The following is a 141,289-nucleotide window of genomic DNA, read 5'->3' on the forward strand; positions in this document are numbered from 1 at the left end:
CTCCAGCAATGAAGAGCCTCATGGACAAAACATTCACGTCACACTGCAAAGGCTGCAGTTTCCAATCTGCAAGGCTGTTAGCTGTGTTACCGTGACACCCAGTCACCCCTGATGAAACCAGGGCCCTGATTGCTGGGCACTGGATGGACACTGTCATAAACAGATAGTTAAGGGTTAAAGTCTCTTTTACCTGTAAAGGGTTAACAAGCTCAGTAACCTGATGAACACCTGACCAGAGGACCAATCAAGGGACAGGATAATTTCAAATCTCTGTGGAGGGAAGGCTTTGTCTGTGTCCTTTGTTTGGATTGCCATGCTCTCTTTGGATCTAAGAGAGGCCAGACATGTCTCTAAGTTCTCCTGGAGTATTTCCTACTATCCAGTATAGTGAGTATTAGAAAGGCAAATTAATCTTCTAATTAATTTCTGCATTTGCAATTGTGTGGTTGCTGGAGAAATATCTTTATTTCTGTTTGCTGTTACTTTGATTCTTCTGAGGAAGGAGGGGGGGGGAAGCCTCTCCAGGCTTCTAAATTAGACCCTGTATTTTGGCATCCTGGTAATACAGAGATAGTGTACTTTTTTTTCTCTCTTTAATAAAATCTTTTCTTTTAGAACCTGAGTGATTTCTTCCCTTGTTTGGCTTTTCAGGGGAAGGGGAGGGGGAAAAGTGAATCCCTCTTTGTTTGATTCAAGAAGTTTGAATCAAGGTATCTCTCCCAAGGACAAGGGGAGGGGGAAGGAGGTGGGGGGGAATGAATTATTTCCCTTTGTGTTAAGATCCAAGGAAGTTGGGATCTGTGTTCCCCAGGAAAATTTTGGGGGAACAGGGAGTGTGTCAGACACTTAAAACTTGACTGGTGGCAGCAAGAACCAGATCTAAACTAGGATTTTAGTTTAGAGGAGTCCATGCAGGTCCCCATCTTGTGAACGCTAAAGTTCAAAGTGGGGAATAAACCTATGGCACTGGATGGACACATAGTGAGAGACACACCCTGTGCTCACGTGATCTAAGCAGGCCAGATGGTCAAAGGGGGACATTGCATGGGTGAAGAGCAGAAGCCCTGGGAGTCCCCTCTAGAGTCACTTTAAATTAGACAGGATTGTAAGTCGTAAGGAACTGACTAGTGGGGACCTGGGCGAGAGGTGTCTTTTAAAGCCATGGCAGCATCTCCTAGAGAAATGGCCTTAGTCTCAGAGTGTGATCAGTTACTCTGGTGCCCAGGACTGTCTTCGCTGACCACAAGGCAGTTCTTACACTGGGATGATGAACGTGCAGCACCCCTCTCTGTGGTAACCCCACAGTGCAGGCAAGGCTCTGTAGTTTTGCCATGAGGTCAGTCCCTGGCAAGAGTATAGCGCTGATCCTGCCCAGCTACTGTCAGGATCCACAGTGTGGGTGTTCCCATCTAGTGGTGAGAGCCATAGGCAGCCAGGCCTGAGGGGGTGAGCCAGAGTCAGTAGCTCGGAACCAGGCAGGGTCTGTCTCAGCAGTAGGGCAGGGATCAGCCTTGTTGCACAGAAAGTTTCCCAGTCCTTCCTCCAGGCTTAAATAGTAGGCATGAGCCAATCAGAGGGCACAGAAGGAGCTGCTGGTCAGCTCTACCATGGGCAGCACGGCCTGCAGTGATTGGCGTCCCAGGCTGTATAGTGCACTGCCCGCAGCTCAGCCAAGGCTGCCTGGGGCTGGGGTGCAAGTGCTGCCGCCCGCCCACAGAGCTGGGTTCAAATCATCCCAGCTACCTCCGGTAAATACTAGTGCCGTGTCTCCACTTCGGAGAATTCTCACCGTGAGCTACCTTGCTGTAACAACCACCTCTGGGCCAGTGGAAGCCAGGCCAGGCCAGGCTCGGCTCCCGCAGGCTCTGTAGTGGGGGGAGAGCTGCTTGTTCCAACACTCTGGGTCTGTGCTGAGCTCCTGTGTGCCCATGCTCCTTGCATCTACCACGTGCTCTTCTTCCCTCAGTGCTACAGGAGGTCAGACTGCGCCCACCAGCTGCAGGGAAACCTCAGCTGGAACAGAAACCCACTCAGAGCAACAATGAGCCCTGGGAGGGAGCCCCTAGCTCACATCCCTGGCAGGGCTCAGGCCTCTTGGAAGCCACGGTGGTGACAGGAGGACATTTCTCCCTTGGAGCCGGGCAGCAGAGAGAGGAGAGCTGGCTGAGGAAAGTTTTCTCACTGGGAAACGCAGCTGCATTGAAAGCAAAACTTTTTGGGGCAACATGTCAGTTTTGATGAACCTTTTGCCAAGACGGACCTTTGGGTCGGAATCAGGGAGAGGGGCCACAGAGTGCCTGGCTTCCAGATATTGTTCCAGGGCCTTGAACTGAGGTTTTCCAGCCCCCAGAGGCATGCCTGGAGCACAGGGTGATTAGCACCTGAATGGGGTGCTTGCAGTCTCTCTCCTCCCTTCAAACAGTTCTCTTAGCTCAGGGGAGACAAGGCAGCTGGTCTGGAGTGTTTCCTGGAAGTATCTAGCAGACAAGCTCAGCCCTACATCCCTGCCTGTGGCTGGAGATGTCTAGTTTATGTCGTGGTGCCAAATGCAGTTCAGTGAACTGAAAAGTGTCAAAAGGCCTTTAACCAGCTTAAAGCGACACTCATGTCTAACCCTGTACTAAGGGCCCCAGACTTTAACAAACCTTTCCGAGTAACCACAGATGCGTCCAAGCGTGGTGTGGGAGCAGATTTAATACAAAAAGGACCAGATCAAAAATTCCCTCCTGTCATGTTTCTCAGCAAAAAACTGTCTGAAAGGAAAAGCCACTGGTCAATCAGCAAAAAGAAATGTTACGCCATTGTGTACGCTTTGGAAAAGCTATGCACATACATTTGCAGACGGCGTTTCCACCTGCAAACTGACCATGCTGCACTGAAGTGGCTTCATACTGCCAAGGACAATAACAAAAAACTTCTTCAATGAAGTTTAGCTCTCCAAAATTTTAATTTTAAAATACAACACATTTCAGGAGCTTTTAACAAAGTAGCTAATGCACTCTCCCATAAAAGTTTCCCAAAATCAACTGGTTAAAATCATCCTTAAAATGTAAAAAATATTGTTAGGTTTTCTATAATCAGTAGTATATCTAAAGGTGTATGTGTCTCATTAATTCTGTTTTCTCCTACAGCTCCAGGAAGAGATCACAGCCAGTGTGGAGTGGGCTGTCCAGCACCGTCTGTGATTTGCGGGGGGGTGTCAAACATACAGCTAAGGGTAGCGTAAAATCCCTCCTTACCTGTACAGGGTTAAGAAGCTCAAATAACCTGGTTGGCACCTGACCAGAAGGACCAATGGGGAAAGAAAATACTTTCAAATCTGGGGGGGGGGGGGAGGCTTTGTTTTGTGCTGTGTGGGTGTTCTCGCCGGAGACAAAGGGAGAGACCAAGCAAGTAATCCAGCTCCCACTGAAATGATACATCTAATATTACAGAAATAGCAAGTAATAGCAAGGAAATGCGTTAGATGATCTTTTGTTTTAGCTTGTAATTTTACCCTGTGCTAAGAAGAAGGTTTATTCCTAGGTGGGTTTTTTTTTTGTTTTGGGTATCTTTAAAGTTTTGCCTAGAGGGGGCAAATCCTCTGTGTTGTAAATCTTTTGTTACCTTACAAGGTTATCTTCCATCCTAATTTTACAAAGGTAATTCTTTTATCTTTAAATAAATTCTTCTTTTAAGAACCTAATTAATTTTTCATTGTTCTTAAGATCCAAGGGTTTGGGTCTGTGTTCACCTGTACCAATTTGTGAGGATATTATTCTCAAGCCTCCCCAGGAAAGCGGGGGGGGGGGTGCAGGGCTTGGGGGAATATTTGGGGGGAATAGGACTCCAAGTGGTCCTTTCCCTAATTCTTTGTCTAAATCACTTGGTGATGGCAGCATACTGTTCAAGACAAGGTGAAACTTGTGCCTTGAAAAAGTTTTGAACCTAAGCTGATAAAAATAAGCGTAGGGGGTCTTTCATGCGGGTTCCCACATCTGTACCCCAGAGTTCAGAGTGGGGAAGGAACCCTGACAATTATGGTCACTGTTACCAAGCTGTCCAACTATATTCACCTCTTGGACCAGATCCTGTGTTCCACTTAGGATTAAATCAAGAATTGCCTCTCCTCTGGCGGGTTCCAGGACCAGCTGCTCCAAGAAGCAGCCATTTAAGGTGTCAAGAAACTTTATCTCAACATCCCATCCTGAGGTGACATGTAACCAATCAATATGGGGATAACTGTATTCCCCATTATGATTATTGATTTTTTTTATTTTAATAGCCTCTCTAATCTCCCTGAGCATTTCACAGTCACTATCACCATCCTGGTAAGCTGGTCAGTAATATATCCCTACCGCTATATTCTTATTATTAGAGCAAGGAATTACTATCTATAGAGATTCTATGGTACAGTTTGATTCATTTATGATTTTACTTCATTTGATTCTACGCTTTCTTTCACATAGTGCCACTCCCCCACCAGCACGACCTGTTCTGTCCTTCCGATATATTTTGTACCCTGCTATTACTGTGTCCCACTGAATATCCTCATTCCACCAAGTTTCTGCGATGCCTATTATATCAATATCCTCATTTAATATGAGGCACTCTAGTTCACCCATTTTATTACTTAGACTTCTAGCATCGGTATACAAGCATTTTAAAAACTTGGCTCCTTTTAGCTATTATACGATGTAATTGAACAGGACTCTTTTTTATTTGACTGTTTCTGATCAGACCCTGCCTGTATTTTATCATTTTCCATCCTCTTGTCCTCACTAGGACATAGAGATTCTCTATGGTCCTCCCCTAAGGGATGTCCGAATCACGTGCTCCTCCACACCTGTCAGCTTTCCCCCAGCCCTTAGTTTAAAAACTGCTCTATGACCTTTTAATGTTAAGTGCCAGCAATCTGGTTCCGTTTTGGTTTAGGTGGAGCCCATCTTTCCTGTACAGGTTCCCCCTTTCCCAAAAGTTTCCCCAGTTCCTAATAAATCTAAACCCCTCCTCCCTATAACATCATCTCATCCACGCATTGGGACCATGCAGTTCTGCCTAACTGGCCCTGTGTGTGAAACTAGGAGCATCTCAGAGAATGCTACCATGGAGGTCCTGGACTTCAATATGGAGCAGAAAGCAAAGGTAAGAGATTGTACGCCAGCTCCACTTCCTCATCCACCACTTCGTCACTGGCCACTGCCTCCAGTCCCCCTGAAGCAGGGGCGGCTCTAGGTATTTTGCCGCCCCAAGCACGGCAGGCAGGCTGCCTTTGGTGGCGCGCCTGCGGGAGGTCCCCGGTCCCGCGGATTCGGTGGCAGCCTGCGGGAGGTCTGCCAAAGCTGAGTGACCAGCGGACCCTCTGCAGGCATGCTGCCGAAGGCAACCTGCCTGCCGCCCTCGCGGCGACCGGCAAAGCGCCCCCCGCGGCTTACCGCCCCAGGCACGCGCTTGGTGTGCTGGGGCCTGGAGCCGCCCCTGCCCTGAAGTATCCCCGGGGCTCATGGTAGTGGAGGTGGGTTTGCTGCCGAGGACGGCATGAAGCTCCTTGTAGAAGAGGCACATCTTCAGCACCGCACCAGAGCGATGCTTGGCCTCACTTGCCTTCTGGTACGCCTGCCACAGCTCCTTTATATTAGACAAATCCTGCTGCGTGTCCCTCTCCTGCCCCTTCTCCTGCATGTCACTAGCAATCATCCTGTAGGTCTCAAAATGGTGCGAAGTTGTGACTGCACAGACTCCTCTCCCCACAGACTCAGCAGAGCCAACAGCTCTGGCACGCTCCACACGGAGCACGTCTGCTGCAGACAGCTGGCATGTTCAGTGGCGTGAACTGTGCAGGCCATTTCAAAACGTCGCAGGCCTTTCAATGGGGGAGGGGGGACATAGCTGTGTACCTTCAGGGAGGCAGAGTTCAAACCACGACCATAGCGTGGATAGGATAGGATTTTGGACACCTCCTGGAGGTCAGTTAGGGCAACATAACCAAGCAAGGTGTCTACCCGGATGCTGCATTGATCTAACTACATCACAAAAAGCTCTATGCTGCTCAGGGAGGTGGTTTTATTATGTCCTAGCAGGGGAGTTACATCACTGGGAAGAGCATGTCCGGGTGTACACCTCCACTGATAACTTTTGTCGACAAAACCTTGTTGTGTAGACAAGGCCTTAGATGCAACAAATCCTGCATCTTGGCAGGGGCTTAGGCTAGATGACACTTGTGGTCCCTGCTAACCCTCTGGTTCTATTTATATTGGCAGCCCCAAGACATCTGCTTTGCCTTGCAATGTGTGTGCCAGAATAGCGCACTCTCTTTGCCTTAAGGATCAGAGGGGGAGCCGTGTTAAGTCTGGATCTGTAAAAAGCAACAAAGAGTCCTGTGGCACCTTATAGACTAACAGAAGTATTGGAGCATGAGCTTTCATGGGTGAATACCCCCTTCGTCAGACGCATGTGGTGGAAATTTCCAGAGGCAGGTATAAATATGCAGGCAAGACTCAATCTAGAGATAACGAGGTTAGTTGAATCAGGGAGGACGAGGCCCTCTTCTAGCAGTTGAGGTGTGAAAACCAAGGGAGGAGAAACTGGTTCTGTAGCTGGCAAGCCATTCACAGTCTTTGTTTAATCCTGAGCTGATGGTGTCAAATTTGCAAATGAACTGGAGCTCAGCAGTTTCTCTTTGAAGTCTGGTCCTGAAGTTTTTTTGCTGCAGGATGGCTACCTTTAAATCTGCTATTGTGTGGCCAAGGAGGTTGAAGTGTTTTCCTATAGGTTTTTGCATATTGCCATTCCTAATGTCTGACTTGTGTCCATTTATCCTTTTGCATAGTGACACCATCACAGGCCCTAACCAGATCAGCCACAACATCACCGGTTCATTCACCTGCACATCCACCAATGTAATATACGCCATCATGTGCCAGCAATGCCCCTCTGCTATGTACATCAGCCAAACTGGACAATCCCTACGTAAAGAAAGCAAAGGAAGCTTTTCTATCTAAGCAGGAAGGAGCTCTCCTGAGATACATAAACGCAAATGTTCACGGTGAGCCTTCCGGCCCCAGTGAGGATATGAGTGGTGAGGAGATGTCTGATCTTCCAGTTAGTCAGAGTGCAGGTGACCTGGCAGCTACTGCAGCATCCGTATCTCCATGTCAAATGGATGTAACCATGCACATTCCTGGAGAAAAGTGTAGATCAGAGAAGAGTGTGGTGGAGGCGCAAGAAACAGCTGCTGCTGAGTTTAGTTCCTTAAGTCTAGATGATCCAGGACTGTGGACCCACTTGAGCAGTAGCCTGAGGGACTTCCTTGTACTGCATGGGCCACAGAAAGTGAAGAACTTCATGTTCTCTAAAGACAATGAAAATAGAAGTTTCCATCCAACACACTACTGGCGTGAAATCCCCAATGGTGACAAAGTGGAGAGGCCATGGCCTATGTACTGAAAAACCCAGAATGCTGCATACTGTCTTTGTTGCAAACTCTTCCAGCCTAATGTTCCAGCCACATTGGGTTCTACAGGAACAAAGGACTGGAAAAATCTGGCTAGAAATCTGGCATGCCATGAGCAGGGCTGGCTCCAGACCCCAGCGCGGCAAGCACGCGCGTGGGGCGGCCCTTTCCCGGGGGGGGCGGCAGGCTGGGCCGGCGGGAGGTCCACCGGAGCCCCGGGACGACCGGACCTGCCGCAGGCATGACTGCGGAGGGGGCGCTCGTCCCGCGGCTCGGCTGGATCTCCCGCAGGCATGACTGCGGCAGCTCAAGCGGAGCCGCCGGACCTGCGAACCGTCCGCAGCCGCGGGAGGTCCAGCCGAGCCGCGCGGGACCAGCGGTCCCTCTGCAGTCATGCCCGCGGGAGGTCCGCTGCTCCCGCGGCTCCGGGGCGCCTCCCGCGCATGACTGCTTGGGGCGGCCCAAAAGGTAGAGCCGCCCCTGGCCATGAGAAGGCAGCAAATCACCAGAGAGCTTTCCATAGGTGGAAAGAGCTTGAGATGAGACTAAGGTTAAAGGCCACCACAGATGATCAGCATCAAGAGAACAGTGCATCAGAGTCTCTTTACTGGTACAATAAGAACATAAGAACATAAGAATGGCCGTACCGGGTCAGACCAAAGGTCCATCTAGCCCAGTATCTGTCTACCGCCAGTGGCCAATGCTAGGTGCCCCAGAGGGAGTGAACCTAACAGGCAATGATCAAGTGATCTCTCTCCTGCCATCCATCTCCATCCTCTGACGAACAGAGGCTAGGGACACCATTCTTACCCATCCTGGCTAATAGCCATTTATGGACTTAGCCACCATGAATTTATCCAGTTCCCTTTTAAACATTGTTATAGTCCTAGCCTTCACAACCTCCTCAGGTAAGGAGTTCCACAAGTTGACTGTGCACTGCGTGAAGAAGAACTTCCTTTTATTTGTTTTAAATCTGCTGCCTATTAATTTCATTTGGTGACCCCTAGTTCTTGTATTATGGGAATAAGTAAATTTTCCTTATCCACTTTCTCCACATCACTCATGATTTTATATACCTCTATCATATCCCCCCTTAGTCTTCTCTTTTCCAAGCTGAAGAGTCCTAGGGCTTGGCTACACTTACAAGTTGCAGCGCTGGGAGTTACAGCGCTGGTCTTGCAGCTGTGTAGGGCCAGCGCTGGAGTGTGGCCACACTGACAGCTACCAGCGCTGCAGTGTGGCCACACTTGCAGCACTTTCCAGCGCTGTATTGAGAGGTGCATTGTGGGCAGCTATCCCACAGAGCATCTCGTCCCATTTTGGTGCTGAGTATTGTGGGAAGGGGAAGGAAGTGTGCGGGTCATTCCGCTTCCTGTGTGCCAACGCCCCGTGGTGCATCGCTTCACATCCCAGCATTCACTCTTTCCGGCAACGTTTGGCGCCATTGTGAGTGTCTTTCTGTTTTACTCTCTGTGTGAATCGCGATTTCTGTGGCAAATGGAGCCCGAGCTGCTGAGGACTGTGCTGATGAGTGTCGCCAGCACAACACGTTTGGCAGTCGCGCTATTCCTTCAGCTCCAAAGTGACAGTGAGGAGTCTGACAATGATATCGATATCGATTCTCCTGCCGCGTGTGACACTAAAGTGCTTGTGGCATTCACGGAAATGCTCAGCACCACTGAACGCCGCTTTTGGGCTCGGGAAACAAGCACTGACTGGTGGGATCACATCGTCATGGAAGACTGGGATGACGAGCAGTGGCTGCAGAACTTTCGTATGAGAAAAGCCACTTTCATGGGACTGTGTGCTGAGCTCGCCCCCACTCTGCGGCGCAAGGACACAAGATTGAGAGCTGCCCTGACGGTGGAAAAGCGGGTGGCTATTGCAATCTGGAAGCTGGCAAATCCAGACAGCTACCGGTCGGTCGGGAACCAGTTTGGAGTGGGAAAGTCGACCGTTGGAATCGTTTTGATGCAAGTTTGCAAGGCAATTAATCGCATCCTGCTAAGAAAGACCGTGACTCTGGGGAGCGTGCAGGACATGGTGGATGGCTTTGCACAAATGGGTTTCCCTAACTGTGGAGGGGCAATAGATGGGACGCATATTCCTATTCTGGCTCCCCCCCCACCTGGCATCAGAGTACGTTAATCGAAAGGGGTATTTCTCTATGGTTCTCCAGGCGCTTGTGGATCACCGCGGGCGTTTCATTGACATTTACACAGGCTGGCCTGGAAAGGTGCATGATGCACGCATCTTTCGGAACAGTGGCCTGTTCAGGAAGATGCAGGCAGGGACTTTGTTCCCAGACAGGAAGATCACAGTAGGGGCGTGAAATGCCCATTGTGATCCTTGGAGACCCGCTTACCCGTTACTGCCTTGGCTCATGAAACCCTATACAGGAAGCTTGACAGGAGCAAGGACCGGTTCAACTACAGGCTGAGCCGGTGCAGAATGACTGTGGAGTGTGCTTTTGGCCGTTTAAAAGCTCGCTGGAGATCTCTGTATGGGAAGCTAGACTTGGGGGAAAGCAGCATCCCCGCAGTTATATCCGCTTGCTGTACCCTCCATAATATTTGTGAAGGGAAGGGTGAAACATTCCGTCAGGCATGGACCACCGAGGTTCAAGTCCTGGAGGCTGAATATGCACAGCCAGAGAGCAGGGCTAATAGAGAGGCCCAGCACAGGGCTACAAGGATTAGGGATGCCTTGAGGGAAGAATTTGAGGCTGAAAGCCAACAGTAATGTTTGCTGCCTTGCATAGGAGTGAATTGCACTGTTTACACTGTTATTCTATTACCCCTAAAATGATTTGCAGTGCCTCTTTCTTTACTGGGCTAAGGTATCTTTCACTATCTGCTATAATAAAGACTGTTTTCAAAGCCAAGAATTGTTTTATTGAAAAGAAAAAAACTTCCTTGACAGACAGACACACAACATTTCATGAACACAAGAGGGCAGGGGTGTGGGTTGGTGAACTGTACAGTCACAAGTTTGCATATGTCCTGTCTGGAGTGCTGTTTAATGAATCCTGCACTTCAGGGTGCATATACTGCATGGTGATGGGGGTTGAGTGAAGAGGGTAAGGGTGGTGGTAGATATCAGGGCTGGTTGGGGAACGTACAGGTGTTGGAGGCAGCTGGTGGTGGTAAGAACCTGAATGCTGGGGAAAGGTGGTTTGAGCTGACATTGGGGCACAAGGCAAAAAGCTTTGGGACGGGGGGGGGGGGAGTAGCACGGTAGTGCTCTGCTTGCATGGCAACGAGTGACTCGATAGAGTCCGCTTGGCGCGACAGGATGCTTAGAAGCTGCTCTGTGCTTTTCCTTTTGGCCACTGCATTTCTCTGCCGGTTCCTGCTTTCCCTCTGGCGGATCTTGCTTTCCTTTTCTCTCCACTCCTTCAATTCTTTACTCTCTCTAGCAGAGTGCTGAAGAACAGTTTTCAGCATGTCCTCTTTGCTCTTTCGGGGATTTTTTCTCAAATTGTGCAGCCTCTGTGCTGTGGAACATCTGCTCAGTCCAGTAGTCAAGGTCACTGTAGAAACCCAGAAATGACAACATTTAACAGGGGCAGCATTGTATTCACTATCTCCAGACATTAATAGTTACACTGAGGGAGTTCTCACTTTAGCATTCTTTTACCACACACATAACACAACAGAAGCCACGAAATGGTGAGTGAGGGGTGCTTATAGAGGGAGAAGTGGGGCTTGATTGATAGAGGGGAGCTGGTTGCTTCGGGTAATCTGGAGTGATAGAGGGGTTGAGTGAAGATGCAGCTGCAGGGGTGATCTTCACTATCTCCCTATCTCTTCACTAAAGAGTCTCCCAACATTTTTCACAGGAGTTAATCCTGGAAGATGTCTCCCTGCTGCGAGTCACTAGGGAACAGCGGGAGGCTCTTTTACAGCAATGTGGATTCCGCCCTGGGCCCTATGCGGCTTGCCTGTGTTCAGAAATGGTCCCCCCACCCCTCGCGGCACAGTGGCGCGCACGCGTCAGCGTGACTGGGACAAGGAACACAGTGGCTCTCCCTATAAACCTGCGAAGGCACATTGCCCACGCTCTGGATGAAACTTTTGAGGAGATTACCGAGGCCGATTACCGCGACGTGATAGACCACATCAATGGGCTATTCCACATCTAGGCTGGCATGCATGCAGCCATAACCCCCCTTCCTCTCCAGAAACATTTCCACCCAGAAAATAAACGCCGCTTACCGGTAACCCGCTCCTCTGCTTGTCCTTCTGCAACTGCTGGCTGCTGCGATTGGGTACTTTCCTCCTGGCTTGAGAAGAGCTCCTGGCTGCATGCCTCCTGGAAATCTGGGGTGTCTTCCCCCATCCCAGTAGCTTCACTCGCGTTTTCCTCCCCCCCCGCCGCCTCTGCCTCCGCCTCCGCCTCCTCCTGTCCCCCAGCCTGCTCAGAAGTGTCCATCGTTGTCCTGGGATTGGCAGTGGGGTCACCCCCAAGTATCGCGTCCAACTCCCTGTAAAAATGGCAGGTCGTGGGGGCAGCTCCGGATCGGCGATTCCCCTCGCGGGCTTTGTAATAGGCACTCCGCAGCTCTTTAACTTTCACCCTGCATTGTAGTGCGTCCCGATCATGGCCCCTATCCAGCATGGACCTTGATACCTGCTCAAAGATATCGTAATTCCTACGGCTGGAGCGCAGCTGGGACTGCACACTTCCTCCCCCCAAACACTAATGAGATCCTGCAATTCGCCAGTGCTCCATGCTGGGGCTCGTTTGCCGCGTGGAGGCATGGTCACCTACAAAGATTAACTGATTGCACTCCACACACACCTGGCTGCAGCAAACAGGAAGGAGATTTTTAAAATTCCCTTGGCATTTAAAGGGCGGGTCACCTGAGGCAAGAGCAGTAGAGTGCAAACTGATGAGCAGAGTGGCTGAACAGGAATTCTGGGATAACTCCTTATTCCCTGGAGGACAATTAAAGCGCTGGTGAGTGTCCACACCTGCTGAGCAGCGCTGGATCACCAGTGCTGCACTCCTTATACCCCAACCGGGATGGGTTTTCAGCCAGCGCTGCAACCAGGGAGTTGCAGCGCTGGTTGTGCCCTGCAAGTGTGGACGGGGTGTAATTGCAGCGCTGGAAAGCCTCCACCAGCGCTGCAACTTGTAAGTGTAGCCAAGCCCCTAGCCTCTTTAATCTTTAATGTTCTGAAAAGGCTCATTGCCATTGTGAGAATGCTTGCTACCCAAAACCTAGCACTGCTGTATGTGCCAAACAATGGAAACGTCCTTAAAATTGTGGAGCTGATGGCTGAGTTGATGCTGTACTCCAGGAGCATCTAAGAAGAGTCACCACCCAAGAAATGTACACACACCACTACATTGGAAAAACAATTCAAAATGAGATCATACTGTTACTGGCAACAAAAGTCAAACAGAAGATTGTGGCAGATCTGAAGTCAGCAAGATATTACTCTGTTATTCTGGATTGCACACCTGACATCAGTCATACAGAACAAATGACTTTAATGGTGTGTTTTGTAACAACAACAGAACCTAGTGAAAATGTCCCTGCAATGGTGACTGTCCGAGAGCATTTTCTAGAATTTATTGACATTGATGATACTACAGGAGCTGGTAGACAAATGTGCTTCTTCAAAAGCTGGAAGATATGGGAATTGCAATAGCTGACATGAGAGGTCAGGGCTACGATAATGGTGCCAACATGAGAGGACAGAACAGAGGAGTGCAGACACAGATCCCAGAGTTGAACCCTCGAGCTTTTATGGTCCCATGCAGTTCTCATTCATTGAACTTGGTGGTCAGTGATGCAGCATCAGCTTCTAGTGAGGCTGCTGAATTTTTTAATGTAATTCAAAGCATCTATGTATTTTTCTCTGCATCAACTCATTGATGGCAAATTTTGAAGCAACATCTGGGAACATCCTCTCTGACCACACGAAGGGAAAGTCGAGTGGAGGTGATAAAGCCTATCAAACACCAAATTGGGAAGACAGATGATGCCATAGTTGCCATTATGGAGGATAATGCTATGACAGGAACGGTTCGTGGGAGAACAGTGGCAGAGGGAAATGGAATCACCAGAAACATACATAACTTCAAATTTCTGTGTGGCTTAGTGTTGTGGCATGACATCCTGTTTGAAATAAATGTTGTAAGCAAGAGACCCCAAGGCGTTGACCTTGATATATCTGGAGCAATGGAACAGTCATACCTACAGTTTTACAGTTCAGATGAGGGATTTCAAAATGTCCTGAAGAGTGCACAGAAGTTGGCAGAAGAACTTCACACTGAAGCTATTTTCCCACCCATTCAAGAATACAAGAGTCACCGAAGAAGTAGGCGTTTTGATTACGAGGCACGGGATAATCCCATAAGAGACCCCAAACAACAATTCAAAGTTGAATTCTTTAACCAGGTGCTAGATTGCAGGGCCGCCAGAGGATTCCGGGGGCCCAGGGTCTTCGGCGGCGGGGGGCCTTTCCGTTCCTGGACCCGCCACCGAAGTGCCCCAAAGACCTGCGGCGAGACCCCCCCCCACCGAATTACCGCCGAAGGGGGACCCGCCGCCGAAGCGCAGCCCAGTCTTCGGCGGTAATTCGGCGGAGGGGGGGCCCCCACCGCGGGTCTTCGGGGCACTTCGGCGGCGGGTCCCGGAATGGAAGGGCCCCCCGCCGCCGAATTACCGCCGAAGACTGGGCTGAACTTCGGCGGCGGGTCCCGCTCCGTCTTTGGCGGCAATTCGCCAGCGGGGGGTCCTTCCGACCCGGAGCAGAAGGACCCCCTGCCGGCGAAGACCAGGAGCGGCAGAAGCTCCTGCGCCCGGCTGCACAAGAGTTTGCCGGGCCCCCCGGAGGGAGTGAAGGACCCCGCTCCGGGGGCCCCGAAAAACTCTGGTGGGGGCCCCCGTGGGGCTCGGGGCCTGGGGCAAATTGCCCCTCTTGCCCCCCCCGTCTGGGCGGCCCTGCTAGATTGTGCAATAGTCCGTTGAAGAATGTTCATGCAGCTCAAGGAACACAGCAGTATATTTGGGATGTTGTAGGATATTCCAAAACTCCTCACTATACCTGAAGAAGACCTACCCCAGCAATGCAGGGCACTAGAGACAGTGTTGACAGGCGTGATATTGATGCGAGGGACCTAGGTGATGAACTGAAAGCCCTTTCAAGATACATTTCAGCAGAATCAACTCCAAAGGCTGTTCTGGAATATATGTGCACGAATAAGATGACCACCTCTTTCCAAATGCTTTTGTTGCTCTGCACATACTTCTAACACTTCCTGTCACAGTTGCCAGTGGAGAGCGCAGCTTCTCCAAGCTGAAGTTAATAAAAACACATCTACGCTCCACAGTGACACAGGAGAGGCTGTAAAACCAGCAGAGTCCTGTGGCACCTTATAGACTAACAGGAGAGGCTGATCAGCCTTGCAACCATCTCACTAGAGCAGAGGTGGGCAAACTATGGCCCACAGGCCACATCCGGCCCGCGGGACCATCCTGCCCAGCCCCCGAGCTCCTGGCCCGGGAGGCTCGCCCCCGGCCCCTCCCATGCTGTTCCCCCCTCCCCCACAGCCTCAGCTCGCCCCGGTGCAATGCTCTGGGCGGTGGGGCTGCGAGCTCCTCGGGCAGTGCAGCTGCAGGGCTGGCCTGACCCGGTCTCTGTGCTGCGTGGTGGCGGTGGCGGTGGCGTGGCCTGGCTCCAGCCGGGCAGTGTGACTGTAGCGCCGCCAGCCACCGGTGCTCCAGGCAGCGCTGGACCACGACCCCCTCCCCTAACCGGCCCGCCATACAATTTACGAAACCTGATGCGGCCCTCAGGCCAAAAAGTTTGCCCGCTCCTGCAGTAGAGCCTGAGCTGGCCCAGACTGTGGACCTTCAGGAAGCAGTTCAGATCTTTGCAACCAAGAAGGCAGGGAAAGCACCACTTTGATTATTCAAACAGATCAAAATGCCAGTGTTTACTATGCAGACAAGAAAAGTTACATTTGCTGTTCAGGCGTTTGAAAGTTACATGTTACTTAAAATTTTTGAACAAGGCATTTGAAGTTGTTAGTTCTCCTTTACTGGGGTAGGTAGCAGAGCAGTGCCACGAGAGGAGTAGAATTGCAGAATTGAGACCTTTCAAAGTTTTGGCCCAAGCGAGGGGGCATGGGGGCATCATTTGAGCTCCCCGCCTCAGGTGCCAAACTGTTGTGGGCCGGCCCTGGGTGAAGGGCAGCTCTCAGCTCACATCTGCCCCACATGGGGGTGCCCTGAGGATGGATTAAATCCCCTTATTTAGTGGTATTGTGATACAGCGCCTAATGCTGACTGGCAGGGGAGTGTGCTGTCAAACTGAAGAGCTCCTGGCAGTCCAGGGTGATCTCCTGCCCAAGGTCAGTGGTTGCTGGCTGCCGGAGGTGCTGCCCAGAACACACCGGGTTCAGTGGTGGCCTTGCAGCCCGGCTCTCCACAACAGGCGCAGGTACCAGGACCATTGCTGGAGGGCCTGGGGCTGTTACCCCTTTGCTTTGCTGCAGTACTGGACTGGGGCCCCCAAGGGCTCCCTCTCCTCCAGTAGGTCTGGGGGCCACTCAAAGATCGTGGCGCTCTGGGCTGCTGCATGGGATCGCACGGATGCAGGATGTGACTCCAGGTGTGTGAACTCACCAGGAGGTGGCATGGCAAAGGGGTGTAGCTGGCTCGTGCCAGCAGGGTCATAACTAGGGTGGGGTGAGTGTGGCAGCTGCCCAGGGTGCAGAGCCACCAGGGGTGAAAAAAATGGGGCAGCCTGCAGGATTGGGCCCAACAACATCAGCCCTCCCCCAGCAGGACCAGGCCGACATTGTAATTCAATAGCTGGATAATCCATGAATTGTAGGGTATAGCCCGAAGAAATTGTGTCGAGCACCCAACAGTCCAAGGTCAGCTGAGACCAGGCCGACTGGAAGGGGTGTCGACGGTCGAGGAAAAAGCAGGGGGGTGGATCCTGGGCAGTGGCTGAGGCGTCATCCTCAGCTGCATCCTCAAAATGCCCGTTTCTGGCTGCCCTGGTCTCTAGAGGGTCCAGGCTGGGCAGCAGAGCGGGATGACAATGGGTACCGTCACTTATCTTTCTCTTTCTTTCTGTAGGAGCTGGACTGGGGGGGACCCCACGACGCTGACGGAGGCGGAGAAGGCGGCAGCTGAATTTGTTTTTAGCCTGTTGAGGGGTGTGCAGGCCCAAGGACTGGAAGGTGACACGGGAGTCTTTAAGGCCATGGAGCTGTGCGGCGATTAGCTCTGAGAAGAGCCCTGCTCCCTCAAACGGGAGGTCCTGACGGGGAGTCTGTGGCTCCTGGGACAGCCTGGAGAACTGTAACCAGGAGCTGCGCCTCATAACCACCGTGGAGGCAACCACACTGACCACTGAGTCAGTAGCGTCCCAGGCCATCTGGAGGGCGCCTCTTGCCACCACTTTGCCCTCGTCTACCAAGGTGGGGAACTCCTGGGCTCAGTCCTGTGGAAGGCCCTCCTTGAACGTGCTGATGGAGTCCCACAGCTTGATGTTGTACCTGCCTAGCAGGGCCTGATGGTGAGATGCCGGAATTGCAGGCTGGCTGTTGAATAAATTTTCCAGCCAAACAAGTCCAAATAAAGTCTTGGTGTCTTTATTTTTGGGTGTGCCACTGGCGTGGCCCTGCCTGGCCCTTTCATTGATGGCAGACACTGCCAGGGACCCTGCAGGAGTGTGGATGTACAGCTATTCAAATCCCTTTCCTGGGTCATATTTCTTTTCTGCTTTCTTGGTAGGCAGAATGGAAGAGGGGGTCCTGCCACACAGACTTGGCAATTTTCAGGACCCAGGGTGAATGGGCAATGCAACCAGGGCCGGGATGGAGGAGGGGATGATGCTGAGGAGGTCGTTGGACTCCTCCACTAGCTCCTTGACCTCCAAGTTCAGGTTGGCAGCCACCCTTCTGAGCAGGGCCTGGTACTCCTTGAAATCACCAGGGGGCTGCTGGCTTGCGAAGGGCAGGGCCGTCCCTACCCATACACAAACTACGCAGCTGCATAGGGCACCAGGAAATTTGGGGCACCGGTGCCCTGTGCAGCTACATGCTGCTTCAGCCCCTGCCCCACCTCTTCCCCATGGCCCCTGCCCCTACTCCGCCCAAGCCCCACCTCTTCCTGCCCCCTGCTCCACCCCACCCCCGCCCCCACTCCCCTGAGCTCTGCAGCAGGGCCGGGTCTGCCCTCACCGACGGCGGGAAGTGCAGCAACCCAGCCCCAGCTGCGCCGCCGTGAGTGCTGGGGGGTGGTTCCCCCCTGCCCTCCAAGCCAGCCCCCCCGCTGCCCCGGCAGAGGCCTTCCAGGCTGCGGAGGGCTCCAAATAGCCAGGGTCGGCCCTGGCGAGGGGCCTGCCACCGCCGCGTCCAGAGATGACGAAGACGACTGCACCACAGGGCGAGGGGCGGCTTCCCCTTGCCTGTCTGGGCTGGAGGCAGTTTGTGCCATGTGGCCTGAGAAGAACGGTGGGAGTGTGGGACCTGCACCCCATGGCTCCCGTATTGATATTGGGTGGGCCACTGCCCCTGCTGCTGCGCCGCCGCCACCGGGGCCATTGGTGATTCACCTCTCCTAGGTGAGGGGCTGAATTCTCCCTCCGAGTCGGGCCACTGCCCTTCTGGCGACCAGGGTGGAGCCGTAGATGCCTGAGTCTGTCGGCTGCAGGGCCGCCCAGAGGATTCAGGGGGCCTGGGGCAAAGCGGGGGAGCGGACATAAAGAAAGGCACCACCCGCTGTGGTGCTTGTACTCACCGGGCGGCGCTCCGAGTCTACGGCGGATACTTCACTCGCTCCGCGTCTGCGGCGGGTCCCTCGCTCGCTCCGCGTCTGCGGTGGGCCCCTCGCTCGCTCCGCGTCTGCGGCGGATACTTCACTCGCTCCGCGTCTGCGGCGGGTCCCTCGCTCGCTCCGCGTCTGCGGCGGGTCCCTCGCTCGCTCCGCATCTGCGGCGGGTCCCTCGCTCGCTCCGCATCTGCGGCAGCACTGAAGGACCCGCCGCTGAAGTGCCGCTGAAGACCTGGAGCGAGTGAAAGACCCGCCGCCGAAGTGCTGCCGAAGACCCGGAGCGAGTGAAGGACCCGCCGCTGAAGTGCCACCAAAGACCCAGACTGCCACCGGGTGAGTAGCCAGGGAAGAGATTCAAAGGCCAGGGCTCGTGGGGCCCCTCTGGGGCCTGGGGCAAATTGCCCCACTTGCCCCCTCCCCGGCGGCCCTGGTTGGCTTACCCTTGTCGGCAACTGGTAAGGAAAGGGCGAGGAATGGTTGTTACAAGGAGGGAGAAAATTTGTTTTTCTTAACGGCTGAGGATTGGACAAGAAGCAATGGGCTTAAATTGCAGCAAGGGAGGTTTAGGTTGGACATTAGGAAAAACTTCCTACCTGTCAGGGTGGTTAAGCACTGGAATAAATTCCCTAGGGAGGTTGTGGAATCTCCGTCATTGGGGATTTTTAAGCGCAGGTTGGACAAACGCCTGTCAGGGATGGTTTAGATAATACTTAGTCCTGCCTGGAGTGCAGGGGACTGGACTAGAGACCTCTCAAGGTCCCTTCCAGTTCTGCCTCTATGACTCTATGAATGAGCTTGATAAGTTTGTGGCGTGTAGCCGATCTGTGACTGTTAGCAGCAAATATCCCCAATGGCCAGTGATGGGACACTAGGTGGGGAGGGCTCTGAGTTACTACAGAGAATTCTTTCCCAGGTGTCTGGCTGCTGGGTCTTGCCCACAAGCTCAGGGTCTAACTAATCACCATATTTGGGATTGGGAAGGAATTTCCCCTGGGTCAGATTGGCAGAGACCTTGGAGTTTTTTTCACCTTCTTCTGCAGCATGGGGCATAAGGTCACTTGAAAATTCAAACTAGTGTAAATGGTGAATTTTCTGTAACTTGAAGTCTTTAAACCACAATTTGAGGATGCCAGTAACTCAGCCAGAGCTTAGGGGTCTGTTACAGGAGTGGGTGGGTGGGGTTCTGTGGCCTGCAACATGCAGGGGCGCAGACTAGATGATTATGATGGTCCCTTCTGGCCTTACAGTCTATGAGTCTAGCCAACAAACTTGACTGTCCAGAGGACAAAGTCACCCTGTGGGATTGTGGGATCCTTTTCACACTCAGAGCGTGAATCCAGTGGGACTGCATCTACACTGCAAAACAACAAGGCTTGAACCCTGGGTCCCAGCTTGACTCAGGCTCAGCCCCTTCACCCCATTGGGTCCAATCCCTGGGTTAGTGCGATTTGTGTGTAGACAGAAGGGAGGGTTAGTCTGAGTTTGGACCCCAGGCTTCCACTGCAGTGTGGACAGACCTATAGCACCATTGCAGCACTGTTGTTTCCATGCACGGTCATTAGGTGTCAGCAGAGACTGGAAATGCCAGAGGCAGCCCCAGGCTAAACCGGTAGCAGGGTGGAGAGGGGAGTTTACTGGGCCAGTAGCCATGGGGATGAGCTCAGCTGCCCCTGCCAAGGATGTGCACCACCCCCATCCCACTGAAATCAAATGGGCTTTCCCAGGGGCAGCCCATTAACCCTTCATGTTCATAGATCCCCAGGCATCCCCTCAAAGGGCCCCTCCCGCTTGTGCCCCCACCCAGCAGATTTAACCCTTTCCCCATTGCTCAGCACCCTGGTTATTGACATGCTCTCCTCTAGGTTGTCAGACTGAGGCTCCCCCGAGCACCCCACTATTGCAGGCAGCAGGCCTGCCACCTCCCCACTCCAGATACGCTGCCCTAGCACTGCCAGCAGGTGAGAGCAGCACCTCATGGAGACACATGTTGACCACCTTCAGCCGGGGGCCCTGGGCCATGAAATCAGAGGAGGGGAGAGGTGCCTCATCCAGACTAGCCCCAGGCAGGGCAGGAGCGTTGCCCGCAGCCCAGGATCCGGTGCCTTGCCCCACTTGAGAGAGGGCCAGGCTACCTGGCTGGCTCCATGGTAGGGGGCTGCCTTTCCCCCTAGTTACTGGCAGTGCTACCACTATGACTAACCTCTCTCTGAGGTGTTCTCACATCCCCACCTCCAGCCTATGGCCTGGCTCCTCCGCTGCTCACCTGTGAGCCCCTTGGGTTGTCCCACACCCTCCAGCACCAGCCACAGCCACTCCCCGATGCCTACGTGCACCCCCTCTCTGTTGGGCAGCAGGCTGTAGGCCGACTCCATGAGCTGCATCAGACCCATTTCTAAAGCACCCACCATGAGTGGCCTGGCTCTCCCACGCCTGCTGTGTCCTTCCCTGGGCTGTTTGCAAAGCCTCCCAGCGTGTGATCAGCACACGGGGTTAACCTGCAACTTACCCCTGGGCATGGAAACCTTGAGCAGCAGCAGAGCCTGCGTGGAACCCTGCAGTGTTCATAGAATCTCAGGGTTGGAAGGGACCTCAGGAGGTATCTAGTCCAACCCCCTGCTCAAAGCAGGACCAAACCCAACTAAATCATCCCAGCCAGGGCTTTGTCAAGCCTGACCGTAAAAACCTCTAAGGAAGGGGATTCCACCACCTCCCTAGATAACCCATTCCAGTGCTTCACCACCCTCCTAGTGAAATAGTTTTTCCTAATATCCAATCTAAACCTCCCCCACCCCACACACCCCCAGCACCGTTCATAGCCAAGGAACTTCCAGAGGGAGATTTGACCTGCTCCTAAACACCAGCTGAGGGGTGGTTAAGCTGCCAGACTCTATATTCTAATGAGGTGCTAAGCCCTCCCCCAACCTCACTGCCCCACCAGCACTCCTGCTTTGATCCTTGCAAGCAAAGGGGGTGGGGGGAAGGATACTGAGCCAGGGTTGCAGGGGCGGTGGATGCATTGGCTAGCAGAGCAGGGCCTGAGCCACTGCACAAATGGTGCCACTGGCACCTTGCAAGACCAGATTCTACATCTGCTCCTACTGAAGCTAACAGGAGCATCCAGCATATGCAGCCTCAGCAGAGGGCTGCTGCCAGGAGACACTGGCCACCGCTGCCCCTGCATCTCCCCCTTAGCTTCCAGGTGGCAGGAGCATGCTCAGCTCCTTGGCACTGCAGCCTGGAGCATGGCTGGGGATAGAGCACACACTCCCTGCTGCCCCCCAGCAGCCAGAATCCAAAGTGCTGCCAACACCAAGAGCAAGTGAGTGAGAACCTAGGCTAGGGTGGGAGAGACCTGGGGTCAAGGCCCTGCCTGGGGAAGACACTCAGGCACAGATCTGCAGAAGACAGATCTTCCATAGAGCTCAGCAGGAGTTAGGTGACCACATACCTTTGGGGATCTGGGCCTTTTGTGCCTCAGTTTCCCCCACAGGGATAACAGCCCTGCCCTACATGAGGCTAAATCCATTGAAGACTGGAAGGGGCTCAGCTACCAGGTGACTAGGGATACAAACAGAGCTGGGGGCAGTTCAACGGTCTTGCCAAGAAACAGGCATTTTTCAGAAACCAGTTGGTTTCCCAAGTTTTCCAGGACTCTCAGGGGAGGCTGCTCCTGTTTGGGGCCTCTCCAAGGGGTTTGGCATTTTTTCATTTGTTGGTTTCCAAGTCTCTGCCCCCTTCCCTGGCCCAGCTGGTGAGGGCAGCCACGCTTCTGGCTTGGAAGTTTCAGTTTTGAAAAATATTTTGAAAAGTGAAAAGAAGAATTCTGGCCCCCAGGCCCTGCTCAGCATCAACCCGCCAGATCCACAGCTCTCACCCTGCCCCTTCCGCACGGATTTCACGAGCTCCAGTCAGCCCCAAGGGCTGACACTGCCTCCTCTCCCCCTTTTACTCCTTCCTTCAACCCCCTTCCCCACCCCATTTCCAGCTCTTGGCACTGGGGAGACTGGGTAAACCTGAGCGAACGCTGCGTTGCCAGCACCTGCAGTATCAAACCAGCACCCAGCTAGCGCGTCTCCCCCCAGGGCAGGGCAGGGCAGCGATGAAACATTCCCCCTAGCCGAGCCCCTGCTCGTGTTACTAACCAGCAGAAGGGTGGTTGGTGCCCAGCATGCTCCTAGGCCCAGAAAAGCCCCTGAGCGGAGGTTTGTGGAGTTTTTTGTAACGTTTATTAAAAACAACAGGGAAAAAAAGGGTTTTAAAAAGACCTTCCCAGCCCAGCCCCACACCAGCTTCCCTCAGTCTAGAGCCAGGAGCAGCTCCCTACCCGCTGGGGGACGCTTGCAGGCTGCAGCGCTGCAGCACAGAGGCGAGGATGGAGCTGCATCTCCCCGGCTCAAGAGAGGAATGATTCTCAGTGGGGCTTGGAGCCCCCACCCCGCTGCATACAGGCAGCTTCGGCCGTATTATGGCAGCCTGAGGACAGGCGCTAGGGGAAGCCCCAGGGAGGCCTGTGCAGATACCCCCCAAGCCAGTGTGGGGGACTGCTCTGCTGACATTAGCCGGCTACACAGGCCCTGGGGGCCTGGAGGGACAGCCCCCACCCCCTCCCCAGCACAGGGACGGATGCTCTTGGGCCACTGGGGCCAGCAGTGCCCGTGCCCAGGGAACACAGCAGGCCCTGCTGCAATGCAGCCCCCTGCCAAAGGGCACTGGGCACCTCCCCCTACAGCCAGCCAGGAGCCTGCTCCCCACTGTACTGTCCCAGGAGCAGGGCCCCCACTGCTCAGGAGCCAGCCCCAGTGGCACCCACTGGCTTCCACATTAACAGTCTGAGCCACATGACATGCTGGGGGCATACACGGGGGCCCAGGACCTGGTTGCCTACTGGGGGTGGGGGCAGTGCCTGGCACCACAACCACACACAACTTTAAGGCAACCATCCTGTTTGGCATTGAGAGTCGGGGGTTGGGTCCAGCACGTGGCAAGTCTGCAGTTCTTGGGGGGAGGGGGGCTCCTGTGGGTCTCAGTCAGGTGGGTAGCAGGGAATCAGACCAGCCCTGCCTACTGCCAGCCAGCAGCTGGCCATGGGGGCCACTGCCCCTGCCCAGCCCCAGCCTGCCCTGCAGCCGCAATCCCCTCCCCCTGTGCGCCGCACGGCAGGCTGGGACCGCAGGAGGGGAAGCTAATGCTACAGTATATGTACAGCCCCGCAAGCCCTAGCCTCCGCCCAGCCAGGAGGTGGGAAGACAGGTATCCAGACCCCAGCTGGGGGATTCAGGGGCCCTTTGTGCTCCAGGCCACAGGGAGCTCATGGGCCCAGCGTCATCCCCCCAGCTCCTAGCGACAGCTACAGCCTGTTGCCCAAGGGCTTGTGTAGGCAGGTGCCTCTGCCCTGCGTGGGAGTGTCCAGGTGGGCTGCCTGTGCCACGCATGCGGGCGCCTCTAGGAGTCCTTGAGCATGCTGATGCGGGCATAGATCTTCAGCGCTGGGCCCAGCTTGATGTTCATGGCACTCATGAGGTGATCCTCCTTCAGCAGCAGCAGGGCCTGCCCGTCGATCTCCTGGGCACGGAACTCCTCCGCGATCTCCTGGCACCCTGCAGGGAGCCAGTGAGGCCATCAGCATAGGCGCCAGCTCTGCCCTCTCCAGGGAGCTGTCACCAGCTCCCTACACCAAGCAGATCTGGGAGCCTGAGCCAGTGCGGGGGAACAGGACTGGCAGGGGTGCTGTCCCCTCGCAGGCAGCCCCAGTTGGCAGGAAAACAGAACAGTGCCTGACCACGTTACCCAGACACCACGGCCATACCTAGCTCAGGTCCCCTGGCAGCGATAACTGCAAACTGGACCAGGAACAAAACCACAATCTCTTGCTGTGAGCTGTTAAATAGCTCCTGTGTCCCACCCCACAGGTGGCTGCAGTGCTCCCGAGGCAGGAGCAGGGAGGGCGCTGCGACCCGATGACCCCACTGGAAGGGCAGTCAGCCCATGGCTCCGGGGCACCTTGTCTCTGGTGGAGGGAGGTTGGCAAGACTCCTCCCTCCCAGGGAGGCCCAGACAAACCCTCTGCCTGCATCACAAACCAGGGGCAGGTCGGGGCATCTCACAGCAATGTGACAGGTGGGGCCAAAGGAGCGGGATGCTGATGGCAGAGGCCAGGAGAAGTCAAGGGTACAGGAAAGCCCCTGGAGGAACCCCTGCAGGACAGACTGACAGCTCAGACAGTGGGGAGTGGCCTGTCCAAGGCCCCAGCGATGGAGGTAGGCGCTCAGGGTCAGCAGAGGTGAGAAGGAGGACAGGGTGGTTGCTGAGGGTCCTCCTAGCCTGACCACCAGCGCTCTGATTTGAGGGCAGAGTGGTTTGCTCTAGTTGAAACCTGCTACCTAGCTCACTAGCGTCTCCTTAGAAGTCAAAGCATGCTCTCTGCTCCTTGCCATGCTAACTCCAGCCCACCCTGCTGGATAGCACCGAACAGCTGCTGGGCTCCACCCCAGAGCTAGCTGCATGTCAGCAGTGGGCAAAGCAACCCCCCAGACATGCAGGCCTTAAAGATCCTGCAGGCCCTGGCTGGCCCAGGGCCCATGTGGCAGGGAGGGGAGCAAGCCCAGGAGGGTCCCTCACCTGGCAAGGAGCGGATGAATTCATAGACATCCTCCACATTCCACTTGGTGGGCTCGCTGGGCAGGAAGTGGTGCCCAATGCCCACCAGGTCCCGCATGTGCATGTCGGGCAGCTCCAGGTCGCGCTCGCCCTGCCGCCGGCGTGAGGTGGACGAGCTGGCCGAGAGGGGAGACAGCGGCTCCTCATAGCTCGAGTTATCGGAGCAGCGGCTGGAATCCTCCTGGCTGCGGTTGAGCTGGAGCGAGGCTGTGACGGAGAGTGGCACCGAGCCCGTGGAAAGGGACACCGGCGTCTGCAGGGGCAGTGGAGAGGTCAGCCTGTGGAGGAGCCAGACCCACCCTGTGCAACACACGCCTCCCCAGTCTCTTCTGCTCTGCAGGCAACAGCGATGCCAGGACGCTTAGGTCCTACTGCTCCCTCCGGGAGGGTTGCAGTGTAATGCTCAGAACCAGGGCAGGACTCCTGGGTTCTATTGCTAATGCTGAAGGGAGTGCAGTCTAGTGGTTAGAGGGCAGGGGACAGAGCCCAAAGTCCTGAGTTCTAGTCCCAGCTTTGACAGAATCAACTTTCTGCTAAGAGGTTCTTAGGTTCTGTCCCCCCCACACCCTGCCCCATGCCCTCTCAGCACATTACTGCCCCTCTCCCCCAGCTGGACAATGGGGCTAACTGACGGTTACCATTATTGTAGCCCCATCTGCCCGAGAACCTCCATGCACCTGCCCTGCAGCAGCAACTACCCCTTTCAGCCCTGAGGTGAGCAGGGGGTGCCCACAGAGGTGCAGCTATTTGCCAAGGGCCAATGGGCAGCCCAGGTCACTGACTTCCAGGCTCACACACTAGCTGCCTCCTGGGGGAGGGAAAGGGGGTCGGATCACCACCCCAGGGGTAGACTGCTGCTCACCTGTTTCTTGGTGTCCTTGCTGAGGACGGGTAAGGCTCCCTTGCAGGTGCGGCGGCGCCCGTGCGTGGCCGCCCCCGGTTTCTGGAGCTTGCTGCGGTCAGGGTGGAAGAGCCCCACCCGCTTCGTGCACCCCACATTGTACCTGCCAGGGGAGCCAGGAGTGGGTCAGTGATGGGGTCTCAGGTCAGCAGCCTCACAACCCTGCCTCGCTCCCCACAGTGGCAGGATGGGTGCAGATGGCACCTGGGGGAGCCCCGCACCAGGCAGGTGCACCAGCCACAGCACGGCCCTGCCAGTCCCCCGGCCCCTGGAGCCAGAGCTCCTAGCCCCCCCCATGGGACAGATGATGCTGAGAGGGATGGGGTGGGACTCAGGGGCTTTGCCCCATGGTAGGGGGCCTTGCCCAGCAGCAGAACCGTGAAAGCTGCTCGGTGGTGTCAGGTTCCCCTCGGTGGGGAAGGGGGCCGTGGGGTCAGGCGCTGCTCAGCAGTGGTCACCTCTTGGCACAGGCCATGGAACAGAAGCGTTTGGACCTCTTGAACTTGTAGGCGAAGTCAACGCGGCCACAGAGCTCACACTTCAGCTTCGGGGGGTTCCCCTCCTCTTTGGATTCTGGGGACACAGCGGGACACAGGGACCGACAGACACACCCAGCTCTTAGTGACGGCTCGCACAAGCCTGGCATGCAGCGGGGCCTCAGCCACTGCCTGAACAGAGCAACCCTGCCCCCCGGCATAGCCACCCCCCAGCACAGCCCCCTGGGCCACAGGCCAGCACTGGCCCCCAGCAGTGCCTCTCCCAGCACAGCCAATCCCCCTGCCACACACAGGTCACACTCCCCTGCTTCCCCTGGCCACCCCCCCCAGGCCACTCTCCGCAGGTGCCTGGGTTGCTCTAGGTAAGGGGGTGACTGTCCCGGAAGGTTCCCTCTCCCTCAAAGACCAGCCGAGGGCATAGAGCCGCCCGGCAGACACTCTGGCTCTCAGGTTGCTGTGCTCTCCCTTGTCAGACAGGCAGGCTGGCCTGCCTCTGGGTGCCATGGGATCCTGCTTTAGTGGGCAGGCAAACAAGTTATTCCTGGAGCCACGGGCATGAGGCAGCAGCACAGGGATCCCGAGATGTTCTTGCCTCTTAACCCAGCAGCCCTGAGGAGACTGAACAGCATCTGGGTGTTGGAGGCCTCTCAGCCTTTACATGTCTCCCCCCAGCACTTTACCCACATTGTGCAGCAACTGTTTGCTAATCAGCCTGAATGACTCAGCCCCCTTTGCGTTCTGGCCCCCCAGCCCCCTCCATGGGTCCTGCTGCCAGACACCAGGCTGTCCCTTGAACCTGGAAGACAGGCCAGGGTCCCTGAAAGGCCCCAGGGGGCAGCCCTGGCCCCAGCCCATAAGCCTACAAGCTGGAGGTCAGGAGGAGAAGCTCCCTGCTTATCTGCCCTCCCCCTTCTGCACGGTCCTTGTTCTCCACCCTCAGCGCCCTTTTCTCACCCCAAAGTGTTTTGCAGCCTTCAATGGGCCCTCACAGTCCCTGGGAAGGGAGTCAGGATCAATCACCCCCTCCCAATCGTATGGCTGGGGAAACTGAGGCACAAAAGGGGAAAGTGACTCACGGTCACCTAGGAGGGTAGTGGCAGAGGCAGAAATAGAACCCTGGTCTCCTGACTCCCAGCTCCAACCACTAGCCCGTGCTCCCACTGCCCTATTCCCTGCTGTCTCTTCCTCCCCCTCTTCCCAGTGGGAATAGTGCCGAGGGCTGCTCTGCCTGTGCTAGGGTGAAATGGTGATCTCATCGTGTCCCCTCTGGTGGGGACAGTGGGGAGGTCTGACCCTCAGCACCCACTGCGCTCCCAAGGGAGCAGGCAGCCCCCGACCTCAGTTCTTAACGAATGCGAGAGCTGCCCCCTCCCTTGACTAGAGGCATGGGAGGAGCAGCAGCAGGCGGCTCAGCTCTCTAGCGCCCCTGCTGGCCGGGGCCTACCTTGCAGATAGGGCTCCTCCATTTCAGAGTCAGTGGTGGTTGTATTGTCCTGCTGTGGGAGTTTCTCGGCCAAGAGGCCCTGGGCATACTTCTTCTTGAGATTCCCCACGAGCAGTGAAGAGCGCCCCACCTGGAGAGCCGGAGACACAAGGCGAGACAGGTTAGAGGGCTGCTCTGCCTGCAGCCACGGGCCAGCTCTCGGCAGGCCTCCAAAAACCCTGCAGTGGGCGGAAAGGAGGGGGCTTCTCCCTTGGGAGTCTGGCCCAGAACTCGGCTCCAGAACCACAGCCCTTTGTTGTGGGAGTTGGAGGAGAGCTCCCCCAGCTGGCAGCAGTGGTGGGTCTGTTAGCAGCTCTGTGACACAGCCACTGAAGGGCAACAGCAGTGACCCACCAAGCCAGGCCGCTCTGGTGGGCCAGCTAGGGGGCAGGGGGCTGCAGAGTGAAGCAAGACTCCTGCTTCACGCTGCTCTGCCATGCTCCCTGCTGCACCAGCGAAGCTCCTGGCCTGCACAGAGCTGAGTTATTCAGGGGCACGCCCTTGTTCATTCGGATGCAGCGCAAGCCCGCTCGGGTTTGGAGGTGGAGCTGGAAGTTCTCTGCTCCACTCCCTGTGCCCGGTCTGAATTCCCAGCTTACCACTTGCAAGCATGAGGCCAGCTAGCAACCCAGCTCTGCCAGCTTGCAGCAAACTGATATTAGAGGGTGCCCATGTCCAGAGGCTGAAATGATTTGCTCAGCCCCACGCGCTGGGGAAAGCCACCCCTCTCCTGTGCCTCTAAGGTGCATTTCTCCTCCACACAGAGTGCAGCCATCTTTGCCTCATCCTCATCTCCCCACTTCAGCACCCAGCTCGCATGCTCAGTGCAGCCTCCCTCAGTCATGCAGCGGACGCACGCAGGCCCCAATCCTGCATTACCCACCTGCTGCAAGCAGTCCCTTCGCGGTTATGCAGGATCGGAGCCTGAGTCCAAGGGCCATGTGAACCGCACAAGCAGTGGTGAAATCCACCCTGGGCAGCAGATATCCCGCAGGTTTAGGAAGGGCACTTATCTCATGCTGGGCCTCTGCATGGGGGTGAATTTCATCCACTGCAATTTGCAGAGTCTCACAGCTCAGTCACCTGTCTGCTTATTTTCCCCAGGGCGAGCTGTTTCCTGCCCTGCCAGGTCACCCGGGGAAGATGGTGTCGAGGGAGGTTTTGTTTTTGTTCTGAGGAAAGTTGATCTTTTTCTCTAGCTCTAAAGCAGCTTGACCATTTTTGTGCCAAGTGGAATATTCCCCTTTGGGCAGAGACTGGGCTGAGATGAGACTGCTGGAATGGACCCCTTTAAGCACAGCAGCTGCTGCTCCTTCCTCAGGAGCGCTTTATGCCATGCGCTGCTGGGCGTGTCACTGTCTGTACTGACCCAAATGCTTTGGCAAAGTGCGGAGTGGGGGCTCTAGCCTCAGGCTGAAGCTCTGACTGGGCTGCAGGCCCCCTGCCCCCAGTTCCTGAGCACTTAACCAGTCTGGCTGCCTAGCAGAGCTAACACCACAGTATTTATTTAAAGGTTCTTGTAAATAAAGTTAACAATAAAACTGAAACCCATGCCCAGAAGTGTCCCTGCCCCTTTCAAAGGCAGTAATTCCTTTCCCACTTTTACCTTCGCGCACGGTGAATCCCAGGGTTTCAAAGCACATTTGAAAACAGCAACAAGTTCGAATCATAACCCTTGAGTTAGTGCTTTTCACCCCTGCCTCCCACAGTGCTGCCCAAAGTCTCATGATCCGCATGGCTCGCATGGGGAAACTGAGGCCCCCATTTTCCAAAAGCGGCCTTGGATTTGGGGGGCCTCAGGTCCCAGGTGCTCCAGTGGACACACCGAGGGCCTGATTTCCTGAAGCACTGAGCACCCTCCGTGAGCGTGCACCATCCCAAACAAGGCACAAAGTGTCTAAAACTGGGCACACAAATTCAGAGGCCGCTTTCGAAAAGGAGCCTCACCCAGGATCACACCTGTCAGTGGCAGAGCTAGGAATGGAACTCATGAGTCCTGACTCCCAGTCCTGTGCTCTAACCATTAGACCACCTGGCCCAGAATAGCACCCCGCTGCAGAGGCAGGGTCTGCGTCTCTCACAGCAGAGGTGAACGCCCCCCTCAGGCTGAACCATGGCACAGCAGCGACTGGAGGCCTATGCTCAGCTGGCTCCTGCTATCGTCAGGGAAACAGCAGGAGCGAAACCTGCACATGCGCCAAAGCGAGAACACAAAAAGCGAACAGCGTAAAGAGGGGAAAAGAAGAAGGTCCGTACCGGGAACGGCTCTGCCCCCTCCTGGATCACAAACCCTTCGATAACATGCGTCAGGACTTGGGGTTTCACAATGGCCTGTGGTGGTTTATTCTCACCATTCTGGGGGGCAGCGCCAGCGACAGTAGAGGCAGAGTTTCCATTCCCTGATGTCATGCCGGGGCTGCTGGGGTCGTTCTGCACATGAACACGGTCCTGTCCCGGCTCTGCAGGGAGGAGATGAGATTGAGCTGCAGGGGTGGGGCTTGCACAGAGACACACAAATACACCCACAACTGGTGACACACAGAGCGATGTGCGCACACTGCCACAGAGCAGAACGCAGCCAGCTCGAGCAGTGACAGCACACAGAGTGCTACAAGCATGCGCACACACGGCTAGGAGAGGCAGGCCAGGCCAGGCCTCCCATCCCCTTGCTCCCCCCAGGTGGGGCAGGCATGTGGCAAGGCGGTTGATCTTAGCAGGATTAGCAGCCTGTGTGGGATCTGCCCCCGCACCGTTCAGTGGGGCAGCCATTACCATACAGCTGACTCCCCGGCTGTCCCCCCGGGAAGGATGAATGGCCCAGCGCAGCCAGTCAGATGGCACTCCCCCCACCACAGCCGGCACACACAGGCTGGATTGTGTGGAGCTGAATGCTCTCCAAGAACCCCCATGGGCAGAGTCAATGGACAGAGCACACTCCCCTCCAGCTGCGACTCTCCCAGGCACAATGAATAGAGGGGAGCACCAGGAGGTCTGTTGGCAGCTGACTCCACTGTGCCCGGAGGATCTGGAATTAGAGGGGCCCAATCTCTATAGGGGATACACTAAAATACACCAGATCCTGTGCACAGCACCCCCCCCCCCCACTTTGTCACTCCTGGCACTTAAGCCAAGGTAGTCAAGCAATGAAGCATGGGGACCACATCCTCCATGGGACCATACTAACTGTTCTCCTCTGAGCTTCTAGGGGCCTAGGACAGACACCAGAGCCGTACCCACAGAGCCAGGCAGCAGGCCTCTCCAGCCCCATCGACTTTGCCAGCTGGGATGGGGGGTGAGAGGCTCTGGGTGCTCCGAGAGGCTCCCGTGTACAATCTGGCGCCAAGGGGATCCCTGCCAAGTGGGGGGGGGGCACGATTCCCCCTCTGCTGCAGACCCTGGATGCTGTCCTAAGTGCCCCCTGCTCCCCTGGCACAGGAGGGGCTCTGAGGGCAGCGCTGGGCCAGCAGCGCAGAGAACACAGAGATCCTGGATTGATCCAGACTGCAAAGCTTTCCAGGGCTACTCTAGGTTACGCTGAGGCCAGCCCGGACACTAAGGTGCGGAGAGCGGTATAAGAATCTGTGCAGAACAGGAAGGGCTGCCTGGTCATCAGCAGAGCCTCCAGCCCTGGCTGCCCGACACAAGGAGGAGCAACTGGAGTGCAGGGCCCACAAACCGGCTACGGAGCCTTTGGCTGCTAGAGAACACATCTAAGTCGAGCCCCGGCTGGCAGTGGGGGAGTGCGCCAGTGCCCCCTGTTCACCGTGGCTGTTCTCTGGCCCCACGTAAACCAAGTTCGGCAGGTCTCAGCCTAGCCCCATGTGGGCAGGTGTCCAATAAACGCCATCGCAGGGACCACTAGCACTCCTGCTGCAGCCATCTCAGCCACAGCACGGGGGGCCATAAGGCCTGACTCTCAGAACAGGCACACTGGGCGCAGAGCCCTTATGGAACCAGGCCCATGACATCCAGGCCCCTCCCTCCCCACATGACAACATCGCCTCTGGCTCAGGGCTGAAACATAACCAGAAGAGGCCACATGCGTAGGATGCCTGTCCCACCACCAGAACCTTTAACAGAGGTCGCCATGCCCCTGAGGTGCTGCCCCAGCCACCTGGGTAGGGGCTAGGCAATGAGAACAGAGGTAACAGACACAGCCGGGGGATTTATGGCATTGGAGCACAGCAGAGACCGGGAGGCATGTGCCTCTGTCTTCGCAGCAAAGAGCCTCTCATGGCAAATCTGTGCCATCCCCCAGGTTACCGCAGCACCCTGCGCCTCTTCAGTATGACTGTGCAAAGTAAGACCTGGGGCAGAGCCAGGGCTGAGCGCACTGCACGGCAGCTCCGTGGGCAGGCGGTGCCAGCGCGTGTCCAAGTACGTCTCACTGCAGGAAATCTGCCTTGGACTACACTACCCAGAATCCCTCACAGGAAGCAGCGTGCAGACTCAGAGGCAGCCAATGCAGCAGCCCACTGATTTGCTGGCTGCAAACCTTGGGCTGTACAGACCCACTGTGACCACAACCCCCTACATGTCCGGAGAATGGCACAGGCCAGGGCAGGCCTGGTTCCCAGCAGAGCTGAGCCCCATGGGTGTGCCACCCCCAAGCCCCTGCAAAGGAGCCCAAATGGGCCTCTCTCACCCCCATCACTGTGACATCAGTGCACCTCACATCCATGGCAGGGGGAATTGCTGCCCCGTCCTGTCCTCCCAGCCACCGACCTTGAGGGCGGAGTTTTCTTCTCCCTCCTTTGTAGGGCAGAAAGGGATTCACTGACCTGAGCTGGAGAAACTCTTGCAGGGCTTGTGGTTTCACCCCCTGGACTCCCTTTGCCACACAGCGCTAGCACCTCCTCCCACCTCCGCCCCCGCCTTCCCAGCAGACATCAGTGCAGCAGTCATTAAACATTAAACGCATGCAGCGGGCAGGGGCCCAGTGTGGCTGGAAGCAGGATGTTCCCAGAACCGGCAGGCGCTGGCTGGGCCCAGCCCCTGCTGGAGTCTCATTGGCTCCTATTAGGAGAACAATATGGCTAGGCTAGGCTGGGGCAGGGCAAGCAGGTTGCGGTTTCACTTACTGCCCCTGGAGAGTTTAGACCGGGGAAGAGGTGGAAGCTGGCTGCCATGGCTGCTGGGCATGGACGTGGGCTGAGTAGTCTGCACACACAATACACTGACAGCGTGCGTGGAGGTGCAGACTGCGGGGGCGTGTGCAGGCAGTATAGTGCACAGACTGTGCCAATGAGGGGAGCAGATAGGAATGGGGTGGGCAGAAGAGATGGGGCAGCAGGAGGGGGCTGATAATCCTAGAAAAGCAGGGCTGGAAGGGGCCTCAAGAGATCATCTAGTGACACCCCCTCTCCTCCCCAGACAGGACCAAGAAACCACCACTTGTGCAGAGTCTGCAGTTAAGAGAACCCCCCCATCTTCGCCCAATGGTTGGAACTGAGCCTCCCCCCCACTCCCCTCTCAGGTGGGCCCCGCATCACCCACCACGTCACAGCGCAGTGGGCGGACGGGGTTCAGGGTGATGAGATGAGAGGACCCTGTGCTCCCTACAGCTCAGCCACAATTGGGGGGAGGGGGGGACACAAGGAGGCTCCTCTCAAGCAGGGAGATCCTGCCCTCTTCCCCCACGGGGGCAGACAGGAGAATGTGACTAACGATGCGAGGGTCAGGGTCTCTGCCCATTGCCAAGGAGGATGAATGACACTCAGCCCCAGAGTGAAAAGGAAGATTGAGAGGGAAGCCAGCTGAGGGTGGCTGGGAAGTGGCAGTAGAATGGGGACCCCAGAACCCTGTCTCGCCCCCAGAGAAGAGCCTGTGCGATCAGAGGTCACCAGGGGGGGTGACTGGAGATGCCAGAAGGGGGAAATGGACTGAGCTTGGAAGCAGCTGGAAAGCCTGTGAGGTTGGGTGCAGCACTCTGCATCACAAGGAGACCATGGAGTCCAGCCCCAGCAGGGCCCCCCAGACCACGGGTGGTGCCATTGATAGTGCCACAGACAGACAATAGAGAGAGAGGAAGGAACAAACATGTTCAGGGTCACTGATTGCCTTGAGGTTCCTGGGAGTGGGAGCAAAGCAGGAGCCTGAGTTAAGGAGAACAATGGCCCGGAGAAGCCAAGCCAAGGAGGAGGGAGTCCACACGCTTCAGGGGGTTTCCTGGAGCAAAGGCCAAAGGAGCTGGCAGATGGGGACGGAGAGATTCGGAAGCAAGTCCCAGGAGCTGCTGGACAAGGAGATGATCCAGGTCAAAGGAAGCAATAGGGCACCCCAGGGACAGGGAGCCCAGACCCTGGGGCAGGTGTCTCCAGGAACAAAGGATGAAGCATCAGCAAGTCCAGAAGCAGAGCAGACCAGACTTGAGACTCCAGCTGCTCCAGCCCAGGGAGATCAATTGCATCAAAAGCCCAGCTGGGAGTAATGCTGGTGTGATAAGATAACAGGCTCTGGCCACCCAGGAAGTGCAGTCCCAATGCTAGGGGAGCCATGCTCTGGGGGAGAGGGGAGACTCCTGCTGTGCAAAGGGCGCTCGTGGCTGTGGGTAACCCTCTGTGCGGAGATGGGGCATCTCTGCAACACGCCCCCAGGGGAAAGCAGCATTTGCAATCGGAGCCGATAGGCGATCCACATGCAGCTGCAGACAGCTCAAGCTGGTCAGTGCTGCAGCGGGCATGCCACATACCTTGGGACCCCTTTGGCACCTCCATGCACTGAAGGGGGAGCAGCATCATTCCTCCCGGAGCTAGCGCACCCCCTCCAGGAGCGAGGGGGGAGCTCAGTCTCCATGGCTCAATCATCCTTTTCTTTTCTGCAGAGGCTGCCAGACAAGCAGCCCCAAGACTGACAGCTGCGAGGGTGGATTTCTTGTCAAGTGGACACCTGTCAGCTGAGACCCCTCAACTAGTTGCACATAGCGACTCCTGAAGCTGTTTGAGAGCAGCACTCCCCTGTCACTACCAGCCCGAGCCAGAGTCAAGACTCTGACCCCCCGAAGCAGCCAGCCCCTCTTCCTGCCACGCAGGGAGTGTTCCAGGGAACCCCACCAGCCCCTCTGAGATCAGAAGCAGAAGAGACCAGAAAACCCCACGCTCACGGCTCACCATCACCATCCATGCAGCAGCACTGCAAAATGTACTCTGACCACACACCACCTGCCCATGCCAGGCTGAGAGCAGAAGGAAGAACAGGTCCTGGCACATCCGATGGACCAGGCCAGTCCTCCCCCACACCCTCCTTCCCCAACATGGGTTACAATGCAGCTCCAATCATACTTTGGCAGCCTCAGCCTAGTGGCTGATTCACACTCTACTTGGAGGATGGTGTGAGGAGCTGGCTCTTGAGTTTTCATCCACCGAATTATGTCCAGGCCTGTAGGGGTTGTGGCTCACTGAATACTTCTGGGGCCCAGTGCCTGATGGCGCTGGTGCCCACAGCGCCAGGTGCAGTCACTGGGCGCTATGGATGCTCAGCACCTTTGAAAGCCACGTCAGGAATGTGCATGCACACGGGTTCCAGCAGGATCTAGAGCTGGGCGTTGCCTCAGAACCTGCTCCATCAGGATCTGGATTTTTCCAGCCTGCCGGGGCCAGCTACAGCTTCCACCTAGCAAAGATGCAACACGCAATCTACCCACCAGCCTGGCCACACGACCCACGTGAGCCCCAGGGCACAACCACCCTCCCTCATTGTCCACACGCTGCACGGCAGCGGAGAGGCAACCGGTCCAGCCCCGGACTGGCAGCCTCCCCCGCCAAGCCGGCACCCCACCGGGCTGAAACTTCCCGGCTCCTGGGCTCTCTGCCTCCCCCGCCCCTCGTGTCCTCCGCTGAACCCGGGAGCGGAGCTGGGCTGAGCTCGCAGCGCGGCCCCGCTCGGTGTGTCCGGAGCACTAACCTGAGCGACTCAAAGGCGCAGCGGCCGGTCCCGCGATCCCGCCCGGGGGCGGCCCCCCCGGAGCCCCATCTCCGGGGCAAGCTCTCGGCACAAACAAAGGGCCAGGCCAGCTGCCGCTCCCTGCGCCCTGGCGCTACGGCTGGGAGGGGAGCCAGCGCCGGCCCGGAGCGCCCAGCGCAGCCGCCGGCCTCCCGCGCCGGGGCATCGGAGGAGGTCGAGACAAAGGAGCCGCCGGCCCCGGGGTCAGGCTGTGCCCGGCCTCGGGCAGGAGGGAGCAGGCCCGGCCCGCGAGCGTCTCGCTGCGCTGCGCTCTAGCTCCGCGATGGCGCTCACAGGGCGCACCGGCCCCTCGCCTCTCCGGCTCCCGGCCCGGGGGCGTCAGGCAGCGGGCGCAAACGGCCGCATTCCCCGGGCGGCCCAGCCGGGCTGGCCGCGCTTAGTCGCTCCGACGCTGGGCAAGGCGGTCGCGGGCGGCGCAGACAATGCGAGTGCGCGCAGCCTGCGCGGGGGGAGCGGGCAGGGCGCGTCGGCCTCTTTGTAAGGCAGCCGGAGCCACGCACGCGAGCGCTGCCATTGGCCGCCCGGGCCCGGGCCCGCCTCCAGTCCCTGCGCGGCGAGGGGGCGGGCGGCAGCTGCTGCTGCTGGGGAAAGGCCCAGCTGGCCCCCGCCGGGAGGGAAGCGGCTCCGCGCAGCAAGGCCCCGCCTAGGAGCAAAGCAGGGTCCCAGGGCGGGCGGGCAGCGAGTAAAGCAGCCCCCGCGCTGCACGGAGCGCGCCCCTTCCCCGGGCCCTGCGCGCGGAGAGCCCCGGACGGAGAAGGCAGGGACGGAGGGCGCACACAGACGGCAACCCGGGGCCCTGCCCTAGCTCTGTGGCCACGAAGGGCTCCCGTGCGTGTGCGAGGCCAGGCATGGGAGAAAGAGGCAGCGGCTGCGGAGGGGCTGGGGGTGCAAGGAAGTGGCTTGTGCCCAGGCAGCACCGTGCAGATGGGCTGCCATAGATTTGGGCGGGGGCCTGGTACGTCTCCCTGGCAGTTTAGCCAGGCTGGGGAGGAGATGCACAATTTGATGCTATTTGTGAAGTTGTGAGGACAATAATGCCTGCATCTGTAATTTTCACTCCATGCATCTGAAGAAGTGGGTTTTTTTACCCACGAAAGCTTATGGCCAAATAAATCTGTTAGTCGTTAAGGTGCCACCAGACTCCTCGTTGTTGTGAGGATGGGGCCTGTTAAAAGAATTGTCAACTATATTACTATTTATTTTGTTTAAAAATGTATTATAGCTTGTAAACGTTAATAAACTATCATAATACACACAATACCCAGACCCCGACATGTGCTCTCTTCACAAACTCGCACACCATAACACTCCCCACACATACTCCCATGCACCAGTCTCAAACATGTTGCACACACCCTAGCCGTCAAGTCAGGCACTTGCACTGACAGCAGGTACATACTTCACAATTCCATTTTATCCCATCCTGTGTGGGTGTCATGTTGTGAGGTACAAGTCTGATGGCCTGAGCACAAAGCTGGGAGCCCAGGGACCCTGATTTCTCAACCCGGCCCTAACACTGGCTCCTTGTAGAAGAGCAAAGCCCTCTGCTGCTCCATGCCTCAGTTTCCCCACCTGTAAAAGCAAATGTTTGCAGAGTGCTCTGGACATGTAAAACACTTTGTAAATATACTGAGTGAGGCTATTTGTGTATTATAAATGTAAAGGAGCCCTGTCCTTGGAATCCTGCCTTTCTATTGGTTCCTGCACCAACCTGACTGCTAGGAAACAACCCATTCTGGCAAGTGGACATTGTCTCTTTGACAACATGCAGTTAAACTGCAGTATCCTACATAAAGAGGTTGTTATTTTAGATGAACAATAATGACCTCTGGGTCAGGCATTACCTGGTTAAAAGGCCTCTGCTATTCCTATTCACTGCACTATTTGGATTGTATAAAGCAAACCATAACACAAACAGAAATAAGTTTCCATGGCTTAAAAACAATAAATATTAAGTCCAGTGGAAACACTGTTTTTTAAACTTCCCCTGCAGAGTTTTCAGCCCAAAGGCTGCAGAGCTGAGAACCTCAAAGTGAAACTGAGAAGAAACCAAAGGGCAACACCGGATGCTAATGTTTGTTATTGCCTACGCAGTGACACTGAAATAGGGTCAAATCAGAGATTTTACAAGCACTTTCCCTTTTAAAGACTTCATGTGGTTTTTAGCAACACACACAAAGAAACAGCTGTTTGCAGTATAGAATCATAGACTCATAGAATATCAGGGTTGGAAGGGACCTCAGGAGGTATCTAGTCCAACCCCCTGCTCAAAGCAGGACCAATCCCCAATTAAATCATCCCAGCCAGGGCTTTGTCAAGCTGGGCCTTAAAAACCTCTAAGGATGGAGATTCCACCACCTCCCTAGGTAACCCATTCCAGTGCTTCACCATCCTCCTAGTGAAATGGTGTGTCCTAATATCCAACCTAAAACTCCCCCACTGCAGCTTGAGACCACTGCTCCTTGTTCTGTCATCTGGTACCACTGAGAACAGTCTAGATCCATCCTCTTTGGAACCTCCTTTCAGGTAGTTGAAAGCAGCTATCAAATCCCTCTTCGTTCTTCTCTTCTGCAGACTAAATAATCCCAGTTCCCTCAGCCTCTCCTCATAAGTCATGTGCTCCAGCCCCCTAATCATTTTTGTTGCCCTCCGCTGGACTCTCTCCAATTTTTCCACATCCTTCTTGTAGTGTGGGGCCCAAAACTGGACACACTGCTCCAGATGAGGCCTCACTGATGTCAAATAGAGGAGAATGATCACGTCCCTCGATCTGCTGTCAATGCCCCTACTTATAGAGCCCAAAATGCCGTTAGCCTTCTTGGCAACAAGGGCACACTGTTGACTCATATCTAGCTTCTCGTCCACTGTAACCCCTAGGTCCTTTTCTGCAGAACTGCAGCCTAGCCATTCGGTCCCTAGTCTGTAACAGTGAATGGGAATCTTCCATCCTAAGTACAGGATTCTGCACTGTCCTTGTGGAACCTCATCAGGTTTCTTTTGGCCCAATCCTCTAATTTGTCTAGGTCCCTCTGTATCCTATCCCTACCCTCCAGCGTATCTACCACTCCTCCCAGTTTAGTGTCATCTGCAAACTTGCTGAGGGTGCAGTCCACGCCATCCTCCAGATCATTACTGAAGATATTGAACAAAAATGGCCCCAGGACCGACCCTTGGGGCACTCCGCTTGAAACCGGCTGCCAACTAGACATGGAGCCGTTGATCACTACCCGTTAACCAGACGATCTAGCCAGCTTTCTATCCACCTTATAGTCCATTCATCCAGCCCAGACTTCTTTAACTTGCCAGCAAGAATACTGTGGGAGACTGTATCAAAAGCTTTGCTAAAGTCAAGGAATAGCTTTGCTAAAGTCAAGGAACACAGGGTGCCAGCGATACCATGAAATCCACCAGGGATTTAGCTATTGATCTTGGTTTTATGTGGAGGGTGCCCAGAGACTATGGTGATGGGCAGCTGGAGAACATCTTAAGGGTTGGTCTACACTTAAAAGTTTTATCAGCATATTTATGCCATTAAAAGCCCTAGTGTAGACAGTTATATTGGTACAGAAGTGACTATACCAGTAGAGTTGATGGCAGGTCCCCGATATACTGGTGTAAGCACTTTTATACAGATAGAACACACCTACCCTAAGCACGTTTTGGTGGTTTAACTAAATACCCAGATACATTGGCAAAACTTTTCAGTAGTGTAGGCAAGGGGCTGGATTAAATTAGACAGATACGGTCTGTCTGAGCTGTACTTGGTGAAGGCCCTGAAGTGGTGGGCAAGTGAGCTTAGCTTGACCCAACCTTGGTGACTCCCCAGTCCTGCAGCCGGCCCCCTGGGTAAATCAGACCAGCTCACAGATGACTCTGATTGATGCCCAGCTGCCTCCTGGCCCCAAAGGGCCATTCCAGCAGTCAGGAGTAGCCGGAGTACACAGGCTGTTTGCCCACACCCCCTTGCCCACAGCTGGTCTCTCACTTATGCCAGGGGGGAAATGGGGGTGGCATAGTTCCATCAGAGAGGTGCGTGAATTTCAGTGAAGGGCCTGATTCTGAGTTCACATACACCGGTGTAAATCAGGACTAACGCCCATGAGGTCTATGGAGTTACACTGGCATAAGGGAACCGGATCAGGCTCTTGTGTGTCCTGTGCCTTTGGGTCCTTCAGGACAGGAAGCACTACAGCAGCGTGAGGAATTAATTCTTTATGGTGGGAAGACATGGAATACATGAGGCTGGTGTCTACCCAGGAACCATGGGCCACATTCTGTCCCACTCCAGCAATGCAGAACAGCCTGGAAGCTCAATTCCCAGCTGGTAACGGCCAATATCACTCCTCGCTTTTGGGTACCACATTTGCTTCTCTACCAGAATCTCTCCCATTCCCCATGACTTCTGTGAAAAACAGCTTCTTTAGCTGGTACCTCGAGGAGATCTAGACAGGCAGAATATAGCCACCCAGGCTGGAGTGGGGCCCAGACTCCCTCTGTTGCAAAGGGAGTCAGATGACCTTAAATGGCCATGACAGGTTATAATGGGCTAATGTATCACACTCTCCTGTCCTTTCTGCTCCCGCCCTGCAGAGGGACAATGTGGAGCTACAGGAGCTCTCTGTCTCTCTCACATCCATGCCAACCCATTTCCAAACCACGCTGGACTGCTGTGTCCATACCAGGCTCCTAAGAGAAGGGCACGTTCCAGCGTTTTAGGCTCCCACTTGTCCCTTAAGAGCATCAGTTTGTGACAGGAAAAATCCTCTGGATTCTCTGGGCTTGCATCTGTTGCTCCCAGCTCCTTTATACTGTTTTGGAGGCAAAAGAGGGCCTGAAGGTGCCCCAGGGAAACCCTCCTGCATAGCTCCCACCTCCCTCCAGCAGAATGGAATGTCCGTCAGGACTCTAGCCCAACTCCTTTCCCAGTCCGTGCTGTTAGGGAGCTGTGCAGGCATGGAGGGGTGCACCCGGAGCGCTCCAACCGTTCTCTGCTGCCTGTGGCCGACACTGGGCTCTGGGAAATGAGAATAAGTCAGAACAGCCCCAAGGCTGCTCTAAATTACACCAGGGGCCGGGCATGGCCAGGGGTTTGAGAAGCAGGAACATGGCTATGACCCGCCCCAACCTGTGCAGAGGAATGGGGTACCAGGACGTTCCCCCAAGCACTAGTGGTGGCCCCTCCTGGGCCAGGCTGGGGCACACTGGGAGGCTGAAGAGACAGCACTGCAAGCCCTGCTCTCCTCAGGTCCATCTGAGCCTGATCTGCCCCCACTGGCTTTAACTGCATGCTGCATCCCCCTCCAGGCCAGACAGACCCCCGAGCAAACTGAGTCAGGCAGAAGGGAGCTAGGGCTGGTGTGTGGGGGAGGGGGCCTGTAAGGGTACACAGCTGTGTGGACTAAGCCCCTACTGACAGGCCCCCCCAGCGGTGGTGCCAGGGAAGGAGCCGTCAGTGGGATCAGAAGGCAGATTTGCACAGTGCTGCAAGGGATCAGTCCCTACATAAGCTGCACCTGAATTCAGCTGTGAGCAGAGCCAGGTGGGTGGGGAAGGGGTTGCTCCATTTCATTTGTTTGAAGGCCCAGCGGCTGCACCATGAGCCTGTTGCCCTTCAACCCCAGTGCAGGCAACCTCCCCCCATGCATTGCCCCCACCAAGGTGGCTTGGCCCCAGAGGTGAAAAGTAAGCCAGCAAGAGCCAGTACGCAATGCCGGACTGCACCGGCTTTCGCTGCGGGGATTTAAAGGGCTCTGGGCTGCCGTGGCTGCAGTCAGCCCAGAGCCCTTTAGACCCCCCGCCGCAGCTGAGATTTAAAGGGCTCAGAGCTCCCCGCCACTGCGGGCAGCCCAGAGCCCTTTGAATCCCGGCCGCGGCTCCAGTGGCCGGGCTTGGGCCAGGATTTAAAGGGCTTGGAGCTCCCCTCAGCGGCAGGAGCTCTTGGCCCTTTAAATACCTGCCCCAGCCCCGCAAAGCTCAGGGTTCCCGGCGGCAGCCAGAGCCCCGGGCCCTTTAATTTGCCCCTGAGCTCTGGGGGCCTCCCAGCTACCTCTGCAGCTGGGAGGCCCTGGTTGATTTAAAGGCCCTGGGTCTCCCAGCCACAGCTGGTGCCCCAGGGCCTATAAATCTTGAGGCCATGCCCCCCTCAGGACTCCGGCAGTACCGGTAAGTCCTTTCACCCCTCTTTGGCCCTGCCTGGCTGGGCTCCAGGGGCCAGAGGGGAGCTCAGTCCTCAGCCTTCTACTGAGGCTGCCAGCGAGGGTAGACCCACCAAACGCATTTCCCAGAGGCCCCAGGTGTGGTCCGATGAGAATTCCCTGCAGCCACTACACACTGGGCAGGGTGCGGGAGGGCTGTCCTTTGTAACCCAAGTGGATTTGTGAGCACAGCTGCCCCGTCCATGGGCCTCCTAGGCCCTGGGCTCTCCCAGCTGGGCTATGCAGCACATGGCTGCAGGCTGGGCAGCTCCCCGGGGTAGCTACTCCGAACGTGCTCGCTGGTTGCTGGAGTCACACAATATTCAGCCCCAGTCTGCTCTTTTGGGGCTGCAGTTTGGACTTCGTTTGGGTGGATTCGCATCAGGATGTGGGAGCCCTTCAAAGAATGGCCCGAGGCGGTGGGAAGTGGTAGTGCTGACTGAGCCACTGCCCCAGCAGGCCCTTGCAGGGGCTGGGCTCTTTCAAACAAGAGACTCAGCTATGTGACTAGCTAGAGCTGCCTCCTACATCTCCATCCACTGCTCTCTTCTACTCTGCTTCCTGTTCTAAACTATTGTGGAAGGACTCCTGTGAGCTGACATGTCCCACCCCAGACGTGGCTGCATTTCAGTGCTCACTGGAAGGGTTCCTGTACAGATGTAAAGGAGTGATTGGAGTTAGGGACTGAAGTCATGAGTCTTGGGTTCTCTTCCCTAGCCTTCCACGGATTCACTATCTGGTCTCACGCAAGTCATGTCCCTGCTCCATGCCTCAGTTTCCCCATCTAGAGAATGTGGATAAGGCCTACCCTTGCCTACCTTGCAGTGCTTTGGGATCCTGCAGGGTGCTGTAGAAAAGCAAGGTGAATGGGTGCCCAGGGCCCTGCCTGAGGATGGGAAGCCTGCAGCCTTTGAAGTAGCTGCCAACAAAGAGTGCGGACTTTCCACACTCCAGGGCTCCTACATTCTTTCCAATGGGGACAGGCGTCGCAGGCAGGAGCCTGTGCTGGGGAATACCAGGCTAGCTGGGGATGAATGTGGAGCACACAATCGTCCCATCCCTGCGCTCCAACCTGAGCAGCACTAACCCCCGGCTTCACTGATGTGCCGGCTGCACTAAGACGGGGGAGGAACCGTAGGGAGACAAGGGCTTCCTGCTTTCCTGGAATGGTGCATCCAGTGCTGATTCCAGCCAGCGCAGCTCTCTGGCCTCTGCTGGGCAGGGACGGGAAAAAAGCTGTTGCCAAGAATAAAGGGAGTGGTTGCTCCATGGTGGTTCATGCCTCTGGACAAGGCACAGGCCTAGACCAAGCTACTAGAGTGTGGAGGGGGGATGAGGGAGACTGGGTGTGCGTCTTTCACAGAGGTGGTGACTGCAACCTGACCTCACCCCAGCTCGCTCTCACCTGCTCTTCGCTACCCAGGCCCGGCTGAAGCAGGCTCTCCTGCCTGCCCAGATGCCATGGCCTGAGCCTCGTGCCACCATTTACACCAGTGCACAATGGGGGTGGAAGGTCACCAACCTAACTGGGCAATGTCTCCCCCGCACTTTGCATCGGTGTAAGGGACAGGCCACACTGCAGGGCCGCAGGGAAACACTGGAATTCTCCTCCATCGCAGATCCCCTCCCAGGGGGCACTCTGCCCCAGGCTGTGCCAGGTTTGCCCGGTATGATTCCTGCTGTGATCATGCCTGCACACTGCCCCCAACACACTTGCACCCCACATGCACAACCCCCCATGCCCACTACAGCAGGCAAAGAATGGGAGATGGAGTCACTGGGGCGGTTATGTTCCAACATGGGAAAATGATGCGGAAAACATTAGTTTGTGGAATAAATGATCAAACCACCTCCGCACACAAGAGCTCTGCACACTCCAACACACAGTGCACAGCCCCACAACACCCCCCACCCCTCCAAGACATACCCCTGCACAACCCAACACACTCCCAGCACACAACACTACAACCCAATACATGCCCTCCCCCCTCCCCGACACACACACTCAGGGTACATTCCACACAGGCCCCTCCCCAGGAGCATTTGCAGCTTCGAAGCCCCCTCCCTTTTCCCCATGCCTCCGCCTCCGGAGGGGAGCAGGAAGACAGCTGTGCCAGAGGAGGCTATGGGGATGGATTCAGCCCAGTGACCCTGACAGACGGGTCCATGCCGTGCTGTGGCTTTTCCAGTCCAGAATATCCCAGGGGCTTGGCGTCTCAGGGGAGCCTGGCTCCACTTAGCGGGCAGATGGCATTAATGAGGCTGGCCCCATGCTGACTATGCCCCCGGCACTTGGCATTCAGGGGCTGACTGTCCGGGGGAACATGACGTTTCCACCCCCAGCTCGGCTGCTGACTGGCTGCAAGTCAGATTGTTCGAGACAAGCCAAGGCTGGGGACGATCAGACACTGGAATAACAAGAATGTCTGGGTGTGAGGAGAGGAGCCCTCCTGCCCCCAGCATGTGGCAGCCCCCCACTGACGGGGGTGGTCAGGCAGCTGTGGTTCTGGCTAGTGATACTAGACTGGACGGCTCCTCTGGCCATTTCCTGCCCTGTGTTGTTCACATCCCCTGACCTCACTGCAGCACAGATGGTGGCTGAAGTCTCCTGCCACATACCTGCCATTTGTGCTGTCACTGCCCATGGGCCACCCGCTCAGTTCCCCCTGGCTCCCGTGCCCTGGCACAGTGCTGCAAGGGCTGGGCTGGGAATGCGGAATCTGACCCCCAACCTGTTTGCACTGGAATTCAAACAAAATAACATCCTGGAAAGACTCTGGCTTTATAAAACCAGCCAGATCGAACGTGGGGCCCAACGAGCACTGCAGCACCCTGCAGTGACGTGCCCTGGCCATGTCTCTGCCCGGGCTTCCTGCCCTACGGAGAGATGCTCCATGCCAAGCCGTGCCCAGCTCAGGGTTGGGAGCAAGGGATTCATCACAGCTCCCAGACACCAGCTCACAGCCAGGATGCAGGAGGCCTGGGGTTGAGCTGGGCCTAGGACAGGTTCCCCAGGTTCCCCATCCAGTCCTGAAACAGCCCAAGGCTGGAAACCAGGGGAACTTTCTCAGCTGCCGACTGGGGGCTCAGAGCAGCAGTGCTCAGTGCGGTGGAGAAGGCGATAGCTTGACGAGATGTGGCAATAGCACCTCGCTCCCATCTCTTGTGTTGGGAAACATGCTGCTGGAATCCATCCTCCGAGGCACTTCCACAGCACCCATCAGCACGGGACCTGTGCTGCAGGGTGAACAGAGCCATTGCTCCCCAGAGATGGGAGCAGCCAGCTCTCAGGTGCACTTGCACCAGTGCAGCTCCCCTGTAAAGGCATCACCAGCCAGGGAACCTGCTGCACCCTTGGCATTGCCTGGGGATGGGGCTGATGCCACCACCCATGCTGGCCTGCTACATTGCCCACATTACTGACCAGGCAGGCCAGCCACAGCATTGGGATTCCCATGTGAGTGCCCCCCACACCGCTGGTGTCACTGCCCAGGGCACACGCCATGCTGCTGGCATCACCACACAGGCAAGTCCCTGCATGACTGAGTCCCTGACTGGGGAACCGGCCGCACCACCACCCAGTAGTGCTAGTCACCCCAGGACGCCCAGAGCCATGGTGCTGTCTCCTAGGTAGGCAGGCACTGACTGCAGATGGCGTTTGGGGCGCGGCAGGAGGAGTAACCCTCATCTAAGAACCTGCTTTACACCAAAGCACCACTGCTCGGGAGCCAGCCCGAAGGACCCACCCATTGCCAGGTCTGATGCCCCTGAGTCTGAGAACTGTGTTGACACCTGCCCCATCTGCCCACACACACCATGAGAGCCTTCTCCTCTGCAGCTCCTGCCAATGGCAGCAGCCTCCAGTAGCTCTTCACCTCGTCCTCCTTGCACCTCTTACCCCCTGTGCTGGCACTGCTCTCTCCACCTGGAGCTCGGCCGGGGAGCTGCTCCCCAGGCTGGGCGGCCTATGGACGCGGTGCAGTGCAGATCCCGGTGGTGGCATGCTCTGGAGCCTCGTCTGTTGGGCTGGGCACGGGGGGCCCACTTGCAGGATCTTTGCAACCAGGCATTCTCCCCTGTTCTACCTCTCTGATGGGCCCTGTGCGCTGCTGGTGTGCAGGTGGGGATCCAATGGGGGAGTGAGGCTGCAAAGCCCCTTGGGGTGTGGGTTATTTCCAAGGTGCTGCCCAGAATACACTCAGGAACTTCCCCCTACGCCCCAGCTTCACCCTGAACGCTCCCCAGCAATCCAGCTCTGCCCCATTCCCTAAGCAGGGCCCTGCCCGTTCCCTTTGTCTGAGCCAGGACACAAGACGTCTCAGAGCAGGGGGTGGGCAAGGCAGCCGCTCCTTACCATGAGTAGGGGGCCTGTTGCCCTCAGAGACCTCTAGGTCCGGGGGCGCAGCTGGGGGCATCAGGGCAGCCTGTGGCGGCTGCGGCTGCTGAGCTGGCAGGCTTTCCGGGTTCTTATCAGCAGGAAGGACGTCTTTCCTGGCATTCTCCTGGATGCTGAGCTGAGGCTGTCAGGGAGGCAGGCAAGAAGGAGAGTGTAACAGCAGCCAGCGCCTGGAGAGATCCCAGGGCTCCCCCCCACCCCAGGCAACATGTTGCCCAGCATGAAACATGAGCGCCTCTGGGGTAGAACATGGTGGCTGTTTAACAGCGCACAGAAACGTCCCACAAGAGTTGAGTCCAGGAAGTGAAGAAGAATCCTGTATCCAGCTGAGGGGGCCACTGTTAACAATCAAACATTTACAGTGAGATCTCTACATTTCCTTCTCCAAGTCACAACCAAACCCAAACCCAGGACCAAATCTCCCAACGTCCCCCAGTGGCTGGCACCGCATTCCCCAGCCATGCCACACTCACCGTCCCTATGGCTGGCTGGAGCTGCAGGATCACGGCTGAGGCATGCTGGAACTTGCGCTGCGTGGCATGGTTCAGGCCCCCGGGGTGTCCGTTCTGAGGCCCGCCCTCAGGTGCTGGTGGGGCCGGGCCCACGGCTTGGAGCCCAGGGGCACGTAGAGTGGGCTGGTATGGCTGGTTAGCACTAGGTTTGTGTTGACTGGAAGCTTGGCACTGCGGTGGGTGGGACAGGAGGGCTGGGCCTTGTGGGGTGCTGTGGCTCTGGCCCTGCACCTGCGGGCTGGGCTGCACTGCCAGGCTGGGCGTGGGCGTGGGCAGTGGCTGCAGCTGGGGTGAGGTGTTGGCACCGCCCTGGATGAGCTGAGGTTGAGGCCTGGGCTGGAGCTGCTGCTGCTGCTGGATCACAAACTGGTGCTGGATCTGCTTCTGCTGCTGAATGAGCTGGTGGGGCTGCAGCTGGGCGTACGCTGGAGGGGGAAGCACAGCACAGAGCCGTTCGTCACGAGGCCGTCGCCCTCCCAGCTGCGCAGCCCCTGCTCACCCACGCGGAACATTCGCCTCTTTGTTCCAGAGACACCTGGGCTGGCCACGCCCACCAGCCCCCTCCCGCTGCGCCGGGGGCACAGCCACCCCCGTCCTCTGAGGTGCCCAGGCACGAGCCGCCTCGCCCCTTCTATTCCCCTCCCCCATGCACAGCCGGGGCCAGACTCCCCTTGGGGAGAGGCATGAGGCGCTGGACCATGACTCTGGCGGCTTTATTGTGTCTGCCTAAGTGGTGCGCCCCTCCCTTGCTCCCCCAGGCACATTAGCAAGGGACAGGAGGGCAGGGAACGGGCATGAGGGGGAGAGCACAGGGACCCTGAGCCCCCTCTGACTCCATGTCACCCATGGGGACAGAGGCCGTTCACTTGAATTCTCGCTGCTGCCACCAGGGCCATTCCCTCCGGCCCCCTGGCCCCTCGGGCTGGTTGTTTCTCGCCCAGCTGGTCAGGAAGGAAAGCTTTGGGATGTGACCCGCTGCATGATGTGTGCCTGAGCCTGCAGGCTGGAACACAAGGAATAGGAACTGGTCCACTCAGTGGATGTTCACTCTAGTGCTTAATGTTATCACTGTCAACCACAAAACATTTTGAAATATGTGGGCATCCTGGGATTGTGGGCGGAGCTTGGGTTTTGGGGTGGAGTTTCAGTAGAGCACAATTCCCCATCCTGCCTAAAATCTCTCTGCATGTCATAAGCACAGGTCTCTGTGGGGTAGGGATAAGTGCTGTGTGTTGGTGAGGCCTTGCCCCATTCCTGGCAGGGAGGAAGCACTCAGAAAGCAACAAGGTAAAACGGTGCCTTTTCGCTCCTGTCTCAGCTCCCCGATGGGCTGGCTTCCCCAGCACAGAGACACAGGGATTCCTACCAGCCCTGCAGGGGATGGTGCAGCCAGCTGGAGCCATTCTGCCTTTCTGCACCATCACCTGGGCTGCTGTGTCAGGTACCGACCCCCGAGTCCATCCCCAGTGAGGTACAGATGCAGGATAGACTGAGATGGAATTGCAGACCCCAGGCAGAGCCAGCCATGCTGGGCAGCTAGAAACATTCCCCAGGGACTTGGGAATGGAGCCCACGGGAACTGGAGCCATGCGGGGGGAAAACAGCGGATTGCACTGGGTATTTGCATGGCTACTTGGCCAAACGTAACAGCTGTCAGGAGAACAGGGCATTTAGCACAGGCCTGTGAATGGGGTGCTAACCTCAGCTCTATCCTTGAATGGGTCAATGTTGTGATCTGTGCCTCAGTTTCCCTAACTGCAATGTGGAATGCTGTCCCTACCCACCGGGGCTAGGGGATCTCAGGGTTCTTAGAACAGGGCTGAGGGATTGTCTATGTGCCAGGAACCCACTGTCCAGCCTTCCTCTCTCAAGGGCATTCCCCAGGCACCTGGGCATCTAAGCGGAGGACCTAGAGCTGAAGTGAAGGAAGAATCTCATGCACTACTACAGACTAGAGACCGAATGGCAAGGCAGCAGTTCTGCAGAAAAGGACCTAGGGGTTACAGTGGATGAGAAGCTGGATATGAGTCAACAGTTGTTACAGAGTGTGGGGGAGTCTCGGCCCTGCAACCCCCATTTTCTGCGATTTACTGTGACTTTTAGCCAGCCAGTAAAATAGGTTTATTAGACAACAGGAACACAGTCCCAAGCAGGGCTTGTACGTACAACCAGGCCCCTTAGCCAGGTCCCTCTGGGGGGCAAGGATCTTAGACCCCAGACTTGGGGTTCCTGCCTCTTCCCAGCCAGCCCAAACCTGAAACTAAAAACCTCTCCAGCAGGCTCTCTTCCTTTGTCCAGCTTCCCGGGCAAAGGTGTTGACTCCCCCGACCCCCCTTCCTGGCTCAGGTTACAGGCTCAGGTCCTGTCCCTCACCTAAAGTCACCCCCTGCTCTCCCATCCCCCATGCAAACAGTCCCTACAGCGTCACAACAGTGTGCCCTTGTTGCCAAGAAGGCTAATGGCATTTTGGGCTCTATAAGTAGGGGCATTGCCAGCAGATCGAGGGACATGATCATTCCCCTCTATTTAACATTGGTGAGGCCATATCTGGAGAATTGTGTCCAGTTTTGGGCCCCACACTACAAGGAAGATGTGGAAAAATTGGAAAGAGTCCAGCGGAGGGCAACAAAAATGATTAGGGGGCTGGAGCACATGACTTATGAGGAGAGGCTGAGGGAACTGGGATTGTTTAGCCTGCAGAAGAGAAGAATGAGGGGGGATTTGATAGCTGCTTTCAGCTACCTGAAAGGGGGTTCCAAAGAGGATGGATCTAGACTGTTCTCAGTGGTGGCAGATGACAGAACAAGGAGTAATGGTCTCAAGTTGCAGTGGGGGGGGGGTCTAGGTTGGATATTAGGAAAAACTTTTTCACTAGGAGGGTGGTGAAGCATTGGAATGGGTTCCCTAGGGAGGTGGTGGAATCTCCTTCCTTAGAGGTTTTTAAGGTCAGGCTTGACAAAGCCCTGGCTGGGATGATTTAGTTGGGTTTGGTCCTGCTTTGAGCAGGGGGTGGGACTAGATACCTCCTGAGGTCCCTTCCAACCCTGAGATTCTATGATTCTCTGGTTTTACGCACAGGAAGGGAGAGCTTGCCAGGTGGGTGATTCCTGGAGACTGGTTGTTTACAGGGGGCTGAGGGGCCACTAGGGGCCTGGTGCTGGGAAAGCTTTGGCATGGGGTTATTCTCAGCCAGCCCAGCCTCCCTGGCAGTGAGACCCACTCCCAAACTGACCTCTCGGAATGAGCCTGTGGGCTTGGGGGGGGGGGGGCTGGAGTGGGTTGGGGGAGCTGGGCAGGAGGGCCCAGGGGCTGGAGCTAGAGATGTGGCCAGAACTGGAACCGGAGACCCAAACGCCCCGGACGTTGTGCGTTTGGAAACCCACGTCTGAGCATGGGATGGAGCTTTGCAAACCCCAGTTCAGCCCATCCCCACGGCTGGAGGGCCCAGAGAAGGAGCCGAGGCTGAGCTTACACATCCTCAGCAGCGTAGCAGTTAAAGCAGCTGCCTCTGGCCAGGCTGGGGCTTGCCCTCGTTTCAGGGTAGACCCTGCTGCTCTGGCCTTTCCCCTTCAGCTGCAAGCTGCCCGCCTGCCCACTGCACAATTATCCAGCAGCCAGGAACTAAGTCTGCGCCGCTGCAGCAGATGGTTCCCTCAGAGCTGGAGCTCCAGGCACCAACACTTAGCGGGGGCCATTCCATGCCTCGGCCTGGCAGGGGGATGCAAGGGGCTACGCTGCAGCCACGGCAGCCCTTCAGGCCTGAGCTGGGGGACGGGGTTGGGGGAAGAAGGGGCAGGAGATTTTGGATTTGGTGTAGCAGCGGGGCAGGGCAGGGCAGAGGCCTACATCCAGCCCTCACACAACAGCCTGGGAGTTGAACCAGGGGCCACGTTGAACCTGCAGACAAGTCCCTCAGCCCTCCCCAGCGCGCTCAACTGCTCCCCCTCCCCCCCCCCCCAGCTGGGGAAGCCCCAGAGCACTGAGATTGGCTTAGAGCCTGGCAGAGAACCCAGACCCACTCCCCTGCCACATGCTCTGACCCGAGCAGCTAAGGGAGAGGGATGCCCCCACACTATTGTAGGGCAGTCACCCCTCCCAGCCGTCAGGCAGGCCCCAGAGGACCCCGGGGTTTGGCTGCATTTTGTGCCATCACTGACAGATCACGAGCTTGCACTAGCCAAGTTGGTTTTAAAGGTGTCTCTCCACTTTGTGAATTAGATAAACCAGTCCAGCAACCTACAACAGCTGGAGGTATGGGCCCAGGGAGGGGTTCCCGTCTGGGCACCACGTGGGGTGCAGGGATCGGGGGAAAGGGTCCCTGCCTGGAGGGTTATTTCATTGGCTGAACTGGTCTAAGCTGGACCAGCCAAAGCACTCCCTGGCTCAGTGAGGAGGGTTTGCCGGCAGAGCTAACCAGCACATCATCGCTGGTGTGGACCTGGCCAAAGTCCTTCCTGGGCCTGGATCAGGGGGAGCTGCAATGCCAGGGACTCAAACTCAACCCCTTCTTCCTTCACCAGGCTAGACACCCAGGAAGGCCTCAGCACCTCCTGCTGCTCCCAGTGCCCCAGGGCCCAGCCCCAGGGCAGGCAGGGGTTAGGACTGGGCTGGCTTAGGCCCTTTAGCTCTGCTCCCCTCACACCCACTCAGCTTTTTAAATGCAGATTTGGCCTTTCTGCTTGAAATGCCTACAAAACAGAGGAGTTGCCATGGCAACCCCAGCGCAGGAGGGGGAATGGTGGCATTTCCAAAGCTGCCAGGTCAGTGATCAGGGCAGGTGGGGCCAGGTCTTGTCGGCCAAGCACAGATGGGGACAAAGTGGGGCCAGTGCCAGGGAGCTAAACCAGCTACTATTTACTAGTGCGAGCGAGAGAGCTGGGGAGACCCTGGGTAGCTCCAGAACTCAGCACCCCACCCCAGCCACAGCTCAAGGGCTCTAGGGCTTGAGCTTCAGAACGCCATGGACCAGGGCACGGGGCTCACTGCACACAGCCCCCCACCCCCAGGCCGGACCAGGCCCCCATCCAGAGATCAGCACCCCCAGCCCGCTGGGCCCTGATACTTTGTTAAAGACACTTTCACCCACCACTGTGGGTGGGGCCACACTGCACCAAAACTCTCCGCTGCTGGGCAGCGCCCAGGGCTCTCACACGCTGTTTAGAGTGGGTCCCACCTGGCTGGGCCTCAGCCCCACAGGCTAGGTAATAACAGCGATGTAGCCAATGCACAAGCTCCTCCGACTTTCCCTGTGCTACACACAGCCAGTACACATAACTTCCTGGCTACAGCTGGGGTGGAGCTCACAACCTCCAGCCCTAAAAAATCCTCTCTGTTAGCCTTACAGGGTGTATGACACACAAGCAATGCTGATCTGTTCCAATAGAGGGCAGTGACACACACACACTTCATTAGAATATAATTAGCAGTTCCACAGCACTTCGCCCGTTTAGATCAAATATACGCCAAACCCATTTTAGCCTGCAGCACTGTCTCACCATGTTTACAGCTGCCCCATAATATCATGGGGTTAACGTAAGCGTAGTAGAGGTGCACCAGCCCAGAACCCAGACAGGTTTGAGCCATTTATTTTGCAAGATTCAGGCTCAGAGTGTTATTAGCCACAGCTCTTGCTCCTAACCAAAGGTACAGAAAGATGCCGTGCGGCCCAGGCAGCAGCCAGGTAATCAAGGGTCCTGGATTCTATGCCCCTCTTAGCTATGGATGAGGCCATTCATAAGACTGGATGGGACCACTGCAATCATCAGTCTGCCTGCCTGTATACTACAGGCCATAGGACTGCTCTGACTTCATGTCCATTTGAACTAGGGTGTAGCTTTTCGAAAAACATACAATCTCAATTTCCAGTGATGGAGAGTCCACCACAACCCTTGGTAAGTTGTTCCACTGGTTAATTACCCTCCCTGTTAAAATCTGGCCTTATTTTCAATCTGAATTTGTCAGGCTTCAACTTCTAGCCACTGGATTGTGTTAGACCGTTGTCTGCTGGATGGAAGAGACCCCTATTTTCAAACTTCGGTTCCCCAGGTAGGCACTATGGATTGTGATCTAGTCACCCGTTAGCCTTCTCCTGAACCAGCGAAATAGACTGCACTTCTTGAGTCTGTAACTACACGGCATATTTTCCAATCCTTTCGTCATTCTAGTGGCTCTTCTATGAACCTGCCCCAATTTTTCAGTTTCCCCATCTTTGTAACATGATTCAAGGTTGTTAGTGCAAAGAATTAATGAGTGCAATAACAGTATCCTCTAACAATCACCCCAGCCAGGCCTCTCTGGCTGCAAGCAGCAAGGCCCATGGGTCTGGGAGACAGCATGCCACTCGCAAGCCAGCCAGATCCTCGCAGGCAGCTCCAAGCAATGAGGGATTCCTACAGGCAGCCAAGTGCCATCTGTTGCCCAGGGAGCCCCTCTGCCCACTCTAGCTCAGCCCACCTGAGCACATCTGCTGCTTTTGGCACTCTCAGCCCCAAATTGTGTTGCCCCCTTTAACAGGTCTGCTTTGAGTCGGACCCCCAAATGCAAGGCCCCTGCAGGGGTATCTGCTGGGACCGCTCACTCAGGTTTGCAGTCATTGTCTGGAGGAGTTGCAGCCCAGCTGCCGCCGCAGCAGGAGGCATCTTATCTCCGGCGCGGCAGATGCTGAGGCCAAATCCCACTCGTCACCAGGGCCTGGATCCCATTGTCTCTGCTCTGGCTACTAGCCAAGGCCTGTGAAAGCCCCATCCGGGCTGGGGCCAGAGAGAGAGACAACTCCCTGGGCTCTGGAGAGGGGATGCCCCCCAGGGGGAAGAGCCGGAGGGGCCTCAGCTCCCCTAGGCCTATAAGAGCACAATGGGAGGGGGGGTCAGAGGGGCTCACACAGGGCTGGTTGCTCCCCCCCGCACTTTTCCAGCTCTCTTCCTGCTGAGGCTGTTATTTATTTATACCCCACAGCAACGCTGCTGTTTCCACAGCAACCAACCACCACGTGGGAAGAATAGCAGCCAGAAGCCAATAATGGCAGGTGTGGGGGGAGGCAGGAGGAGGAGGGGGAGGGAGCCCTAGGGTGAGCACAGGGGCTAGCATGGGCAGAGAGTACGGGGTGAACGGGGTTGAGCGCCAGCGTAAGGCAAATGCCGGGCACCAGCCCACTTCAAGCAGTAGCATGTGTGCCCTCATCTCCCCCTGCTGCCCCCTTAGGACAACTGGGCCCCTCCCCACCCTCCAATTGCTCTGGGAGGGGGGGTAATGAGGGAGCCCCAAACAGAGCAGGAACTGGCACGAGGCAGAGCTGGCACCAGGCTGGCACTGGGCAAGGTGGGGCTGGGGATCCAGCCCACAGTGGGCCACGAGGAGTTGTTCGCATTGGGGAGGCCCCAGAAAAAGGTGTCTCCAATGATGCAGCTGCTGGAGTCCCTGGGGAGTCTAGTTAAGGGCCCAATAGACCCAGGGAGCTGGGCAGAGCTCAGACAGGCCATGTGGGCCCAAAGAGGGGAGCCTCGACCCAGGGACTGACAGGGGGGCCTGCCTGGAGGCTGAACCACTGAAAGGCCCAGCCCAGAATGCCCCACCGAGAGCACTTGAAGGACGAGAGGCCAGTGGGTAATGGCTTCTGGCCCACAGCTGGCAGGGGAGAGGTCAGTGGGCACTGGGCAGCAAGGGAAGAGAAGCCATGGCAGCTGGAGACATGGGTCAGTGCCACTGAAAAGATGCAGCCCCAGCCTGAAATGCAAAGGGAAGGTTCATCTGCTGCCATGCACAGGAGGTGCTCGCCGGGTCCCTCCAGCTCCAGCAACCCCAGCAGCAGTAGGCTGGAGCTGGCGGAACAGGCAGCCTGGGCAATAGGTTTTGAGTAGCCTAGAAAATTCAGGCCTAACATCTTAATTCCCCAGAAAATTCCCCCGTCACACCATCCCCTCCCCAGGCACCCACCAGGGGCACACGCAGACACCAGCCTGGCTAGAAACAGTGACTGCAGATTTGGGGGTGAGTGGGTCAGCTCCCAGGCTGCTCCTCATCTTCGTGTTGCGGAAGAGCTGGAGGAAGCACTGACTGCGAAGGCCCCTGCCCTCCTTCCCCTGTGCCTGACATGCTAGCCGACCCCTCTGCGGAGGCAACTCAGGCCGAGCTCTTTGGGATGCTTTGGCTCTGTCTGTGCGCCCACTGCGGAAGCCACAGAATTGCCTCTTAGCTCCTCCAAGGGGTCCTGGTTCAGCAGCCGTTCTCCTTCCTTCTCATCCTCCCCTTTGCATCCAGGGCACTCACATCCCAGCGCCGAGGCTGCTCAGGAGCTCTTCAGGCAGGGCACCGCGGCGGTGCTGTTCCACGTGCCCAGGCAATGCTCAGTCTGGAGCCGTGTCACAGGGTTTGCTCCACTCGCTGGGCTGGCACCTCCTTGGGGCTCACTCACCACTTCTGGGGGTTTCTCAGCCCCCTTTTCCCAATCTCGCACAGCACTTCCTCTTTGTGCCTTGGCTCTGGGTCAGGTCACTAGAGTTCCTCCCCTGGCAGGGTGTTAGAGTCTCTCTAACCAAGAGTGCCTCAGGCACTCTTCAAAGTCCACCGCCCGGCTGTGCCACCCCCCCATGGCTGGTAGGGGAAGCCAGAACTGCCCTCTACACTGGGTTCTAGCCCAGGGACCCTACAATCAACAGTTAAGGCACCTGCGGCCTCACTCCTTGCTACTATTTTCCCTAGGTTCCTTCCTACTCCTTTCTCTCAACCCTGAGAGCGAGGGCCAACTCTCTCCCCCTGCAGCCCCCTTCTGCTCTCCACTCCCTGGCTTTATACAAGGCCAGCCTGTTCCTGCCCAGCTGGGCTTCAAGTTCAATCAGGGCTGCATGTCCAGCCTACAGCACACCCAGGTGCCACCCATCCTGCCAAGTAGCCCTTCTGAGCCTTTTTAACCCCTTCAGGGTGGGGTGGGGTGAACACCCCATCACAGACTGGAAAGGAACTAGCAGCCTACCTGTCCTGGCTGGTGGAAGTTCACAGCCACGGAGTGCTCTATGGCCCGTGCTCAACAGCACCTGCTTTCCCAGTAAAGGGATTCTGAAACGCCTGGTAAATGTCCCAACAGACAGCAACCCTTAGGAGTCAAGTCCTCGTGCTCTGCCCTGGACAGCGCCTTCCTGGCATACGTGACTTCTCCTTGACTGCAGAAGGCTGCAAATTAAGAACAGTGCACACAGCATCCTCGCTTGCATCTGCCTGCAATATGACTGATGGCTGTGGATCATAGGAAACCAAAACTGGTGCCGACATCAGTCTGCTCTTTAATCCCCAAAAAGCTTCCTGCCATGCACCAAGTTCGCTCCTCCGCAAGTCCATGGAGATGCTTCACTGTCATTGCAAATCCAGCAGCTCATCTGGGAGATGAAGTTAAACCGACGAAGTGTTGCACCTCTGCTACTGAAAGTGGTTTCCGCTCCGTCCAGATCAGAGCCGCCCTCTGCAGAAACCAGGTGTCCCAAACAATGTTCCCTCTAATTTTTCCCATCCATGTGTGGAATGAATTTTGCTATGTGCACCAATATGGAGGTGATGTGTGGTGGCGGTGGGGTCAAGGGGTTCGGAGTGCAGGAGGGGGCTCAGGGCTGGGGCAGAGGGTTGGGGGGCAGAGGGGTGAGAGCTCCGGGTGGAGGTGCGGGCTCTGGGGTGGGGCCAGGGATGAGGAGTTTGGGGTGAAGGCTTCCCCGGGGCTGCAGCGGGGAGAGAGGACTCCCCCCAGCAGCACCTGGGCTTGGGTAGAGCATCTCTCCCCACCACAGCAGCTCTGGGGCTGGGGCTGAGGTGCCAGAGCTGGGAGAGGGAGGCATGTCTCCTCGCTGCACTGCAACCCCAGGGCTGGGGGACTTACGTGCACAGCCACACATGCACGTATCTTAAGAGGGAACTTAGGTCCCAAACACCTCCCCTGTGATGCAGAACAAAGGACACTGGGAGGGTTTTGCTTTCAGGCTGACAATCTGCAGCTTCCAGCTTCCTCAGATGTTCATCCAGTGACCTACCACCGACTCATGTGTCCTGCAGACACACCAGGCAGCAAGCTCCTTGTAGAGTCAGCCAGAAGGACGTGTGCCAGCCTCTGAAATGTTCTGGGGTGTAGCTGAGCCCCAATGGCATGCCTCCAAATTCAGAGGCCAGGTTTGGCAGTGAATGTCATTTCGGCCCCACTGGCAGGAGGAAGCAGTGCCCGGTGGGTAAGTACAAAGTGGAGAACCGGCCAGGCTGCGACACCACATCAAGCATGTTCTCAATCCCTGGGAGCAGCTCTGCACCCCTCCAGCTACCCCACTCAGCTCCCCTTCACTGGGCTCATAGGAGCAGCTCATGCGTGGGGGGAGCCTTGAAGGCCTCACACTTCTCCTGGCCAAGCTGCCTCTCTAACTCCGCTTGAGGCTGGCCTGGGTCCCCAGGGCCGCAGTTTGACTGGCCTGGCTCCACCCAAGTGTCTCTGTGTGAGGTTCCTCCTGCACCTTGTTCTCTGCTTTCCTCCAGGCAGCTGCTGGCCCAGATCCCGGCTCAGGCTGCTCTTCCTTCAGCTTGGCACTCACTGCCTGGACCTGTCCCAGCCCCACCAACTGCCTCCCCTCCCTGTTCAGCTGCTCTCCCTCTCCCAGCCCAGCCCCCGCTCCATCTGGGGCTTCCCCCTGCAGCCAGCTCCTGTCTGCAGCCTGCTCCTGGCACACATTGGCCCACTCCCTGTCTCCTGCCCCCAGGTGCCACTCTCCGGTCACTCTGGCTCACTCAGTGTCTTCGACTGGCTAGATGTTGCTCTAGGCCCCATTCCTCCCAGAATGACCCGTGGCCAACCCTTGTCCTCCTCTGGAGGGCTCTCTGGGGTGGGGGTTACCCAGAAAGTCCCCCCAGTACCCTTGCCCCTCTCCCTTCATACGTCACTACCACACACTCCCCTGCCCAACCCCCCGAACATGTGGCCTGCATGCCAGGCGGTGCTAAACGGCTTCTAGTTCCACATGGCGCTGGCCCTATGTGTGGATGCAGGGTTTGTCTGGGAAACGGTCAGTATGGCTCTCCCAGGGTAGGAGGGGGGCGGGGGGTATGCTGGGACAGGGTCACAGAGTGCAGGGTACCAACCACATAGCATGCTCTCAAGTGCCAAGGGAGCATGTTCTCCACAGTGAGCTCAGCCAAGATTTGGCAGCTCTCTGGTTGGCAATGGTGCAGTCGCATCTCTGACATTAATGGTGGGAGGACAGTAATCAACGTGACAGGGATATGGGACGGTCAGTGCAGAAGCCCTGGGCAGTTTATTTTGGTATTAAATGTAATTCATTCTTGGCTGTCCCACAGCATCCATTTTCCATCTGCCTCAGATGTTTGCATTGACCAGGCATTACTGTACCCTAGGGGCCAGAGGGGAAGTGGAAGGTTTTGGCACCTGGGAGGTGGCATGGGACTGTGGGATAAATACATCTGCTGGAGGTTTCAGCAGTGAAAGAGTTAAGTTGCCATCATTAGGTTTCAGAGTCAACATACCTTTTAGATGAACAGCTCCGAATTATTAAGCCTCATCCCATATTGTGGCCTGGCACCTTTTGTGCTTGGAAAGTGGCACAATCTCCCCTGCTGGGGACTGCCCCTGCCCTGCAATCCCCGGCACAGGAGCTGTGTCAGCACTACTGCGCTCCAGCAATCCCTAGCTGGCAGACACACTCAGGAGGCTGTTGGTGTAGGTTAGTGCAGCCCCCTGGCTCCTGTAACGTGTACTGGGGTCAGGGCAGGTGTAGAACCAGCCCTGGAATCAGGGAGCTGCAGTGTCCTTTGCAGCTGTCGCCTCCTGTTGGCTGAGTTTAGAGAATCCTGGGCTGAGCAGCTGGCCCACTGTTTCAGGCTTTCTGCAGACTCAGGCAGACGTTCCTGTGCCACTTACTGCTCCTATTTCCCAAGTTCAACCATCTATCTGGAGGGAAAGCTGAGATTCCAGGGCCTGATTCTCCAGCAAGGGGCAGATCCTGACAGACTGCACCGGGCCCTGCCATTGGCCAGTGGCCTGGCACGCAGCAGGGAGGGACGACCAAGCAACCCCCAGTGGGCAGCAACAGGTCCACGTGCTTGAGCTGTGGGACAAAGAGCAGGCAGCCGGCACTGCTGAGGGCTGCCCACCCAGCGCAGCTGGAGAGTCTGAGCAGTCATCATATGCAACACATGTACATGTGAACACACGCGGCTACAGATCAGCTTCATGCTCTGGCCTGCATCTTCTGATTGACTGGCAACTGGGCTGAGCCAAGGGACCCAGCGTCTCACCCGCACCCAATTCATCCCTTCTGCCTCAGTCTCAAGGATGCACTCACGTTCCCAGCCCTTGGAGCCTTCTACTCCGTCCCGCAGCATGCCCCACCGGCCAGAGTGTGGCACGTGCAGCAAAAAACAACCAAGGGACTTTGGCACAACCCTGAGCCACATCACGGTGTGGCATCATGATGTGTCTGACCCCAGAGGACCAGCACCCACCACCGCAGCCCTGGCATGCGGCACTGCGCTGGGCCACAGAGCACCAGCATGCAGGACCACCACAGAGCGTGGGCCCATAACACTGTGGCTTCATCACCAAGTACTTGCATGTGGCACTGCAGCCTCTCTATAGAGCACCGGCACCGCCGTGGGGCAGCGACACATCACCACCACCCAGCACAGCCACATTGGTCAGAGGTTCTGCCACTCTGCACCCTGTGCACAGCATGGCTCCCGCCCTCCAACCCCGCTCACCCAGGACGCCTGGGGCCTTACCTGGGGCGATGAGTGGGTGGGTAGTCACCGGTGTCACCGTCCGGCTCATGGGGTGCCCTCTGCTGTCCATGCTGGTGGGCACGCCGCCATCTCCCTTTTTAAGGTGCTCTGCTGCCTGCTCAGCCTGGCTGCCCTTGATGCCCACAGAGGGAGCTGGCCCCACGGCCTTGCCCTGAGAAGTGTTGGAGGCTGGCTGGCTGCTGCTTGGAGCTGGCTTCATGGCCAGGGTGGGGAGCTGCTGGGCTTGGGAGGAAGCCACTCCTTGTGCTACTGTCTGCTGGGCTCTTATGGCCAAATTCTGGACCTGGAGCAGAGGGGCAGGAGGGTCCAAGGCCTCAGCATGGGGCCCAGACACAGCCCCCAAGACGCGCATCCCAGGGACGGGGCTGGGCTGGCAGGATCGGCCCCTTTGCACAGCCCTTGGGGGGCCAGAGAGCGACTGACAGGGTGGACACCTAGCCACCGGGAAATGGCCCCACAAGTCTCTGGCAGCACCAGCTCAGACAACCCTGGGCACAGCTGGATTGGAGCGGGCTAGAATGGAAAAGCCCCTCTGAGCTACCCAGTCGCTAAGGCCTTCCCTGTGGCACCCTCCCCCTCCCAGTGGCACCCGCCCCCTCCCAGCCATGGCCCCTCCCCATGACACCCGCCTCTCCTGCCCATGCCCCATGTCTCTGGCCAGCGCCTTGCATCGCAGCACTGACATCCCCACCACCAGCTCAGTCACGGGGAAGGTGCCTCGGCACCCCGTGGTGGGCCAGCTCTGGGCACTCCAAGGGCTAGGCTCTCCCCTCCCCTGGCAGGGGCGGCAGGCGAGGGGGCTGTCTCTCACCTGAGCAGTGGTGGTGGATGGCTGGGAGGTGGGGGCTGCGCTGCCCTCGGGCTGCACCGCGGTGACTGTGGCCGTAGGAGTGAAGATGAGCTGGGGGGATAAAGGAACAGCACGGCCTAGGCTCCTAGCTACTTGCACAAGGTTACTTTGCTGGGCCTGGAAATTACATGAAATGTGTTGCCTTTTACGTCACCCGCTGCTGGCTCAGGCCGAGAAAGCAAAACCAGCAGCCCCGAGTCCCCCAGGGCTGGGGACGGCCCCGGGACAGGCCTTGGGGGCACAGAGGCAGCTCGGGCAAAGGCGAGGCCAGGGGAGGTGGGGCACTGCAGAGATGGAAGTGCGGGGGGGTAAGAGAGAGAGATTGGGTGTGAGGATGTGGAATGGGGGAAGTGGATCCCTATGACAAAGAACAGTTCTGTCACCGATTCTGTGACGTTTTTTGGGGTAGGGCTGGAGCTGCAGTGGGACTGCAGCAGCAGCTGGGGTTGGGTCAGCACCCATGGGGCTGGAGCAGCGGCTGGTGGTCAGTCCCAGTGCCGCCAGAGCAGGAGCAGCGGCCGGCCGGCCGGCAGCCCAGGAGTTGCCGGAGCAGCAGCCAGGGTGGGTCAGCCCCTGCGCAGGAGCAGTGACGGGGCTGGAGCAGCTGCAAATCCACAGCAGCAATCGGACTGTTTCCCCCCACCCGGGTATTTTTAGTAAAAGTCAGGGACAGGTCACAGGCGTCAGTGAATTTTTATGGCCTGCGCCCTGTCCCTGACTGTTACTAACAACACCCATGACAGAATCGTGTGTGTGTGTAGTGGGGTGGGGTGTGAGCGCCTGACTGAGGCAGTGACTGGATGATGATTGTGTGTGTGGGAACCGGCGTGGAAGATGGAATTTCTGTGATTGGATCGAATGGTGGTGGTGACGGATGAAGCTGTCAAACTCCACGGAGCTGTTGCAATGTCTCTGTCCGAGCACTAATATCCTGGCCCCACGCGGCTGCAGCCCCACGCTCAGGTCAGGTCATTGGGATCTTATGGCAGGACGAGCTGGAGAAATGAACGGGTCTGACTCCCCAGGTGGGATTCCCTCCCCGGGTCCGATTCCCTCCCCGGGTCCATCTGTCACACTTGCTCTAGGCCAGTGGTTTTCAAACTGTGGGTTGTGACCAGTACCGAGTGGCGGACTGTCAGGCGCTGGGCTTCGGCGGCTCTGGTCAGCACCACTGAGCGGGTGTTAAAAGTCCCGTTGGCAGTGCAGCCCGGGGAAGGCAGGCTAGTCCCTACCTGTGCTGACACCACGCTGTGCCCAGGAAGTGGCCAGCAGCAGGTCTGGCTGCTAGGTGGGGAATCATGGGGCTCTGCACTCTGGCCCCGCCCCGAGCACCGGCTCCGCACTCCTATTGGCTGGAAACCAGCCAATGGGAGCTGGTGGGGGTGGTGCCTGCGGGCGAGAGCCACACAGAGCTGCTTGCACACCTCATCCTAGGAGCGGGACCTGCTGCTGGCCGCATCTGGGGCGCAGCGCGGTCCGGTGCCAGGACAGGCAGGAAGCCTGCCATAGCCCCCGTGCTGTGCCGCTGACCAGGAGCCGCTCGAGGTAAGGCCACGCCCCAATCCTCTGCCCCAGCCCTGAGCTCCCCTCAAACCCAGATCCCCTTCCTGCACCCCAAACCCCTCATCCCCAGCCCCACCCCAGAGCCTGCACCCCCAGCCCAGAGACCTGATCCCCTCCTGCACCCCAACCCCCTGCCCCAGCCCAGAGCCCCCTCCCACACCCTGAACCTCTCATTCCCTGCCCCAACCCACAGCCCACACCCCTGCACTCCAAGCCTCTGCCCCAGCCCTGAGCCCCTCCCACAGCCCAAACCCCTCCTCCCCAGCTCCGTTGGGTCACGGGCATCAACAATTTTCTTCAACTTGGTCACCAGAAAAAAAAGCTGGGGGAGGTGACCCTGACTGTGAATGTGCGACATCAGCTGTGTGCATGCACGTCCCTGACTCTGGGGTGTGTGACCAGCTCTGTGTGTGGGTGCACAGGGGATATTGGTATTGGGTGCGGGGCGAGAGATGCACAGGGGACATTGGTGGCGGGGGGAGGAGAGGGGCAATCTGGCCCCAGGAAATATTTTTTCTTCACGGCCGGCTGACTCTGGGAGGAGGCACCAAGCCACATCCTCAGCCAATCACAACAGCGGTGGCCATCAATAACCAATCAGAAGTGCCCCGACAGACGCACTGTGAGCCGGGGAGCCAGCAGGCAGCCTGATCCACCCCTTACTGCAGCCTGGATGGTGCTACTTGGCCTGGGGCTTTGACAGGCAGCATCCCCCAGACTGCATCCTCGCCCACCTTGGAATCAGCACTCGCTCATGCCCCCTCCCGGCCCCTCCCCTGTGTGTGGGCAGCAGGGCAGCTGTGAGCGCCGCATGGCTGCGGGGCCCCCCTTGCCACATGACTGATTTCTGCCAATCATACACCCCTGGGGGCGCAGCCCTGACACAAAGGGGTCTTGCATCCAGGCTGAACAGGTGGAGCTGAGAGCCCTGCTTCCCCCCCCCCCCCCCCAAGTGTGAAATGCATGGAGCTCCCTGGGACACTGCTGCTGGGATTTGAACCAAGCTTCCCAAGAGACTAGAGATAAAACTTGTCACCTCCTCCCTGTGGGCTGTCTGGGGGGATGGACCCAGAGCACTCAGTGCCATGACCCTCTAGCATGGAAGATACAGGAGCAGCTCCAGTACTTAGCAACAGCAATAGGCTGTTATCCTCTTGTGTGGCCCAGCCATTGAGGGGAAACATTCTAGTAAGGGATGACTGGGGTCCCTGAAAACCCCTGCCCCCCTGAGCCCAGCAGGCCCGGAGGAATGGCCTGGTGCCCTCCCAGCTCCAGCCTGGGGACTGTGGCACAATCCAGGCCTGGCCCCAGGCTCCCCACAGACCCCAGCAGAAAGCGCAGAGGCCAGAAAGCAGAGCTCCCCTCCCAGGTGTCTGTGCAAAGCGCCCAGCCCCGGGTGCCACCCCCACCCCGCTAGACCGGCAGGCACCCAGTTCCCCTGTGCCTACCCGAGCGGGGGTGCCCCGGGGCAACAGCAGCTCCTGCTGGGGTATCGGGGAGGCCCGGGAGGGGCTCTGGAGCCAACGCTGGGGGCCCCTCCCCCTCTGCATTCGGCCCCCGCTCACTTCCAGCTGGAGCCCAAAAGGGAGGAAACACAGAGAGTCTCAGGTACAAACACTGCGCAGGGGAGCAGGGAGGGCACAAGCAAGGCCAGGCCACCCAGGGCCTGGGACGGGGCCACGTACCCAACCTACAGCACAAACACAGGGGGGACCAGGGCTCCCCATGCACTGCTGCTAAAGAGACACCTAGGCCCAGGGCAGGTGGCTCTTCCAAGGGTCACTGCTGCCCTCTGGTGGAGAAAATCGGAACTGATCACAGCTGTGAATGTGCCTGTGCCTCACCACTGCCCTCTGCTGGTAGGAGTCCCAGCTGCACAGAGGTATGGGGCGGGGGTGCTATTCCAGCCGCAGGGACTCTGCCACTTCCAGCGCCATGGCAGGAGTGGCAGGCCCAGGACCTTTGATCCTTGGACCGGGGGCGGGGGCAAGAGAGCGGGGGGAGTTCACACTAAGGCCCCCACCCTGACTGGTGTCTCTTTAAAAGCAGCGGGGGAGGGAGGGTTGGGAGGGCAGGTGGTGCCCGCATGTGGCACATTCCGCGCCTGCCTCTTACCATCTGGGCCCGGAGGTACATCTGGGCCTGGCTGGCCGTCAGGGCAGGGGAGGTGGCATTCCCCAGGAGCACAGCCTGCTGGGTGATGCCTGAGGCGGCTGCAGAGTTCACGCTCTGAGCTCGGTTGATCAGCTGGGCGGCAGCAGGGGACGTGGCCAGGTTTATCTGGGGAGAGAGAAGGAGCCATGGGATGGGGCATGCTGCCATTCAGACCCACTGCAGGCTCAGAGCCCCTCCCACCTGCCTTGGCACTGCCACGCATGGGATCCAAGTGCCCTCCCGAAAGCCAAGGAGGCTGGAGGCCGCGTCGTGGGGGAGGGGAGGGGGCAGCCGCAGTCAGGCTCCCTGGGTCAGAATGCCACCCCTGTAGGGAGGGGGTGGAGATGGGGTGCTGCGGCCACTGGGGCTCTGAAGTAAGCTCAGCTCCTACAGGGGCTGAGACTCTCTCCCTCCCCAGTTCCTCCCCCAATGCCCTTCTGCCAGAGGCCTTGGCCCCGTGCCCCTCACCCTCTCACTGGGCAGCTGCACAGCCCGCCCCGCCCCTGGGAATTCCCATGCTAGCCCTGTGCACGGCATGCTGGGTCCCGGGGGGGCGCCCTCTGTTGGCTGGACTCAGAGCTCCAGCGCTGATGGAGGGAGCTGTCCTGGCACTCCAGCGGAGCTGGAACGTACGTACACACGCATACATGGCCGTCACCGAGCTGGAGCAGTCATGGTCCCACCAGACTTACCGTGGGCTGCTGGGATGGTGTCGGGGGGGGAGCATTGCTGCCGGAGGAGCCGCCCTGCCTGTTAGCAGCCAGACTCGCCTGGAACAGAGAGCAAAAGGCAGGTCACTCCCACCTGGAGCCCAGCCCAGGTGGGGAGTCCTGCACCAACAGCCCCTGGTTCAACACGGGGCCAGGGGTTCACAGAGCTCGTCCCTGGAAACGTTAGCTCTAAAGTTGCCCTGCAAACCCCAGCCCCATTAAAACCCGTCCACACCTAATTCCCAAATGAAACTAGAACAAAACCTTGTCAGTTCATTCGGGCCACGACCCCGTCCGCGTGGTGCCCGCTGGCATTAGCTGCGCAGCCACACAGGCTCCCACCCCGCTGGGCAGGACTCATGCCCAGAGCCGGGCACTTGTCCTCCATTCCGACGGCTGGTGTCACACTCAGGTGTCTGCAGGGGCTCGGCTGCTCCTGTTCACCCGGCTGCACTGGGGCACAAACAGAGCCAGTGTTCAAAACGCTCCTCTGGGTCCCCAACTCGGCGCAGGTAGCGCAGATCCCTGCCTATCACCAGCACTAGAGCCGTCAGTGGGGCCTGTTCCCAACTCCTCCCCTCCAGTTGCCTCTTGCCCCAGGGGGCAACAGCCCAGTGACCTACCCTGAAGGGTACAGAGCCTGGGGGTGCCTGAGCGGCCCACCCCATCACCCATGGGCTCCTCCTCACCTGCCAGAGTGTCACGGTGCCCACTTGTGGGACGGCCTTCTGGAATCCATGGGTGGTACCTAGATACCACAGTGATGGGCGTGTGAGAAAGAGGGTGCATGGGGACGGCTGACGGCTGAGTGGGGAACGGACAGATTCAGCACATAAGAGAGAGATCTAAGTCTTTGTCCCGTGCCCATCACCACAGCACGACTAGCAGGGGCCTGATTCTGGGCCCCAAGCCCAATGCCAGTCTGAAGCCAGCAGGATTGGGGCGATGTAAACAGCAGGAAGGGAGACTCGGGCATCCAGAGGAGACAAGCGCTCACCCTCTGCAGCTGCGCCGCACAGCGTCTGTAACCCGCGATCCCCCCGTACCTGTTGCACGGCCGCCAGGCTCTGGAGCTGGGCGCTGCTGAGGTGCTGCTGCTGCAGGGCAGCCGTCTGCAGCATGAGGTGCTGCTGCTGTGCCGCGTACATCTGCTGCAGGTACTGCGCCGCGGTGCTAGGCTGCCGGTGCAGGGCCTGCTGGATCACCTGGCAAGAGAGGGCGGAGGCATGAGTCCCTCAGCGGGCCCAGCACAGCCCCAGACCTGCCCCACGTCAGCCCCAGGTGCCTTGGCCTGCAGCTGGGCCCCTCCAACCAAGGCTGCATTTTGCTCTGAGAGCAGAAGAGAGGGAGTCCCCTGGGCGCAGGTCCGGGGCTGCCCCCTGGGCCACGTGGAAAACAAGGAGATGGCTCTGGAACACGCCCCCCCCCCCAACAGCCCTGCCCGGAGCTTTGCTAAGGGCAGGTCAGAGAGGTCACAGAGCAGAGGTTTTCAATCTGCTTGGGGCCACGATGCCAAGGGCTCCCCCATACATCCCAGCCCGGGGCCTGCCCATGCTGCTCAGATCCCTTCCCCTGCCCCCCGGCCATCCATCACCCCACACAAAGCAGGCTGACAGCTCTTCTCTGGCCAGCCTGGCTGGCATCTGACCCAGGCCAGAAGGGGGGCCAGCCTGGGGAATGCAGGGAACGTACGGTGAATGATGGGGCTTTGGCCAAGTGGTTTCAGCCAGGGGAGTCCAGTAACAGGGGTATCTGCGAGTGGACTGGCCAATGGCCCGGCACCAAAGCGTTTACACCATGCTTCACTTACACGGCGGACCAGCACCCGCAGAGCCACAGAGACCCCCAGGCTTAGAGCTAAGTAGTGGGTGCTTCTCTCTACAGCCCTGATCCCTGCATGGCGTCTGAGCGCTGGGCGGGATCCAGTCTTTGTTGCGGTTCTCCAGCACTCCCAGCCCAGTCACAGGCTCCAGGGCCCAACGTGACCTGCCAAGAGCCTTTTGGGAGGCACCGTCCTTCCAACTCCAGGTCCTTTCAGTGGGAACTGAGCACACAGCACTGCACAGGATCAGGCCCTGCGTGGACAGGCTAAGAAACTACAAACACACTTTCCAACAGAAGAGCTGAACCTGGGGTCCTCCCAACCTGCCTGCCAGGACCTGGGCTTAGTGCCCAGACAGCACTTTTCATCAGCAGGTTTACACAGCGCTCAGGGACACTCCCCATACTGCACTCCTGGGGAAGCTGAGGCCAGAGGCTGTGCTGGGAATGGAATTCCAGTCTCCCGAGTCCCACTCCAGTGCTTTATACATAGAGTTCAGGGGGCCAGGTTAACACTCACAAATCGCCAAGCAGAGCAATTGCTGAGCTGCAATGAGCAGCACCAAATCCTGGCTTCAGGGTCAGCAGGGGTGGGGGCTGGGACTGCTCCAGCTTTGTTTTGTGCACTGCACCTTTAAATGTCTAGGAGCCCGATAGCAGTAGGGGGAGCTGCCGTTCTGTAGGGCAGAGTCACTGCAGCAGGTTCTAGAGGAGATGCCCACACTGTGCTCTCTCCCAGAGACTTTACTTTGGTTCTTTCTTGTCTTGATTTCCCTTAATCCAAACCTTCCAAGTGAAAGGCTCACTTTGATCTTAGTGAATGGAAAACACAGCAAAACAACGGGACAGATCCCCAGCTGTTGCCAATCAACATATCTCCACTGAGGTAGGCTGATTTACACCAGCTACAGATCAGTCCCAGAAGCTCTGAGAGAGATGTCAAGCTTTCATCTTTCATTTCACTGGGGTGCTAAGGGTGACTTGCAAAGAGAAAAATAAACAGTTTGTGCCCTTTGTTGCATCTGAATGGGGGGTAAAGAACGTCTCGAAAGGTTTGCTCATTTTAAAAGCCGTTTTTCTGGTTGTCTTCTTGTCAGAAATCCAGCTCGGATGATCTCTGTTCCCTGGGTGCTCTATGGAGGACAGGAGATGTATGACATCACACATACCATGAGAGTGACACCACAGACAGGAAGAGCTGTCAAGTCCAGTCCCCGGGGTTGGTTTGCATTTAACTCACATACCTAACAAACCCTTGGCAGACAAGCAGTCTTTGTTAAAGGGCCAACCTCCCAGCTCCTTCGATTAAGGACTGAGCTAACTTCCACCCTACTGCCCTGAGCCTTCTAAGGTATCCTCCAGCCAAGCCTTGGCAGTCCTCACCTACCCCTAGGGCTAACAAAGCCATAAACAGACCCATCCAGATCTACTCCAGGCATCGGAGAGAAGGAAAAAGGCCCAAACCCACCTGTCTCTGTGCAGCTGACCTCAAACTCTGAGGCTCAGTGGCAAATGACAAGGCCACATTAACTCTTTCACTGCTGGTCATCTCATCACAAATATCTACCTACTGTAGGTAGTGATCTGGCCCAACTACTGTAGTGTCTGCACTCCAGCTTAAATATATTTCTCCTCCCACCCCCATGGCAGGCAGGGCAGGGCTGTTATTCCCATTGTACAGGGAGGACGGGGGAGGGAATGAGCCCAGAGCGACTAAGTGACCTTCCCATGCTCACACAGAGCATCTGGGGCCAAGTAGGGACTTGGCCCTAGGGGTCTCCAGCCGTGTGCTCACATCTTAATGACTGGTCCTCTCTAGCCCACCTGGGATCTGGGGTGTAGTCAGCCCTTCTTTACCTTAGGGGTGAGGGGTAGCTCAGTGGTTTGAGCATTGGCCTGCTAAACCCAGAGTTGTGAGTTCAATCCACAAGGGGACAGTTTGGGGCAAAAATCTGTGTGGGGATTGGTCCTGCCTTGAGCAGGGGGTTGTACTAGATGGACCTCCCCTTCCAACCCTGATATTCTATGATTTTATGATCTCCCCTGTGACCTCTGGCCTGAATGGAGTGGTAACAGTCAGCTCCATGTTAGACCCTAGTATATTGACCATACAGTCCTGCCATCATGGGCAGAAACCCACCCAGAATTTATTAATATCTAGGAGACACCTGTAACCTTAAAGCACCTTGCAGACATTAATAAACAATACCTTAAACAACATGCTGGGACAGGTCAGAATGCTTACCCCCTTTTTAGAGGTAGGGAAACTGAGGCACAAAGAGGGGCCATGCCCACAGCCACAAACCAAGAGCACGGAGTAGAACCCAGTGCCCCCTCTAACCAAGCAGGCCTTGAAGTTGAGAGCAGAAGGTACTGGCTTGGGGACGAAAATCCTGATGAGAACATTGTAGGGCTCCAAACAAGCTTCCAAGAGACAGGAAACCCACAAGTAAGAAAGCACTGGGCAAATCGCTGCTCCCCTCGGCACCTCGACAATGGAGCAAGGGCAGGCGAGCTTCAGCATAGCTCCACTGCCCCCTGCTACCACGGGCCATCTGGAGCTCACACCTCCGGCTGGCGGCAGGTGTCGGATGCACCCGGACCCCATGGCACAAGGATCCCGGATCACCCCTCTCACTTGCACGACTGCTCGGGAGAGATTGCAAGCCCGCCCCCGCAGGCCCAGAGCATCCCAGCTGCCATGGGCCAGTCCAAGCTGGACCTCTGAGCAGCAATCAGACTCCATTTCAGCTCCCGCCCCTTTGCAGAGAGACCCTCTGCCCCTTCCACACAACACCACAAAGTTCAGCCAATGGCTAAAATAAAGGCTTTACCAATATGCGCTGAGCCAGCCCCCTCATCCCCTCCCCCGCTGCAGCCTCCCTGGCACACCCCTCCCCCACAGCCCATTCAAAGCACTGCTGAACTCACCCTGCAGGGGGCCCGTTGTTCAGACCATGTCACCGCCTCTCTAGATCCCGCTGCACCCCCGCCCACCACCCTTCATGGCTCCGCTCCCCCAACTCCCCCACCTTGGGCTACTTCTGCTCACCACGGCGGGACACCAGCCTCGGCAGCCCCCCGCCCTCGTCTCCTCAGGGCAGCACGCCCTCCCTGAACTGATCTGTGAGCCCACTGCCCTCTCCTCTTTGTAGGGTCTTTAATGGGGATCAGCCAATGGATGGGCAGAGGAGACTTGACAGAACCCCCAAGGACACAAAAAGATGGGTAGGGTTGTCTGCAAACCACACGCTCCTCCATTGTGTCTGGCCCATGGCACCAACGGCGTGTCGCCTGTTCTCTGTGGCCAGTGCGTGCACAGTGGGTCCAAACCACTGCGGTGCCAAGCCCAGAAGGGTCTGCCACTCCCCCGCCCGGGGCAGATGGTCAGACAAGGTGCAGGGCTCAGGGCCCTCAGGCAGTAAGCTCTTTGGGGCAGGAAGCACGTGTGTGTGCGCACGCCCATCCCCTGGGCACTGCCCCTCTAGGGACGGTACCACAGCCATGCCTCAGTGCACACGGGGCCACCACGCACACTCAGCCCATGCCGAGCCACGCCCCAGAAGACCATGCATGTGTTTCTCCTCAGGGGGCGGATTCCCAAAGGTTGCTGTTCCTCCTCCAGGCCCAAAGCTCCGGCTGCTGAGCTGGAACATGGAGGCTGGGGACCAGCTGGCAGGAATGGGGGAGCTCGTTCTTGTATCATGCATGGGGGTGCAGAGGGTTCAGGGGATTGCTAGTACTAGTCCCCCAATGTCAGGGTGTCCCTGGAGCCCTGGGAGCAGTATCTGTTGTATATATGGAAGGGCTGGTTTTATGTCGGACACAGAACTCAGGGAGGCCAACGAATAGAGGAGAAAGTGTCTTTGGAGTTTACCACCAGCCCAATCTCCAGAGCCCCCCTGGCGTCAGCAGGAGCCCAGGAGGGTCCCTGAGTTGCCAAGTGGGCCTGGGGCACCTCCCCCCCCCATCTCTAAAGCAAAGAGTGGGGCCAGAGCTGGTGACACTTCCATCACAGCTCTGGGCCTTCAGGATGCAGCCCCCTCAGACGGACCCCGAACCAGGTTCCCATGAACCAAGGCCAGGTGTGCAAAGAGGCTGGGCAGGTCGGGGGCAGGCTGGTTGCTGAGCGTTCCTGGAGTCTGGCCCCATTGGTGGGTGCTGAGCCATTGATAACCTGGCCCCAAGTTTCCTGCAGCACCGGCAGCTGCACTGTTCCCACAACACACAAACCAGGGGTCACCCAATGGAATGAACAGGCAGCAGGTTTAACACAAACAAGAGGATGTACTTCTTCACACAACGCTTAGCTAACCCGGGGAACCCACTGCCATGGGATGTCATGAAGGCTAAATTCACGGAGGATGGGTCCATCAACGGCTATAAGCCAGGATGGGCAGGGACGTAACCCCGTGCTCGGGGCAACCCTAAACCTCTGACTGCCAGGAGTGGAAGACGGGGTGCATCACTCCAGGATTATACACTCCCCAAAGCTCTGGTCCTGGCACTGTAGGACACTGGGCTAGATGGACCATTGGCCTGGCCCAGAACTGCAGCTCATGTTCTGACTGACACCACAAGCTGCAGATGCAGACTGCCTAGGGGAGTGGGGGGAGATGGGTTTGCCTGGATCCCCATAAACAGCCAAAGAGGGGAGGGAGAGGCAATCAAAGCTATGATTTGCCATCATTATTCCCTGCCCTGCTCAGGGGCTTCTTGCAGCAACATTGTCCCAGAGAGCTCGGAGGGCCCATGGGCCCCACAGGAGAGGGAACGAACAGCGACAGAGAACGGCAGGTTCCAGAATCAGGTCCCTGACTTTGCTGAGGCCCCAAATCAGAAAGAAAAGCTCCTTCCACCCCCCAAAAAATATCCCCTCCCAGCTCCTTCGCCCCACATACTCCCCCCAGCTCCTTCCTCCGCCCCAAATATCCCCTCCCAACTCCTGCCCCCCACCCTGTCCCCACCCAAATACCCCCCTCCCCGCCCCCCAGCGCCTTCCACCCAACCCCCCAAAGACCCAGCGCCCACCACCTCACCCCCTTTTGCCCCCCCGGCACAGGCCGAGCACCGGGCACTCACTTCGCTTCTGGCTGCGCCGCGGATCCTTCTTCCGGGGAAGGCACAAGCGGCGGGGTCCGGCCCCCGGGCTGCGCGCTGCCGGGTCCCGCGGGCGCTCCAGCAGCTGCCGGCCGCTCCCCGCGCCGGAGCGAGCCCCCGGGAGCGCCCGGCCAACAACAAAAGCGCCGCCTCGGCCACGCGCCCCTCGGCCGGCCCCGCGCGACGGGCTGCGAGAGGCCCCCGGGCGAATGGCTGGCGCTGCCCGCGCTGCTCCGGCCGGCCGGCGCGCGGCACAAAGAGCTGCCCCCGACTCCGCAGGAGGTTCCAGATCCGGCCGCCTCCCCCCGGCCCCGGGGCAGAGCGTGGCCAGGCGCTGCTGCTCGGCGGCGGAGCAGGGGGTGCAATTAGCCAGACTGCGGAGCCTGCCAGCTGCGTGCAGTGCCAGCGACAGGCCTCCTGGCCTCTCCCCCAGCTACAGTCCTGGGGCTGGCAGGTTGTTTTCCAGCCCTGGAGTTGAAGGAGATCCAGTGGGTCAGCTAGTCCCGCCCCAAGCCCTCAGGTGGTGCCCGGCTCTGTGTCCCTTGTTTTGTCACGTTACTGGGTCCCCCCACCTACCACCACTGGGCACAGCCTGGCCTGCTCTAGACACAGGTGGAGCTTTTTCAGTTTGGGGGGATTTTTACCAATCTAGCTGTACTGGTGCAACCCCTGGCATAAGCTCTCATGGTATCTGCACTGGTGCCAGTATAATTCTATCCACACTGGGGGGTTGTGCTGCTTGAACTATACTGATATTGTTAAAGCTGTACAACTTGCTAGCGTGGACACACACACACCCCCTTAAGAAATCTCACCTTCGGGAGCTTTCTTGAGATAAACATTTCCCTTCCCTCAGTTTCATCCCATCCCACTATTTCTTACTCTTACCGAACAATTCTTCAGTAACCGCCCTAGACCCTACAGTGCTGCGGTTGTAAGCCAGAGCGCTTTGGATCATTTGTGCACAATTAGTGTAAGACTTCCCCCTAGGGAAGAATCTCTACTCCCAAATACCTCCCTGAGCACTTCCTCCATGCCGATAACACCTTGTACCCCTATACCACAGTTAGTGTGGAACTTTGTGCAACTTCTCTTTGTGACCGACTGCTTGACAGGAGGCCTTTAAATGTCTGGCTCCTGGAGTGAGTTGATAAAGATACGTTACATTCCGTTCTGTGTAGCTCTTACCCTGCTAGATCTGCCTCTCCCCTTTGCTGTTCTAGAACCCAGTCCTACAAGGCTTTAACACCAGGCATTGTTTTTGTTTGCATGACCTGTGGGCAGCAGCTCTGAAATTAAGAAATGATTCAGTCAGAGACAGACTAAGGCAGAGTGAACATTACTGTCCCATACACTCAGCTGTTAGAGAGAATTGCACCACAACTAACAATAAGCACGTCTCCAAGACCTACTTAGCCATTCAGTGAGTTAGACAGAACTTGTAGGGCTGTGTAACAGTGCCACCTGGTGACTTTAAATAATATTACAGCGCTGAGCTTCCCTCGGTCATGTGAGATTTGAAGCTACTCAGCACTTTGCAGAACTGAGTGAAAGGGAAGGAGACAGCAGAAGAGAGGAAAGAAAAGAAGAGATGGCAGCACCTATTCTGTGCCAGGGCACAGTGTGAGGGGGGCCAAGTATGGGCGGAATGGGGAATACCCATCCCTCAATCTGTTATGGGGGGACTCCCCTGTCATGGAGTGTGGGGGAGTCAGGGCCCTGTACCCCCCATTTCCTGCGATTCACCGTGACTCTCAGCCAGCCAGTAAAACAGAAGGTTTATTAGACAACAGGAACACAGTCCCAAGCAGGGCTTGTACGTACAACCAGGCCCCTTAGCCAGGTCCCTCTGGGGGGCAAGGATCTTAGACCCCAGACTTGGGGTTCCTGCCTCTTCCCAGCCAGCCCAAACCTGAAACTAAAAACCTCTCCAGCAGGCTCTCTTCCTTTGTCCAGCTTCCCGGGCAAAGGTGTTGACTCCCCCGACCCCCCTTCCTGGCTCAGGTTACAGGCTCAGGTCCTGTCCCTCACCTAAAGTCACCCCCTGCTCTCCCATCCCACATGCAGACAGTCCCTACTGCGTCACATCCCGCACTGAGCTGCTGTACATGCAGTCTCTCTGTTGCACGTCTGGGGTTTATTTTTGTTACTTTACTTTTAGTCTCCCTAACAAGCTGTTAATGAGCTGCCAATTACTTATGTATATCAGGAGTTCAAGTGACTGCCAAATCAAACCCTTCTGAGGAATGAGAAGCACCAGAACTTAATCCCAACGGGACAGAGGCCTGGCTTCTTCTGGCACCAGGTTAGTGCTGTAGCACATCACAGAGAGAAGGGAGCGCTGCAGGGGCAGCAAAGGGAGGATGGGGGGTCCCTACATTTTATTATATAATAATGATTTTCATATCTACCGAAGCCTAGCATTCAAGAACCACCCTACAATAACAAAACTGTATGTGTGCCACACTGCTCATGAGCAACCCTACAATAACACAGCAGCGGGCACACAACACAATGGAAAGGCAGCATGTTTCAGTCCCATGCATTATTTTGCACATAAGCAGTGGTGAGACACAATGATCTGAGGAATGTCAGGAGCTGGCTCTCTCCTGGAGCTGAGTTCCCCGGGGCGCAGCAGAGGTTACATTTCCAAATGACTGGCAGCAGCAGGGCCAGGATTAATTTCACCGGGGCGGGGGGAGGAGAGGGGAAGGCCAGCACAGCCAGGGGTACCTCTCAGCAGAGGGGAACCATTCAGAAGTCACACCCTGAGGATTACAGGGTGGCCCAGCTAGGGAGAAAAACTCCCCCTGGTGATTTCTCCTGCATGAGGAAATACTGGGTGACTGAGTCCCTTCCCCCACTGGTCATATCCCACCTCTCTCTTCACACATCTTCATTCACATTCCCCCTCTCCCTGCCCAGCCCCCATCATTACAGCTGCTCCAAAACCAGGGGAAACAAGCTTGGGGGAACTTCCGGGTTTCAATTTCCAGCACCAGTTCTCACCAATGTTTCTATAGAATTGTTGTTGAAGTTTTTCACTTGCATTTCTCCCACAGGAAGCCGGTCAGTGACAAATGGCAAAGGGGTTTCTGATAAAAAAAAAAGATGGCAGGAAATGTTCAGGAAAATGAGAAGTGTCGATAGTGGTCGATTTCTCCAGAGAGGTTTGATTTTTAAATAAGGCCACATTCCTACGAAACAGCTGTTAGTGTGAAACGTTCCTGAGTCCTATTGTGGCTCAGTCACTCAGGGCTAATCTTACACGCAGAACGTCTGCCGCTTCCACTAAGGCCAGGTCCACAGAACGGACATCACTCTGACCATCGGGCTGTGCTGGGATGTGATCGCTGACTCAGTGTAGGCCTGGCCTTAGGGTGGTGGAATTGGTTTAATGAAACCAGTGTAACTTTGTGGGAGAACAGTGTATCGCTGTAAGCCTAGTGTATATCAGTTTGATTTGTCCTCTCTGGGCTTTTCTGCATGGGAAAGTTGGCCAATCTCACCTAAGATGTGAAATCAATTTAGTTCAAATGGTGCAACCCTGGTGTGGACTCTCTTACGTCACTTTCAGGGTGGGATTTTCAGTTCAGTCGTTCTGGAAGAGGTCTAGGGCACAAAACTTGTACCATTGTAACTCACAACAGAATGGCTACAGCAGTGCAGCCCTCCAATGGGGATACAGCGAGACCTTTATTTCTGTCCTGTTCTATGCCACTCTCTTCTCTATAGTCTCTCTTCTTGCCCTCATCACCATAGTATCTGAGCCCCAGCCAGTTGCGCATTGAGTCATGTGACTAAGATCTGACATGTGAGGAGAGAATTGTTTGTGCAGCGGAGAGAGGTTTGGTTTGGTTGGGTTTTGTTGACACATCCAGGCTGCTCAGTGTTTGTATCAGTGAAGGCAGGATGGAGCAGCAACTGGCACTTAGACTTGGAGGTTTGGGATGGTCCTAAGTCTCCATGGGAGATTGTTCCCCAGTCTGGCACTGACCCCAAGAAAGCCCTGTTGAGGGCAGAGGAGGTCACCCATATTGTAGAGAGTTCCATGGGACCTGTGGAGCAGTTATCGACCATGGTCTTCATCCCGCAACGTGAGGCTCTTTCAGCTATCCTGGCTGAACACCTTGAAGATACAGACTGAGACGTTGGACTTGACTCTGCTCTGTGGGAAGGCAGCATAGAGAGTAGGAGATGGGCTGATGCGCTGAAGGTTGCTGAGCAGACAGGCTGTACTAGCTGGAGTTTCTTAAGTGCTGCAGGCTTGGTGCCTAGGTCTGTCACTGCCTCGGTCCGGCCAGAAGGTGATGAAGGTGTGAATAACAAGGGCCAAGTGTCTCAGTGTCTCAGCCAGCTGGAGATGGGAGAAAGCATCAACCACAGACACTGCTATGGAAGAGCTCAGAATCAGCGAGGAAGCCAGGAGCTTCCTGAACCAGGCCCTGAATTGGCCAGTTGTGGGTGTGAAAGTGCCACCAGGGGCAAACTCCTCTGCCCTGAGCATCACCGCTGCCCCCTTGGGTGCTTGTCCCAGGATAGCTAGTCCCACGGGGGAGGGGAATAAGCTAGACTGGTCTAAGGCACCTTATCCAGTAGAAGCGCATCCCCACAAGGGATCACTAAGGCTATGATTTAGTCACTAAGGCTATGATTTAGATTTAATACCCCGCTCCTCAGGGTATTGTTAGTAAAAGTCATGGACCAGTCACGGGCAATAACTAAAAAGACACGGCACGTGACCGGGCCACAACTTTTACTAAAAATACCCCTAACTAAATCTTAGGTGCCGGGGGGCACTCCTGCTCTCGGGGTGGGGGGGTTCCAGAGGACACTGCTGCTCCTTGTGGGGGGCGGGCACTCCAGAGCCCCGCCGCTGCTGCTGGGGGCGGGGCAGCCCAGGGCGCTGCTGCTGCTTCTGGACTGCTGCTCTGGGGCAGCACCTGGGACCAGCTGCCTGGAGCCAACTGAGCAGCAGCCAGTGTGGCTGGCCTGAGGGTCGCCCTGGGGTCAGCTGCACCAGCCACTGCAGAAGTCACAGAGGTCCCGGAAAGTCATGGAATTCCTGACTTTGTGACCTCCGTGAAAGACTCGCAGCCTTTTGTATATCAGTAAAAACTCACACCCCAAAGCGAAAGCAACACTGTGTGTAGAGCAGGCTACACTCCACCAGAATAAGTGTCCCACTGGCGCTGGTACTGTTTAACAAGGCCCACACTTTACAGGGGAACTAAAGGCACAGACCCAGCTTCCAGCCACTCTGGCTGTGTCCACACAGGGATCTGCCCCCGTCTGACCAACCTGTTGCCAGGTTGTGTATGGACAAGGCCAAAGGCAAAGATTGGCGCTTTGAGGGGTAAATCCAGGATAATTTTCTGCAGCTGCAAATCTCTGAGCTCCCAAGAAGCCCAACAGCCCCAGAAGACCCCGCCCAGCCCGCTCCTCAGGGCCACCCCGGGGGGAAGTGCTCAGTGACAGGGAGCCTGTGAAAGGACCAGGCTCAGGGATAAGGCAGGGGAGTGTGGGGAGCAGAGTACAACTCCCCTCAAGCCAGGACAAGTGCCCTACCCCCTGTCCCCCAGGCCTCCCTTCAGCCCTGGCTGACGCAGTGACCACTCCCCAGGCTGGGCTGGGCTGGTTCTGGAGCTCCCAGCATTTCCTGCCAGCACCCGGTGCCAGCTCCCCACCCCCTCCTGGGGAAAGGGGGGATATTGCACCCCTCTCCTGCTGCCTCCCCCTCCCTCCCCATCTGCACCCCCGTCCACCTGCTCCACAAATCTCCATTAAATCTCTCTTGGGAAATGGCATAATGTTCTAAAATATTTTGAAGTGTAGGAAGGCCATTCCCACTGGGTGGAGGTATCGGGGCTGCAGGTGTGAAAGCTCATTTTCGTTGCCCTCTGCTGGACTCTCTCCAGTTTGTCCACATCCCTTCTGTAGTGGGGGGCCCAAAACTGGACGCAATACTCCAGGTGTGGTCTCACCAGTGCCAAATAGAGGGGAATAATCACTTCCCTCAATCTGCTGGCAATGCTCCTACTAATATAGCCAGCTCTCCTGGACTCCTTTCCCCCTCAGATTAGCCTCCCAGGGGATCCTGCCCATCAGTTTCCTGAGGGAGTCAAAGTCTGCTTTTCTGAAGTCCAGGGTCCGTATTCTGCTGCTCTCCTTTCTTCTTATACACACTGCACCTGAACACAGACATGCTGCACACACACAGTGCATGCAAACAGTTCAGACACACACGCTGTACACATGCATACTACAGACACATGCTGCAGACACACTGCATATATGCACTACACACACTGCACGCACACACACAATGTGTGCGTATGCAAATGCACACACACATGCGAACACACACACCCCACACACATATGCTGTGTGCGCACACACACACTACACATCTGTGTGCCCAGCTAGGGCCTTGCTTGGAGACATGAACACCTTCACTTCTCCCTCTACCTCTCTGTGCCCCACAATGATGTCACGAGGTCGCCTCAGGACATGGATGAGTAACACCAGCCCCAGGATTGGGGAGCCCTCCCCAACCCCGCTGGTTGTCCTGGACTGTAGCAGCTGTGCCCTGGGCAGCAGGCTGGATCTGTGATTCCAGGCAGGTCAGTTGGATATTCTGGGGCCAGCACTTGGGGCTGCCTTTAAATACACTGAATAAATAAAGGGGCCCCTCCAGCAAGTGGAACTGAACTGAACCATCCTCTCCCCCAGTCCCGTCCGCCCACGTTTGTTTTACTGACAGCCAGGGCTTGCTCAGCCGCTGTGGGTGTATCACAGCCTCAGCTAGAGATAACCTCAGGGCCTTGCCCCACAGAGCTCACTGCCTGAATAGACCAGATAGATTATTAGCCCCAATTTAAGGAGGGGGGAAACTGAGGCACGGAAACAGAAACATGAAAAGTCAGTAGCAGAGTCAGTGCTGGCACCCATATTGGCTGAGTGACAGGCCAGAACCATGGCCACAGAACCATTGGGGGCCCCGTGGACGGTGGCTACAGAATCCAGGGATGGATCACCCCCACCCCTCCACCCTCTCAGGTATTTAGTGTCTCAGCACATCTTCTGCATGGCTGATTAACTGCTACTGATTATCCCCCGTCTGCTGCCTTGGGCCCTCCCCCCCCCCCCGTTTCATTCCATCCCTCCCCCTCTTTCTTTCACTCCTTTGTTACTGTCCACACTCTGCCCTCCCATGCTGCTCACTGCAGCCTTCCCACCCCTAGGGTAGAAGAACATACCCTGGGAGCCAGGGAAGACCAGGGCCCATAGCCAAGGGGGAGGAGTCCCTGGGGTTCAGGGCGAGTGGAATTGCCCCAGGTGGTTCCCAGCTCAGACATGGAATTGCTCCCGGGAGCTCTGCCCACCAGATTCAGAACTGGCCCTGATCTGGGGTGCTTCTGGAGTTCCCTAGGTCCCAACGTGTGAGGCAGAGGAAACGGGGGGCCCTCCCCTTGGCGGCCTTTCCCGTCCGTGTGGTGCCTTTCCAGGCGTATTGTGCAGTTGACCAAAGGAGGTGGATGACTTGAATTTTCAGATGGGGCTGGAGCGCGAGCCTGCCTAGCACACAGCCAGCAGCAGGAGCTGTCCCATGGGGCTGGCTTCCCACTCTGCCATGACTGAGGCCAAACAGGAAGGACGGTGCGACCCCAAGTGCCAGGTGGCAGTGTGCAGGGCAAGGAGCCCTGGCTGCCAGGCGAGCATAAGGTGGGCTCGCTCTAGCCACCCCCTCCCAGGCTTTCCCTCCACACCAGGCTGGGATTGGGCTTGTGGTGCGCGCAGCGTGGGTGTCACGGAGGGGGCGGCGGAGGCGGCCTGCACCCACTGAACAGGGAAGCACTGCTGATATCCATCGCCCCTGGTTGCAAAACCTGGCCCCACCACTCCTGAGCTCCTCTCAAATGTCCGGTGCAGTGCGGCCGGGCACCCAGCCATCGGAGCACATGCACTAGGGGCCCATGGCAGTCAGCTCTCATGGTCAGAGGCCTGCCTGGAGTCCAGTAGAGGGCGCTGCGTGACCACAGGCCCTACAGCCTGGGGCGGTGCTGGCGAGGGGGCTGCTGTATGTAGCTGGTCAGAGGGGCCTGGCCCTGCTCCAGCTGCAAAACCAGGGAACACCGGAGTGTCTGAAGCTGTGGTGGGAAGCAGGGGGAACTGGGAGCCCAGGGCCTTCGCCAAAACCAGGAACTCCCTGAGATTGTGTGTGTCCAGCGTGGGTGTTGTGTGCAGCGTGTGGGCATATGCACGTGCTCTGTGTGCATGCATGCACATGGATTGTGCATGTGTGTGCAGTGCACATTGTCCTGTGTGTGTGTGTGTGTGTGCACTGTGTGTGTGTTCTCTGAGTGAGCCGGTTTGCACGTGCAGGGACTGGAACACTTTGTGTCTACCTCCAGGGGCGGCTCTACAAATTTGGCCGCCCCAAGCAATCATGCCCGGGAGGCGCCCCCGAGCCGCGGAAGCAGCGGACCTCCTGCGGGCATGACTGCGGAGGGTCCGCTGGTCGCACGGCTCAGCTGGACCTCCCGCAGCTGCGGGCGGTTCGCTGGTCCAGCGGCTCCGGCGGACCTGCCGCAGTCATGCCTGCGGGAGGTCCAGCCGAGCCGCAGGACCAGCGAACCGTCCGCAGTCATGCCTGCGGCAGGTCCGGTCGTCCCGGGGCTCCGGTAGACCTCCCGCAGGCATGACTGCGGCAGGTCCGCCGGCCCAGCCTGCCGCCCCCCTGGGAAAGGGCCGCCCCACGCGGGTGCTTGCCCCGCTGGGCTCTAGAGCCGCCCCTGTCTACCTCCCAGGCAGAGGAGCCGGTTCCCCCAACCCCTGGCTCAGGGCTCTGGGTGCTGATTGTCCCCTGACTGGCAATGACTCCCTAGGCAAGCAGGGAGAAATTCCAAATGCACTGGAAGGAAAGAGACCCAGGGTTTGTGAGTGGAAAAGTCCCACTGGCTCTCACAGAGAAGCTGCCCCTGGATGCCCCAGCCATGGAGCGTAGCAGAGGGAGCCCACTCGCAGAGTCACAGAGTCATTTCTAGAGCTCCTGCTAGGTTCAGGCCTATTGCTCTGCAGGACTTTTCTCAGGGGTCAAGGCCCCATCAGAAATGAAAGCACCAGCATGGGGTAAAGGCTCTGGACTAATAGAACCGACTGCCCAGCCAACCCCATGTTCTCATGGAATGCCTATGCTTTCTTTCCTTCCCTGAGTGCTGGGAAAGCACGCCCCGCACTCTCCGCTGTTATTTTGTTATTTTATCAATAAAGCTTTAAACTTAAACCCTTGGTGTGCTGCATCATCTTCTCCCTGAAAAGATCTGGAGGCCTCAGCCTAATCAACTGATGCCTTTGAGCAAATTAGAAACAAAAATATAATAATGATAATTGGAGATATACCAATCTCCTAGAACTGGAAGGGACCCTGAAAGGTCATTGAGTCTAGCCCCCTGCCTTCACTAGCAGGACCAAGTACTGATTTTTGCCCTAGATCCCCAAGTGGCCCCCTTAAGGATTGAACTCACAACCCTAGATTTAGTAGGCCAATGCTCAAACCACTGAGCTATCCCTCCCCCCTAACTTCAATATGTAGAGCTCGTCCTGTCAGCACCAGGGCTCCGGGGTCTCAGTGCGCAGAGCTCGTCCCGTCAGCGCCGGGGCTCCGGGGTCTCAGTGCGCAGAGCTCGTCCCGTCAGCGCCGGGACTCTGGGACTTCAATGCACAGAGCTCGTCCCATCAGTGCTGGGGCTCCGGGACTTCAATGCGCAGAGCTCGTCCCGTCAGCGCCGGGGCTCCGGGGTCTCAGTGCGCAGAGCTCGTCCCGTCAGCGCCGGGGCTCCGGGGTCTCAGTGCGCAGAGCTCGTCCCGTCAGCGCCGGGGCTCCGGGGTCTCAGTGCGCAGAGCTCGTCCCGTCAGCGCCGGGGCTCCGGGGTCTCAGTGCGCAGAGCTCGTCCCGTCAGCGCCGGGGCTCCGGGGTCTCAGTGCGCAGAGCTCGTCCCGTCAGCGCCGGGGCTCCGGGGTCTCAGTGCCCAGAGCTCGTCCCGTCAGCGCCGGGGCTCCGGGGTCTCAGTGCCCAGAGCTCGTCCCGTCAGCGCCGGGGCTCCGGGGTCTCAGTGCCCAGAGCTCGTCCCGTCAGCGTCGGGGCTCCGGGGTCTCAGTGCGCAGAGCTCGTCCCGTCAGCGCCGGGGCTCCAGGACTTCAATGCGCAGAGCTCGTCCCGTCAGCGCCGGGGCTGCAGGATCTCAGTGTGCAGAGCTCGTCCCGTCAGCGCCGGGACTCTGGGACTTCAATGCACAGAGCTCGTCCCGTCAGCGCCGGGGCTCCGGGGTCTCAGTGCCCAGAGCTCGTCCCGTCAGCGCCGGGGCTCCGGGGTCTCAGTGCGCAGAGCTCGTCCCATCAGCGCTTGGGCTCCGGGGTCTCAGTGCGCAGAGCTCGTCCCGTCAGCGCCGGGGCTCCGGGGTCTCAGTGCCCAGAGCTCGTCCCGTCAGCGTCGGGGCTCCGGGGTCTCAGTGTGCAGAGCTTGTCCCGTCGGCGCCGGGGCTCCGGTGTCTCAGTGCGCAGAGCTTGTCCCGTCAGCGCTGGGGCTCCAGGACTTCAATGCGCAGAGCTCGTCCCGTCAGCGCCGGGGCTGCAGGATCTCAGTGCGCAGAGCTTGTCCCGTCAGCGACGGGACTCTGGGACTTCAATGCACAGAGCTCGTCCCGTCAGCGCCGGGACTCTGGGACTTCAATGCGCAGAGCTCGTCCCGTCGGCGCCGGGGCTCCGGGGTCTCAGTGCGCAGAGCTCGTCCCGTCAGCGCCGGGGCTCCGGGGTCTCAGTGCGCAGAGCTCGTCCCGTCAGCGCCGGGGCTCCGGGGTCTCAGTGCGCAGAGCTCGTCCCGTCAGCGCCGGGACTCTGGGACTTCAATGCACAGAGCTTGTCCCATCAGTGCTGGGGCTCCGGGATCTCAGTGCACAGAGCTCATCCCGTCACCACCGGGGCTCCGGGATCTCAGTGCACAGAGCTCGTCCCGTCAGCGCCGGGGCTCCGGGATCTCAGTGCACAGAGCTCGTCCCATCAGCGCCGGGGCTCCGGGACTTCAATGCGCAGAGCTCGTCCCATCGGCTCCGGGGCTCCAGGACTTCAATGCGCAGAGCTCGTCCCGTCAGCGCCGGGGCTCCAGGATCTCAGTGTGCAGAGCTCATCCTGTCAGCGCCGGGGCTCTGGGACTTCAATTCACAGAGCTCGTCCCATCAGTGCTGGGGCTCTGGGACTTCAATGCGCAGAGCTCATCCTGTCACCGCCGGGGCTCCGGGGTCTCAGTGCGCAGAGCTCGTCCCCTCAGCGCTGGGGCTCCGGGACTTCAATGCGCAGAGCTCGTCCCGTTGGTTCCGGGGCTCCAGGACTTCAATGCACAGAGCTCGTCCCGTCAGCGCCGGGGCTCCAGGATCTCCGTGTGCAGAGCTCGTCCCGTTAGCGCCGGGACTCTGGGACTTCAATGCACAGAGCTCGTCTCATCAGCGCTGGGGCTCCAGGATCTCAGTGCACAGAGCTCGTCCCCTCAGCGCTGGGGCTCCGGGACTTCAATGCGCAGAGCTCGTCCCGTCGGTTCCGGGGCTCCAGGACTTCAATGCGCAGAGCTCGTCCCATCAACGCCAGGGCTCCAGGATCTCAGTGTGCAGAGCTCGTCCCGTCAGCGCCGGGGCTCCAGGATCTCAGTGTGCAGAGCTCGTCCTGTCAGCGCCGGGACTCTGGGACTTCAATGCACAGAGCTCGTCCCATCAGTGCTGGGGCTCCGGGACTTCAATGCGCAGAGCTCGTCCCGTCAGCGCCGGGGCTCCGGGGTCTCAGTGCGCAGAGCTCGTCCCGTCAGCGCCGGGGCTCCGGGGTCTCAGTGCGCAGAGCTCGTCCCGTCAGCGCCGGGGCTCCGGGGTCTCAGTGCGCAGAGCTCGTCCCGTCAGCGCCGGGGCTCCGGGGTCTCAGTGCGCAGAGCTCGTCCCGTCAGCGCCGGGGCTCCGGGGTCTCAGTGCGCAGAGCTCGTCCCGTCAGCGCCGGGGCTCCGGGGTCTCAGTGTGCCGAGCAGGGTCTCCAAGAGGATGTGAATGGGAAGCATGGGGGTTGCCTGGGATTTTCTCCCATCCCAGCCACCCGAGAGTGACACTCAGTTCTAGGGCCCCGCGGATCCTGCCCATTCCTTGGCACCTCTGCAGCAGCACAGCCTGGCTTCCTCCCCCACCCTGCAGGTCCTTACCTGGACGGTCTGGCGGTCTGGGATCCCGCTGTACACAGAGATCTGGGGTCCTGGCTGGCGCCCATTACTGCTGCTGCTGCTGCTGGCAGTGCTGGTGCTGCTGGTGCTGCTGGAGGGAGGTGGAACCTGCAGCTGCTCATTCTCCATGGTAACGGTCCTGGGCACCAGTTATGGCAGGAAGAAGGAAATACCAAGGCCGAGGTGGTGGGAAAGGGGATTCTGGTCAGGTTAGAGCTGGAAGGAGACAAAAGTAGGCAGTCAGGCTTGGGGCATGGAGCAGTCCCCAACCCCTCATACCCCAGCTGGGGCACTGACCCCTCTTACTGGTCCACAGCTGATAAGATGCTGCAGCCATGAGGAATTCTGGGGCCATATTCTCTGCTGCATACAGCGAGGATGCTGTCAGGGAGCCAGGTATGGGCTATCTCTGGATGCAGGTAAGAACAGCCTTGGGGCTGCTCTAAACTGTGCCAGCTGGCTGTGGTCCCCAAGGAACCAGCCTGTTCCAGTCAGTCTCTTTCCCTGCCCCTTCCTTCCCTTGACATGTCCCCAGCCCCATGAGGCACACACAGGGCTGCCGTACGGAAGATGCTTGTAGGAGCTGATTCTTCTGGATCCTTGCCGGTTAGGGACCCAAGGATCTCAAAGCACTTTGCAAAGAGGAATGAATCCAGCCTCAGCAGCTTTCTGGGGTGTGCTGTGAGGATAATTTGCCCCTTTAAACAGAGGCAGAAACTAAGGCACATTGATTCCAATGCCAGAGGGACCACTGGGATCACCTAGTCTGCCCTCCTGCACAGCACTGGCCAGAGACCTGCCCCACAGCAACCCCTAGAGCAGAGCTTTGAGAAAACAGCCAGTCTTGATTTTAAAATAACCAGTGATGGAGAATCCACCACGATCCTTGGTATATTGGTCCAATGGTTAATTACTCTCATTGTTAAAATTGTACCTTATTTCTGAATTTGTCCAGTTTCAACTCCCAGCCATTGGGTTGTGTTAGACCCTCCTCTGCTAGACTGAAGAGCCTGTTATTAAGTATTTGTCCCCCATGTAGATACTTACAGACTGTGATCTAGTCACCCCTCAACCTTCTCTTTGTGAAGCTGAATAGATTGAGCTTCTTGAGCCCACCACTATAAGGCAAGTTTTCTAATACTTCAGTCATTCTTGTGGCTCTTCTTTGAACACCCTCCAATGTATCACTGTCTTTCTTGAGTTGTGGGCACTAGAACTGGACACGGGATTCCAACAGGGGTCGCACCAGTGCCAAATAGAGAGATCAAAATACGGTAACCTCTCTGCTCCTACTAGAGATTTCCCTGTTTATGCAACCCAGGATCACACTGGGAGCTCATGTTCAGCTGATTATCCACCCCCCACCAGAGTCACTGCTTCCCAGGATAGAGTCCCCCATCCTGTAAGTAGAGCCTACATTCATTGTTCCTAGCTGAATACATTTACATTTAGCCATATTAAAATGCATGCTGTTTCCTTGCACTCAATTTACCAAGTGATCTAGATTGCTCTGAATCAGTGACCTGTCCTCTTCATTATTTACCACTGAACCAATTTTTGTCATCTTCAAACTTTATCAGTGATGATTGTATCTTTTCTTCTAAGTCATTGATACAAATGTTAAATAGCGCAGGCCCAAGAACCAAACCCCACTGGAAACACACCCGCTCGATGATTCCCAGGTTACAGTTACATTTTGAGACCTATCAGTTTTTAATCCATTTAATGTGTGCCATGTTAATTTTATATCATTCTCGGTTTTTAATCAAAATGTTATGCCGTACCAAGTCAAACACCTTACAGAAGTCTATTACTTCTACACTATGACGTTTATCAGCCAAACTCATCATCTCATCAAAAAAAGAGATCAAGTTAGTTTGACAGAATCTATTTTCCACAAACCCATGTTAATTTGAATTAATTACTTTAATTTTTATTAATTGAGTCCTGCATTGGCCACTCCATTATCCAGTCTGGGATTGATGTCAGGGTGACAATTTCTTGTTCAACCCACTTACCCTTTTTTAAAGTTGGCACAACATTAGCTTTCTTCCAGTTTTCTGAAACTTCCCCAGTGTTCCAAGACTTTTAACAGTCCAGCAAGCTCCTCTGCCAGTTCTTTTAAAACTTTTGGATGCAAGCTATCTGGACCTGCTGATTTAAAAATGTCTAACTTGAGTAGCTTCTGTTTAACATCCTCCAGAGATACTAATGGAATAGAAAGAGTGCTATCATCATCATATGTTGAGACTATGTCGTCTGTTTTTCCCCAAATACAGAACAGAAACATTTATGAAACACTTCTGCCTTTTCTGCATTATTATTGATAACTACACCATTTCCATATAGCAATGGACCAATACCATTGTCAGGATCCTTTTTGTTCCTAATATATTTTAAAAACTCCTTCTTATTGTCCTTAACTCTGCAGGCCATAGAGTTCACCTTGCGTCCCTTTGCTTCCCTTATCAATTTTCTACAGTTCCTAACTTCTGATTTATATTCATTACTATCTTTTCCCCCTTTATGGCATTTGTTATATTTTTATTTTTTACAGCTGCCTTCACTTCTCCTCTACTCCAAGTTGGTTTTTTAACCAGTATGGCCTTGATTGTGGCTTTTGGGGCATCTTGTAAGGTGTTCTTAAAAGATTCCCAGTTATCATTTCACATTTTGCTGTTTAAATTCTTATTCTCAGATGAACTGGCTCATAATTGTTTTCAGCTTTGTGAAATTGGCCTTATTAAGGCACCAAGTATATATATTATTGGTCTGGTCTTTATTCTGCTTACATATTATGAATGTGATCAAGTCATGATGGTTTATACTTAAGCTACAATTAATGTTTAGTTCCCAAGGGTTGCACAGCATATTAGTGGGAATAGAACTGTGCTGTCTTGTTACCCAATCATGTGCCTTTACCACAATCTCATCCTTGTGTAAATGCTTGTGTAACCATGCTAACACAATTTGGCTCTTTGTCACCCTTTAAGTGGCTGGTTCATGAGGCTGCTACAGGCTTTGACTAGCTTAGTTTGTCCCCTTAGCTCAGGCAATAGAGGGTCACTCTTCTAGATGCAGAGGATTGATGTTCAATTACTGCAGATAGCCCAGGAGTGCTGTTACCAGTGGCTTGGGTGAAGAGAAGCCTGTGGCAGTTTAGCTTGGCTGGCTGGAGGGCACTGCAGGTGCCTCCTGGTAGGGGTATCCTGGGCAAAGGGTAGGTTTATTAGCAATCCTGAGGAACTGGGGGCAGGTGCCAGCCCTGGGCCTTATGCTACTGTTGGATACACCAGTGGAGATTCAATTGCCTGCAGTGGAGTTCCTGTGAATGTGCACTTATGTAGCTGGGCACAGAATCCAACCAGGCAGCACTCTTACCCAGGTCTTGGGGAAGAGACCCTGTGCCCTGAATGAATCCTCCCTGGAGTCTGTGTTTCATCCACCCGCTGGAAGGGCATCTCCTCCCCAAGAGGGTGGAGTCATGGGCCTTCCAGAAGAGGAGGCATCATGGGACCCAGATCCCTGATTAAACCTGTGTTAGCTTGTTCCTGTCACTGGTTCCTCTACTGACTGTAAGGACCCTGTTGGCAGAGCCTGGAGCAGCTGCTGTTCCCACAGTGCCACCAGAAAGTCCTGCAGCCGCACAGCCGGGGAGTACTGTGGAGAATAGGTGCCGCAGGACGTACTGCCCAAGAGACCCTGGGGCCCTCTGATTGGCCAAGTGCCCCGACTTAACCCCAGGGGCTGCCCCACAAAGTTAGCTGGGCAGCCATACAGGCCTTGGCCTGTAACTGGGCTGGACTTTGCCTTGTATCCTGGTCTCTGGTCTGTGACTCCAGTCTGACTTCGACCCTGCCTCTCGATCCTAACCTGGTACTGCCTCTGATCTCCGATCTCTGACCCTGGCCTGGCTCTTGTTTATGGAACCTGGCCTTGTGATTCCTCTAACTCGGGCTTGGCAACTCCTGTCCCTGGTGGGCAGACCTCAGACCAGCTGCGACTGCCTACGCCCCAGTCCCTTCCACTGACTCCCATCTTAGAGATATCTGGACCGGAGAGTCACTTGGTATGAAATTTTGCATTGACACCTTCCCATCTGTGTCTATTTCATGTACACAAGGACAGATAACACCCCGGCCTGTGGGCACCACACAAGCCATGTGCTTAAATGTCCCTGTAGTCAGAAAGAATCTGAGCCCACATGATACCAAGGAGTGGGAACATTGGGGTCCCATGGTCAGGTTGCCAGGTCCACTCCGTTAAAATACTTAAACTGTTGCCCCTGATGTGCCCAGAGAGTAGTGAAGGGCGGGGGCTGGGCTACTGACTTTTAGGGGGTTGATGCGGAGACTTCAGCCACGGCATCTCCAGCGTTGCCAACCCCAAACATCCCAAAATCAGGAATCAGGCCCCAAAAATCTGCAAATTGGTTTAACAATCATGAGATTTTTAAAAATAATAGATGTAGGTTCTCTTTGCTTCCTGGTTCTGGAGTCTTGAGGGTTCACATTTTCCAGCTTTTCTCCACAACCATGAGATCAAGATCAGGGGTGGGCAAACTTTTTGGCCTGAGGGCTGCATCTGGTTTCAGAAATTCTATGGAGGGCCGGTAGCCAGGCATGGCCCAGCCCTGCCCCCTATCCAACCCCGCCTGCTTCTCGCCCCCTGACGGGCCTCCCCGGGACTCCTGCCCCATCCACACACCCCCGCTCCCTGTCCCCTGACTGCCCCCAGACTCCCTGCCCCTAACTGCCCCCCGCCGCCCCATCCAACCCCCCTCCCTCCTTCCTGACTGCCCCCTGGGACCTCTGCCCCATCCAACCACCTCTTTCTCCTGGCCGCCCCAGATCCCCACCCCTAACTGCCCCCACCACTCCATCCAACCCCCTCTCTCCTTCCTGACTGCCCCCCTGGGACCCCTGCCCCATCCAACCACCCCTTCTCCCTGATTGCCCCCAGAAGCCCCGCCCCCATTCAACCCCCCTGTTCCCTGACCTCTGACTGCCCCACCCCATCCACCCCCCTGGTCCCTGACCACCCCCCAAACTCCCCTGCCCTCTATCCAACCCCCATCCCCCACTCCCTGCCCCCTTACTGTGCTGCTGAAGCCAGCCGCGCTCCGCGCAGCACAGAGACAGGGTCAGGGCGGCTTTGCAGCTGCGCTGCCCCAGGAGCTCGCAGTCCTGCTGCCCAGAGCATTGCACCTGCGGCGCAGTGAGCTGAGGCTGCGGGGGAGGGGGGACAGCAGGGGAGGGGCCGGGGGTGAGCCTCCTGGGTCAGGAGCTCAGGGGCTGGGCAGGAGGGTCCCATGGGCCGTAGTTTGCTCACCTCTGCTCTAGATAGTTACCTTATAACGAGAAGGGAAGCTGGGGGTATCTCCTAATTCCAGGTGCTTGGGCTTCCAGCAAAGGACCAACTATCATGAGACTCCCAATACAATCGGGAAGGTTGGCACCGTTGCCTTCCAGGGCCGAGAGATGAATCCAGCTGGAGCCCGTCCCTTAGAGATGAAATGACTGGCTGCTTTATACCCCTGCAGAATGACACTGGAGAATGGATCAGATTAAATAAAACCCCAGCTTCCTGGTAAGCAGAGCTAAGTCACTTGCCAGCCCTCATGGGCTGAGTCAGGAGAACAAGCTGAGGCAACACAAGAGCCAGCCAGGGCCCCGGTCATGCATGTTTGTCCGAACACACAACACAGCCACAGGAACGCACTCCTTTGCTCCCCTCGGGATCTGGCGCCTCAATCCCCTAGGCTCCTGGGGAATCCCCGTGTCCATCCCCATGGTGTCTAGCTTACATGAGGGAAGCAACATAGGGACATGGCAGAGGAAGGGACGTCCTGAGTCACTGAGTCCAGTCCCCTGCTATAGCAGCAATCAAACATCATATAATCCCATTCATACATTTCTCAGGCTCCATGTTAAAGCCAGCTAGGTTCTCTGCCCACCCTGCTCCTATTGGGCGGCTCCAGAACCTCCTTCCTCTGATCGTTAGAAACCTTCTAATGTCCAGCCTAGATTGATTCCTGACCAGTTTATCCCCATTTGTTCTTGTGCCAACATTATCCTTCAGCTTCACTAGCTCTTCACCTCCCCGGTGTTCACCCCTTGCTGTATTTATAGAGAGCAACCAGAGCCCCACTCCATCTGTGTTCGACGAGGCTGACCAACCCCAGTTCTCCAGGCTCCAGATCAGCTTTACAAGCTGCCGATCATCCTGGCAGCTCTTCTCTGCCCTGATCCAGTTTGAATTCCTCTTTCTTGAACATGGGTGACCGGAATAGCATCCCAGGTTCCAGAGTAGGTCTGACCAGTGCCAAACAGAGGGGTAATATAACCTCTTTCACCTCCTCCAGAATTCCTGCTTTACACATCCAAGAGCAGCTCCAGCAAAGAAGAGAAGAGCGAGACTCTCTCAGGTGCTTGGACCCATGGCCTGACCTTGTGGCCTCTCTCCTGGCTAGAGTTGCCAACTTTCTACTCTCACAAAACTGAACACCCTTGCCCCGTCCCTGCACTGTCCCTCCTCTGAGGCCCCGCCCCTGCCACACCCCTTCTCTGAGGCCCTGCCCCCACTCATTTCATCCCCCCTCCCTCTGTCTCTCATTCTCCCCCACCTTCACTCACTCGCTCATTTTCACCAGGCTGACGGTGTCCAGGGAGTGAGCACCAACCGGACAGACAAACAGTGCCCAACGAGTGTGTGCCAGCCAGCCAGCCAGCCAGCCAGACGGTGTCCAGGGAGCGGGCACCAACTGGGCAGACAGATGGTGCCAAGGGAGTGTGCGCAAGGTGGGCAGACAGATGGTGCCCGGAGAGTGTGTGCCAGTTTGGCAGACAGCCAGCCGGGTAGACAGATGGTGCCCAGGTAGCATGGTAGCATGTGCCAGCCAGGCAGACAGAGTATGCCAAGGAAATGTGTGCCAGGCAGACAGACAGATGGTGCCCAGGGAGCAAGCACCAGCTGGACAGACAGAGGGTGCCAAGGGAGCATGCGCCAGACAGGCAGTGCCCAGGGAGTGGGTGCCAGCTGGACAGACAGAAGGTGCCCAGGGAGCAGGCACCAGTCAGGCAGACAGACAGTGCCCAGGGAGTGGGCACCAGCCGGATAGACAGATGGTGCCCAGGGAGTGTGCGCCAGCCGGACAGACAAATGTCCCTCTCAGTGTCATGAAAATCAGCTCCACTGTGGAGTCCGGAGTGAGCAGCGGGACCCTGCAGTGACTGTGATTCAGGGACTAGGAGCCTCCCCTTGCTGCAATGGGCTAAGGCCATTTACTGCTCCCCCAGACCAGTGTCCCCGGCCGAGTGTCTGTCTGATTTCCCTGGGCTCTGGGATGCGACCAGCCTGGGACTAAGCAGGTGCCGCTGGCCAGGAACCCCCTTGGCATGTGGGAGTTTTCCCTGCCCTTGTTCATTCAGTTCCCCCTCCAGCTCTGAGTAACTGCCAGGGGCCAGCCCTGCATCTTGCCCACCCCTTCCCAGGCTGGGCTACTGACTCTGGTGTGTTGGCGGCAGGCTCAGGCCCCAGATTTACAGGTCCTTGTACTTTTCCCAATGACATCTGTTTTCCTTCCCTTGTTCTCTGTGTCACTTGGCCAGGGAGCAGTGGGGACACCGGGCTCCAGGCCATCCCAGGGAGCAGGGTCGTGACATTTGCTCACTTGCCTTTTGTCACTGATGTCAGGCAGAAGCCCAGTTCACTGTGCAGCTCTCAGCCTGCAGTGTCTTTGCACTCTAGCCTAACCCAGGCCTTGGCTAGCAGGACTAGCGGTTGGTCCTCTGCCTCCATGCTGTACGGCACAGCAGGGCAAGGCCCAGTCAAGCCTTGCCCCAAATGGGGCACCTTGGTCTCAAATATTTTGCTGATTTTGAAGAAAACAAACAGCAGTTTTTCCACAGGAAATGCATTTGGTGAGAATGGGGCCAGAGCAGCCTGCAGTGCATAGTGCCTGGGGACTCCTCTTGGTCACCAGCACGGATGGATGCATTTCTCACCGTGGGGAGTTCCAGAGGATGGACATGCTGTGCCAACCTCGCTTCTGGTTCCCCCTGCTCTGTGTGGGACGTGCCCAGGCCTGGCACAGCATACTTCCCCCCAGCACTGGCACTGCTCTTCTGTGTAGGGGAGGGGGTGGAGCCAGATTCTGCCCACTTCCCCCACTTGCACGAGGAGAGCATGTAGCAGCCCTGCGGACGCTGCTCTCCCCCAGATGTCTGGCAGTGAAAGGTCTAACATGATCCAATGGTTGGAAGCTGAAGCTAGACAAATTGAGACCGGAAATAAGGTGTAAATTGTTAACGGTCAGGCAGGGTAAGTAACTACTGGAACAATTGACCAGGGTTGTGGTGGATTCTCCATCACTGGCCATTTTTAACTCAAAACTGACTGGTTTTCTAAAAGCTCTGCTCTAAGGATTATTTGGGGGCAGGTCTCTGGCCTGTGCTAAACAGAGGTCAGACTACAGGATCATAATGGTCCCTTCTGGCCTTAGGAGGAATGAATTGCCAGGATCACCCTGTTTTCCCTTTTGGAAGCTGGGCATCACACCTGCCTCTGCCAGTCCACTGGGAGCTCTCCCATTCCCCAGAGCTTCTATAAGCCTAATAATAACTAGCTTTTATCATGTGCTTTTCATCAGCAGACCTCAAAGAGCTTTACACAGAAGGACAGTATCATCATAATTTTACAGATGGGGAAACTGAGGCACCGGGTGGGGAAGTTATTTTTTCTAGGTCATGTAGAAGACCAGTGGCAGAGCCAGGAGAGCCCTGATCTCCTGAGTCCTAGTCCTGTGCTCTGATCACTATTCCACACTGATTCAAAACTCAGTTCCTGGAGATGTGCATCACCCAGCCATGCTGATCCAGACCTGTTTAGTTCGAGGCCATGTATTCCCTTCCCTGCTGTTTGCCAACCAATGCCTCATTTACCACTTCCCCTCTCCTACTCCTTCAGCCCCTCTCTGTGCTCACGGCTATCCCCCAAAGCCCTTCTTCTTCTGCTTAGCCCTGGGGCAAGCCCTGTCTCCTTCTGCCCTGCAGCTCTTACTCAAGCAAAACTCCCTTGGACTCGGTCAGGGTTTGGCCTGAGAATACGCGGCAGCTCCAGCCACCTTCTTTTTCCAGCGGATCCCTTCACTGATTCATGAGCCAGATTCCCAGCTGGTGTAAACAGGCGTAGATCCAATAAGGGGCTGTTGAAGTCCTTGAAGCTGCACAGGTTTATGCCAACTGAGGATCTGGCCTCATAGATCCCCCTTGGGTTGCCTCTTTCTCCTTCTTCATTACTAGTGCAGGCTTCTCTTCCTGCCCTCACATCTCTGAGCCAGACTCTCATGGAGCCTCATTAGCTGCTTCTTTCCCCTTCACTGAAGCAGACACTTTCTCCACTAGGATATGCAATCCCCTGGGCCCTGCTGAGCCTGGCTGAAATTGAAGCCAGTTTATTTACCCGCAGCCCGGCCCTGGCTCCCTTGAGTCTTTTATGGGCTTGAGCATACAAATGTTGTTGTTTTTTTACAGGCAATCCTGCTGCGATAGGTACAGCAGTGGAAATGGCCATGGAGATGCAGTTTCTGGCAGGAGGGCCTGGGGATAGGGGGTTTTACAGCTCCAGGAACTGCTCTGCTGCTAGCAGACAGAGGCAGGTAGAGACCCATGAGCTCCCCTTTGATATATGGCATGGCTGTAAATCTCTTCCTCCCTTGCAGACCTCGTTCCAGGCCATGTACCTTTAAACTGCTCCACGGGGCACCAGAGCATTGTTCCTCTGAGGGCAGGGCAGGAGGCCTTTGGCCCAGCAGAGTGGAGGTGTCTGAATGACTGACAGGAAACTCTCCAGGCCTCTCATCTCCACAGCATCCAAATGATAATAATTGGAGATATGCCAATCTCCTAGAACTGGAAGGGACCTTGAAAGGTCATCTAGTCCAGCCCCTGCCTTCACTAACAGGACCAATTTTTGCCCCAGATCCCTAACCAGCCTCCTCAAGGATTGAACTTACAACCCTGGGTTTAGCAGGCCAATGCTCAAACCACTGAGCTAACCCTCCTTTCCGTCCCCCATGATGCCCAAGTGAGGGCTGCTCTGGCATCTCACTGGGCACCTGCGGGCCAGGCTGAGCAGATTGGAGCCACCCTCATTTTCAGACCAGAGTCATGGTCTGCAGAGATCCAAATGCCTCTGGGGCCTTCATGGGCAGATTATGGGTGGGGTATGGGGGGACCTTGCCCCCCCAAACTGTAAGCCTCAGACAGGCAGCCTTAGGCTATGTCTACACTACACAGCTTTTAGCGGCACAGCTGTGTCACTACAGCCATGCCACTAAAAGTTGTGCAGTGTAGCTGCTGTTTGTCGGCTCTCCTGTGACAAAAAACTTCCACCCCCAACGAGCGGCACATTTGCGTTGTCCTCAGAATTTTGTTTATAACACAGTAATTAACGGGTGATTAAGATAAGACAGGGCTGTTAGGAGGTTTCCTAAAATTAAATGATCTGCTCTAAGCTTGGTGAACTGCAAACAGTAAATAGCCTAAATGATAGAACGTAACTGTAGATTTTTCTACAATTGTTTCAATTGTTGTATTCAAGAGGTGGTAACAAGTTACTACTATCTTTCTTTAAGAAGATAACTCCTTTTTAAACAAAGGAAATGCAGTAAATCTAGGAAGTCAGGAAGGCATTTGATACAGTTCCACATGCGAAATTATTAGTTAAACTGGAGAAGATGGAGATTAATAAGAGAACTGAAAGGTGGATAAGGAACTGGTTAAAGGGGAGACTGCAACAGGTCATACTGAAAGGTGAATTGTCAGACTGGAGGGAGGTTACTAGTGGAGTTCCTCAGGGATCAGACTTGGGACCAATCTGATTTAACAGTTTTATTAGTGACCTTGGCACAACAAGTGGGAGTGTGCTAACAACATTTGCAGATGGCACAAAGCAGGAAGGTATTGCCAATACGAAGGAGGGCCAGAATATCATACAAGAAGATCTGGATGACCTTGTAAACTGGAGTAATAGAAATGGGATGATATTTAATAGTGCAAAGTGCAAGGTCATGCATGTAGGGACTAACAAGAATTTTTGCTATATGCTGGGGACTTATCAGTTGGAAGCGATAGAGGAGGAGAAAGACCGGCATATTGGTTGATCACTGGATGATTACAAGCTGTCAATGTGATGTGATGTGACCATGAAAAGGCTAACACAGTCCTGGGGTACATCAGGTGAGGTATTTCCACTAGAGACAGAGAAGTGTTAGTAACATTATACAGGGCACTGGTGAGACCTCATCTGGAGTATTGTGTGCAATTCTGGTCTCCCATGTTTAAGACAGATGAATTCAAACTGAACAGATGCGGAGAAGGGCTACTAGGATGATCTGAAGAATGGAAAACCTACCTTAGGAGAGGAGACTCACAGAGCTTGGCTTGTTTAGCCTAACCAATAGAAGGCTGAGGGGAGATACGATTGCTCTCTATAAATACATCAGAGGGATAAATACCGGGGAGGGAGAGGAGTTATTTAAGTTAGGCACCAACGTGGACCCCAGAACAAATGGATATAAACTGGCCATCAACAAGTTTAGGCTTGAAATTAGGAGTGAAGTTCTGGAGCAGCCTCCCAAGAGGAGTAGTGGGGGCAAAAAAACCTGACTGGCTTCAAAACTGAGCTTGATAAGTTTATGGAGGAGATGGTATGACCGGACTGTCTACAATGGCATGTGGCCCATTGTTGACTGCCCGTAGCATAAATCCCCAATGGCTCGAGATGGGACACTAGATGGGGAGGGCTTTGAGTTACACAGAGAATTCTTTCTCAGGTATCTTCCTCATGGGTCTTGCCCACTTGCTCAGGGTCTAACTGATCACCATATTTGGGGTTGGGAAGGAATTTTCCCCCAGATCAAATTGGCAGAGACCTTGGGGTTTTTTGCCTTCCTCTGCAGCATGGGGCATGGGGCATGGGTTTAAACTAGTGTAAATGGTGAATTCTCTGTAACTTGAAATCTTTAAACCATGATTTGAGGATGTCAATAACTCAGCCAGATCTTAGGGATCTATTACAGGAGTGGGTGGGTGAGGTTCTGTGGCCTGCAAGGTGCATGATCAGACTAGATTATCATGCTGGTCCCTTCTGACTTCAGTAAGCGTATCTGAGTAAGAATATACATGACCATTTTAAACCTAGCCAATGCCCCATAAGTGACTTGCCGCAAGATGTCAGAACATGTTAGCATTAGAGCTGAGTGAGTCTAATATTTAATTTCCTTTCTTGATATAGGAAATAGATACCATGCTCCTGTCAGATAGTTTCTAAGTTATTATCTACAAAAACACTAGAGTTTTCAGTTCCCTAAGAAACCCCCTGGAATCATGGTTACAGTCCCCTTGCAATCTGAAATGGCACCCTTGTGGGCAGGCATGGAATTCCCCCCCACCCCACGTGTGGTCCCATTGGCCTGACTGGAGCTGTCCCCTCCCCCCGCCCCCCAATACAGAAGTCAAACTACATCTATGGGGACCTTGGGTCTTTCCAGTCTGGGTCTGAATGTTGCAGCTTGAGCCCATGGCTTGTGCAGCCCCTGGAGATGACAGGGCCCAGCACACCATGCTCCAGCCTGATACAAGCAGAGGCAGAATGAAATAGTAACACTTAGCACTTGTGTAGGAATGTAAGACATAAGCATGGCCACATTGGATCAGACCTATGATCCATCTAGCCCGGTATCCTGTCTTCCGACAGTGGCTGATGCCAGGTGCTTCAGAGGGAATGAACAGAACTGGGCAATAATGAAGTGATCCATCCCCTGTTGTCCAGTATCAGCTTCTGGCAGTCAGAGGTTTAGGAACACCCAGAGCATGGGGTTGCATCCCTGACCATCTTGGTTAATAGCCATTGAGGGACCTAACCTCCAGGAACTTATCTCATTCTTTTTTGAACCCACTTATACTTTTGGCCTTCACAAAATCCCCTGGCAACGAGTTACACAGGGTGACCCTGTATTGTGTGGAATAATACTTCCTTATATTTGCTTTTAACCTGCTGCCTATTAATTTCATTGGGTGACTGCTGGTGCTTGTGTTATGGGAAGGGGTAAGTAACACTTTCCTATTCATTTTCTCCACTCCAGTCACAATTTTATAGACCTCAATCATATCCCCTTTAGTGGCCTCTTTTATAAACTGAACAGTCCCGGTCTTTTTAATCTCTCCTCATATGGAAGCTGTTCAATACCCTAATAATTTTTGTTGCCCTTCTCTGTACCTTTTCCACTTCTAATATATCCTTTTTGAGATGGGCGATCAGATCTGCACGCAGTATTCAAGGTGGGGGTGTACCATGGATTTATAGAGTGGCATTATATTTTCCATCTTATTATCTATCCCTTAATGATTCTTAACATTCTGTTCGCTTTTTTGACTGCCGCTGCCCACTGAGCAGAGTTTTCAGAGAACTATCCACAATGACTCCAAGATCTCTTTCTTGCGTGGTAACAGCTAATTTAGACCCCATCATTTTGTACATATACTTGGGATAATTTTTTCTGATGTGCATCACTTTGCATTTATCAACATTGAATTTCATCTGCCATTTTGTTGCCCAGTCACTCAGTTTTGAAAGGTCCTTTTTGTAGCTCTTTGAGTCTGCCTGGGAATTAACTATCTTGAGTAGTTTTGTTTCATCTGCAAATTTTGCCACCTCACTGATTACCCCTTTTTCCAGATCATTTAGGAATATGTTGAATAGGACTGGGCCCAGTACAGACCCCCCGAGCGGACACCACTATTTACCTCTCTCCATTCTGAAAACTGACCATTTATTCCTACCCTTTGTTAACTATCTTTTAGCCAGTTACCAATCCTGAGAGGACCTGCCCTTTTATCCCATGACAGAGGAGTGACACGGTGAGCCAGTGGCAGGGAAGACAGGTGTTCTTATGCCCAGCCATGTGCTTTAGCTACTGGACCACACAGAGGTCACTTGGGTGAACATTCATAGATTCCAAGGCCAGAAGGGACCATTGTGACCTCTGTACAACACAGGCCAGAGACCTGCCCCACAATAATTCCTGGAGCAGAGCTTTTACAGAAACATCCAGCCCTGATTTAAAAATTGTCAGTGATGGAGAATCCACCACGACCCTTGGCAAATAGTTCCAATGGTTAATTACTGTCACTGTTAAAAAATGTACGCCTTATTTCCAGTCTGACTTTGTCCAGCTTCAACTTCCAGCCAGTGGATTGTGTTGGAACATGGGGCTCTGGGTCCTGAAGTCTCCGCAGGGGGCACCCCAGATACATGGGACGCGCGGGAAGCCCTGGAAAGGGAGGGAGAGATTGTTCAAGGCTGAATCTCAGGGAGGACTTCCAGATAGATCCAACAAAATTGTCTCCAAGGGGAGAGCTAGGCGCCCCCTCCCCGCAAATTAGGACATCTAGAGCTAGGCTGGATACAGCCCTGAGGATGAGCTAGCCTCGGTGGAGCGGGTGGACATTATGGCTTAATGACCTTTCTCATCCCATGGTAAAGGCAGTGGGCTTGGACCCAGGGGCTCTGGGTTCAGCTCTGCCATGGACCTGTGGGCTCTCAGGCAACTCACTTAGCCTTTCTGGGCCTCAATTCCCCAACTGTGCAATGGGGACAATTCTTTCCCACATGTAGGGTGCAGCAAGAATTGATCCCCCAGGGACTGCAAGGTGCTCAGACACCATGGGGACATGGGCTGCAGGAGCAGCTGGAGAGATGCATAAACCTGCTCTTTTCTCTCCTGCTTATGCACCTCAAATGTGCTGGGATATGTGATCTTGGACCCATACTGACCCCGTACGTGGTTATCTCCTGACCCTTCAGTAGAAGTGCAGGAGGCACCCACCTTGCTGCTCTCTTTGCGTGTCTGGCAGCCCAGGCAGGGATCTCACACCATGCTCGCTGCTGCAGAATCGCATTGGGATCCCCAACAGGTTCATCAGTGTCTGCACCAGAGCAGGGGCCGAAGTGAATTAACTGACTCAGCAGAGGCCTCCCCACTTGCCCTTTTCCACCTCCCTCCTTGTCCATCTCAACTCAAACACAATCAGTGCCAAATCTGGGCCAATCCTGCAAAGGCCCAGGGCTGGAGCACCCACTGGCAGCCCTGCCAATCAGCTCCTCCCCCTCCCCCCAGCGCCTTCCGCCCGCCACGATCAGCTGTTCCATGGCATGCAGGAGGTGCTGGGGGGTGGGGTGGAGCGAGAGCAGGGTACGCCGGCGCCTTGGGGGAAGGGGAGGAGTGAGAGCGGGCCTCGGGCAGAGTGGGGTCCAACACCCCCCAGGAAATGACAAAGTCGGCACCTGTATCCATGCAGCTGTTGATCAGCTGTTCCCCTTGTGTGGCTGCCTCTTCTTATTCACTGCTCCCCCGCTGGCAAGTTGACATTGGCACCAATGGCTCTGCCCTCCGTGCTAGCGCCCAATTTTCATCCGCCAGCCTCACGCTCCTGCTTTAAAACTTCCAGCCATCCAATGATGGAGCAGAAACTGTCATGTGACTTGGGCAACCAATCACACACCTCGGATAGTACAGACTGAACAGTTCCATGAGTGCCAGCACCACAGATACAAATACCCAGGCACTCATAAATATCGAACAGAGGAAGCGACTAAACCCAGCTGAGAGACCACCTTCACGCTGCATTTTCCCTGAAAGCCCCCCCCCCACACACACACACATACCCCGCTTAGCCCTTGGGAGAGGGCTTGCTGCTGCGGATGCAGATACAGGTAAAAGACAGCTAGCGGATCACGGGACAGATCATACGTTGATCCTGGAGGTTGCGGATCCACATTTTTGTATCTGCACGGGCTCTAATGGTTTGGGTGCTCTGCTGCTAACTCCAAAGTGGGGTGAATGCCCTGGTCCCCTCCCAGCCCCCAACCTGCCCTGTTCCCAAATGCCCGCCCCAAAGAAGTGTAGCCACAGCAGGAAGGAGGGTTGATCCACCCACTCTGGCTATGGGAGATGTGCAATAGCCCAAGCAATTCACCATGACCAGCACAAGGGTTCTCTCTCCCCAAATCTAGACGGCCTTTGAGTTCAGTGTCATCAGGCCAGACACCCAGCTGGTGTAAACCAGTTTAATTCCATTGGCTTCACTGGAGCTGTGCTGATTTACACACCCACTGGGGATCTGGCCCATTAATCCAATGGAGCAACACTGATTTACATCCCACCTGTAACTGGATTGGAACACCCCCGCAAGGACCTACAGCACGGACAGCCCCGGCATCAGCCCAGGGAACACCCCACCTGTAACTGGATGGGCACACCTCCAGAGGACCTGCAGCACGCACACAGTCCTGGCATTCATCCGGGGAGAGGGGCCCCTGCTTACAAGCCCCATGCCCCACTTTGTTCCAAGACTTCCCCACCCCACACCCTGGGGACTGAGCCCAGCTCCCTCCGGCAGGGGTTTGAGCGAAGGCAGCAGACACTGCCCCACTGGGGAGAAGAGGGGAAAGCAGGAGGAGGAAGAGGACATTCCCTTAACCCTTTCCTTCCAGGGGGTACCCGAAGTATGGCCCCCCAGCCCTCTAGCAAGGTGGGAGCAGTTAGATCAGCAGGTAGACACTGTCCCATAGACAGACTGGGGGCTAGGAGTGGGGCCATGTCTGACTGGAGGAGGGTAAAGGAAACTTCTGCTGGAGCCCTCTTGACACATGACCTTTGCTCCCTTCAGAGACACCTTGCTTGGCTCTGTTCAGGGGAGTGGAATTAGTGTAGGGTTACCAGCGCCTGCCAGGGCGCACCAGCCCCAGCATTAACCCCTTCCTGGCAGGGAGGGAGGCTGGCTCCTGAGTGTGGATTTCTGTTCCTGCCCCCCATGAAGGTCCCGCAGATCTGCCATGGGTCCTTCAGGGGGGCAGTGGATCTTTGTGTACCGTGGATCTGCCTTTCACAAGGTTTCTGCTGGCCCAGCCTGGATGGCGGCTCCATCCCTCTCTTACTGCAGCCCAGCAGAGCTCCCAGCCTGGCGCCAACTGACCACCACCCCTCATTGATTGCTGTCCTGTGAAATGTCAGTGCCGCGCTGTGAATTCACCAGTGCATGAGGGCAGAGCTCCCTCCACTCCAGGGGCTCTGTGGCTGGGAGCTGGGATAGGGCTCACTGCAGCTGGCATTGCCTGCCAGTGGGAAAAGAAACAGCCCCAACTGGCCAGGCAGCATTGTCTGCCACAGGGATCTAGTCTTGGCCTAGTGAGAGACACGTCCTCTCCAGCTCCCCATCGCACAGCCCCACCTGCTCCCCATCACCCAGCCCCTCCCCTTGCCCCCATTTACCTGTTGTGCCCATGGTAAATACAGCTGCTGCTGACCTGGCAGTCCCCTGGGAAGGTGCTGGTGTGTTCACGGGAGTCTCTAATGCAATAACAAGCCTCACGTCCATTGGAAAACCAATCCCTCTCACCATCTCCATGTGTTCCCATCCCATTGCATGGCACACACCCGCCCCAGCTAGCATGGCCTGCTCTCCCCAGTGCCCCTTCCCACCCTTTCCAGGTGGGGAGCTGGGCAGGTAAATACTCACTCCCTGAGAGTGTACCTGCAGCCAGCAACACTGGAGCAAGGACCCCAAGCAAATGGGCATGTGTGTGTGTGTGGTTTGTGCGTGCTGACACGTGAGCATGTGTGTGTGTGCGGGTCTGTCTCTGTGTGTGTGTGGTTTGTGTTTGGGGTGAGTATATGCGTGCATGTGTGTGTGTGTTTGTGGGTGTGTGTGCACGTTGTTTTGGGGGGTGAGCGCAGCTGTGTGTATGTTTGTGAGTGTGTATGGGCATGCGCTGTGTTTGGGGGGGTGAGCAAGTGCACATGTCATGTTTGGGGATGAGCGTGCATGTGCGGTTTGTATGGGTTTGTCTTGCCGCCGGGCTCTAGTCTCACAGGGCAGCTCCGAGATTCCCTGGGTCCCAGTTCAGTGTCAGAGCCAGGCCAGTGCTCCAGACTTTCTTCAGGTTCTGAGAGGCTCATCTCTATTCAAAGGATGTGCACAACACATACACGTATCCACACACACACAAATACACAGAAACACACTTGCTCATCTCCCCGCCCCTTGTCCTTTCACAAGTGGGCACCTCTCAGAGCCACAGGTGCCGGAATGAGGGATGTTGGGGGGGCTGACACACCCCCTGCGTTTGGATGCCCACCTCGATCCTTGGGGGTGCAAGCAGCTGGCGTACATGCCATGCAGTGATGTGGGTGCCCCAGTGTTGATCCACATGTGAAAACCAGGCCTGTCTAGTAGCTGCCTCGAAGTGCGCCTTTCCCCATAGCTGTGGGTGACGGGGACAAGCTCCCTGCTCCCTCCTCCCAGAATCCACACAGTTGTTGCAAGTTCCCTCCTCCCCCCGCCACCGTCTAACATCCCAGCCCCCCTCTCCCCACATTATTGCAGACCTTCCCAGGCCTGGTCCCTGCACAGTCCCCTCCCTTTGGACTGTCCTTCCCAAGGTCCCCTGGCTGCAGCTCTGCTCTGAGACCCCAGGACATCTCCCTGAGCACCGTGCAAACCGCGAGGGACGACACTCACCGGAGCCCTGATCCCTGCCGCCAGCGCCCACCCGGCTGCGTCTCTCCCCATCTCCGACTCTCTTCCTCACACCTCCCCAGCCGCGGCCCAGCTCCTCCCCCGAACAAGGGGCACAGGCCTGCTGCCTTCCTTACACAAACACACTTCAAAGGCAGCCAGGGTCTGGGTCCCGTTTCCTGGTGGGGATGGGGCAGGGGGAGGGGGGCCTGGCTGGCTGAGGGACCTGGCCAGGAAACACGCCCGCCGGGATGGGGTGAGCAGCAATAACATTTGCATTTCTTACTGCCCGGGAATGTCAGAACAAGAGGCTTCGGGTCGGACGGGCAGCACCTGGCGAGCAGCCCTGGATAAAAGGCTCCCCGCCTGGAAGGAACGCCCCGCCCCATCCCTCCTTCATGCCAGGGGCTAGGGCATCTGTTCTCATTTTATTTAATCACAGCCAAGAGTGGTTAAGTGCTGGTTGTGATCTCCCAGACCAGCTTTCTCTGGGGCAACCGAGCCTGGGTGCCACAGCCTGCCTGGCGCGCAGGTCCCACCCATGGCCTGGGCAAAACAGAGCAGCTTTGGTTGGTGTTCCAGAACCAGCTCTCACCAGACTGACTGCAATGGCAGATCCTGTGTCCTCCGGTCTGATTTCCATGTCACCAACGCATCACACGGGGGACGAGAGAGAACCAGGGCTGGAGTACTGCGGACTGCAGGTCGGGAGTGGGGGCACAGGCAGAAGGCAGGGAAAGCCCAGAGCTGAGATAGCAGGGGGCTGTAGGTCAGGACTGAGAGGTATTGGCAAAGCTGTGTGTGGGGAGCCCAGTGCTGGGAGTCAGGATTGAGGGGCGCTGGCAGAACTGGGGTGTGAGGGGGATGGGTCTGGGCTGGACTAGCAGAGTGGAGGCCGTGCAATGGGACTGAGGAGCAGTGGCAGAGCTGTGCGTGGAGAACCTCAGACAGGAGAAGCAGGGGGGTCTCAGCTCAGGGCCAAGAGGCATCTGTGGAGTTTGAGGTGGAGGAGCTTGGCCAACTCCTGATCCCATTATTCTCTGCTCTAGACAAAGGCTCCTGGTCCTCACTTTCCTGGGAAACCTTCAATTTCCCGAAATTCCCCCACAGTCCAAACCCACCTCGGGTGCAGTCTCCTTGCTCTTGTGGGAGCTGAGTAGAGGAGCCCTAACGATAATTCCATTCCTTAGATCAGATACTAATGCCTTGTAGGGAGAGAGGACAGGACAATCTGCGTGAGCTGGAGCGGGTGGCTGGGCAGAGAGGGACTCTCTCCTGCAGAGTGCCTGAGGAAGAGAAGGCTCAGGAACATCACCGGGGATGAAAAGCAGAGACTCCCTTTTCTAACAGACTTTCTCAGCTCCATTGGGGGTGGAGAAACCGGAGCATATTCTCAGAGCTCCGTCTGAGGGATTTCTCCTGTCCCCGTTGCTGTCTGGGGGCCAGGCAGAGTGTAAAACCAGCTGTCAGCCCTTCCCCATGCAACAGATACTCTAACCATTACCCTAGGTGGGTCTCTGCCCCCTCGACTGGCCGCACCAGTTCATCAGTGCAATACTGTGCCTCCCTTAGCAGTACGAGACCCTGTAGCTCCAGCAGCAGTAGCAAAGACAGTACTGTTAGATCCAGAGCTCCCAGGTTCGATCCTGCAGACAACCCAGCAGGGAGCTGTTCATACCCCAAACTCTACGCTCTCAGAGGCAGATCCTGCAAGGTGCTGAGCACCTGCTGATAGCCCTGAACTTCAATGGAAACAGAGAGTGCTCAGCAGATCTTACCAGGCACCTGGGTCCCAGTTACAGCTGGTGTTGGAAAGTGCCATGTGGATTATCACACACTGTCAATGGAATATTAGTAATGATAGGAATCACCTTAACAACCCACTTTCTGATGCTTGGTTTGTTTTTAGTAGCCATGCAGTAATTATGGAGATTGCATGAAGATTATATCAATTAATTCAGCAACCTGAGCCCTCAATTAATTTCATTTTTGGCATGCAAACTATTTGCAAAGACACTGGCTAATTAACCCTCACAAGTCCCCTACACAGTGGATGAGAGAGAGAAACCAACACGGAGCCATCAAGCGACTGGTCTGAGGCCACACGGAGTCAGTGGCAGAGCTGGGGTTAGAAATCAGGCTCTCTGAGGTCTAGTCTCAATGCACCAGCCCCCACTACCCTGAGAGGAGGGGCCAGTGCTACCCCTCGAGGTGGGGGCCATGCCAGGGCGGAGTCAATCAGATCAACCCTGACCCTAAATCCTCCAGGAAGTGGATGAGGCCAATGACTGCAGCGTCACAGGGGCAGCTGGGCAGGCAGGGAGGGCACAGCAGGTAGCTGTGTGGAGCCCCCCACCCAAACCTTGGTCCAGAACCAAGACCAGAGCTGACTGGACTCTGAGGAGCAAGACAACGTGGACAGCTTTAAAAAAAGCCCTGGCCGGAGCATCAGTCACTGTGCCACTGGCTGCCTGGAAACAGTTAGTGACAGACGGCGCCTGGCTAATGGCTCACCAAGACAGGGAAGGATAGAGAGAAGGGCAAGAGCAGTGTGTGGTGGTGAAGTGTAATAAGCTGCCTGAGGGGAAAGGCACAGGCAGCCCCTTCCCCAGCACACACAGAGCAGAGAGACACACATGCTCGGATCAGAGAAACACACAGGCGCACACAAGGTGACAGAGAGAAACATACACCCCTTTGAGAACTCAGACACATGGATCAGACACACACACGGCAATACAAACATACAAATACACTCAGTGATGTGTACACACACACGTGGTAATATGAACACACATGCACACACAGAGACACATGCACATGGAGAAACTATGGCAGACTCTTCCCAAATATAGTATCTCTCACCATAAGCTGGCGCTGAGGAAGCCCACGGCACCCAGCACCCCAAGCCCCGAGAGCAATGACCGTAGCCGGGGCTGGGGAGAGACCACAACAGAGACTCTCTGCTCAGAGCCCCAAGCACGAGGGAGCACAAGGAGAGAGGTTCCGCCTCAGAGCATCACGAGTCAGAGCTGTCTCATCAGCCAATGATGGGAAAAGCTCTGCCCGCCCAGGAGGAGAGAGATGGCGTGCGCTACAATTCTGTTGTGTGATAAATGCCAAGGGTTTGAACTTTGCTTTCATTCTGATATGGAACAAACTGAGACCTTACGAATTTTGTTGCAAAAAACCAAAACCTCAAGAGGGATTCCCCAGAACAGCCAAGTGGGTAGGGTACTTGGCTAGGATGTGTGGGTTGAGAGCAGGGCCTCGACATGGGTCCACCACAGGCCAGGCAAATGGCCCAGAGTCAGCCACTTGGGCCTGTGTTTTGACCAGAAATTCCATCTTGGCCCTCAGGCACCTTCCCAATGAAGAGTTTGTCAAAACTGCTCCATTTTCGCAAAACATTTCAGTTCCAGGGAAATGGCCTTTTGTAATAGAGAAATAATTTGTCACATTTTTGTCACCCAGCTCTAGTAGAGGCCCCTGCCCTGGGATCAGTGCTCAATCCAGCAGCCTGGGCACCTCTGGAACACACCTCTTTTCTCACACTTTAACTCTTGCCTGTGTGATTGTGCCAATAACATCACATTGAACTGATGTGAGAAGCAGGCCCCTCCACACATGGAGCCATGCCCTGCACCTGTGAGACAGACAGAGAAACAGACATGGGGTCCTGCCCTACACCTGGGAGACTGACACACACACACACACACACACACACACACACACACACACAGAGGCAATCACCAATGACGGACAACACCCCCATGCTGAAAGCAGCAGAGAACCATACAACCATATCCTGCCCCAACTGCACATGGATAGACACTGACACTCGCCCCACAGGTCTTACACACACATTCATGCTCAGATCTGGCCCCTGTCACAAGCCCAGGTGCTAGGAGACGTGCACACATACATACATGCCATGTATGTCTTACACATACATGCATGCCTGTTCCCACCTGGCAGGCCAGTACCTGCTGAGGAAGCACTGACCTTGCAGGACTCCTGGTTGATGGAGTGCCGCAGACACACTCACTTCCTGCAGGAAAAATTAATAATTGGAGAGATACCAATCTCCTAGAATTAGAAGGGACCTTGAAAGGTCATCAAATCCAGCCCCTTGCCTTCACTAGGCAGGACCAATTTTTTTGCCCCAGATCCCTAAGTGGCCCCCTCAAGGATTGAACTCACAGCCTTGGATTTAGCAGGCTAATGCTCAAACCACTGAGCTATCCCTCTCCCCAGTTGAGCCTAATGGCCTCCCTAGTGCCAGTTGCTGGCCCTGCACCAAGTGGTATCTGTTGGGCATGCCCAGCCCTGCTAGTTTGGGGGGCAGAAGGGCTGGGGTGCATGGGAGCCATGCACTGATGGGCGCTTTGTCCCATCTGCCCCAGCGTGTTCCGGAGGTGACAGAGAAAAACATGGGCTCCAGCCATCCCCACTAGTTGGGGTGGGGCTATGAGTCTGGTATATTTTGGATGCATGGTTTAATGGCGGTTTGGTTGTTCATAGCCAGGCAGCCCAGGGGCTCCACAGAGCTGATCAGCTCCTGGGGAGTAGGATCTGGGCCCTCACTGACCTTAACAAGCTCCCTACAGTTTTCTGCTGCTGGAAGCAAAGTAGCTTCTTGCTGAGTCACTGAAATCTTTGGCTTTCTAGTTCTTGGAAATTGAGACCCACATTTCCAAAAGCAGACCCTGATTTCAGATGCCTGGGTCTCAGTCCTGTGGCTTTTGTGACTCTCTGATCTTGGGGCCAGGGGGTTGGTTCAGACCCTGGCACAAGTTAGACTAGCCATGTGGCTGCTCTAACTTGCGCTGGCTACAAATTAACACTCCATCCATGCCCCTCCCACAGCCCTGCCTTAGACACGCCCTCCAATGCAGGCTGTAAAGGGAGGTGTGAATGCTGGCTCCACACTGCCAGGGCTGTCCCCAGCTGGCCAGGTGAGCCAGCTCTAAGGCCCCTTGGTGCCAGGAGGGCCATGACAAGGGGCTGCAGTGGGTGCCAGGATCTGGTGCCTAAATATAGATTAACTTTTGCCACCCAGGTTTGAAAATGTTGGTATAAACCAGAAGCACTGGATCACTCCAATAGCTCAGTTAGAAACTGCTTTACTTCTCTCATTGGAGAGCTTTAAGGTCCCCAGTCGATTCAGAGGCCTGAGGAACGGTTACGCTCCCCGTGCATGGAAGAGGCAGCCTGACAGCTCCCACAATTCAGCCTTCTTTGCATCCATTTTATACGCTTACACTTTTAAGCGCTGCCTCACCAACCTGGTGGATGTATAAATCTGTCACCGACAGAACCCTGAACGCGAGCAGGGTTAACAGCTCATTGATTCACACTTGGGCCAGATCCTCAGCTGGGGTAAATCATCCTAGCTGTGTTGAAGTCAATGGAATGACACTGATTTATACCAGAAGGGGTTCTGGCCCATTGTACTCAGCCGTATCCCATGCCTGAGTGATTCTAAGCACATGGGACCGGAGGGGTGGAAATTTAATGGCTGGAAATGTTTTACTCTTCTTTTCAAAATTTTGGAAAGGGTCCTGAATGACAGCTCATCAGTTCTCAGCTACATATTGGAGAGCTGGAAACTCTACTGAAAAGCTCTTCTGCCCTAAATTGATCATTAGTGCATTAATAGCTCATACCCGTTGACAATTAAGGGGGAGTGTCAAAAGACAGCTGATATGGACCACATGTCCATTAACTTGGAGTCACAACTGTGCATCCATGGTACACACGCGCACACACGTATCCATTCTCCAAATGAAGGCCGTAGCGGCGGCTCTCTGCAAAGCTAACATGCGTCGCTCACTTTGCTTCGAGAAATGAAATGCTGCAAATGACGCCATCTCCCATGCTGTGGAGGGACACTTCTGTATTTGTCAGTAACTGCCCTCACCCAGAGGTCTGTGGGAGCGCCCATGTTCTGGCCAGCGCCTCACCACCCATCCTGGAAGGCCCCAGAGAGATTTAGACATTCCAGCCAGGAACAAACAAGAAAATCCCACATGGCTGGAGACACGGGGGATATGGTCATTATGGATCAGCGCCCTTTGACCTTATGACCACTCTGGTGAGGCAACATGCATCCCCTTTGCATTGGTGACTGTAAACAACAACACAAGGTGCAGGGCAGTTGGGAGTCAGGCCCTCAGGGGCCCATTCACCATTTCCCAATGGCCCTAGGTTGGTGCAAGGGGTCTGCCGTACTTAAAGGCATTCATGGCTGCCATCTTGGATCCAAAGCCAATCACAGACCTCGTTAGAGGCAATGTGTGCCAAGCACTCTCTTCCAGGCTCCATGGAAACAGCAATTGGGCCTCTTCATGAGCAAAGACAGTTGCAGAGAATGAAGGTTCCTGCCCAAGGCCCAGGCTGCATGGCTGGTTGGAGCTGAGCTATGGGCTGGCTGCACAGGCAGGGGCTTTGGTCCAGTTGCAGGCCATGAGCGTTGGAGACAGGAAGCCAGCAGAAACAGTTGTGAGAGTGTGACGAAGTGGGAATGTTCTTGATGTGTTATTTGAATACTGAGTGGGGAGTATTGACCTGGGAAGGTTGCAGGGGAGTTTTGCTGGGACTGCCTGCATTGGGGAAGGGAGGATACCTGAGCATGTAACATGAGAACCCAGGAGGGGGGTTGGAGGCCAGGGAACACCTCTGCCCGGGAAACTGGAAAAGGACACAAAGGCTGGGGGACGAGACGGGGGGGAGGCTGAGTGAGACGGCTGGAGGGAGTTTCAGTTTGGAGCTGGCTGGGAAATGGAGAGGGGTGCCCCGACGGGGCTTGGGCTCCCCAATGGGGCTGTGGCCTCCCTGGGGCCCCCAGATGGACCTAACTAAAGGGGGTCCTGTTGTCTGTACTGGCAGTCCTGTTTTGGACTGTGTTCCTGCTGTCTAAATAAACCTTCAGTTTTACTGGCTGGCTGAGAGTCATGGTGAATAGCAGGAAGCCGGGAGTGCAGGGCCTAGTCTCCCCCACACTCCATGACAGAGAGGGACCCTGAGAGGAAGCTGAGACAGGGCTTCTTGGGCACAGAACTGGCTGGAGGGGCAGGCTCAGGAATTTCTGAGCAAGGAAACTGCTGATGTTTGTTCCTCCTGTGTTCACAGAAACAGGACCTTGAACAGCCTTGGTAAATAAACCAGATTACACCAAAAAACTCAGAGGTGACTTGTAGCATCAATTTCTCCTCTCAACAGAAACAACCAGGCTAGGACTAGAATTTGGGCTAAGGGCTTGGGCCAAAGAGGGAAAACAGATTCACAGAGCAGGCATATGGCTTCCCCCTGAGAATTTCCCTAGTGCAGGGAGCTCCTAAATGTGGGGCAGAGCCAGCTCTGCCAACAGCAGCCCTATGCAGGGAGGTTGCTGGGACAGGATGGGAGAGCGAGCCAGGGAAAGGAGATTGGTGTGGCAGTGGCTGAGTGGACCTTCTGTGCCCATGCACAGCTTCACAGGAGCCACTGAGGCAGGGATGCAATTTAAGACAACTCTTGGGGCTTCCCGAGCCTATACCAGGGAAGCACTGGCTCTGCACCCCTGAATAGGGCAGACACAGTGCTGGCACGTGAACGAAATCTGCCACTGAGATTTTGAGCCCCAAGAGATTAAGGAACCAAAACAATGGGGGGACGTGAACCAGAGAACTCTGAGGATGGCAAGACGGGTGTGCTCAGGTGGGCAATTCACACCATTCTCCAGCACCAGGGAATAGATTAATTTTTTGATATTAATGACAATCAGTTCCATTTACTTCACGTTTTGGGGCTCAAGGTGTTACAGCCAGGCTCTACCCCGTGCAGATGTAAATAGACTGCTAAGAGATGACAGGCCAGTAGGTTTGCACTCAGGAATATGTAGTGCAGTGCCTGGGTATTCAAGAAGCAACAACACTCATTGCTGGGCCCTGTCAATGGCTTTCTCTGTGCAGCCAGCAACAGTGCCGTGGCAAAGGGTTTGGAAACTACCAATCAGGCACCCGCAGAACTGAGAGACTGGCCCAAAAAATCAGCTACTTGGGTTCTTCTGCCTTTGACATTTCCAGGGTTGTGTTTTTCAGCTTGCAGGAGAAGCCAGGGCCCTTCAAAGGTGGGGAATTCCCTAATTCCCATTGAATTCAGGGGCCGTGAGGCCCCTTAATACCTCTGAGGCTCTAGGCCTAGGTGCTCTGAAAATCTCACCCGGTGCCTGTCTGTAGACACCTGAACACTTGTCCCAGTGAGTTTAAAAATGGACCAGGCCGGACAGACACTCTCCCACTGCACAGCTGAGGTCCAGAGAGATGCTGTGACTTCGCAAATGTCACAGGGAGTCCCTGGCAGAGTCAGGAAGTGAACCTCACCCTCGAGGGTCTGTAACCACCAGACTAGCCTCCTCGTTAGCACAGCTGCCCTTCGCAACAAAAGAAGCTGCTAAAGAAGGTTAAAGAGCTAAAGAAGCTGCCCTGTCCTCTCTGCATCCTTGTCTCCTAGGCCCTGCCCAGCAGTGGGAGTGGGGTGGGCGGGCCCAGTTTCAGCTCTTGGCCCCTCTGGCTGACCACCCCTTTGGACCCTGCTTTCTGTCCCTCCATGCCGGCAGTCACAGTTTATCCCCAGCCAACCGAAGGCCCCCCTCAGATAGGCTAATTCATTCCCCATTCAAATTAAGTGAACAGCTTTTAAATTTAAACAGAATTAAAAAGCCAACTGGAACCTTAATGGGAACATTAGATTAGCTGAGCCGGGAGCGGAGTTGGGGAGGAAAGTCAGTTGGAGTTATTGCTGAGTGATTTCCAAAGAGGCCCATGTGGAATAGAGCCAGAGCGGAGTGGCTGACCCCAGGAGGGGTAATCAATCTGACAGGCTATGCACGCTATGCAAAAAGCAATTACTGCGCCCATCTCCGCCATGGGCACAGCTGAGCAGCTACCCGAGCCGCTGATTATGGCAAATTATTGCACCCACTGATGGCCATGACAGCTCCTGGGAAGCCGGGGCTCAAATTCTGGTGAAGGGCAGCTTGAAAAGGCTTGGAGAGCTTGGGGGCCCACAGCAGGGAAGGGAGTGTAGTGTGCTCCCTAGAAGAGGGCGAGCCTTCTGGGAAGCCAGCCTAAAAAAGGCCTGATGGATGGAAGATATTTGTACCGTGCGTGGAAAATGTCTAGGACTATTAAAGTGCTAAATGGTATGGTCATCAAAGATCTATATTACAAACATGCACAAATCCTAGATACGTGCTCCTGTGACACAATACAGAAGGCAAATCTGTTAATGCTCCACTGCCCAAGTACCCTCCACAGGAAAGCCACTGGAGGACTCAGTTTTCCACCCAGCTGCCTGCACCGTTTTAGATAGTGAGCGTTTATTTACGAGCCAGAGTCAAATGGAAACATTACCACCCACAGATCAGCCCTGCCCCCGGCCAACATGCCATTATTCCTCACTCTCCTTTATCTGCTCCCCCGTCTGCAGTGCACGCCCCTATCTCCAGGCACATGGCCACGCACACAGTGCAAACGCCACCTCAAATGCCGCTTCAAATGTCAAACTTGCCTTTGAAGATCCATGCTCCAGCTTCATCTCTGCAGCGCAGGGCTTGGCTGCTGGCGACTCAAACCACCAGGGTTCGTCTTCCACTGAGGAAACAAGCCTGGGAGCGAGACAGCGTGTCCTGCTGGAGGATGCAGTTGGGTGCCAACGGAGTCCACATGCACTACACCATCCCATTGATCTCTCTTTGTTCCACTCCCTCCCCCCAGCCTGTCTCTGCACAGCCCTGCAATTGCACACACACTCCGAAGGTGCGGGGGGAACAGCCTAATTTCCTGATGATTATGACGTTACCTAGCAACAACCAATCAGGGGCTGGGCTTGTCGCCAGCAGTATTTCATGCAAATAGTTTGGAGAAATTGCAGGGTCGTCCAGGCTGCTTAGCCTCCTCTCAGGGGACACATTAGATGCTCAGATAAGCCCTCGCAGGCAAATGGAGCCCCGGGGCCCATGTCTCCCATAACAGACTGCGCCCCCACACAAAGGCTTCCTGGCTGGGCCTGGCACAAGCCTGACCTACATCACAGTACTGAGGCTGCAGAAGACCCCTTACATCACCCAGCCCTTCCCCCAGGACCAGTGCCCACCATGCCGCCTCAAGCATGCCCAAGCTAGCCACCCACCCAGGGGAATTCACTGCCAAAGGCTCCCTGGTGCTGCCACAGGCCCTCAACTACCAGTGTGAGCAGGTCACGCAGACGCCATCTCAGCAGAGGCCCACTCGCCTCACCCCGCTCACCGACCTGAGCCCCGCTTGCCTCTCACCGGCCTGAGCCCCACTCGCACCTCTCACAGCCTGAGCCCCGCTCGCCCCTCACCGACCTGAGCCCCGCTCGCCCCTCACCGGCCTGAGCCCCGCTCGCCCCTCACCGGCCTGAGCCCCGCTTGCCTCTCACAGCCTGAGCCCCACTCGCCCCTCACTGGCCTGAGCCCTGCTCGCCCCTCACCGACCTGAGCCCCGCTCGCCCCTCTCACAGCCTGAGCCCCGCTCGCCCCTCTCACAGCCTGAGCCCCACTCGCCCCTCACCAGCCTGAGCCCCACTCGCCCCTCTCACAGCCTGAGCCCCACTCGCCCATCTCACGGCCTGAGCCCCACTCGCCCCTCACCAGCCTGAGCCCCACTCGCCCCTCTCACAGCCTGAGCCCCACTCGCCCCTCTCACGGCCTGAGCCCTTCTCGCCCCTCACAGGCCTGAGCCCCGCTCGCCCCTCACCGACCTGAGCCCCGCTCGCCCCTCACCAGCCTGAGCCCCGCTTGCCCCTCACAGGCCTGAGCCCCGCTCGCCCCTCACCGGCCTGAGCCCCGCTCGCCCCTCTCACAGCCTGAGCCCCACTCGCCCCTCTCACAGCCTGAGCCCCGCTCGCCCCTCACCGGCCTGAGCCCCGCTCGCCCCTCACCGGCCTGAGCCCCGCTCGCCCATCACTGGCCTGAGCCCTGCTCACCCCTCTCACAGCCTGAGCCCCGCTCGCCCCTCACCGACCTGAGCCCCGCCGCCTCTCACAGCCTGAGCCCCACTCGCCCCTCTCACAGCCTGAGCCCCGCTCGCCCCTCACCGGCCTGAGCCCCGCTCGCCCCTCACCGGCCTGAGCCCCGCTCACCCCTCACTGGCCTGAGTCCTGCTCACCCCTCACCGGCCTGAGCCCCATTCGGCCCTCACCGACCTGAGCCCCACTCACCCCTCTCACAGCCTGAGCCCCGCTTGCCCCTCACCGGCCTGAGCCCCGCTCGCCCCTCACCGGCCTGAGCCCCGCTCGCCCCTCTCACAGCCTGAGCCCCGCTCGCCCCTCACCGACCTGAGCCCCGCTCGCCCCTCACCGACCTGAGCCCCACTCGCCCCTCTCACCGACCTGAGCCCCGCTCGCGCCTCACCGACCTGAGCCCCACTCGCCCCTCTCACCGACCTGAGCCTCGCTCGCCCCTCACCGACCTGAGCCCCGCTCGCCCCTCACCGACCTGAGCCCCGCTCACCCCTTTCACAGCCTGAGCCCTGCTCACCCCTCACTGACCTGAACCCCGCTTGCCCCTCACCGGCCTGAGCCCCGCTCGCCCCTCACCAGCCTGAGCCCCGCTCGCCCCTCACCGACCTGAGCCCCGCTCGCCCCTCACCGACCTGAGCCCCGCTCACCCTGCTCACTGACCTGAGCCCTGCTCGCCCTTCACCGACCTGAGCCCTGCTCGCCCCTCACTGGCCTGAGCCCCGCTCGCCCCTCTCACAGCCTGAGCCCCATTCGCCCTTCACCAGCCTGAGCCCCACTCACCCCTCTCACTGCCTGAGCCCCACTCGCCCCTCACCGGCCTGAGAACCGCTCGCCCCTCTCACAGCCTGAGCCCCGCTCGCCCCTCTCACAGCCTGAGCCCCGCTTGCCTCTCACCGACCTGAACCCCGCTCACCCCTCACCAGCCTGAGCCCCACTTACCCCTCACCGGCCTGGGCCCCGCTCACCCCTCACTGGCCTGATCCCCATTCCCCCCTCACAGCCTGAGCCCCGCTCGCCCCTCTCACAGCCTGAGCCCCATTCGCCCCTCACCGGCCTGAGCCCCGCTCGCCCCTCTCACAGCCTGAGCCCCACTCGCCCCTCTCACGGCCTGAGCCCCGCTCGCCCCTCACTGACCTGAGCCCCGTTTGCCTCTCACCGGCCTGAGCCCCGCTCGCCCCTCACTGGCCTGAGCCCTGCTCAGCCCTCTCACAGCCTGAGCCCCATTCGCCCCTCTTACAGCCTGAGCCCCATTCGCCCCCTCACAGCCTGAGCCCCACTCGCCCCTCTCACAGTCTGAGCCCCGCTTGCCCCTCACCGGCATGAGCCCCGCTCGCCCCTCTCACAGCCTGAGCCCCATTCGCCCCTCTCACAGCCTGAGCCCCGCTCGCCCCTCACTGGCCTGAGCCCCGCTCACCCCTCTCACAGCCTGAGCCCCGCTCGCCCCTCTCACAGCCTGAGCCCCTCTCACCCCTCTCACCGGCCTGAGCCCCGCTCACCCCTCTCACGGCCTGAGCCCCGCTCGCCCCTCACCGGCCTGAGCCCCGCTCGCCCCTCTCACAGCCTGAGCCCCGCTCGCCCCTCACCAGCCTGAGCCCCGCTTGCCCCTCTCACAGCCTGAGCCCCGCTCGCCCCTCACCGACCTGAGCCCCGCTCGCCCCTCTGACAGCCTGACCCCCGCTTGGCCCTCACCGACCTGAGCCCCACTCACCCCTCACCGGCCTGGGCCCCGCTTGCCCCTCACCGGCCTGGGCCTCGCTTGCCCCTCACCGACCTGAGCCCCACTCACCCCTCACCGGCCTGGGCCCCGCTCACCCCTCTCACGGCCTGAGCCCCACTCGCCCCTCACTGGCCTGATCCCCATTCCCCCCTCACAGCCTGAGCCCCGCTTGCCCCTCACCGGCCTGAGCCCCGCTCGCCCCTCTCACAGCCTGAGCCCCGCTCGCCCCTCTCACAGCCTGAGCCCCGCTCGCCCCTCTCACAGCCTGAGCCTCATTCGCCCCTCTCACGGCCTGAGCCCCGCTCGCCCCGCTCACAACCTGAGCCCCGCTCGCCCCTCACCGGCCTGAGCCCCGCTCGCCCCTCACCAGCCTGAGCCCCGCTCGCCCCTATCACGGCCTGAGCCCCGCTCGCCCCTCACCGGCCTGGGCCCCGCTCGCCCCTCTCACAGCCTGACCCCCGCTCGGCCCTCACTGACCTGAGCCCCGTTTGCCTCTCACCGGCCTGAGCCCCGCTCGCCCCTCACTGGCCTGAGCCCCGCTCACCCCTCTCACAGCCTGAGCCCCATTCGCCCCTCTCACAGCCTGAGCCCCACTCGCCCCCTCACAGCCTGAGCCCCACTCACCCCTCTCACAGCCTGAGCCCCACTCGCCCCTCTCACAGCCTGAGCCCCACTCGCCCCTCTCACGGCCTGAGCCCCGCTCGCCCCTCACCAGCCTGAACCCCACTCGCCCCTCACCGGCCTGAGCCCCACTCATCCCCCTCACCGGCCTGAGCCCCATTCGCCCCTCTCATGGCCTGAGCCCCATTCGCCCCTCTCACAACCTGAGCCCCGCTCGTCCCTCACCAGCCTGAGCCCCGCTCGCCCCTCTCACGGCCTGACCCCCACTCACCCCTCTCACAGCCTGAACCCCACTCGCCCCTCACCAGTCTGAGCCCCGCTCGCCCCTCTCACGGCCTGAGCCCCGCTCGCCCCTCACCGGCCTGAGCCCCGCTCACCCCTTTCACAGCCTGAGCCCCGCTCACCCCTCACTGACCTGAACCCCGCTTGCCCCTCACCGGCCTGAGCCCCGCTCGCCCCTCACCAGCCTGAGCCCCGCTCGCCCCTCACTGGCATGCTTTGCAGACCCTGTTAGTTGCCTTTGAGTTCTCCAGTAGGAAACCAAGGGCCGGATTCTGCCCTCAGTACCTTCGGCGTCTGAGGCACAACGTAGCCTGCTCTAGGTTTACATGCTGATCCTCTATGCAGGGTTATCCTTGCTCTAGAGATGGCGCCTGTGTTTTGCCCTCTCTACAGGGCCAGTGTCCCCATCTGCTCAGACTGCCTGGCATGACGACAATAACGCAGCGTGCAAATCATTGTATGCACATAATGCCTTCAGCACCGCAACTCCTCTTCCCCTGGGAGCTGGGTCGGGATCGTTATCTCAACTTTACAGGTAGGGAACTGAGGCCCAGAGAGGTCTGGCAACTTCCCAAGAAGCCCGGGACCAAACTGGGATTGAATCCTGCATACCCTACTCCAAGCCCTGTGCTTTAACCTCAGGATCATCGCTCACTAGACGATCCTGTCTCCTTTTGACAGTGCAGTACAGTGGCCCATCAGCCCTATACTCCTCCAGAAATTCCCACTGGACATGGAATGCAGGGCACACTTCCCATCCAGAGCCAGTAAGAAGAGGCTGCTCTCAGGGCTGCGAGAGCAATGGAGCTGAGTGTTCCTGGAGGGGTTATGGGGGGCCAGGCTGGAGGAGAGAAGGAAGGAACACAATTGAAATATGAACCCAGTCCCATCTCCCCAGCATCTCCATTTATTCTGCATAATTGCTTCATTTCCACGGCCAGCACGGCTGTGAATGAATTTCATTACCCAGCGTCTGCAATCCCATATTGATCACCAGGCTCCATCGATTCCTATCTCACTAATTAGCATATAAATTAGCCATTTGGGGAAGGCATTAGGAACAATTGAATTTTCTTTTTAATCTGGTTTCAGGAGGGTAAATGAGAATGGATGTGTCCGGCAGCCCCAGCCACTGGGCTTGCCCCATGGAGCTGCAGAGCTCAGGGATGGTCCAGCTCCCCCTGTTTGTCATGGGGCTAGTGCTCTTATTGGTTGCACCAGCAGTTGGCTCAGCTGCCCTCTGCTCAGGCTCCTGCAAAGATCCAGCTCAGTGTGAGCATGCTCAGAAGTTTGGCACAGGGACTGGCACAGCCATTCCCCTACAGAGGTAACACCACACCACTAGGTGGGTCAGCCGCCACAGGAATCGAACCTGTCATCTCTGGATCTTAAACTCAGAACCTCTTCTGCCTTGAGCTAAAAAACCCAGCTCTGCCAGCTGAGGCTCAACAACCTCACTCTGTAAAAGCAGCAAAGAGTTCTGTGGCACCTTATAGACTAACAGACATTTTGGAGCATGAGCTTTCGTGGGTGAATACCCACTTCGTCGGATGCATGTAGTGGAAATTTCCAGGGGCAGGTATATATATGCAAGCAAGAAGCAGGCTAGAGATAACGAGGTTAGCTCAATCAGGGAGGATGAGGCCCTCTTCTAGCAGCTGAGGTGTGAAAACCAAGGGAGGAGAAACTGCTTTTGTAGTTGGCAAGCCATTCACAGTCTTTGTTTAATCCTGAGCTGATGGTGTCAAATTTGCAGATGAACAGTAGCTCAGCAGTTTCTCTTTGAACCTCACTCTGTGGCTCTGTCACCACTAGAGGGGGACAGCGCGCCACATGGAGTGGGTGGGGGATTACCTGCCTATATTGTACCATCTCACTCGCATTGGTGTTGGCAGCTATCTACAGGGCTCATTCCTTCTCTGCAGCCCCTCTCCACACAGCCCGGCTGCTCTCCGCAGTTCTACCAAAGAGGTAGCCTTAAGCAGTGCTGTCCCTGAGATGCCAAGCCTCTGCAGAGCTGGGGGATCAGAGAAGGGACCGCTTGCCACAGCCCCACCCAGGGACTCGGACAAGGATAACAGGACATAGTGGGTGGGAGGGTTAGTTATACTGGCCGCTGTCCTTCATTTCTGCAGTGCTCAGAATGTCCTGTCCTTGGATTTTCAGACAAGAGTTTTCCCCCAGAATTATAAACAACCCCCCCAAAACCCAAACTAACAGCTGGTAAGAAAATAGATGGGGGAGGGGAGGAGTCCATCAAAATGTCACCTACATTTCTCTCTGCCTTTATGTTATCTGTTTGCAGGAGCGTCTGTCAAAAGCTGAAAAACCCTTGTCAACATTTCAAATTTGGATTGAACAAGCGAGGGAAAAGTTATCCCTTCCCCGGCCATTGCCCAACCAGCTCTAGCTGCCAATAAACTCCTTTCTGCAGATCAATTAATACATGCCGACTGGAGCCCTGCTGCCTGTTTGCTGGGGAGGCCCGGCTGCACTTTTTCAGTGTTTCACTATCAGAATGGGAGTCTCTTTCTGCTCAGGAAGGAGGGAGATGCTGCAGGAGCCAGGATCCTCTTGGTCCTCCACCCCCACCCCTCATTCAGCTGCTCTTATGGGATCTCTTATCTGTCCAGAAGCAGGACATTCCCAGAAGTCCAAAAAGCCAGTAGGGTGAGATCTCTTGCACAGCCCTGCAGAGTTGAACAGTGTGTAGGGACTGCACTTAAACGTTAGCCATCCACACCCCATCACCAGCAAACTATCACGAATTAGACCCAGTGAGGAGATGATTTGCATCCCAGGCCCCTCTTGTTCATGGCATGCAGAGATGCTAGATGCAAACAGAACACATCCTTGCTGGAAGGTTGAAAGGTACCACAACTTTATTTCTTAAAATCCAGAACCTGAACACACAAGAACCTAAACCAGAGAAAGACAAAGCAGGCTGCTCCCTCAGGTGGTGAGGCACAACTCGCCCTACTTGCTCAATGATGGCTCTTTGCGGACTGACTGCTGAAAATCCCAGATTGCATGCTTCCTTGCACAGCACCTTAGCCTGCAAGCAGGACCAGGAAACCCCCCAAATCTTAAAGTGATAGCTTGTAATTGTAACCCAGTTTTCAATACACCACAGACAGCTTTGCAGGTTCCTTTTCTGTGGGTGCAACATAGGCCATTGAGACATCTAAGTACCTGGATGCACACACAAACTCAGTCAAGTTGCCTGCATCTCTGTAGCATCTGCAGGCCTCATGCACTTTACCCTGACAACTGCCCTAGGAGGTAGGCAAGGGATTGTCCCCATTTTACAGACAGGAACCAAAGGCTCAGGGGAGATGAAGTAACTCACCCAAGGAGTCTGTGATGGAGCTAGTAATTGAACCCAAGGCCCTGCCCAGCCCCAGCCCCCGACCCTGCAGGCACACCCGCAGGAGCAGTCTTGCTGACCTCAGCCTGAATGTTGGCAGAACAGGGGCCCCAAACATGGCCCTATCCAGAACTGCCTCCACACCAAGGGAAGGTGCCTTTCCAAAATCTGGCCCTCATGTAACCAGGAATTGCCATCACAGGCAGCAGAGTGCTGGGCATGTGCGGGCAGAGCGTGGGCATAACCAAACCAAGCCCACTGAGAAAACAGCCCCCCACTGCCAGCCCTCGCAGCTTTCCCTAGGGTGGCTCACGGGTATTTAGGCACCTCTTTCCCCTTGATTCCAATGGAAGTTAGGAGCCAAAATGCCTCTGAGGATCCGGATCTGCCCTCCTGAAGGCTTTGTCCAGTCTCATTTGAAATGGCCCAAGCAATAGGGCTCTCACCTATCCCCCAGGGAGATGGCTTCCAGCCTAACGCATCTCACTGCCTGAAAAGCCATCCTCAGATTCAGCCTAGCTGCTGCTTTGCTCCATTTCTCCCATCGCCTTTTCTATAGGTGCCGACTCCATGGGTGCTCCAGCTCAGCACCCACCAGCCACATCTGTTGGGTGGCACTACCAAACAGCTGATCGGCGGCATCTCCAAACAGCTGTTTTGAGGCTCAGGGAGAGGCTGGGGGGAAGGTGGAGAGCAGCGAGCAGTGGGCGGGGCCTTGGGGCAGAGTAGGGGTGGAACACCCCTGGGAAGAAGTAAAACTCAGCGCCTATGGCTCCTTCTGCCACGCTCCCTCTCCCTTGCGGGTGTCTGTGCCCTGCTGCAGTATGCAGGGCCAGGCTGGTCACAGGCAGCTTGGGCAGCTCTGTCCAGGGGGGCTGGCCATTCTGCAGCAGCCCCTCCCCACTCCCAAGCTGGCATGGGGGCGGGGTGGGGAGGAATGACAGATGCGTTTCCCGCTTCTCTCCCAGGCCAGTGATGTGGCAGGGAGCCCCTGGCCAGTGGATTCCCGGCCTGCGCTAAGCAGGGGTGTTCAAGCACAGCTCAGCTTGCTCCTCCCTGGACAGTGGGGAGTTACGCCCAGTGTTCTTATGTTCTTATGTCCTGCAAGCCTTGGCTGTGGGATGTTAAATAGTCCTTCTGAGGCCTGGCCACTGGGGAGAGGGGTTACTGGTCCCACAGGACATGAGACTGCTGCTGCCCAAGCCAGGGAGCTTTCAGCTGGGGCAGCGTTTGCTGCGAGCTCTGCAGGTCCCCGGTGCAGCAGGACGCTGTCATGTTTGTCGCAGAGCCACTGTGCTGCGGAGCTGGTAGGGCGAGGGAGTGCCAGCCGGGGGCAGTTCCCCAAGGGTGCGGAGGCTGTGACTGGGACACCAATGGCTCCTCTGCCTGCCACACCAGTGACCTTGGCAGGTGCTTCTTTTCAGGGCACTTTATCCACTGCCAGGCGAGTGCTCTTCTGGACGAGGGGAACGAGTGGGATCTGAGGGAGGAAACGGTGCCATTTAATGGCCACTTATTCAAGGTATGTGGCCCACACCACGATCAGCCAGGGCCCCATCATGCGCCTGGCATTACAGAGAGAACTGCCCAGGGAGGCAGCATGCTCTGCTGGACTGGGAACTAGGAGACTGGCAACGGCTCTGCCAAGGGCCTTGGCCAAGTCCCTTCCCTCATCTGTGCCTGTTTCCCCTCCCGCCCTCTGTCTGTCTACATAGATTGTGAGCTCTGCAGGGCGGGGCCTGTCTCACCTGTGTTTGTATAGCACTAGGCCCCTGACCTCGGATGGTCTGTCAATACGAAACATGGCCCTTGCTCTGTGGTGCAGGCAGGCAGGTGCAGCCTGAGCACAGGGCTGGCAGCCAGGAACTAGGGAGTTCTAATCCCAGCTCTCATAGAGACTCATTCTGGAACCTCAGGGCCTACTGCTGCCACTCCCTGCCTCAGTTTCCTGACATGTACAGTGGGAAATCACTCCCATCTCGCAGCGGAGGGAGGGTTAACTAGTGGGCATGCAGCATTCTGAAGCCAGGAGTGCCATGTAAGTGCAAGGCACTGTTGCCATCACGGCTTCAGGATGGCATTCTGCGTTCTCTCGCAGCATCTTGGCCCCAGGAGAGGAGGGACAAGGGGATGGATCACCTTCTCCCCAAACCCAGCTGCTTGAAGGGAGGGGCAGAGATGTGGTAGACCTGCTCCATGGATCGCCGCAGCTCATGCTGTCTCCCTTAAGTGAGGCCTGTTGGGGAGAGCTCGTCTGAGCAGCACTCCGATCCCAAGACAGGAGGACCTGGTCAGACCTCGGCCCCTTGGAGGGCAATCGGGGGTGAAAGTGGGCCGGTATGGGCCAGTATTGCGACCGGTAAGAAGCTGACGCCAGTAACAGCCCGTATGCAGCTGATGTTAACATCGCTGCCCCTTTTGCTCTCCCCCTCCCACCCCAGCAGGGCCGCCGGTGGGGGCACGGAGAGGCAGTTACCCCAGGGCTCGGCAATTTAAAAGGGCCTGGGGCTCCGGCTGCTGCTGCTGCTACCACCCTACCACAGCAGCGGCCAGAGTTGTGGGCCTTTTAAATCACCGCCAGAGCCCTGGGTGGCTCGGGCCAGGCAGCGCGGATGGTCTGGCTGGGGAAGGCTGACCCCCAGCCCTGCCCCTTCTGCCCGAGGACCTGCCCCTTCCAGGGGCCCGGAGCCAGACCCCCATACCGGTACTTTCACCCCTCTGCTACTTTCACCTCCGAGGGCAATCCAGCATGCAGAGGAACTCCCCCTTCCAGGCCCTACAGGGCAGCTCTGTGTAGGGCCGACAGTTGTGCCCTAGGCTTGGAGAAGTTCTGGATCCTGTGGCCCTGCCCTCGTCTGGGGGGCAGACTGTTCCCTTTTCAGGCAAGTGGAGTAAAATGTAAACAGGCGGTGCCGTCTCTGCAGCTCTCCTGGGCAGGGAAGATGGCCCCTGCCAGTAGGTCGAGGAAGAGCCTATTGTCAACTGCACTGGTGTGTGGGTCTCCCTCCAGGCCTGGCCCCGGCCCCAGTCCACAGCCAGGAGCCAGAGCGTGGGTTGCTCGTGGGTCTGAGAACGAATGGAAATCCCAGAGATGTTGCTGCCCTGGAGGAAACGGGAAAAGAACCAAATGCCTTTCACCTTAGGGTCATACTATGGCCAGGAACCAGACCTGGTGCAACCCTCCCCTGACTCCATGCTCCCACGGGAGCCTAGAGCCAGCCATCACCGCCCCAGCATGGGCAGGGCCAGCCCAGGAGGCAGTGGAGCGTGGCTGATTGGAAAACAGATTGACTCAGCCCTGAATGGGAACTGAAAGCTGCAGAGCAGGGTGTATCCCCCTCTTTGCTGCAGGTATCTCCCCAGGTGGGTGGCAATGCGGAGCCCACCCCAGAGGGGAGTCTGGCCCACTGAGAACCGGGGGGATGTTGCATCCTCCCAGCACAGGGGCTCTGTGTGCTGACCCAGCAACAGTTGTGCTCACTGTTTGTCCTGCCCTATCTCTGTACTGTCTGAGCAGGTCACTGGACTTATCCTGACAACCCGCCAGGCTGCTGGCGTAGGACTGGGCTATCATCCTTAATGGGCAGAGGGGAAACTGAGGCCCAGGGAGGCTGAGTGATTTGCCCACAGTCACACAGGGAGTCTCTGCCAGAGCAGGGACTTGAACCCAGGCTCTTAAGTCCCAGGCTAGGGCCCTATCCTCTAGCAAGTCTTCCTTGCAAAGGCCTCAGGCTGCTGCTCGGTTCCCAGGCTGTGTAGGGTGGGGGCACAGGGTCGGTAGGAGTGTTACCGACCAGCTGAGAGGCGCTGCGGGCCCACCATGCGGCTGAGGAATATTAGCTCTGTCTGGTCATGAGTCCCTGTGATGTCCTGGTGCCGAGGCCGGGTCAAGGGCTGTGGAGAGGAACTCAGTGAAAGGGCCCCATGCAGTGCCACTCCCCAGACACCAGCGACCAGCATGCTGCAAGCATTATGAGTCAGCCCCACTGCTGCAGCTGCACAGCCTGTCCCCAGCTCATCAGGGTGGGGCTGGGAGCGGCCAGGGCGGCTCCTCTGCAGCACGGTCTCCCTGTGGAGCTGTGGGAGTCTCTGGGGAGCTCAACCCCACCAGAGTGAAGTGGCCCCAAGTGGGTGGATTTCACCTAGTCTCGTGCATCCAGGACGCCTGCTGTTCATTCACACTCTGTGTTTTAGCCGGTTGTCCAGGAGGATTCCCTGTCCATTAATCTCCACCAGCGAGAGGCAAGATGCAAACTGTCTCAGAGAAGCAGCTAATTGGAGGGGGAGGCCTGGGAGGGGAGGCATCTGATTCACTAAGTACTGCTGAGCTCACTGCTTGGGAAAGCAAGGGCCATTAATAAAAGCCCAGGCAGGATTCAGGCTGCAGCAGGGAAGTTGTCGGGAAGCCGCTTTTTAATATTGCAGGAGACTGATGGCCCAAGCAGGAGCTAATGACCAGGACACACTGAACAGCTCCACAGCAGGGAGGAATCACACGCACAAGCAGCTCTGAGTTAGATTTATCAGGACACAAGTGAAACTGAGTATGGCTGGGTCACGTAAACAGATGGGCATGTCAAATGCCATCCCAGCCCTGGGCCCCTCCACCCACCTCCGATGCCGCTCAATCTCGACCCACAGCCCCCCAGCCACCCCACCCTGGGCTCCCCACACACACATCACTCTGCCGATGCCCCTCAATCTTGACCCACAGCCCCCCAGCTGTCCCAGCCCTGGGCTCCCCCAGGCACACACCCACAACTCTGCTGCTCCCCTTCAATCCTGACCTGCATCCCCCCTTTGGGTCCAGCTCTGGCATCCCCACACATAAATAGCTTTCTGGTGCCTCCAGGGTGACCAGAAAGCAAGTATGAAAAATCGGGACAGGGTTTGGGGGTAATAGGTACCTATATAAGACAAAGCCTTGAATATTGGGACTGTCCCTATAAAACCGAGACATCTGGTCACCCTAGGTGCCCCTGAGCACTGATCCACAGGCCCCTTGCTCTTCCAGTCCTGGGTCATCCCCCCTCCACAGCACCAGGGATCCCCCTCAACCCTGACCCACAGCTCCCTGCTATTCCAGCCCTGCGCTCCCCTGCCCCTGTCAAGACAGTTCAGGTGCTGACCCCACCTAACCCAGGCCCAAGTCTCACTTAGACAGACACTGCTAACCGAGTCGTGGTGCTTTTATACTAGTAGCGCTATCCTTCCCTAGCCCCATCGATTGGAGGATCTCAAAGCACATTACAGCCTTAGGATCCCCCTGGGAGGAAGGTAAATACAGTAGAACCTCAAAGATCCGAACACCAGAGTTACGGACGGACCGGTCAACCGGACACCATGTGAAACCAGAAGTAACCAATCAGGCAGCAGTGGAGACAAAAAAAGAAAAAGAAGCAAATACTGTACTGTACTGTGCTTGTATTGCCTCTGAAAGGTGGGCACATCTGGGCTGCCTGTCCCCAGCTCCATGCCAGCCACTTACATCTAGGAGTGAAGATGCTGGGGCTGCCAGCCCAAGGCAGCTGGCAGAGCAGGAGCAGCGCTGGGGTCTGCGCCGCTTTCACCCCTCTCTCCTCCCCCCGCTGGGAGGCGAGGCACTGTTTTCACCCCCCTCCCCTGGCCAGGAGGGAGACAAGCTTGCAGTCCGACCCAGTGCCAGGTTTACAATGGCGCCAGTGATGTTTGGGCTTAGGCTGCAGCCTGAGCTCTGGGACTCTCTCACCTCACAGGGTCCTAGCACCCAGGGCCCAGCCCGAGCCTGGACATTGACACTGTAATTAAACAGCCTGGCGAGCCCAAATCAGCTGGTGTGGGCCAGTCATGGGTTTTTAATTGCAGTTTAGACATACCCCAAGCGGCTCCTTCCTGGGTGGCTTTGTCTGATGCCTTTAGAAGGGCTCTGTGCGGCTGGTCCAATAACAGATATTACCTCACCTGCCTTGTCTCTCCTGGCTGAGGAGGGTGACAAACAATGAAGACTTAACCCAAGCTGTAACAGGTCTTTGGGAAGAGCAGCCAGAGTTTTAGATGGGCAGCTGGTTAGACACCAGCTTGAATAAAGAAACGTCATCAGTCTTCCCAGTTATCCTGCAGATAAACCTCATCTCTGTCTACCCAGGCAGCCAATTCATCTTTCACCTAGCCAGCAACCTAGCCATCTATCCAACTAGCCAGCCGACCGTTCATTCATTGCACCAACCACAATAGAACCAGAACCCCAGGCACCCTGGGCCCAATCCCCTGGGGTGAATCCAGGGAGGGCTTGCCCCCACAGTGGGTGGCAAGCCAGGGTTTGACTCTCCAGCGCACCCGCCTGCTCAGGGGCAGATTAGGGTTTTGTGGAACCCCTGGGCCAGGGCAAGTGGGGGCCCCTCCCCACCCCTTCCGTCTGCAGTTCCCCCACCCACCTCCCCAGCGCTCCTGCCATGGAAATGGGGTCGTGGCATGGGGGCTTGCCCCGCTCCACCCGCCCAGTGCTCCAGCTGGGGAGCCGGGTTGTGGTGCAGGGAGCAGCTGGAGCCACGGGTGGGCAGAGCAGGTCAGGGTGCGGGGCACCCATTTTTCCGGAGTACCCCAATTGGCTGGGGCCCCTGAGCATGGGCCCCGTTGGCCCAGTGGCTAATCCGCCACTCGGCCTGCTATGCAGTCACTCGCCGTGTAGACGAGCCTTGACACTCCGCTGAGACTGCTAGATTAGAAGTCCAGAGGTCGCCAAGATTGGGACCTGGCTGCCTGCTCTCTAGGGGCACGAGGGTAGTTCAGTCTCCATGGACTCTTCGTTCTTTGGCCTCTCTGCTCGGGGCTGATCAGGACCAGCTGCGATGATGGGTTTTGTGGCCTGGACATTTGTCCACCAGTCACTGGCCTGAAACCCACCAACCTGTTCCACACAGGCCACCATACAACTGTCCAGATCTCTGACAGCTGAACAGCTGACTCAGAGGTTAGAACCCAGCGAGCAGCTGGGTCTTGGAAATGACTGTTGGACTGGCTCTAAGAGCGTCTGACTGCAGCAAGGTTCGGCCTGCTGCTGAGCCTGGAAGGAGACGGCTAGGAAAGAGCGTTTGTGAAGAAACTCCTCAGGCAAGAACATAGGCAGCCAACTGGCCATGAATTCCCTCTCTGCAGGCAGGTGTGCCTGGCTGAGCCACCCCCGCCCTGGAGTGAGCCTGATCTCAGCACTACTATTCCCAGCTGCTGCCTGGGGTGTTTAACAACGGCTCAACCAGGGCAATTTACTGCATTTCCTTGATCCCGGCTGGCTGGGGATTTTATTACCCAGATCCAGCAGGAGATAAATCCGCCTAATGGAGCATCACTTGCTCTTCCCTTCCTCACGCTGTGGCAGGGCAAGCTCCATTATTGAAGGGCAGGGGAGTTCCCGCCCCAAACCTGCCACCCTCCAGAGGGTACACCTCAGTCAGCTTCAGCCACATGGCCGGCATACTGTGAGAGAGGCTGCCCTGCAGCCTGGGCAGCCATGCCCGGCGGTGTCAAGTCCATGACTGGCATGAGTACACCGGCTGTCGTGAGACCCCAGCCACCCACTTCTGGAGGCAGCTTGGGGCAATGCTTGTGCTTCACCCATTGCTGCGCCGCCTCCTCATCCCCTTTGCACAGCTCCACACCTGCCAACATCTCACCCCCAGGTGCCCACCCTGCAGGCTCTTGGCTCAGCCCTGCTCCCCTGGGGCCCCAGCACAGGCTGTGATTCCTTTCCTGAGCTCCCACTGGGTGACACAGCACAGCCCTGCCCCCAACACAAACTGAGGTTCCCTCCCTGAGCTCCCATTGGGTGATGAACCGGGGCCTTGACCCCTCCCCCCCAAGATGAGGCTGTGAATTCCATTGGTGCCCATAGACCCTCAGCTCCTCAGCTGGGGTCAGCATCTTCATTCTCACTACAGCGCCCCCTGACCTCATCCCTAGGTACACTAGGCTTCGAGTGGCAGCAGCACGAACCCCTACCCCTGAGCTGGAGGAATAATGCCCGCAAGCTGCAAGTAGTATGCTGTAATCCCCAATGCAGCCCCCAGACGGGGACACAATCACAGCCGCAGCCAGTGGCTATGGTGCTGTTTACACAGGTCTGGCAATAGCGGGCATGGCGACTCGTGAGTGGGTGGAGGAATTGTCCCAGCGGCTCTGGAGGGAGGCTCACTGAGACACATTGCTCCTGTGGGTGGACATAGGAAAGCCAAGAGATAACAGCTGACTGCATTGGGGCAGTGTCAGCTCCCTGGACAGACAGCGGAGGCCACATGGTCTTTGCTGCTCCCTTCCCAACAGTATTAAATGGGTGGGTTGTCTACACACCTACTCATGCTGCTTTTGGTAAGAACATCCTAGGTAGCTCTGCCTGTTTATCAGCTTGACAGGGTTCTGCTGTGAGTTCCCCTTCTTTGGGGTGCAGGCAGATAATGTTTCCACTCGACCAGACAGCTATCCCCCATGCTTGGGGAGCTCTTGGAATCCTGCCACGTGGAGAGAGCTTCCCCATGTTCACCCAGTGGCTGACAATGCACTGTGAACACACACAGAAGAGGAGGCTGCCTCCACTGCCTATGTAGGTCAGATGCCAGCAGCTGGGATCAGGGACACTGAAAAAGATTTGTGGGTCATGGTGGATAATCAGCTGACCATGAACTCCCAGTATGACGGTGTGGCCAAGAGCTAATCCCATCGTCAGATGCATAAACAGGGGAATCTCAAGTAAAAGCAGAGAGGTTATTGTACCACTATTTTGGTCCAGGTGCAACCGCTGCTGGAATCCTGTGTCCAGGATGATCACCTTTTTAGGGTGTTGATAGACTGGAAAGGAGTCCAGGAGAGTTGGCTGTATTTTAAAGAAGTCTTTTTGATGGCGCAGGAACAAACCATCCTTATGGGCAGAAAGAATAGTAAATACGGCAGGCGACCAGCTTGGCTTAACAGAGCAATCTTCAGTGAGCTTAAACACAAAAAGGAAGCTTACAAGAAGTGGAAACTTGGACAGATGACTAGGGAGGAGTATAAGAATATTGTTCGAGCATACAGGTGTGTAATCAGGAAGGCCAAAGCACAACTGGAGTGGCAGCTAGCTAGAGATGTGAAGGGTAACAAGAAGGGTTTCTATGGCTATGTATGGAGCAGGTCCTCATGGAATCCATTCTGAAGCACTTGGAGGAGAGGAAAGTGATCAGGAACAGTCAACATGGATTCACCAAGGGCAAGTCATGCCTGACCAACCTGATTGCCTTCTATGATGAGATAACTGTCTCTGTGGATATAGGGAAAGCAGTGGATGTGATATATCTTGACTTTAGCAAAGCTTTTGATATGGTCTCCCACAGTATTCTTGCCAGCAAGTTAAAAATGTATGGATTGGATGAATGGACTATAAGGTGGATAGAAAGTTTGCTAGACACTCGGGCTCAATGGGTAGTGATCAACAGCTCCATGTCTAGTTGGCAGCCGGTATCAACCAGAGTGTCCCAGGGGTCAGTCCTGGGATCAGTTTTGTTCAACGTCTTTATTAAAGATCTGGATGACGGGATTAATTGGACCTTCAGCAAGTTCGCAGATGACACTAAACTGGGGGGAGAGGTAGATATGCTGGAGGGTAGAGATAGGATCCAGAGTGACCTAGACAAATTGGAGGATTGAGCCAAAAGAAATCTGATGAGGTTCAACAAGGACAAGTGCAGAGTCCTGAACTTAGGAAGGAAGAATCCCATGTACCGCTACAGGCTGGGAACGGACTGGCTAAGCAGCAGTTCTGCAAAAAAGGACCTAGGGGTTACAGTGGATGAGAAGCTGGATATGAGTCAGCAGTGTGCCCTTGTTGCCAAGAAGGCCAATGGCATATTGGGCTGCATTAATAGGAGCACTGCAAGCAGATCGAGGGAAGTGATTATTCCCCTCTATTTGGCATGGTGAGGCCACGCCTTGAGTATTGCGTCCAGTTTTGGACCCTCCACTACAGAAAGGATGTGGACAAATTTGAGAGAGTCCAGTGGAGAGCAACAAAAATGATTAGAGGGCTGGGGCACATGACTTATGAGGAGAGGCTGAGGGAACTGGACTTATTTAGCCTGCAGAAGAGAAGAGTGAGGGGGGATTTAATAGCAGCCTTCAACTACGTGAAGGAGGGTTCCAAAGACGATGGAGCTAGACTGTTCTTAGTGGTACCAGATGACAGAACAAGGAGCAATGGTCTCAAGTTGCAGTGGGGGAGGTTTAGGTTGGATATTAGGAAAATCTTTTTCACTAGGAGGGCGGTGAAGCACTGGAATGGGTTCCCTAGGGAGGTGGTGGAATCTCCTTCCTTAGAGGTTTTTAAGGTCAGGCTTGACAAAGCACTGGCTGGGATGATTTAGTTGGGGATTGGTCCTACTTTGAGCAGGGAGTTGGACTAGATGACCTCCTGAGGTCTCTTCCAAACCTAATCTTCTATGATTCTATGAAAGGGGTTCAGAGAAGAGTCATAAGAAAGGTTAAAGGATTAGAAAACCTGCCTGATAGTGATAGACTCAAAGAACTCAGTCTATTTAGCTTAACAAAGAGAAGGTTAAGGGGTGACTTGATTATGGTCTATAAGTACCTACCTAGGGAACAAATATTTAATAACGGGCTTTTGGATCCAGCAGAAAGCAGGATAACCCAACCCAATGGCTGGAAGCTGAAGCTGGTGTGACAGATCCAAACCACTGGGGCACAGGAGTCTGGTAGAGGGCAAATATACTGGTTACTGGATGAGTCGTTTTCTGTTCCCTGACAGGGTAGAAAGTCAAAAAGGGAAAGGAGGGCAGCTAAGGCCTTGGGAACCCGAATACTGACTCAAAGCCAGAGGGTCGCTCTCGTAGGTAAGCGGACCCGAGCAGAGGAAAAGGAGGCCACCCAAGAGGGAGAAGCACCCGAGTCTGACCCCGACCCTAACGCTTCTGAACCAGTAGAGGCAACAGAGACTGGGCCCCTAGTTCTTGGGCAGATTAGCTCTGGGAGAGGAAATTTTGGACGAGACCAGGCTGAAGACCCAAGGTACGACAACATTAGGAAAGAGGTGACTGAAATAGATGGGGTCCCTATGGAAGGGAAAACCCAGGGACCAGGACCCTACTTCATAATGAAGAAGAATCTCTTATACTAGGTTGCACCAGTATAGGGGCAGACGGTACAGCAGATCCTAGTACCTCAAAAACACCAGAACGCTGTGTTAAGTCTTGCTAATAGTCATCTTTTTGGGGGGCATTTGGGGGTAGAGAACAAGTCCCTGGCACAAGTCCTACGATGGTTCTTCTGGCCCGAAGTACATGAAGAAGTGCGGAGGTATTGTGTGTCCTGCCTGGAGTGTCAGCTGCACAGTCTCCATCCCCACTTGAGGGCACCTTTAGTACCCCTTCCCATCATAGAGGTCCCCTTTGAGTGAATAGCCATGGACCTAGTGGGACCCCTGGAGAAGACGGCTCAGGGCCACCAATATATACTTGTTGTTTTGGACTATGTTACTCGCTACCCAGAAGCCGTCCCCCTGCGGAACACGGCCTCTAAAACGATAGCCAAAGAGTTGGTGGGGATCTTTGCCCGAGTGGGGCTACCAAAGGAGATATTAACAGACCAAGGAACCCCATTTATGTCAAAGCTAATGAAGGACCTCTGTATGCTGCTCCATATACATACCTTGAGAACTTCAGTCTACCATCTGCAGACTGATGGGTTGGTAGAAAGGTTTAACCGAACCCTCAAGGCTATGATACGGAAGGTGGTAAGTCGGGACGGGAAGGATTGGGACACCCTACTACCCTATCTTATGTTCGCTATCCAGGAGGTACCTCAGGCCTCAACTGGGTTTTCCCCCTTCGAGTTATTATACGGGCGTATCAATACTAGATATTGCCAAAGAGATTTGGGAAGAGGAACCCAATGAGGGGAGAAATATAATAGAACATGTAATACAGATGCGAGACCGGATAGCCCGGGTCACCCCTATTGTACGGGAACATTTGGAAAAGGAACAAGAGGCCCAGAGAACCCATTACAATCGCCAGGCAAAAGTCCAACAGTTCCAACCAGGGGATCGGGTGATGGTGTTGGTACCCATGGCAGAAAGCAAACTTCTGGCCCAATGGCAGGGGCCCTATGAGGTGGTTGAACCCGTGGGGGAAGTAACCTACAAGGTACGGCAGCCAGGACGCCAAAAACAAGAACAGATTTATCACATCAACCTTCTGAAACCCTGGCATGCACAAGAGGCGTGCATAACTGTCCGAAAAGACTTAACCCAGGAAAACAAGCCTTCCAAACAGGTGAGAATGTGTCCCGATTTAACACCAGACCAGAAGAATGAGGTGTCTGAGATGATCTTCTGGAACCAAGATGTGTTCTCGACAAAACCGGGTCGAACAACCCAGGCATATCACCACATCGTCACGAACCCTGGGGCCAGAATAACAATGAGGCCCTATCGGGTGCCAGCGGCCAAAAGGGAGGAAATAAAAGCAGAAGTAAAAAAATTGCTGGAGTTGGGGATCATCGAAGAATCCCACAGTCAGTGGTCCAGCCCAATCATGCTGGTGCCCAAACCTGATGGCACCACAAGGTTTTGCAACGATGTCCAGCGACTAAACGAAGTATCCCAGTTCGATGCGTACCCCATACCTCGCATAGATGAGCTAGTGGACCGTCTGGGTAATGCCCGGTACTTGACTACTCTAGACTTGACAAAGGGGTACTGGCAGATTCCCCTTGCAGAAGACGCAAAGGAAAAGACTGCGTTCTCTACACCAGAGGGTCTTTTTCAATATACTGTCCTCCCTTTTGGACTACATGGAGCCCCAGCTACTTTCCAGTGCCTCATGGACAAGCTATTACGCCCGCATACCAATTATGCTGCTGCCTACTTGGACGATGTGGTCATTCATACCCCAGACTGGGAAACCCACCTAGAGAAGGTGGAGGCAGTCCTTGATACCTTCAGGTGAGCTGGCCTTACAGCAAACCCTGCCAAGTGCGCTGTGGGGTTTACGGAGGCCAAATATCTTGGCTACATTGTGGGAAAAGGTCTGGTAAAACCCCAAGTGAACAAGTTGGAAGCCATCTGTCATAAACAGATAGTTAAGGGTTAATGTCTCTTTTACCTGTAAAGAGTTAAGAAGCTCAGTAAACCTGGCTGACACCTGACCAGAGGACCAATGAAGGGACAAGATACTTTTGTCATAAACAGATACTTAAGGGTTAATGTCTCTTTTACCTGTAAAGGGTTAAGAAGCTCAGTAAACCTGGCTGACACCTGACCAGAGGACCAATGAAGGGACAAGATACTTTCAAATCTTGTTGGAGGGAAGTCTTTGTTTGTGTTCTTTGTTTTGGGGGTTGTTTGCTCTTGGGGATAAGAGGGACCAGATGTGCAACCAGGTTTCTCCAATCTTTCTGAAACAGTCTCTTATATGTTCAAAATAGTAAGTACTAGTTAGAAAGGCGGATTAGTCTTATGTTTGTTTTCTAACTTGTGAATGTGTATTTTGCTGGAAGGATTTTTTACCTCTGTTTGCTGTAACTTTGAATCTTAGAAGGGGGGAGGGAGTCCCTCTAGGTTATATGAACTGAATACCCTGTAAACATTTTTCCATCCTGATTTTACAGAGATAAATTTTACTTTTTCTTTCTTTAATTAAAAGTTTTCTTTTTAAGAACCTGATTGATTTTTCTTTGTTTTAAGATCCAGGAAATTGGGTCTGGACTCACCAGGGATTGGTCGGGGCGGGGGGGGGAAAGGAGGGGGGATGGTGAATTCCTCTTTGTTTTTTTTTAAGATCCAAGGAGTTTGGATCAGTGTAGCCTCTCAGGGTAACCAAGGGAGGGAAAGTCTGGGAGGGGAAAGGTGGGGGAATGGTTTATTTCCCCTTGTGTTAAGACCCAAGGGGTTTGGGTCTTGGGTTCCCCAGGGAAGGTTTGGGGGGAATGGAAAGTGTACCAAAACACTATATTTTTGGTTGGTGGCAGCGCTATCAGATCTAAGCTAGGAATTAAGCTTAGAAGGGTACATGCAGGTCCCCACCTTTTGGACGCTAAAGTTCAAAGTGGGGAACAAACCTATGACACCATCCAAAATTGGCCCCAACCACGTCGCAAGAAACAAGTCCGGGCATTCCTAGGTGTAGTGGGGTATTACCAACGATTTACCCCCCACTTTGCCACAAAGGCAAGCCCCCTGACAGACCTAGTAAAAGCCCGTGGACCTGATCTGGTAAGATGGTCTGACGCAGCAGAGGAAGCATTCACAGACCTAAGGACTGCCCTCTGCAGTAACCCTGTACTGATAGCCCCTGATTTCACCAAGGAATTTATCCTGCAGACAGATGCATTGGAAGTAGGGTTGGGGGCCGTTCTATCACAGATGGTCGGGGAGGAGGAACACCCAATTCTCTACCTCAGTAGGAAACTCCTTCCGAGGGAACAAAAATATGCAGTGGTGGAGAGAGAGTGCCTCGCCGTAAAATGGGCCATGGAAGCATTGCACTACTACTTGCTCGGGTGCAGATTTGTCCTCGTGACCGACCATGCCCCTCTTCAATGGATGCAGCGGAACAAGGAGAAGAACACGAGGGTGACCAGGTGGTTCTTATCCCTCCAACCTTTCCAGTTCCATGTGCAACACAGAGCAGGGAGCCGTCACGGCAATGCCGATGGCTTGTCACATGTGCACTGTCTGGCTTCCCAAGCTGCCCAACCCCTTGGTGTTGAGCAGGGGGGATGGATATGTGACAGACCCAAACCAGTGGGGTCCAGGAGTCTGGTAGAGGGCAAATATACTGGTCACTGGATGAGTAGTTTTCTGTTCCCTGAGTGACCAGAGCAGGGGCTGCACTAGAGTAATCAGGAACCTGCTAGAATCAATTAAGGCAGACAGGCTGATTAGATCACCTGCAGCCAATCAGGGCACCTGGGTTTAAAAAGGAGCTCACTCCAGTCAGGCGAGGGGGAGCCAGAGGAGAGGAAGTGCATGTGAGGAGCTGGGAGCAAGAGGCGCAAGGAGCTGGGAGTGAGAGGGTGTGCTGCTGGAGGACTGAGGAGTACAAGCGTTATCAGACACCAGGAGGAAGGTCCTGTGGTGAGGATAAAGAAGGTGTTTGGAGGAGGCCATGGGGAAGTAGCCCAGGGAGTTGTAGCTGTCATGCAGCTGTTACAGGAGGCACTATAGACAGCTGCAATCCACAGGGCCCTGGGCTGGAACCCGGAGTAGAGGGTGGGCCCGGGTTCCTCCCAGCTCCTGATCAGACACAGGAGAAGTTGACCCAGACTGTGGGGAAGATCACTGAGGTGAGCAAATCTGCCAATAAGCGCAGGACCCACCAAGGTAGAGGAGGAACTTTGTCACACTAGACAAAGTCAGATTGGAAAGAAGGTGTAAATTGTTAGCAGGGAGGGGAATTAACCATTGGAACAATGGCCAGGGTTGTGGTGGGTTCGCCATCACTGGCAATGGTTAACTCAAGATTGTGTGTCTCTCTCAAAGCTCTGCTCCAGGGATCACTGTGGGCAGGTCTGTGGCCAGTGCTACCCAGGAGTCAGGCTAGAGGATCACAATGGTCCCTGCTGGCCCTGGAATCTAGGACAGGTCAAAGGGGATTCACTGCAGCTCCTCTGGGAGATGCCCAGAACACATGGCAACGGAGCTGTGGCCAGCAGAGAGCCTGGGTGTGTGCTGCCGGACACCGAGAGCAAAGCTGCATCAGCTTGACTGTGTTCCCTAGGGTTGTAAGTGACGGAGGGGATCCCCGTGTGTAAGTGGCACAGCCCTCTGCCCTTCTCCCCAGGATGGAGCAGCAGCAGCCCTGTGAAATCAGTGATCTGTGCTGAGAATTGTCTCATGGGGAAACTGAGCCCAGTGGGGTGAGGGGGAAGCAGCTGGCCCAGTCACACAAGCAGCTGGGGTGGAGCAGAGCAGGAGTCCAGCTATTTCTTGTTAAATCCATCACCCCTCTGTGGCGAGCACAGCAGAATCACTCGCTGTCCATATTCATCATCCAGATGGATCCATTGCCAATGCACATGCTAGATTCATCACTGCACATCAACACTATTGAATTGTAGCTGCTGGCTGCCTTCGAGGGGCACGGGGTAATATTATGGGATCGCGTTTAGCTGGCTGCCCTTGCTTAGGGTGACACTTTGGTTCCATTTATATGGAGGCTAGGGGATGGATTGCCAGGTTGTGAATCAATCCAGGGCCTCTGATGAGATAGTAAACTAGCGAGAGGCTCTGTAATTACACTATCACCCATGGGACTGATTTACAGCTGGTTAATCCAGCCAGCCCCAGCAACTGTGTAATGTGCAGGGAAGGACCATTGCTCTGGCCATGGGGATGGGAAACAGCCCTCAGCAATGCCAGAAAGCTCCATCAGGGGGCGAGAGGGAGCAGCCAGCCAGCCCAGGGACAGGGGACTGGTGAGATCTGGGAGTCAAGCCTATTTCTGGGATTTATTTCCTGGCCTCTTGGGGCCAAACAGGGCCGGTGCAACCATTTAGGCGACAAGGGCACTAGGATTTGGGAGGCGCCATTTTCTTCAGCAGCAACCACGGGGGCTGGATCTTCAGCCGCCCCGGTCACTGCCGGCATTTAGGCGGAGGGAGCTGGGGCAAGGAAGCGCGGGAGGGCCGCCTGCAGCAAGTAAGGCGGGGTGGGCTTCACCACCCTCCTAGTGAAAAAGTTTTCCCTAATATCCAACCTAGACCTCCCCCTCTGCAACTTGAGACCATTGCTCCTTGTTCTGTCATCTTCTACCACTGAGAACAGTCTAGATCCATCCTAAGCTGATTGGCACCACAAGCCTGGAAGGCGGGAGAAGTGAAGCAGCAACAGCATGCTCGGGGTGCTCGTGCTCGGAGCAGGGGTGAGCTGGGGCACAGGGGGGTGCCTCAGGGCAGAGGGGGGGTGGGGAGCTGCCACGCGGGGGAGGGCACTTTAGGGCGGCGGTGGGGAGCTGCTGCGGGGGGGAGCGCCTCAGGGCGGGGGCTCAGGGACAGGGGAGGGCGCAAGGTGGAAGTTTTGCCTAGGGCGCGAAACATCCTTGCACCAGCCCTGGGGCCAAACATTCCAAGCTGCCTCATCGCGGCCTCTGGCAAGCCACTGCATGTGCGTATCCCCCTCGCTGGACATTAGTGACCTGATTTGCTCAAGCGAGGGCTTTTGTGGTCAGCTCAGCTTGGGGCTGGCAGAGTCTGACCCCAGGACCTCCAGTGCTCAGGGCATGCCTTATGGCTTGAGCTAAAGTCCTGCAGCTGGAAGCAGTAGCAGAGGCATCAGTCTTTGCTGGCCTGATTCCCAAAGGTGCTGAGCACTTGTAACTCCCCTCGACTCCCGGGGGGCTTAAGATCCAGCAGATGTGGAGCAGTAACCAGCCAAACTGAAGATGGAGGGTGTGGCAGGATTGCTGGCAACGAGTGTGGGGCTTTCTGGGAATAACCCAGCCACTCCCTCTCCCCCAAAATTCACCCGAAAGCCGCTGCAACACCCCATTGCCAACTCCACCTTCCTGGGCTCTGAACCCAGCTCACTGCTGTTTTGTCCCTGACTCAGTGAACTCTTTCTCAGGTGTGAGTGTCTGTGCACGTACTAATGCTGGGATGGGCCCAATGCAGTGCACTAGCATTTCAGTGGGAGGAACCGTGCTAACCACTCACACCCTGGCACTCACGGCTGGGCTAACCAGCACTCACACTGGAGTCCCAGGGCTCTGGGTCTGTGAACACACCAGGGGAACAGAGCGGCTCCCAGCTCAGCAGAGGGAACGGTTATCCAGACACGAGCACAGGGCTCTGCTTAGTTCTGTGATGTCTGGCTCAGAATCCCACCCTGCTGCCCCCTCCCCTGGATTTCGTGTCTTCTCCCAAGCTGCCGGTGCAGCCAAAGCAGGGCTGCTGTAATCTGTGTGCTCTCACCCCCAGTCCCTTGCCTTTCCTCTGGGGTGACTTTCTCTCAAAGGGGAGGAAAAGGGGGTCGGCTCTTTGTTTGCTCTTTTATGGTGGGTGACAAAGGCTTGAAGGTTTTCTTTTCCTTTCAGCTTGTTTCCCCCCATTAGAAACCCAGGTCTCCTCTGCCCCGGGAGACTCTACAGACAGCTGGGGAACTGATGACATAACAGGAGGCTGAGAGCTGCAGTGATTGAGATGAGGCATTTCAGTCGGACTTTTTAACCCTGGGATTTTGTTCTTTGTGTTAGTGCTTGTTTAACTCCAGTGCCTAAGGGACACTTGGGAGAAAGGGCAGCTTGGTTAAAGATACAGGCTGGGATTTCCCAAAGCCTCCAAAGAGATGTGGATGCTCATTTCCCATTCATTGAGTGTCCAAATCCCCTAGGCAGCTGTGACTAATCCCATCTCAACGCCCCCCCCCCGTTCAGTATGGGAGTGAGCGCTCCCAACAGACATCTCAGACATACCCAAGGAGTCCCGGGGCACCAGACTCAATACACCGCTATTTCTAAGCAAAGCCCCCCACCTTCCAGCCCTCCCCGCCCACCGGGGCAGAGTGAGAGCAGGGTGGGCGGATCCCAATGCCAACGCCTGGTTCCTCTCTCACTCCCAGCCTGGCAAGTCAGGAGCATCCATGAATCAGACTGGTGCACAGCTGGTGTGGAGGAGAATTTGGCCCAGAGGCCGTGCTGACAGTGTGAGGCGGGGGGAAGCACACCTAGGGTGTGCATCACGCTGTGTGGGAGGGAAGACGCACTCCCACGTGCCCTCTCGTGGCTGGGCATGGCATACAGTTCCGCTCTCCCAGAGCCTCCTGCCTACACTCCTATGGTGGTGTGCCCCTTCCAGCAACTCGGCCCTCCGGCCAGCCCACCACTCGCTCCCAGCCCTTCCAGGTGCTCCAGTCCCAGGTCCATACAAAGCAAAGCCCAAAGTTCAGTCTTTCCTGCCCCTGTTCCTGGGGGTCACTGAGACCCACAGCCCCTCACTAGGGATCTCAGCTCACTCCACCCTCCAGTATCCAGTTTTGGGCCCCACACTACAAGAAGGATGTGGAAAAATTGGAGGGAGTCCAGCAGAGGGCAACAAAAATGATTACAGGCTGGAGCACATGACTTATGAGGAGAGGCTGAGGGAACTGGGATTGTTTAGTCTGCAGAAGAGAAAAATGAGGTGGGATTTGATAGCTGCTTTCAACTACCTGAAAGGGGGTTCCAAAGAGGATGGATTTAGACTGTTGTCAGTGGTAGCAGATGACAGAACAAGGAGCAATGGTCTCAAGTTGCAGAGGGGGAGGTTTAGGTTGGACATTAGGAAAACCTTTTTCACTAGGAGGGTGGTGAAGCACTGGAATGGGATCCCTAGGGAGGTGGTGGAATCTCCTTCCTTAGAGGTTTTTAAGGTCAGGCTTGACAAAGCCCTGGCTGGGATGATTTAGTTGGGGATTGGTCCTGCTAGATGACCTCCTGAGGTCCGTTCCAACCCTGATATTCTATGATTCACTCAGCTCCCAGTGTGTGACTATACCCGCCGTGGGCTTGCCATGGTGAGAACCGCTTGGCTCCCGCCACCTTGGTCCTTCCTCATGCTCAGCTCCAGATTGACCCCCTTCTCGGGCCTGCTGCAGGCCAAGTCGCCATCTCCTGGAGCTTCGTACCTAGAGTTTGCCCTGTCCTGGGCAGTCTCCCCTGCCACCCTCAGCTCCGCTGGCTTCCTGACCCCGCCCCACCCGCCTTCCCAGGGCTTCGGGCTGGGGCTCAGCCTAGTGCCTGCAGAGCCTGCCAGACGTCTCCCTGGAATCTCCCCTCCCCTGCAGCACCTCTCCACCATCCCCCAGCTTCAGTCCAGACACCCTTAGGCGTAGCCTCTGCTCAGGACAGTGCGCCTTGCTCCAAGCTCCACTGGCCCCATGTCCCAGACCTTCTCAGGACCCTGTAGGTCTGGCTCTAGGCCTCCTGGGCTGCCCTCAGCTCCCTCCCCAGTCATTGTCCCCCACTTCCATGTGCTCCTGCCTTCTGGGGAGGCCCATCTCCTCCCAGTGGGCTTCGAGCACCAAGTGTCCAGTACCCCTCCAGGTGCCGCCCAGGGGCCGAGCTGGGCTAAGGTGCCTGTTAACCCCTGATTAACCAAGGTGGGGTTTATGTCTCCCCTCCCCCATCACCACTGAGAGAACGGGAGAGTGCTAGGTATAAGGCAGGCTGATGTCATCCACAGCTCTGCTGATGAACTCAGCCCTGACCCACAGCCCCCTGCTACTCCCACCCTGGGCTCCCCCCACAGCTCAGCCGGTGTCCCTTAGTCCTGGCCCACAGCCCCCTGCACCACCTGCCTGGGGTCCCCTTCTCCCAGCTCTGCCAGTGCCCCTCAGTCCGATGTGCAATCCCCCCAGACCAGTGCTGGATCGCCCCTGAGCACAGATCATACCAGCTGTTCACAGAGGCTACACTGGGCCCATAGGTCCCTGTAGGTGTGCAATAAGGCTCATTTACACACTGGTCCCTTGTGCAAACAGGTGAGATTCCCACTGTGATGTTCTGTGGCAGGTGTCTGTGGAGCAGGATGGCTCTGACCAGGGAGGCCATTCCAGAGCCAAAGCTCCTGCTGGGCCCCTTTTCTCAGCTGCAGCAAACCAGCCCCCTGGATCTGAGCACCCCTGAGCTTAGTGGCTTAGTCACATCATCCCCCCCACCCCATCCGCCCCTCGGCTGTGTGTGGTCAGATAGCGGCTCCCCCTGCCCTGGCTGCAGATCCCATGTAGGGAGCCCCGGGAGCCCCTGGATCACAGTGCTACAGCCACTGTGTGCACAGGCAGAAGTGGGGAGCAAGTGACTGGGTCAATCTCCGCCTGCCCCAAGAAGGGCAGCAGCCAGAGGCGAGGGCAGTGCTGGGGGACAGGACTTGTGAGCCCTGGCTGTTCAGGGGCTGAGAGAAGGTTGAGGTTGGTTTGTGTGTTGCTCACTCCCAGCCCTAGAGAGGCACACAGCTGATCTGGGCCTGCACACCCTCCATGCGAACGTCACGGAGATCATGCTGGGTGGGGCTCATCACAGGGCCCAGGAACCCGCAGAAAGCCGTCACGCTCGCTCTGGGATCACCTGTGAATTTGAGCGAGCGCCCAGGCACCATCCGCCAGACATGTCTCCGTGTCAGGGCCACTTCCCACACCCCCAGATGGAAGTGCTTTGCTGCGATGAACCACCCCCTACCCCGGAATCAGAGATTGGATCCAGCCATTCCCCGTTTGTCCCTTCAGATCTCAGTGTAGCACTCCAGGACCGTCGCCCTCCGAGTCCCACTCCCACTCACTCAGCCGTGGACATTTCCATTGCTTTCTCTCGTTAGGGCCTGCTCTGTCCCTGGCAGCGTGGCCTAGTGGGCAGGACACAGGACGCTGACTGGGAGGACCTGGTCTGCCGGTGCCATCCAAGGTGAGGGGTGTAAGGCATCTTTGAACTGCCCCTGTGTCCTCCCAGTCCTGGGCTGCACTAGGGGCTGGCCGAGCTGCCGGTGTCACTCTGACAGCCCTGGGGCCTGGCAAAGTTACAGCAGCTGCCCTGGGGCTGCCCAGTGGGCTCCTGGGCGTCCCCACAGTGCTGTGTGCCATGGCCCCATCTCTGGGGCATCCCTCCTGCCCCAATCCCACTCCACACGGCCCTCTGCCAC

The 141,289-nt window shown here is 56.2% G+C and overlaps 1 protein-coding gene across 10 annotated transcripts; it reads right to left on the reverse strand.

The window, feature by feature from the left end:
• Window positions 1-22,268: 22,268 nt before the first annotated feature.
• On the reverse strand, window positions 22,269-84,259 carry PHC2 (polyhomeotic homolog 2). Of its 10 annotated transcripts, XM_039509060.1 has the most exons (16): window positions 84,049-84,096; window positions 74,826-74,911; window positions 65,942-66,100; window positions 64,878-64,955; window positions 64,147-64,311; window positions 63,480-63,602; window positions 60,430-60,519; window positions 59,598-59,901; window positions 46,803-47,266; window positions 46,288-46,453; window positions 30,034-30,236; window positions 27,739-27,868; window positions 26,256-26,370; window positions 25,759-25,900; window positions 24,858-25,149; window positions 22,269-23,836 (listed from the first exon to the last, which is right to left on the reverse strand). In XM_039509060.1, exons 2-16 carry the CDS (start codon window positions 74,865-74,867, stop codon window positions 23,682-23,684), a joined length of 2,628 nt encoding a protein of 875 aa, XP_039364994.1. In that variant the 5' UTR covers window positions 74,868-74,911; window positions 84,049-84,096; the 3' UTR covers window positions 22,269-23,681. The 10 variants fall into 10 exon arrangements, with proteins under 10 accessions (XP_039364994.1, XP_039364999.1, XP_039364989.1 ...); XM_039509065.1 differs by lacking the exon at window positions 74,826-74,911 and having other exon boundaries at window positions 60,430-60,585; window positions 84,049-84,259; XM_039509055.1 differs by lacking the exon at window positions 74,826-74,911 and having other exon boundaries at window positions 84,049-84,258.
• Window positions 84,260-141,289: the final 57,030 nt, after the last annotated feature.

Source organism: Mauremys reevesii, linkage group 21, assembly GCF_016161935.1.
Source record: "Mauremys reevesii isolate NIE-2019 linkage group 21, ASM1616193v1, whole genome shotgun sequence".
Classification (NCBI taxonomy): Eukaryota; Metazoa; Chordata; order Testudines; family Geoemydidae; genus Mauremys; species Mauremys reevesii.

Excerpts from the sequence above, each read along its gene's own strand:
- PHC2 (XM_039509065.1), bottom strand. The coding sequence starts at position 84,195 with ATGGAGAATGAGCAGCTGCAGGTTCCACCTCCCTCCAGCAGCACCAGC. Across the intron at positions 64,312-64,877 it reads CACCATCCCAGCAGCCCACG|ATAAACCTGGCCACGTCCCC; the intron begins GTAAGTCTGGTG and ends CTCTCTCCCCAG. Across the intron at positions 26,371-27,738 it reads GGAGGAGCCCTATCTGCAAG|AATCCAAAGAGGAGGGGAAC; the intron begins GTAGGCCCCGGC and ends CTGTGTCCCCAG.